Here is a 144,179-nt window from a genome sequence, read left to right on the forward strand (position 1 = left end):
GAAGGAACTTAATTCTATTTTCTTGAGACTGAGTTGCTTGTCTCAACTCTGATGGCTCCCAACATTTAATATTCTCTCTTTGTCTTTTGCTTTTGGGATTTTACTTATGATGTGTCTTGGTGTGGTCCTCTTTGGATTCCTTTTGTTTGGGGTTCTCTTCCTAGACTTGTAAGTCTTTCTTTCACCAGGTGGGTAAGTTTTCTGTCATTATTTCTTCAAATATGTTTTCAGTATCTTGCTCTCTCTCTCTTCTTTTGGCACCCCCATAATTTGGATGTTGGTGTTATCTCAGAGGCTCCTTACACTATCTTCATACTTTTGGATTCTTTTTTTTTTCTTTTTTTTTTTCTTTTTCAGTTGAGTGTTTTTTGCTTCTTTGTATTTCAAATCTTTGACTTGATTATTGCAATCCTCTAATCTGCTGTTGAATCTCTGTATATTATTTTTTATTTCAGTCAGTGTATGCTTAATTTCCAGTTGGTCCTTTTTCATATCCTCAAGGGTCTCGTTAAATTTATCAGCCTTTTCTAGGAAATTCTTGAAAAACCTTATAACCATAGTTTTGAACTCTACATCCAGTCATTTGCTTTCCTCCATTTCTTTCATTTGTGACCTGTTTTTTTGTCTGTATTTTGGCTGCTTCCCTAAGTTGATAGAATGGCTTTGAGTGCTAAGTGTCCTATAGGGCCCAGTGGCTCAGCCTCCCCAGTTACCTGAGTTGGACACTGTTGGTGCACCCCTTTGTGGGCTGTGTGTGCACAGTCTTGTTGTAGTTAAGCCTTGATTGTTGTTGGTATCACTGGGAAGAATTGACCTTCAGGCCAATTGGCTGTGAGGATCAGCTGTGTCTACGCTGGGAGAACTTCTGTGCTGGAGACACCCTTATGAGACAAGACTTGCAAAAGCCTTTGTGCTCAACTTGGATGGGGCAGAGTCTCAGGGCAGAGCAGACAGCAATGGTTTCCCATCAGCCCTGCCCTAAGAGGCCCCTGGGTCTCAGTGTCCCACAGTAATCACTGCAAGCATCTCTGAAAGAAAGCTGCCCTTGAGTTTCACCCGCTGCCAGAAAGTCCAGTTTCTCCCTGAATGAGTCTGGGTCCCCAGAGTCTCGCCCAGAACTGGAGTTCAGAGCTGTCAGGAGCTTTTGTCTCCCTCCAGATTGAGAAAGCCAGTCTCATACTTGGTTGCCAGCCCTCTCTGCATGTGCCTCTGTACCTCTGCCTTCCTCAGCTCTTTTGAGTCTCAGTGTGCTTTTCTCTTTCCTTCTAGTTGTATAATTTTCACTCAGCCAGTCTTCCTGTGGTTCTGGATGATGTCCATTATGTCTTTTAATTGTAGTTTTGAATTATTGTGTGAGGCAGCAGTTTAGTTGTTTATCTATGCTGCTATCTTGGTTTCTCTTCTGATTGCCTTTATTAGTCAGCTTTGCTTCAGTAACAAATGATCCTAGAAATGTTATTTAAAATAATAATGGCTTATTCCTTGCTCACATTACATGTTGGATTATAAATTTGCCTGTGGTTTTGATCCATGTATCTTTTTTTATTTTTTTATTAAATATATTTTATTGATTTTTTACAGAGAGTAAGAGAGAGGGATAGAGAGTTAGAAACATCGATGAGAGAGAATCATTGATCAGCTGCCTCCTGCACACCCCCCCACCGGGGACGCGCCCGCAACTAAGGCACATGCCCCTGACCGGAACCGAACCCAGGACCCTCCAGTCCGCAGAACGACGCTCTATTTACTGAGCCAAACCGGTTTTGGCCATGTATCTTCTTATTCAAGAAAAAGTCTCTATAAAGAACTTTCTATTGTTGTGGCAATAGGAAAGAGCAGCACTGTTGGCAGAAATATTCAATGGCATATGTCATTTTTGTTTACATGTCATTGGCCAAAGCAAATCACATGGCCAAACCTGACAATAGCCAAACCTGCCATTGGTAGGAAGGCACTGTAAATCACATGGCAAGGGGAGGGGACATATAATTATCTTACAGAAAAACATGGAACAAATCCTGAGGAATACAATCTAACAGTCCTATCCTTTGAGGTTTAATATATTGCAGTCATTAAAAACAAACAAGTAAGCACACAAATAAACTTCTGCCATCTTTGTTTCTCATGTCTAATTAGTTATAAACTCCCTTAACAAAAGATGGAAGGAAGTTGGATGACAAGTACCCCCAGTCACCTCATTCCTCAAGCAGGATAACTCTGAGATGTGATTAACTTGGTTTCCCATAGTTCTCTCATGGAATCGAGGCCCACTTTTTCCCATAGTGATTGCCTATATGACAACATATCCATCATTGGCTTCCTTCCCTTCCCTATCTCCCTACCCCTCTCTGCAATGGAGTTTCTTGGGATCACCACTAATTTACAATCTAATTCATGTCTCATGGTCTGCTTCTGGGTACACTCAACTTAAGCCAATAGGTGGTGTTATCCATATAGTTAAGAGATGTAACAGTTAAGACTCAGTGTGGTTAAATAACTGTAGCCCAGTTACAGATCTAGTAGGGGCAGAGGAAGGATTTAAAAACAATCTACCTGTCCCGGCATCCCAGGTTTGGGGCTGCTTTACTGTCTGCGATCATTACACTGCAACACTCTGTGAACACTCAATAAAAACTCTGTCAAGTGTCTATAAAATCTTGGCAAAATATATAAAATCAATTTAGTCTTTTCTTCCTTAATATAATCTATCTCAGTGTTAAATGCTGCATTTATTTATGTGGCTAGTTGATTAAATGTCTTTCTCACTCTAAAATGTATGTTCCATAAGAGCAAAACAAAGACCATGCATATTTGGCTCACTATTGTTTCCCTGGCACTTAAACATTTGTAATTGCAAGCAAACAAGTAGTAGAAGCCACAAGTAAGCAAGAATCATGAGGTAGGGAGGTATAGAAAGAGGGTGGTTGGTACAATCAAAACCTACGGAAGCAGTGGCTATATTGAGGAAAGAAACAGAACAAAGTAGCGATAGAGTATTTCAGTCATGGAAATGGTGCCACCACTAATGGAGATAATTACACAGATCCCAATCTCCAGACATAACCACAAGCATTATGCCTGTTAGTTCCCTAGAACTCCTACTGGATCCTGAAAAATAAGATATAACGGTTCCCTAAGAGAGTAGACACTTTGTTATGGATCAGTTTTCGTGTCCTATGTTACTTCCCCAGGAATCTTTATTATAAACATTTGGCACTTGAGGTAAATTGGTCACACCTCTGGAACTCAAAAGCTTACAGATCTGTCAATTGACAATAGTGTTATCATACTTTTTCAGAGTCGTGAAAGAGACAATGGACCAGAAAGCACTTTGACAACTTTAAAATTTTCTACAAATTCAAGACATGGCTTTTGGACCGCCTTAATACAACATTTAATCAGATTATTTCTCCAAAAACACTGTTGTAATATTCATGACATAGTTTTTCTTAAATATTTCTCATTTGATTGTCAATAAAGTATTTTATGTCCAATACATAATCACTTTTGCTTCTATTATATCATCTAGAAAAAATATATATATTAAAAAAAAAGAAATGACAGAAAATATATTTGGAACCAAGCAATAAGTAGATACTCTTAGAATATCACTCCCTGTGGTCAACACTGCTCCTGTGAAAATATACATTACTGAGAAATGAGTTCTTACCCCAGTCACACCTTAATAACCCTGAATGAATGTGTTTGCCATTTGAGCTAAATAGCCTTAGTAGGTCAAAGAGTAGGATACATTAAATATAAAGTAGTTCAAGTTATAGCAATATTCAAAAAAAGTACCTATATTTAACAGAAATAAATTACTGTCAAGCCCATACCCACTTGGCATATACCTGTTCTGGGCATGCAATGGCTTCTTACTGCAAATGCCAGTAACTTTCTACCTGAGGGCTTTCTCTAGCCATGGGAGATGCTTGCACACAGTCTGGAAGTGTTGGGGAGGAGATACTTCCAGGACCAGCCCACAAGCAATGACAAATAGGGGCTTATAAGTAAAAATCATGGTGTCTTTGTCCCTCAGGTGTGATAACTCTCCATGGGTCTGGAGCTATCTACAAGAACTCCCCAGTGGGACTGTACCCCAGATGCTGTGACCAATAACCTGCTCATTAACACATCCTGCACTGGTTTCCTCCCTTCCCTACTGTCCTACTGAAATTTCTTGGGATCATTTTCCAAAAAAACAATACTCAACTCCAATTGATCAGATAATGATTCCCACAGGAATGACTGCCTATCTCCAGACTCTTGATATTGCAATAAACAAGCCATTCAAAGACAATTTGTACATGGAAATTAATGACTACATTGAAAATAGAATGGAGAGAAATCAGTGTGGAAACTTTGTGAAACCTAAACTGCAAGAAGTTGTGACTTGGGTGAAGAATTCATGGGAGAAAATCACTGACAGTTGCATTGCAAATGTACTGCGAGCAGGCTACCGTAACAAGAAGTACTCATTTAAATACAGTGCTATTGCTAAACATGAGAGATTTGGTCCGCTGATTCTGAAAGAAATGGAGTCACAAGAAATTCACCAGGAAATTCAGGAATTGGACTGTTATGATGATGTTCCAGAAGATGACATAATTGTCATTGAATAAATGAGTAAATTCTTGATACTGTAGGATTCACAGTTTGTCTGGTTTGTGTTGACAACTACCGTACTACCGTACCGTATACAGGTAATAAATTTCCTTTATTTTCATTTAACAATAAATGTGTACCGTATTCTTCTTCATGGAAAAATAAGACATCCCCTGAAAATAAGACCTAGCGCATCTTTGGGAGCAAAAATTAATATAAGACAATGTCTTATTTTTGGGGAAACAGGGTAGGATATCAAACACAATTTGGAATTCTTTAAACATAAGCTCTTTATAATTTCTTGCTTAATCTTCCCCTCAGGTGTTACTCATATATTTGTTCTAAACTCCTTGAGGTTACTAAGAATTACCTTCCATATATTGAAATATCAAAATACTTCAGAATATTTGGGTTTCCAATAAAATCAGAATAAGCCAAAATCATTTTTTAAAAAATTAATGTTCAGATCCCTTTCAACCACAAGTCTTTTTTTTTTTTTTTTTTTTTTTTTTTTTTTTTAACATATTTTATTGACTTTTTACAGAGAGGAATAGAGAGTTAGAAACATTGATCAGCTGCCTCCTTCACACCTTCTACTGGGGATGTGCCTGCAAGCAAGGTACATGCCCTTGACCAGATAGAACCTGAGACCCTTCAATCCACAGGCAGACACTCTATCCACTGAGCCAAACCGGTTTAGGCAAGGATTAACATTTCTTAAACCACAGCCGTAACTGTCCTTAAAGATTGTTTACTAAAGATAAAAGCTATTTTTCCTCTCTTTTCTTTTGTATATTGTTCTGCTTTTCAGTACCTCCCTGTTTAATATTATCTGTGAATTTAATTAACAGACTGTTTACTTCCCTTTGTTAACTGATGTTACATAACACCGCATCTAATACCAATTCCTACAGAATCCCTGTAAGGCTTTTCTCCACATAGATATTTCATAGTTGTTTTTTTGTTTGTTTTGTTTTTTTGTTAATTGTTCTTTAGTTTTTGATTCATGAAACTTCAAGGAGTATATCTATGTTAGGAAATTCAGAGGCGAAAAAAGGAAAACACAGAAATTGAGGGGGAAATTAGCAGGAAAAAAGAGAACATGAGACTATAAATGAAACAAGGACAGAATATCAAGGTGAGTAGAAAAAGAAAAAAGGCAATAGACAAAAATAAAGAAGGTAGAAACATTTAACTCTTTTGGAAAAAATAAAAAGTTCCTGAAGATAGACAACTGATTTGAGATTAAGGAAGTATACATAAAATTTTAGATTAAGAAAGAGTAAAGATCTGTAAAAAGGAGTAATTTGAAAATACCTCATCAAAATTTCATCAATCTTTTTAGATGAAAAGGGCAACACAACTGTAAGACTGAACATAAGATTAATATTTGATTGATTTACAAATAAACTTTTAGTAGTTTTTTCCTACTAGTTGAGCTATTAATGTCCAAAGATGTGAGCTGATCTATTCCAGAACTGGTTAAAAGGATGGCGAGCTGTTCCAAGGAAGCCAAGCACTGGGTTAGGCAGTATTTGTATAGTATTTTAGTATTATATTAAGTATTAGAGGCCCGGTGCATGAAATTCGTGCATGAGGGTGTGTGTGGGGGTGTCCCTTAGCCCAGCCCACATCCTCTCCAATCTGGGACCCCTCTCACAATCCAGGACTGCTGGCTTCCAACTACTTGCCTGCCTGCCTTCCTGATTGCCCCTAACCACTTCTGCCTGCCAGCCATATCATCCCCTACCACTGCCCTGCCAGCCTGATTGATGCCTAACTGTTCCCCTGCCAGCCTGTTTGCCCCTAACTTCCCTCTCTTGCAGGTCTGGTCCCTCCCAACTGGCCATCTTATCTCCACATGGGGGCAGTTATCTTGATCTTGTGTGTTGGAGTGATGGTCAATCTGCATATTACTCTTTTATTAGATAGGATAGAGGCCTGGTGAATGGGTAGGGGCCAGCTGGTTTGCCCTGAAGGGTGTCCTGGATCAGAGTGGGGGTTCCCTTGCGGTATAGGGAAGCCTGAGTGAGGGGCCTGTGGTGGTTTGCAGGCCAGCTATATCCCCCTGTGATCCAAGTGGAGGCCCTGGTATCTGGGATATATTTATCTTCTATAATTGAAACTTTGTAGCCTGGAGTGGAGGTCTAGGCCATCCAAGGCAGGTGGGAAGCTTGGCTTCCTCTGTTGCTGGGGGAAACCCTAGCCTGCTCTCTCAAGCTCCGTGGCTATTGCCATTTTTCTTGCGATTTATCTTCTATGATTGTAACTTTGTAGCCTTGAGTGAAGGCCTGCCAGGGTGTGTGGAAAGCTTGGCTTCCTCCATTGCCGGGGAAACCCAAGCTTCCCTCCTACTCTCTGTGGTGGCAGCCATCTTGGTTGGGGTTAATTTGCATACTCACTCTGATTGGCTGGTGGGCGTGGCTTTGTGGGTATAGCAGAGTGATGGTTAATTTGCATATTACTCTTTTATTAGGTAGGATTGTGGACACATACGCAAGAAAACAATATAACTCAGCATCTAATTGGTGTTGGACTGCATTAAATATTGGCATTTAATTGCCAAAGTATTTTCATAAAAAGGGAAGGAGGTAATTGTGCAAAGTAGAGTAGTGAGTCTGATATCAAAACTGCTTGAGCAATTAGAGAAGAGAGGTCAGTGATACCCAAGAGCTGGTGATAACCTGCCAGTCCAACCTCCTACATTCAAAAGGCTGGTGGGAGTGTTGGAGCATTGGGATGCTAACACACAGTAGATTTGAAACACAAGCTACATGTAAATTCATTGGCAGTGGATGAATAGGTACTTTGATGGTCTAACTCTGAGGACCTAAGTTTAAAAGAAATACCCAAGAAAAAGTGTTTTCAGATAGGCAGCTATAAAACTTCATTATTCTCTTTAGTATGGAATTACTATATTATGGATATTCTCATTTTATAATGCCCTTTCCAAAATAGCACAATTTAGTAACCCAATACCAACATCACTATTCCACCTACCTAGTAAATGACACTGACTGAGTTGGCTTTGTAACTCATTTTTCTTTCTTTCAGAACCATCTTTAGGTATCACATACCTCCTTCCTGATTAGCATACTCTGGCATATTGGTTTTTAAATGTGTAACCTTGAAGGCTCATTAAACCATAGATCGCTACAATTGCTGATTCAGAAGATCTGGGATGGCTTACCCAAATTTGCATTTCTAACAAGGTCCTAAGATAATGCTGGTCTGAAACCACTCTTTTTTTTTTTTTTTAAATATATTTTATCGATTTTTTTTTTTTTTTATAGAGAGGAAGAGAGAGGGATAGAGAGTTAGAAACATCAATCAGCTGCTTCCTACACACCTCCCACTGGGGATGTACCCGCACCAAGGTACATGTCCTTGACCAGAATCGAACCTGTGACCCTTCAGTCCGAAGGCCGAAGCTCTATCCACTGAGCCAAACCGGTTTTCGGCTTGAGACCACCCTTGAGACTAGTCCATCTCCATCCTCCCAAGGAGTATATGGCAAAAGAGGTAAGCACAATGAGGGGTCCTCATGATTACTGTTAAATCAAGTTTGTCACTGGTTTGGTAAATAAGCTTATTCAGACTTCTAAAGTAAAAGAAAATGTCTTGCAGCACCTTTTTTTTTTAATATATATTTTATTGATTTTTTACAGAGAGGAAGAGAGAGGGATAGAGAGTTAGAAACATCAATGAGAGAGAATCATTGATCAGCTGCCTCCTGCACCTCCTCCACTGGGGATGTGCCCGCAACCAAGGTACATGCCCTTGAGCGGAATTGATCCCGGGACCTTTCAGTCCGCAGGCCAACGTTCTATCCACTGAGCCAAACCGGTTTCGGTTTGCAGCACCTTTTTAAAAAAAAATATATTTTTTTATTGATTTTTTTACAGAGAGAAAGGGAGAGGGATAGACTGCTAGAAACATCAACCAGCTGCCTCCTGCACACCCCCTACTGGGGATGTGCCTGCAACCAATGTACATGCCCTTGATCAGAATCGAACCTGGGACCTCTCAGTCCGCAGGCTGAGGCTCTATCCACTGAGCCAAACCAGTTTCGGCTCTTGCAGCACCTTGCTACCTCTTTCGGTGGTCTTTTGCTTTTTCCCTGGACCTTTATTACATCCTCTTTCCCACCGCCAATATGCTCTTATGTTGGTATGATCATCCTTAGCAGAGAAAATATTGATCTCAAATATCAATATTCAATGGTATTTAATATGGGATTCTTCCTGGGAGAATTTAAAAGATAAGAACAATATGGGTATAAAAAAAAAAAAAAAAAAGCAAATTACCTGAACTGTAATTTCAAATAAAAGGGATGATTCCTCCACCTACTAGTATATGAATGCTTACAATTGTTTACACACAGTATATTCCAGTATAAAAGAAAACAAAACCCTTCTCTTTGGATATATTAAGGGTGAGATTTCAATTTATTGGTAATTTTTGAACCTACACATAATTGCACTTTAAGGACCCTCTTTGACATTGGTGGTGCTGAAGGTGCTCTGTGCATCATCACGCATGCATCGTGGAGCATGCTCCGCTGTCTTTTTTCACATGAGGACAAAAGAGCATTGATTGGGATCCTGTGTGGCACCCCTCCTCTTCACCCTCCATTGGGATCTACCAGATTTTTAATGAATCGCACAGGAGTGCGCGCGCGGGCGCCAGAGCGAGGGGCGCGGGGGAGGGGGGCGCGGTGAAGAAAACGTGTGTAGTTGTAGAAATCGGACTTTCCCAACCATTATTCCTACCCAAATTCTTAGCCTTCCCAATTAAGGTGACCAGACATCCCGGTTTTTAACCATTTGTCCAGCGGCATTTTTTTTTTTTTTTTGGAAGAAAAAACGCCGCTGGACAAATGGTTAAAAATCGGGACTGTCCCTCCCAAAACAGGACGTCTGGTCACCCTATTCTCCATATGCCCCCCCCCCCCCCTTATCCCGTTGTGTTTTCTGAAGTCCCAGAACCCAGTATTTTATCTGTGTGTAACAGTCCTATAACGATTTAGATGAGGTAACAAAAAATGAAAATCTCATTCAAGAGTACTGCCTGCACCTTGGCAGCAATCTGCAAACCTCGCCTTAGCCGGGCCTCGGCCACTGGTCTCTGCGCCGCCCGCCGGGCCGGGTCAGGAAGCTGGACCTGCCCGGCTCCGCGCACCTTCCTTCCCTTTCCCCCCCGCTCTTCCTCCCGCCGCCACTGCGCCCACCGGTCTCCCCGGCGCTCACGACGCCGGGCGGCTGCGGCGTAGGCACCCAGGCTTCTCCCGTCCTTCTTCCCACCGGCCCCCCTCAGACAAAGCCCGGGGAGACGGACCGCCAGCGCGCGCCGCGGGACGCCGCACGGACCCAGGGAAAGCGGCCTCGCCGCCACGCGCTCTCCCCGGAGCGGGACCGGGAGCGCGTCCCCGCGCTTCCTCCGCTCCCGACGCTTCCCGCCCCTCCCTCGGGCCCCGCCCCCGCCCCCGCCCGCGCCTGCGCAGAGGCGCGCTCCCGCCGTCCCCGCCCTTCCTTCGCCCCGCCCCCTCCCCGGCGCCCCGCCCTCCTTTCTCTCTCGGCGTCGGTTTCACTGGGAGCTCCGGGCCGGGAGCCGCTCAGTCCCTTTCCCCGCTACCCCGCCCCCCTTCCTCTCCTCTCCTCTGCCCACCCCTCCCGCCCGTCTCCTGCCCGGCGGTGGGCGATGCGGCGGCGGCAGCGGCCGCAGCCCCGGCAGCGGCCCCGGCGGTGGCTGCGGTGGGGGTGGCCGGAACTCGGGTGGTGAGGCGGCGGCGGTAGCGGCGGTGGCGGCGGCGGCCGGAGGGGCGGCCGCGGCCCCGCCGCTCTCCCGGCGCTTCCCTTCCTCCTGAGGGCACAGCCAGGAAGTTTCTCGCTCCCGTGCATGTGTGCGCGCGTGAGTGTGGGTGTCCGCGGGGAAGGCTCGGGCGGCGCTGGGGCCGGCGCCGGGGCTTTTTTGCCCACTTGGCTTCCCGTAACCCGGGAGCCGGGGCTGCGGCCCGGGGAGGGGGCGCGGCGGGCGGCGGGGTCCCTCCTTTTGTTGTTGTTTCCTCCGCCCGGAGTACTGACTGGCTGGGGGTGGGGGGACGCGCCCGGGCGGGGCGGCTCGGAGCCCGGGCCTGGTGGCCCGCGGGGCTCCCGGGCGGGCCGGGCTTCAACATGATGGCGGCCGAGGCCGGCGGTGAGGAGGGCGGCCCGGTGGCCGCCGGGGCGGCGGGCGGCGGCGGCGCGGCCGCGGGCGCCGGTTCCTACCCCGCGGCGGCGGCGGCGGCGGCGGCGTGTCGGGTGAAGATCCCCGCGGCCCTGCCGGTGGCGGCCGCCGCCCCCTATGCCGGGCTGTCGGCGGAGGGCAGAGCGGCCGCCGGGACGCTGGATGGCGGAGCGGCTCTGGGACCGGGACTCCTGGGCGCCGGGTCCGGGGCAGGGGCGCTGGCGGGAGCCGGACTGTCAGGGGGAGGCGCCGCCGCCGCCGGCGTGGCCGGTGCTGCCGCCGCCGCGGGACCCGGCGGGGAGATGGCTCTGCCCAAGGGGACCACCGTGTCGTGGCCCGGCGAGACCTTCGGGGCCGGCGGCGGCGGCGGCGGCTTCCCTCCTCTGCCGCCGCCTCCCCACCTGCCCGCCCTGGGCGCGGGCCTGGGCACCGTGGACGAAGGGGACTCTCTGGATGGACCGGAATACGAGGAAGAAGAGGTGGCCATCCCGCTGACCGCTCCTCCGACCAACCAGTGAGTGAAGCCCGCTGCCCGGGGATGGGGGGCTGGGGATAACGGGGGGCCGGCTCCCGGGGAGAAGTTGGGGAAAGCATGCTCGTGCTCTGTCAGCTGTGATTGATTTGTTGGGAAAAGTTTTGAAGCTTCAGGTTCCATGCGTAGAGGGGTTTGATTGGATCGCTTGTCTTCCCCTCCCTACAGGCTTACTCTAACCTCCCTGGCGTCTTTGTGTGTGTGTGTGTGTGTGTGTGTGTGTGTGTATGTATGTGTGTGTATTGCTCCTCTCTGGGAAGATGCAAAGTTGTTTTAAAGATGGGAAGCTTGGGGAAATGTGTGTCAGGTGAGAACCGGATATGGTTCTACCCCTTCCAGAGTGAGCGGCGCTCGGGGGTTCCGCTGAGCTTGCAGCTACCGAGGCAGCTGTGGTTTGTTCTGTTAGTATCGCTGACATATAGTTGTGTGTTCCTTGTGGAAGCTAGGTGATTGATCAGCGAGAAGCTTGGAAGAGGAGTGTGTTTGAGTGGGTATTGCGCTAATATCGTTTGAAACATGTCTTGGTCGGAATGCGTTGTTTTTGTTGCAACTGCAAATCCAAACTTGAGTCCGCTGAAAGCATAGCGATGCAAAAAAAAAAAAAAAAAAAAAAGTCTGGATCCCTTAGGAAAACGTGGGTCAGCGAGAAAGGAAAGGAGATTGATGAATTACAGGTGTGCTTAAGGGCCCATACTCCAGCAGTATATGTAACTTGTGCCTTAGAGTTCTCATTTGTTAATATTAGTGCGATTTTTTTTTCTAGTTGAGACTTTGTAAGTACAGCGTTGAAATAAAATTAAGAGCGTGCTTCCCTTCAACACTTTTTGTTGGTGACCAATACAGTATTATATTTCTAAATTAATTTTGACAGAACTGCAGAATATATAGAACCACGACTTTTCTGTATAGTGTAACTCCCTCTTGTTCCCTTCATAAGTGAATTTAGGTATGAACTTATATAGAGAGGAAATGTTGATGGGAAGTGGTATAGTACCGTAGGCAAAACTTGTTTTATAAATCTCTCACATCTGTCCTAATTGACTTTTTTAGAATTTGACAACCTTGGTAAGTATCAGAGGAAAAAAGATTTGGTTCATATGTTGACACATGAAGTATTATTTTGGGGGGTGGGGTGGTATATTTCTTTAGAGGATTTAGAAGCAATTAAACAAATTAGGAAATGATTTTGTAATACTAATCCATTTTGACTGATGACTATATCTTTTGATACTTAGTGGAAAAATGAAGTTAATCTTATGTCAGCCATGGGTATAGTATTCCTTTTATATTGTTCAATAGAGTTCCTTTTTTGGTCTAATTTTATCTTAGGTCATGTCTAGTATTGCAGACTTTTTCTGAAGGTGTTCAGAGAGTGGTACAGTTCTAATTTTACACACTGTTACACATCTTCAAGCCTTTTGGCAAAAAAAAAAAAAAAAAAAATCAGTTAAGTATAAAGTGCCCACTATATGCTCAGCACTGTGGTTATAATAAACAAAATACAACTTTTTATACTGAAAAGAATATAGTCTTATGCCAGTTCATAACTGAATTAAATTAGGTATATTTAGTATATTGTAGCTTTAAATTTTTAAAAAGTACAATTTATTTAATAGAGCAGTTTTAGGTTGATAGCAAAATTGAGCAGAGAATACAGAGCCTTCCCATTAAATTTTTAATAATAAACATGAATGATTACATAGGAAAAATTGTTTTTGTGAGGAGTGCATTGTGTGAGATTTTCATTATTATATGTATTTGAGACACAAATATTTGTGACTATGAGATTTGTTTTATTTTAAAAAGTATCCTCCATTTCTAGTATGTTTTTAAATTTTCCACTGAGAAGTACAAACTTCCCTTTTTTCTTTATCTTAGATATCAACCCAGAGTCACTGGAGGCAATACAGTGTAGTGGTTAAGCGTGAAAATTCTGAAGTTAGACAAGATTTGGGTTGGAATCCTGACACTACCACTTACTAGCTGTGTGATCTTGGAAAGGTCAGTTTCCCCATCTGTAAAATGGGGATAATAATGGTACCCTCCTCATGTGGTTGTTTTCAAGGTTTAATGGGAACCCTGAACATATTCAGTAACAGTACCTGACGTAAAGTTAAGTGTTCAACAAATAAATGGTCTCCCAAAGTAACAATAACATAATTTTATTATCATTAAATTGCCTATTAATTCTGTTGTTATAGGGAATCCCTTACTAATAGCTATCTTAGAGAATGTTTTGAACTCCAAAGGCCTGTCTACAATAATTATATTAAAAATTTTATTTTAACTTCATAAAGTTAAGCAGGTTTAGAGATGAAGTTCATGTTTTCTATTCTTAGTTTTAAATGAAAGAACAATGCCTTACTCCCTTGGTTAAATAATGACAAATCTTTCATAAAAGTATTAAATGTTTTGGACTAAATTAACCCTTTGCACTCCGAACCATTCTGGACATTGGCTACCAGCTACTCGACGCTAACGGCGGAAACATGCGTTGAATTAACTCAATTCCCCGTAATCACTAATAAACTGCAATGTCCCCTGAGCGGGGACATCCGAGTGATATGCTAGAATTCCGATGTCCCCTGAGAGGGGACAGCGGAGTGCAAAGGGCTAATATTTGATTACTAATAATTACCAATATTTGATTACTAATAATTTGACTTACTTGTTGATACCATGATTCCGCTCATATGGTAGGAGGTTCAGGTACTGGATTGAGTCCACAGTGGTTTGCTAGGCTGAGGTTCCCTGGTCATAGAGTTCAGCTTTGTATCCGGCTAGTTTGGTTCTGTTGGTCTTAAGAGAGTCAAGTGACTGTATGTATGTAGATTGACCAGTGTAAATATAGTAATGACATTAGTATTTTGTATCTGTTTTTTCTGTGTGCATGGTGAATCATTAGTCTTATGTTTATTAGTTTTGTTAAGGCCAGAAAAGTTCGAATATTTTTCTTTCTGCAAGTTCTGAGGAAAAAATTTTAAAAATTAAAAACTTATTTCCATATATTTTTATGCTAAGAAGTTTCAATATTCAAAACTGCTAACAAATTTCTTTTTCAAGAGAGAAAAAGATTAAATTAAAGGAGTTTGTCACTGGTACTCCCGATAATTTTATGGAGCTGCTTCTCATTGTTCTTATTTTTTTCTATTTCCACCTAAAGGTGAGGGAGAGAAAGTAAAGGAATGTTGGTGCCTTAGTATACCTTAAAAAAAAAAAAAAAAAAAAAAATATATATATATATATATATATATATATATATATATATGTGTGTGTGTGTGTGTGTGTGTGTGTGTATGTGTGTGTGTATATATATATATATATATATATAGAGAGAGAGAGAGAGAGAGAGAGATAGTTACTAGTGTGTGTGTGTGTGTGTGTGTGTGTGTATGTATGCGTGCGCGCGTGTGAATTATGAGTCTGCAGCAGAACATCCTTGATCTGAATCCAGTCCACAGGTATACTAGTATATGGTTTGCTTTTAGTGTATTTGGGACTTGTTGTAATTAGTTGTTACCATTTAAACATTGGAAGACTTTAGCATAGTTAGTTCAGTGGTTGAGCATTGACCTATGAACCAGGAGGTCACAGTTCAGTTCCCAATCAGCACACATGTCCAGGTTGCAGGCTCAATCCCCAGTGTGGGGTGTACTGATGTTTCTATCTCTCTCTCCCTCCTAAATCAATAACAATCTATTAAAAAAAAAAAATTGGAAGACTTCACATTTAAGAAGCCTCAATTTCTAGCATCTCTTAAGAAATCAGAGGTTGCTGTTTCTGTTTGAGAGTAGATTGCTAGAGCCCAGTGGAGGTTGTCTCTTTGAGGTGGGGTCTGAGTTTTCCATTTTGCTGTAGTCTCCACCAGGCCTGCTTTGCCATTGATATTATTTGCCTGGCATCTGGCCAAGATCTTACCCTGGACCTAATAAGAAGGCTTCTGAGGCCTGAAACAAAGGAAAAAGAAATAATGAATTTAAATAATACCTTTTCTCCCCTTAAAAAATGAACTTACTGTCTACAAAAGTAAAATAATTCTTAAGTCAAATAATTGTTAAAGTTAATTTTAGTACATGTAGTGTTCATTAACTCTGTCTCTGATAGCATTATAACTATGGGTGAGTCATTATTTCCTAATAAAAATGGAGATGAGAATTGCAAAGATTAGTTGTGAATAGAGTGGACCCAGATTTTGTACCATACTTTTAGTAGATCCTTAATTTAAGGGATTACAACAATGAGTAAGATGCTCCGTTTCTCAGTGAGCCGCTCTTCTTAAGAGTTTTGAATCTAGTAGGAAGTTAAATAAACCTATTATTATGATTCAGGATAGATTAAGATAAATATAATGAGTGAAGTATGAGGAATGGGTCATGGGGGTTAAAAGTATAAGACATGATATAAAGAGGATCAGTGAAGTCTGAGGAAAAGTAGGAGGTATGTTTTCCTTGCTGCATAATTTATTATCTGAATATATGAAGTTATTGGTTCCTATTGCCTAATGATTTTATCAGGTTAAAAAAAAAGAATTATGAGTTAAATGAGTATAAACTTTTGACCTTAGTGAAGAGTCTGCTCTGAACTCTTATTTACCTGTGGTCTGGAGGGAGGTTGAAGGAGGTGCCTGTAGTTACTAAGAATACAGAGAACAGCCAAAGGCTAGAATTGGTCTGGGTCATTGAAAACCAGACAAAGGCTGACTGACAAAAAATAAAAAGGGCAGCTATAAATTAGGAAGAAGAAAGAGAAAACTTAGAAAGGAGCATAAGGGGGTGGAACAGAGAGGAGGGGAGGTGAGGGAGAGAGAGTAGGGAATGGAGTAGGAAGAGGGAGAGTGTATGATATGCCATGCTATCCACCAGCTGTCCCAGCTGAGACACCAGACTTAGGCATTAAGATACCTTGGATGTTCATGTGTCTTATTTTGGCTAGAATGACCCCTCTCCTCCTCTTTCCCTCTCCTCTCTCAATCCCTGTAGTTTTTCTACTTCATTAGCTTGAGCTTCTTCACCGCATGGCAGCTGGGTTCCACAACAGAGCATTTCAAGAGGACAGGACTTTCTGTGTCATCACTTCCCAAGTCTCTGCATTTTTTTTTTAATTTTTATTTTATTGATTTAAAAAAATATATATTTTATTGATTTTTTTTTTTTTTTTTTTTACAGAGAGGAAGGGAGAGAGATAGCTAGAAACGTCGATGAGAGAGAAACATCGACCAGCTGCTTCCTGCACACCCCCCACCGGGGATGTGCCCGCAACCAAGGCACATGCCCCTGACCGGAATTGAACCCGGGACCCTTCAGTCTGCAGACCAACGTTCTACCACTGAGCCAAACCAGTTTCGGCAGATCACCTTTTTTCTTAATTTACTCAGAGTTTTTATTATGAACTAGTGACTTGGTGCACGAAATTCATGCACATTAAAAGGGGGATTAATTAGAGAAAATAAATATTGCTATTTGCCCTTTCTCTATAATAAGTGTCAGAGATGAAAGAAAATTAGTAAAATGTATAAAAAAACACCTTCCTCCTGTCAGAGTCTGAGGCATGTTGTGGGTCCCAGAGTCAAGTCCCGCCCACCCGCATGTACCTCAAAAAAATAATGATCTGAATTGATACAAAAAATAGCAAATAAAGTTTCAAAACATAAGAGAACTGAAATGCATAAATATGTCACAATATCTACGTATAAATATATGTGTGTATGTGTGTATAAATATATATAAAGATAATATGCAAATTAGCCAGGATGCTGTAATAGTCAGGGCTGAGTAGGAGGCTGCCTGTGCAGATGGGTGGGAGGGGACTGTGTGTGCTGTGAGACAAGCCATGGATGGCGCAGGCCCGGAGTGGACACACACACAGGAAGGCCTGCCCAAGCCGCCACAGCGTGTCTGGAACAGGCCTGGAGAGGACACACCTTGCACGCCAGTAGTCCCGCCTCTAACCGTTCATTGGCTAAGCTCCCTGTACGCTGCCACTCAGTGTTCTAGGTAACTTGGGTAATAAAAATCCAAGAAGGTGATCTAGGGTTTTCCCACCACACTCCTAGAGGCAAAAATGAAGGTCCACTGCTCGAGGGGCTAAGAAATGTCATATCCTGCCCTAGCCGGTTTGGCTCAGTGGATGGAGCCTCAGCCTGCGGATCGCAGGGTCCGGGTTTGATTCTGATCAAGGGCATGTACCTAGGTTGCAGGCTCCTTCCTGGCCAGGGCCCAGGTCAGGGCTCATTGATGTTTCTGTCTTTCCTTCTCTCTTCCACGCTCTCTAAAAATCAATGGGAAAATATTCTCAGGTGAAGATAAAAAAGAAATGTCCTATCCTATGAACGAGACATCTTGAAAATGCCTAAAGTAAGTTGTCTTTTTCATGGTGAAGGGACTGGAGTCTGTTTGATGAAAACACCTTAGTACTGCATCAGCCAGCAGCAGCAGCAACAGCGGGGTGATGGGGCTGCCGCCTTCCTCTGATCAGCCGGTCACCTCCCACAGAGGGAGGCCAGACTGTGGCTTGGGCCCGTGGGTAGTGGGCCTAAGCCGTCAGTTGGACATCCCCTGAGGTCTCCCAGACTGTGAGAGAGGGCAGAATGGGCTGAGGGCCCGCCCCCCAGTGCACGAATTTTGTACACTGGGCTTCTAGTATATTTATATTTATACTAGGCCCCCAGAACCATTAGAAATGCAAAAAATTCCCTGTTAACTCATTTTTGAATTGCCTCCCTTAAAAAATGAAATTGCTCCCACATTGGGAATCACTGATCTAGGTTTTTCTTTTGTTGTTTTTTAGGACTTTTAAAGTTTTACATTTTACATTTAGGTTTGTGCTCCTTTTTGAATTAATTTTTGTGAAAGATGTAAGGTTTTTGTCTAGATTTGTTTCTTTGCATATGGAAGTCTGGTTATTGCAGCACTAGAACTTCGTGCACTGGTAGGGTCCCTGATGGCTGCTTTGTGCCTGCCAGGGCCTCCCTCCCTTCTCCCAACTGACCCTGCCCCCTGGTTGAACTCTCCTATGACTCCAGGTCTCACAGTTCAATTCCTATCAGGGCACATGCCCTGGTTGCAGGCTCAATCCCCACCCCGTAGGGAGGTGCCAATCAATGATTCTCATCATTAATGTTTCTATCTCTCTTTACCTTTCCCTTCCTCTCTGAAATTAATAAAAAAAAAAGTATTTTTAAAAAGTATACATAATTAATTAATAATGAAAAAATCCTGAGAGATATAAAAATACACATGCCAAAGAGGCAGGAACATATATTCCCATCATGACCTCAGTGATCATGAGTAGTTAGTCATATACAGTAGGAAGACAGAACAGATGACAGAGGGCTAGGGCCTGTCTCTGTGTCACCCATTGACTCAACTGCTAGTACTGACCACAGAGTCTTTATTTTGAGTTACTTTTTTTTTTCTTAAAGTATGCTTTTTTAATGAAGGTTAGAAGAACATAAAGTGTAGCATTAAATTAAAAAAAAAACATGTTTTTATTGATTTCAGAGAGAGGAAGAGAAGGGGAGAGAGGGATAGAAACATCAATGATAAGAATTGATTGCTGCCTCCTGCACTGCTCCTACTGGGGGTCAAGTCGAATCCCTCACCAGGAATTGAACCATGACATTCTGGTTTCTGGGTCAACAATGCTTAACCACTGAGACACACTGGCTGGGTGCATCATAACTTTTTATCTCAACAAATTATAGTATCTATGTATTAGTGCATAGGTATTGTATATGTATTAATACATACTACACATTATTAATACTATGCAACCCATAATACAAATAATACCTATGCAATCCATATTTAAATCAAGGAACATATTATTAATATTTTAGAAGTCATCCCTTTTTTGCTTGCTCTCAGTCTAATACCCATATGCCCTCTCCCAAAGGTAAACACAATCCTGGTTTTTTACATTATACATTGTTTTTGAATTTTATATAAATTGAATTCTATACAAATTGAATCATATGCATTCCTTTATGTTACTTTACAACATATGAGATTTATTCATGTTTCATGTAACACTATTTCAGTCATTGCATTACATTGTGACTATGCCACAGTTTATTATCCCATTATTGATAGACTAGAGGCCTGGTGCACGAAAATCATGCAGGAGGTGGGGGACTGTGTCCCCTCAGCCCAGCCTGCACCCTCTCCAATCTGGGACCCCTTGGGGGATGTCTGACTGCTGGTTTAGTCCTGATCCCAGGTATTGGGCCTAATCAGACAGTCAGGCATCCCTCTCACAATCCTGGACCACTGGCTCCTAATCGCTCACCTGCCTGCCTGCCTGGTTGCCCTGAACTGCCCCCCGCCCCCTCCGCCTGGTCGCCCCCAACTGCCCCCCTCCCCCGCCGGCCTTGTTGCCCCTCATGCCCCCCACCCCCCACCCCCTCACTGGCCTGGTTGCCCCACACAACCTGCTGTTCAGTCATTTGGTCATCTCTCACTAACCCCTCTGCTGGCCTGGTCATAGGCAGAGGGCTAATTTGCATATTACCTCTTTATTATATAGCAGGGGTCCTCAAACTTTTTAAAGTGGGGACCAGATCACGGTCCCTCAGAGAGCTGGAGGGCCGGACTATATGAACTACTAATTCCTACTGTAACACCTCGGCTGCGCTCACTGCCCAAAAAACCTGGCGGGCCGGATCAGACTCCTCTGCGGGCCGCATGTGGCCCGCGGGCCGTAGTTTGAAGACCCCTGTTATATAGGATATGACATTTAGGTTGTTTCCTATTTTGCCTCATACAAATAATATTACTACAAATTTTCTTGTGATTTTTTGTCAATATGTATATACTAAGGCCCAGTGCACAAAATTTCTGCATGGGTAGGGTCCTTAGGCCAATCTGTGGGGCAACTGTTGGGGCAATTAAGGGACCCCTGGCTGGCACCTGCGTTGGCTGGCCTGGGGCCTGCAGGCTGGAGGCAGCTCCTGCATTGAGCGTCTTCCCCCTGGTGGTCAGTGTGCGTCATAGTAACCGGTCGTTCCACTGATCATTTTGCTGTTCAATCAGTTTGCATATTAGGCGTTTATTATATAGGATAGTTATGTTGTAACTTAAGATTAGAATTTCTGGGTCATAAGATAGATGTTCATATATGCTTTGTAGATACTATTAAGTAGTTTTGAGAAGTACTTGTACCAAATTACGTTCTCAGTAATATTGTTTGAAATTTGCAGTTACTCCACATTTTACAACATTTGGTATTGCTTATTCTTTTGATTGTAGCTAGTTTGGTGGTGGGTGACGAGATAGCCCTTGTAGTTTTAATTTGGCTTTTCCTGATATGATGGATAATGATGGTGTGCATGTTTTTATATTTATTGATTTATTTGGACAACCTCTTCCATAAATTGCTGTTTTTTCTATTGGTCTTCCTTTTATCTTACTGATTTCTCCTGGCTGTGGGTTCTTTTTTGGACATATATGTTACAGATACCAATTTTGTATCTTGCCTTTTTACTTGCTTAATGCTATCTTTAATGAATAGAAGTTCTTCATTTTACTATGACAGTTTTTCTCTTTATGAGTGCACCTTTTATTTTGGTCATGTTTAAGAAATCTTGCCTGACCTAAGGGCATGAATATATCTGCTTATGCTTTTTCTAGAAGCTTTATTGTATTATTTTATACTTTTAGATATAACATGCATATGGAATTAATTTTTGTTCATGGAGCATGGAAAGGAGTCAATATTATTTTATTTTTAATATGGCTATCTAGTTGACCCAATAATTAAAAGGCCTCACTTTTTCAGGGTCATCATTGTCATAAATTGGTGTCAGTCTCTGTGTGACTCTGTTGTCAATTATATTTCTTTGGTTTATTTCTCTATTTTTGCAATAAGCCTTAATAAATGATAGCATAGCTAATTGTTTTTCTGTAGGACCTGTAGTATTCTTTTTTTAGCACTGAAATTGATAATTTATGACTTTTTATTCTTTTGATTAGTCTTGCTAGAAATATCAATTTTATTTTTTTAAAATATTTTATTGACTTTTCAGAGAGAGGAAGGGAGAGGGATAGAGAATTAGAAACATCCATGAGAGAGAAACATCGATCAGCCGCCTTCTGCACATTCCCCACTGGGGATGTGCCCGCAACCAAGGTACATGCCCTTGACCGGAATCGAACCCGGGACCCTTCAGTATGCAGGCCAATGCTTTATCCACTGAGCCAAACTGGCTTCGGTGAAATATCAATTTTATAATCTTTCCAAAAGCCAACTTTTAAGTTTTTTTCTGAAGTTTGCTTTCGATTTCATTAATTTTCTTTTTTCCTACTTTCTTTTTTGCCTTTTCCAGGATTAACTTTTTCTTTCTCTTTTCCTGAGATAGATACTTAATTTTGTCATTCTCCTTTTTTAAATAAAAGTATTTAAGATTGCAGGTTTCATTCTAAGTACCCTATAGCTTTAGTTGTATGTCACAACATTTTATATGTCAAATCTTTTATCATTTTGATTGTGATTTAAGTGTTAAGGAATATATATTCTTAATTTCCAAATAGTTGTATTCTGATTTTTGTTGTTGTTACTTTTTTTTTTTTAATCAACTATTAATAGAAGTATGTTAGCTTCAATCTAGTAAGGTTTATATTTTGATGTTACAATCTTGGGTATATGTCCTGTTAGCTTAGCTTTAAATTCCTAGTGAAATTGACCCCCCCCCCTTTTTTTTTTTAATATGAAATGCCCCTTGTTATACTTCTTTAATAATTTCTTGTCTTAAAATCTACTTTGACATTTTTCTTTTGATTAGTGTTAGCATGGTCTTTTCCCATCCCTTTACTTTCAACCTTTCTGGGTTCTTTTATTTAAGATGTATATTTTCTAAGTGTTTTTCATTTTCTTGTCCATTTGTTGTTGCCCTGGAGATGACAACAACATTGCATTGACTTACTGCAGTCTAGAAAATATTTACTTTTACCACTTCCTTAACAATGAACTTAGAACTTGGAACACTTGACTCTCCTTACTCTTCTGCTTTTTATATTATTGTCCTGAATTTCTCATTGTACATATATTTTAATACTTATTAGATACTAGAGGCCCAGTGCGTGAATTCGTGCATGGGTGGGGTCCTGCCGGTCCACCCCATTTAGGGCCCATCAAGGCCAGCTGGCTCAGCTGGCTGGGGGAAGGGTTGCGGGAGATTGGCTGGCTGGCTGGCTGGCTCTGCCCCCAATCAGGGTATGGGGGCTGATCTCGAGCATGGCCAACTTGGGGTAGGGGCTGAGAGAGGTTGGCCTACTGACCCTGCTTCCATTGGGCCGATTGGCTGGCCACAGTGCATGTCATAGCGACCAATCATTCTGGTTGCTTGATATATATATATATACATACACACACACACACACACACACACACACATACACATACATACACACACACATATATACATACATATATATATATATATATATACACACACGCACACACACATATATATACATATATACACCCCCCCCCACACACACAGATTATTCTTTTATACAGTGAGTGTTTATTTAGATTTTCCCATATATTTACTCTGCTTTATATTTAACTAGAGGCCCGATGCACGAAATTAGTGCAAGGGTCTTGGCCTTCGCAGCCCCAGCTGCCTCGGCAGGCCCTCATAGCCCTGGCCGGCCCTCGCAGCCCCAGCTTTTTGTCCAGAATGCCAGCTGGACAGTTGTTTGGCTGTTTGGTCTAATTAGCATATAAGCTCTTTATTATATAGGATTATATAGGATTTCTGTCCATTTCTGTGGGAACCTTTTTTTTTTTTTTTTTTGACCATAGAATTTCTTGTAGTATTTCTTTTGGTAAACAAGTGGAAAAAAGTTATAGTTTCTTTTTACCTGGAAAATAGGCTTCTTTTTGTTTTTGGAAGATCTTGGTTTTGGGCATAAAATTCTAGGTTTGCAGTTATTTTCTTTCAGAAATGTGAAGACAATCCATTCACTCAGGGTTTCTGTTAAGTCAGAAAAGATTTTTATTGTTATTTGAAGATAATGTCTTTTTATTCCAACTACTATTAAAATTTAGTCTTTGGTTTTTAGCATTTTTATCATGATATACCTAGATATGGCTTCTCTCTCTTTCTTTTCTTTATACTTGCTTGCTTGGGTTATATTGAGGTTCTTAATATGTGGGTTGATAGCCTTTATTGTAGTTGGAAAATTCTTGGCTTTTCTTCCATTTTCTTTCTCTCCTTCTGAGACTCCACATACACGTTTGTTAAACTCTATTTAAAAATTATGTCTCATTTATCTTTTGTGCTCTTTTTTTTTTTTTTTTAACATTTTTATCCAATTTCATTTACGTGTTTTCTTTTTCTTTTTTTCTTTTTTTAAATATATTTTATTGATTTTACACAGAGAGGAATTGAGAGGGACAGAGAGTTAGAAACATCGATGAGAGAGAAACATCGACTAGCTGCCTCTTGCACACCCCCCACTGGGGATGTGCCCGCAACCCAGGTACATGCCCTTGACCGGAATCGAACCAGGGACCTCTCAGTCCACAGGCCGACGCTCTATCCACTGAGCCAAACCTGTCCCGGCTATTTACGTGTTTCAGTCAGAATATTTTATGTGAAAGTTTTCCATTAGCTTTTAAAAAATATACCCAGCCCTAACTGGTTTGGCTCAGTGGATAGAGTTGGCTTGTGGACTGGGGGATCCGGGGTTCGATTCCAGACAAGGGCATGTACCCTAATTGCGGCATATCCCCAGTAGGGGATGTGCAGGAGGCAGCTGATCAATGTTTCTCTCTCATTGATGTTTCTAACTCTCTATCCCTCTCCCTTCCTCTCTGTAAAAAATGAATAAAATAAATAAAAAAAATGCCTAATATGCTGTTAATCTAATATATTTAGTTCTTATTTTTGAATTTACTTTTTAATCATTTCAATTTTATGGTTAAATTTTATGCTTACTTTTTAAAAATATTTTGTTAAACTCTATTAATTTCAGATTTATTCACCTGTGGTTGTGAAATGGATAATTTGTGAGATTTTTCTTCCTTTGATCAGTCTTGCTAGAATTTGTTGATTTTATTAGTCTCTCCAACAACTAACTTTTGTTTATTTTAAAAGTTTTATATTATACCTTTGTTTTTATATTTTTGCTTGTTTTCTTTTATTGCTTCCTACATATTGGCATGTCATTAATTTTCAATTAAATATCAGACATTATATTAGATAATTTATAGTGGATCTGAATGATACTTGGCTAAAGAGGATGATCATTCTTTCTTCCCCTTAGCAAATAAAATGCAGTCAAATCACCTTAATCACAAAATTTTCAAATACTTCATTGTGCTGAGCGTCATCCCTTTAGCTTTAGGATTCACTAACCATCTCCAGAGGGAAATAGTTCAGTCTGGGGTTCAGGTCTGTCTGTCTCTCTTTTACGACCAGAATCCTGGCCCTTCAAGTCTCTAATGTGTTTCACCAGTTTTGTTAGATGGCCAAAACCTCCAGTGGATCTTTTCACCTCCCCCTTCCCCCCGTAGGACCCAGATAGAAGAATTGGGTCTTTTTCTTCTTCTTTAGGAATTAGCCTCTTAGTTTGGTCAAATACTCTGAGTGAAAAAGTTACAAAGTGGCTGCTGAATGGCAATCTGCTTTCTCTGAAATTCTGGCTCCTCGGTTCTTAGATTGCCTCAGCAACTTTCGGATGACTTGAAATAGACAATGCCCCCTTGTATCTTGTTTGCCTTTTGTAGTTATTATTGGTGGGAGAATTAATCTACTACAAATACTGCTAAAAGTATTACATGAATACTTCTTGTGGGGGGAAAAAAAAAGGACACAAAAAATGAAAAAAAACAGGGAAAGTCTCCACTTCTTTATATCTCCCCAGTGTCACTGCTCTTAGCAGTAAATCATTGGCTACTATTATATATGTATATGCTTTATGCATAACTCTAGAAAAAAGCAGTGGCCACTTAGAGAGGGTATGTAATATACACAGATGCTTTTCATTTTTTGCTTTTGCCCAAAGCCAGGGTCAGGACACTTTTTTTTTTTTTTTTTGAGACAATGCTACCTTTTTATTTTTTTCTTCCAAGGTTCTACCTACTACTTCAAAAGAGTCTTGTCACCTATGTTAATGCTTGGCTTGCGGACTGGGGGATCTTGTCACCTATGTTAATGTTGACTTGTCACCTATGTTAATGTTGTAACAAGATTAACATAGGTGACAACACAGGTGAGCTATTAGGAGCCAGCGGTCCAGGATTGTGAGAGAGATATCCGACTGCTGGTTTAGGCCTGACTCCTCCCCCCTTTGACGAATTTTGTGCACTGGGCCTCTAGTAATGTTTAGAACTATGATCAGATTATACAGGGTGGGGCAAAAGTAGGATTCCATTTGTGAGTGCACAATACAAATAGTTTATTTTTTCATTATTATATTATTTTCTATACAAATAACTGTAAATCTCTTTTTGCCACCCCCCCCCCGTACATTTCATCTGACTTTAAGTAACTGTATTATCAGTCTTCATATACCATGAATCAATTAGTATATAGCAATTGATTGAATTTAGAAACAGATATGAGAATCCAGATGTCTTCTATTAAGTTAGCTCTCAAAGATTTATATAAAAATGTGAGTGCTTGGTCCCCTTTAAGGGGGTGTGCAGGAGGCAGCTGATACATGTTTCTCTCTCCCTCTCACTTCCTCTCTACCTGAAATCAATAAAAGCATATTTAAAAAATAAAAAAAATGTAAACTAATGTTACTTTTTTCATTAAACGGATTTTGAAAACAAAGAGTAGGTAGGTTTTATTAATTTAATTTTGCGTTAATTAAAAATTAATAGTAAGCATTTTAAGTGTTCTCAGTTTTAATTTCTAATATCATTAATATTGATAGATATAACCTACATAAAAAAATTTCTTTGGTTCCAGTAACTTTTTAAATATGTGAAAGGTCCTTGAGACCAAAATGCTGGTAATAGAAGAATGAGACCAAAGCTAAACTAAGGGAACAGTAGGCTTGTAATTGGGATTAACCAGATAACTGGACAGGGATTTAAATTATGTCATGAATCTCCACTTTTATCTCTTTATCTGTTAGGTCCTGTCAGCCTCATTCTTACTATAGACTGGCTCTTCTAAGTGGTGGAAAAAATAAGTAAACAGAAACCCTTTCTTTGACATTGCATCCTGTAACTTTTATCATCAGAGTATAACTTTTTAATCTAATGTGAAAAAAAAATACATGAAAAGAAGTTTGAATCTACTTGATTCAGTGCTTACCACGGAATGATCAGTTTTGATTAAATCAGTTTTTCAAACAAAAGGAAAGCTTTCTCAGAAACCATATTGTTGGAATTGGGGGAGAAAGAGGACCCAGAGAGGGTGTGAGTCTGTTTTCTCTGAATGCAATGGGTGAGGAACAGGCAGCTTTCAAGTCAGCATCTTTTTTTATTTTTTTGTTTGTTTAATATATTTTATTGATTTTTTTTACAGATAGGAAGGTAGAGGGATAGACAGTTAGGAACATTGACGAGAGATAAACATCATTCAGCTGCCTCCTGCAACCAAGGTATATGCCCTTGACAGGAATTGAACCTGGGACCCATCAGTCCCCAGGCTGATGCTCTATCCAGTGAGCCAAACCTGCTAGGGCAGCATCTTTGAATGTCAACAAGCTGTACAGATTGCAAAAAATAATGTGAATTTAGCGTAGGAGAAGTAGGGATATCCAGGTGAGAGAACTAATATTTCTACTTAAGAATTTTTTTATGAGAGAATTTATGTGATCCACTAGCATTATATACTAAGTGATTTTTAGATTTAAAATATCACTTTGGCAACAGTCGTCTTTAGATGATTGAGGAGATGAAATTTTGGCTCTGCGTGGTGGCATAGGTAAGAGTGATTAAATTTTTTGAATGGAGATGGAAGGACAGTGCAGGTTGAAGAAATAGCTTGAATGGGAGAATGCAAGGCATTCTGTAGTTAGGCTAGATATGTGGATTCCAGTAAGGGATTATGACTTAGAATTTCAGCATAGGCAGGAATTTTTGACTAATTTGTTTTTCTCAACTATCCACCTGCCAATGCTTACTGTGTTCAAAGAATTATATAACCGCTAGACTAGACAATTGTGAAGATGATTTAAATGACCTCATTATCCTCAAGTACTTTTCAATTTAATGGAGAAAACAGATGTGAAAATGACTATATAACATATAAGGCAAAATGTCAAAAAAGAAAAAAAGAAGAAATAAGCTGGGGAGCGTGGTAAAAGATTAATTATGACCAGAGAATGAAAAGATGGAACTTCAGTTTGTCATTGCTAGTCATTGAAGAATGACAAAGGGCTGGCAATGAGGGCATTTCAGTGGAAAGGAATTGGATGATTAAAGGGATAGAGGTTTGAGAGTGTGTGCTTGATATATTTTGGAAGTGCAAACAGTCCTGTGAAGAATGGAAATATAAAAATTACTAAATGCCATGCCAATAGTTTAGACTTAATTCTATAAGCAATGGGACTATTTCAGTTTTTGAGTTGTGACTTAGGTATAGTTGTTTCTGAAGGTATTATTACAGATGTAGAATGAAATGGAAAAGCAAAGGAAGCTAGACCTATTGCAGGAATTCCTACACATGATGAGGAAGGCCATTGACAGTGGGAAGGAAAAAGATTAGATAAAAGGGCACTGAGAATTCGGAATTTTAAGGCTTTTTGACTGATTGCAGAGAGGAATGAATAAGTCAGATAATGAGAGGTTTATACTATCATAGGTTGAATCATGTAATTGCTTTATTGTGACTATAAAAAACAACTATATGGTTTTGCCTAATAGCTTGGATGAGTAGATTGATGTATGACATAAGATGAGAAGTGGGAGAGAAAGAAGAGGTTAATAGAAGGGATGTGGGGAGAATGAGGATGAGATCATTTTTTTTAAAATTTATTTTTATTTTTTATGTATTGGGTTTGAGTTACCTGTTGAGATACCCAGATTGAAAAGTCCAGGAGCTATTGAAAATGCAGGTCCCTCCTTCAGGTTAATGGAGAGATACAAATAAAGTGCATTGGTTAATACTCTATAATGACATCAGATGAATATGCTGAATATTTTATATTACATTATTGGTGCGTACCTTTTTTTTTTTTATTTTGGAGCTTAGAAACAAAATTTTCTTGAATATTATACCAGTTTTTGAGGACATTATATTTGGGAACTAGGCAGAATGAGGTTTACGAATTATTTAAAATGTAAGGTATTTTATGTTAAAATGGGTATATTCTGATTTTCCTGTTCACTGTATTCATAAACAAGTAGAGAATTGTGTTGCAGCTCTTATTAATGGCTAACTGGCAAAAGCTTCCTTTTTAAAAACCTTGTGTTTTTAAAAAAATATGCTATATTCTGGGATTTTCAGAGAACATGTCAATTAGATAAGTATAGAGTATACTGTTGGATACTCATGTTAGAATATGGGAGAGGGTCATAAATTGATATTCTATGTATTGTTAAACAAGCAGCAGCATATTGAGAATAAGTCTTGTTTTCCAATTTTTATATATTAGTAATCAAGGAAACTAAATACTTCCTAGCGTTTATGGTTTTTTGTTTTGCTTGAGAACAATGTTGATATGAAATAGTGTATTACAGGTAAAAGAATAAATCTAATTAAAAAAATGAATATGTAGGGTTATCCTTCAAATTCTATTAGTGAAAGTTCACATTTTTAATCAAAATTTTCTATGGTTTCTTAGTTTAGTTGTAATTCAGTTTATTTATAATTTCATTACATTTTAGAAAAAAAGTAGATATTCAAATCTATCAAAGTTATATATTTTAAACTGACATTTTTTGTGTATAAATTTCAGATAGTTATTAATGTTTGATTTATTTTTGTTAGAATGTCTTGAGACCAGATCTATTATCTGAAATGATAAGCTAGAAGAGTATAAATTTAAAGCAAATATGAAGAACAAGTATTATCTTTGCACTCCAATCTTTAACACATGCTCTCGCCCTAACTGGTTTGGCTCAGTAGATAGAGCGTCAGCCTGCAGAATCAAGGGTCCAGGTCTGATTCTGATCAGGGGCATGTACCTTGGTTGCGGGCACATATGTGGTAGGGAATGTGCAGGAGGCAGCTGATGAATGTTTCTCATCGATGTTTTTAACTGTCTATCCCTCTCCCTTCATCTCTGTAAAAAAAAAAAAAAATCAATAAAAAATATTAAAAAGAAAAAAACAAAACAAATGCTCTCTCTCATATCATTGTTCTTGCTATAGTACCTCCCTAGAGAACAATTCTTTCTTTGGATGGTTAATATGGTTATTTTATTGAGGGCCTATTGGTTCATAATGCACTTGAAATGTAAAAGATTCATTATGAAAAAAAAAAAAAAACTCTTCAAAAGTTAGTGAAAGCTTATTCTGATTTTCAGATAAGCAGCAGACAGTTAAATTAAAAAAAGAAAATATTTTCAAGAGGGAGAGGAAGGGAGATTGGTTGATTCTTATATGTGCCCTGACCAGGAATTGAACTTGGCAATCTTGGCTTTTAGGGACTATGCTCTAACCCAGTGGTCGACAAACTCATTAGTCAACAGGAACTGAAAGAAGTTCAGCAAGTAACATCGTAAATCTAGTCTAATTGTAAAACTTATATTCTTTCCATTTCATCTGATAAGAATTTGTCTTATGAAGTATATTTTGAAAGTTGAAGGTATTATTATGTTTCTATATCTATATATAAACTTTATTTGGCTTGTATATTTCCCTCTTTTTCATCTTCTTAGTCTCTCCCTTTTTCTCAATTAGTTGCTACTTATCTTTTTTTTTTTTTTTTTAAAAAGTATACTTTATTGATTTTTTACAGAGAGAAAGGGACTGGGATAGAGAGCTAGAAACATTGATGAGAGAGAAACATCGACCAGCTGCCTCCTGCACACCTCGTACCGGGGATGTGCCTGCAACCAATGTACATGCCCTTGACCGGAATTGAATCTGGGACCTTTCAGTCCGCAGACCGGCGCTCTATCCATTGAGCCAAACCAGTTTCGGCAGTTGCTACTTATCTTTTATTTTATTTTTATTTATTTTTTAAAGCTACTTATCTTTCAGATTTCTGTTTGGCAATCAATTTTTTCAAGAAGTGTATGCTAAAATCTTGAGACTGATAATTTTTCTATATGCCCGCACATTCTAGAACTTCCTGAATCAGATTGAAATTCCTTGTTTTATTTCTATTCTCTACCAGATCAAAAACCTCTATGTAATAGTGTTCTATGGTGTGAATTTGATTTTTCTACAATTAGCTCAATGCTTGACATACACTTTGTTGGAGATGGACTGAATCAAAGGCAATATTAAAGTTTGCTTTAAACTTTCAGATTTGGTGTTTTAAAGATATATATGTCCTAAAATATATATCTTTAAAGATATATATATCCTAAATTACAGGATAAGAAATGTTTTAGCTGCAATAGGGAGGAATCACCATACCCTCCAAAGTTTTAGATTGAGCATTGTAAAATTAAAAAGCAGCACGTGCGCGCGCACACACGCGTATTTGTTTTTAAGTAAAGGATTGCTTCAAGGAAGTTGGATCAGACGGCCCACAAGTAATTTCATTGCCCTATTTTCATGCATTTAGTGGTATGACACTAATTGTTGAAGTTCTAAGGAAAACTCAACTATAAAAATGTAGTTCTGAAGAATGACATAGATATAAGACGTTGAGGATATGAGGTAGGAACTGATGTTAGCCTTCTGTTAGGTGGTGTTGTATTTTATTTTTTTAAACCTCTTTGATTATTGTGTACCATTTTTGGAGAGAAGGGCTTTTTCTACTCATTATATGTTTTCTAGGGTGATTGGAGATAAGGGTAGTGAGAAAAGAATTGGTTGAGTGCATTTTAATATAAACTTTTGCTCCCGCCTTTTGTGTATTAGTCTTTCACTGGACTTATATTTTTGGTGGCTAGAGCATGTGAAAATGCTGTTTCTTTCAAAATGCTTCCTCCAAATGAAAACCTTTTTTGGATTTTGCAAATATGTTATCAGTGGCAAAGCAAATAGAATTTCTGATCTTGCCTTGAACTGATTTGATCTGAGGTATAAAACTAAGTACCTATGTATATACACTTGATATTTGCCTGAATATAAACCTACCAAAGATGTCTAACATATGATTGTCTTTTCTTAAGTTTGTGATGTAGTTGGTTGAAGGGGTTCTACACATATTATGTTTAACCTAGTAGTTGTTCAAGTGAATTTACTAGGAACTAAATTTTAGCCTCTACATAATGATAAAATGACAGTATTAGGTATATTTTCTTTATTTTCCCCTTCACTTTAAAAAGTCAGTTTTTTTTTTGTTTGTGTTTTTTTAATCCAGAAAACTATTGCAGAGGTACCATCACAGCAGAGATGTACAGTAATAAGTTAGGTGGTGGCTGTGGGTGGGGTGGCATTGGGCATGCACCACAGGAACTAAGGCTATGACAGAGAGTCCCTTCTCAATAATTTATATCAGGGTAAAATAGCACAAAAATAAATATTGAAATGAAATTGCTCAGTGCTGAGGCGAGGGGCCAGGGTGAGCCTGCCCCTGGGAAAGGCAGGTGCCCTTAGGTAGGACTCCAGTCTGAAGCACAGGAGACAGAAAACATACCCACATGACAGGGCCCTCACCTCTTCTCTTAATAAAAACCCATATATTTAATGTGACAGGGAAGTTTCAATAATCTGAAAGGAAAAGCATAAGGGACATCACCAGTCTTACTTTTGTGACCCCTGTCCCCATGGAGTGGGCTGGGGGAGCCACCTGTGTCCACTCTGGGAACCCTGCACAGCTGCTGAGCGGGACATCTGGCCAGGCCACTGGCCCAGTTGTTGGAGCCCGCAGGGGGAGGAAGGGGTTGGTGGGTGGGTGGGCAAAGCTCCAACCTGGTCCCTCAGCCTGCAGCTCTACTGTAAATTGATAGTATCAAACAGGAAAATGATAAAATCTGACGATAAAATGTGTATGGAACCATTCTCTCTCTCAAATATCCCCCAGGATCCTTACTGATATCCAATGTGAATTACCTGCTACAGCTATGTCATCGACAGCTTCCTTACACCCAGTCTCTGCTCTAGGGTGCAGCTCGCTCAGCCTCCGCTAGCCCCCAGGACAGGGCACAGCCATGGGTCAGCCAGTCATATGCTGTCATTCTGTGTTGGACACTGTGAGGACGTGGCACCTTCTACCCCTTCTCCAGTGCAGCAGGCATCCTGCCTGGGGTGGGGGCTTCACAACTTGCTTAGTCTTTCTGGGGCCGGAGCCCAGGCTTTATTCAGGCCAGTTATGGGGATGGGGCCTGCAGCTCACCCAGCCTCTTCCCAGGATGGGCAGGACAGGACAGGTACACCTGCAGCAGCTCCGAGGGAGGGATGCTCCAGCAGAGGTCACCGAGGTCATCTGTGGCTCTGAGACAGGTTGCAGAGGCAAAGGTTGCAGGAGATGATTAAGCACCAAGGTTGCAGAGTCCCCCTATCCTCTCTGCTCTGACAGACCATGCAGGCCCCAGGAGGCTGGTCTGCATCCCAGTGCCCCCACCTCCTTGTTGTCACACCCTTCCTTCTTCACCTTCTGTACCTTCTTCACCATCTGTCATCCTGCTCTCCCCTCCTCCAGCAGCAGGAACCAGGCATAGCCCAGCTTCCCCCATTCCACCCAGAACTCCCCTTCCCCTTCTGGCCTCAGCCTCCCCTCTCCCCCTCACCCCCAGCCCCATCTAACCCTCTCCTCCCATCAGCATCTGGCTTTGTGGGTGGCAGCAGGGCCAGAGGGCTGCAGCTGGGACTGGGGACCTCACTGGTCACCCTGACACAGGGACACTTTATAGTACCCAAGCAACTCTCCACGTAAACACCCCCCCCCCCCCCCAAGTGACCGCCTGTAAGAAGCTGCTGCTCCAAGCCCTGGAACTGCTGGGCCCTGTTATAACGGAGGCTCCCCGCCATGCACAGCCTTCCTCCATCCGCTGCCTGGCACAGGGCTCAGCTGAGGCAGTTACGATGCGTGTGGACAAACGGTTCCTCCTCGGACAGCAGAGCTACCGGGGCAGTAGGGCTCCTGGTCACAGCAGGTTTCAGAGGCTAACTCATGCTGACAGCTGCTGAGGCTGGAAGACAGGCCTTGCCCTGGGCTTTGGGCCAGGAACGTCAGAGGACCTTCCCCGGCCCCGACTGCCTTACTCCCTGGGAAACAGACCCTGAAGCGACAGCCTGGAAAGCCAGTGGCCGAGGGCAGCCAGTGCAGGTGCGTGGGCACATGTGGGCAAGTGCAGGAAGGTGTGCAGCATGCAGGTTCACGAAATCCTATTCTCCACCCTGCCCACGGGAGCCTTGTGGAGTCTGCACGTGGACTGTATGTGTGCGTGGGGGTGTCTGTCCCCATAACCCTCTGATAGCACGAGTGCCACGGGCACTAGGAGGCAGCCGAGAAGGGCATGGAGTGGGATTTGACATTGGTGACGACGCTGGTGGTGGCCACCGCGGGCCATTCTGCGCGCAAAGGTCAAGGCCTTCTACTTGGCGCGGAGCCGAGCGTGTCATGGCTGGCGTTCTCCTAGGCCAACTTCTCTACTTCCCGCTGCAGCGCCATCGCTGCCACTCCAGCTCCTCCTGCATTACCCTCTTGATGTGCAGGTGGCCGTGTAGTCGCTGCTGCAGCAGCACCAGCTCCTCCTTGGACAGGCCCCACAGATGCCGGTTCAGCTCCTGCACCGACATTGACACCAGCTCTTCGTCCGTGCCAGGCGTTGGCCGGCTCAGCAGCTCCTCTCCACCAGGATCACTCGAAGTGCGCACGTGCGGCCATTGCCCGGTGCCACACAAACCTGCAAGGCCGTGGCCCACACGGGTGCTGCCGTGTGACCCTCAGTGTCTGAAGCAGGGCTGACACAGGCAGGTGGGTGCCTCAAGCTGAGACAGTCAGAGCTCTGTCTGTAAATCCCATCCCGCCCACACCTGGGGTCTACCACTGGCCCCCATAAAGGAGTCCTTCTGAACCTCAGGGCCAGTGCCTCCTGAGGCCACAGCCCCTGACTCCATCATCCCCTCTCATGCGCTTCCTCCAGCCAACAGCCCCATCCTGTTCCATTGTCAGGGCCTCTTCCCTGCAGGAGACTGGTCAGAGACCTGCCTGGGGTCCGCCCACTCTCACCCCGCTTACCTTGAATACCTTGTTTGGTTTGGGATTAGTCCTCATAGCCTGGGCACCATCACCTGGACCAAACTGCCTGGAAATAGAAACTGGTGTGCCGCGGGCCTGTGGCCCAGTTTCTTTTTCTTAACCACCAGCCCAGACAGTTCGACTGTAGGAACTATGTTCCTACAGTCAAAGTAGGAAATGTGGGACCTTTAGGAGAATAAAGTAGTCTTAGCAAATTTGTGTTGTATTTGTCTAGCCGACCGGAAATAACCAATTTAATTTCAGAAAGGACAAGCATGTGTAAGAAAATCTGGTTAGCATCTTTGGGAGTTACAGAAAAACTTAGAAGTTTGTAGTAGGATCAAGCACTCAGAGTCCCAAATGATTCTGGTGATAGAAGAACTTTCTTGGCAATTGTATTTCTGCAGATATATATCTCTATAAGAACTTCTGTGCTGTTGGTGACATAGCTAAGAGGAAGGGCATAGTGGAAAGTAAAAGTGATCTGCTGGGAACTAAAATTTGGTTTCCTTGTTAGTAGAAGGAAGTCTGTTGACGGTAGCACTATTTTAATTTTTTTTTTTTTTTTTTTTTTTTTTTTTTTTTTACTGTAGTGGGCAGTTTCCATTAAAGATTGACAAGTTAGTTTTAAATAATTGTGCAGTTTGAATGAAGTATCTGTCTGAATTTAGACTAGGTTGTTAACTCATTGCCTAGATTTCTATTTTCTTCCTGGTTAGGAGAAGCCAACTAAAAAGCACAAAGGCCCCTCTTTAACCCCTCAAATGTGCTCCAACAATATACAACACGTGTTAAGAAAAAACTTTTATATGATTCCAAATTTAGAAGTAAAGTGATTCCTGCATCTTGCACAACTTGTCTTTTTTTATTGTTTTATTTAATGTATAATTATTTTTCTGGGATGCTTTGGTATTTTAGATAAAGTAATTGTGCATTTTCTAAGTTAATGAAATCAAGGGACTCCACATCTACCTGTAACATTTTTCAACTGAAATTTGCAAAGCTAGCTGAAAAACATTTATTTAAAATTTCCTGATGTTTCCTTTTCCAATCTTTGGGGGATGGACGAGGGACCTGCCCGAGTACCCGGTGAGAATGAGAATGAATGAATTTGCCTTTAGATACAAAAACATTATCACAGCATATCAAATACATTCTTTTCTTGCCATCCTTCAAAGAATGCAGGTTGGGGCAAAAATAGGCAAAACAGTTTATTCTTGTATTACTTAATAATAATAGTACTATTTTCCTTATAAACAATTCTAAAACCTACTTTTGCTTTACCCTTTATATCCATATTTGGGAAAGAGTGGTGCTATTTGAAGGTTTTCTTCTAGAGTTGCCAGGATAAGTGGAAGAATTTCTAGTTTATAAATACTACAGTCCTCCATTCCCAATTAATGTTGATCTGTAATATTCAAAAAGGAGTTTTGGGGGAAATTTTCTTTTTAACATCTATGCTTTATCAGAAATAAGAATTGGTTTCTCCTATTCTCTTCCAAATTTTAATGAATAGAAAATAGGAAGATAATTGTGGTTTAGATGACTCATTATCAACAGTCATAAATTTGTTATTTTCATTGATGAAGTATTAATGAGTACTGTAGTTTTTTATATGTGTATAATTTATATGTTAATATGTATTAGTCATTTAACAATATCAAGCCAATCTTGTATGAGGTAGGTATTGTTATTATTGGGTAGGCAACTAAGTAATTGCGGATTTTAAAACAATTTTTTCATGGAACTAAATAACTTTATTCTGTGATGTATTGCCCATTTTGATCAATGACCTTTTGCCATCTTTCAGGCAGCATCATAATCCCACGTTCAAAAAACTTCTGGTTTTTATTAGCAAAAAACTGAATCAGGTACGATTTGACATCATCATCATCATTGAAATTTTTACCATTCAAGGAGTTTTGTAAAGATCGAAACAAAAAGTAATCAGATGGTGCAAGGTCAGGACTATATGGTGGATGTGGCAAAACATCCCAACCAAGCTCCATTAATTTTTGCCGAGTGACCAAAGATGTGTGTGGCCTTGCATTGTCATGATGGAATACAACACCTTTTCGATTTGTCAATTCGGGCCGCTTTTCTTCAACTGCGTTGTTTAATTTCGTTAGTTGTTCAATGTAGACATCAGAATTGATCGTTCGGTTGGGTGGTAAGAGTTCAAAGTAGACAATTCCTTTGTAATCCCATCAAACTGATAACAAAACCTTCTTTTGATGAATATCAGCTTTTGATGTTGTTTGAGTTGGTTCACCTGGCCTGCTCCACGATCTTTTCCGCTTGATATTGTTGTAAACAACCCATTTTTCATTGCCAGTTATCAGTCGTTTTAAAAATGGATCATTTTCATTACGTTTCTTTAGCAAATCGCAGCTGCTAATGCGTTGCGTTAACTGTGATTCTTTCAGTTCGTGAGGAACCCATGTATCGAGTTTTTGAACATAGCCAAGTTGTTTTAAGTGATTTTCAATGCATGTATGTGATACATGAAGCTTCTCTGCAATCTCACGTGTTGTACTGTGACAGTCCGAATTGATTATTGCTTTGATTAGGGCGTCATCAACTTCAACTGGACGACCAGAGCGTTTTTCATCTTTGAGTGAAAAATCACCAGAACGAAATTTGGCAAACCAATTTTGACACTGCCGTTCTTTTAAGGCTTCGTCACCATAAACAGCACATAACTTTTTATGAGCTTGCGATGCGTTTTTCCCTTTGCAGAAATAAAAAAGCAAAATATGACGAAAATGTTCCTTTTGATTTTCCATTTTTCAATGAACGCCAAACGAAAACTACAAAACAGATCAAAAAACTTTTTTTTACTGATTAACAGCTGAATAGCCAACTATCAAATAACAAAATGTGTTTTACATTTGTACTACGTCTGCAAACCTAAAAATTCAACTGAAGCCATATATGTGTGAAACCCGCAATTACTTAGTTGCCGACCCAATATTTTATAGATGAAACTGAGGTTTGGAAATTAATTTGCCCATGTTTGTACAGTGAGGTGGCAGAGTTAGGTAGGATTAAAACATAAGCAGTGGCTTTAGAGTCTTTACCCTTAACCATTATGCTATAGTCTATGTAGTTCTTTTTCATTTTTATATTTTTCTTTGAAGGAGTTTAAGACAAATATTTAACTTATTTTGAGGTTAAGATAGAGATTATTTCCCCAATTTTATAACTGAGGTACAAAATAGTGACTTGACCATAGTTATGGAAATGGTTTCTGCTAAATCTTGGTTTCATCAGAGAGCTTAGTTTCTTTTGAAGGATTTTAGGGGGGTGTCAGCATAGACATTTTTCTTTGAGCTCTATCAGCCTAAATTGTTTTCATATTGTTTTAGAAGCTGTCCTCAAAGATTAGAACTTGGTTATTGTAGACATTAAAGAAAAAAATTTACCTTTTTTTCTACATTGGCAGGGAGGTCGAAGTTTTTCTAACATTGTTTTATGATTCAACACATGTTCCTTTATTTAACAAATACTTTTGAAATTAATATTTTAAAAGTTCAGTTTATGAGTTATAATTGCCACTGATATAAACAGAATAGAAAGTTTTATTTAGGTGATTAGCCTGCAGATAAATGGTAATCTTCATATTATGCTAAGAGTTTCTTCATACCCCTAATATAACCCTTCACTTTGTGTTTTTGCAAGTATTCTAGATTCCAGTTGCATTTTTTACTCTTGTTTTTTAACTTATTTGAAAACAATCACCAGTAAGATTATCCACCACTACCTCCCCCAGGACAAGCCCCCACAGCCCCAGTCTCCATGTCCATTGATTATGCTAATATGCGTGCATACAAGTCCTTTGGTTGATCTCTTACCCAAAGTTATTATTTTAGATCAGTGTTTCTGTCTTGAACTTAATACCCATTTTAATACCAAAGTCTTCTAGAAGGTACACATATATAAAAACTAAAAATCACAAGTATATCTTTTATATATTAGTCAAGGCCTTTAGTTAGGTATTTATTATACACTAGTGTCCTGGTGCACAGATTCATGCACGTTGAAAGGAAATTAATTAGAAGAAATATTTTAATATCACTATTTGCATCTTACTAATGAAAAGAAAATAGGATTCTACTGACTCTCCTATCTACTTACTCCAGGACTTTGTAAGGATCAAATGAGATGAGGCAGGGAAAATGCTTCACAAACATTTGGTTAAACTGGCTATAAAGCAAGTCAGGTTCTTGGGCTGAAGAAACTCCAAGGATGCTAGTTGCTAGGGAGAGGAAGCTAGGCATTGCTAAGAGACGTCTTTACCTAGCTCCCACAGTGGCCGTTTCTGGGTTGGGCAGGGTTGTGGGCCACATTTTACGCCATGGGGTCTTGGCAGCATTGGCTGTGATTTGGTGGGGTGTTGCTCTGGGGTGGTGGCAGGGCCTGTGTCCCATTTGGGGGAAGCCAAGTATTGGTTTCTCGGCACTAGGTCTGTGGTGCTGTTTATTTTTAAGTGGCCAGTTTGCATCATGGCAGCTCCTGCATTGAGCACCTGTCTCCCGGTGGTCAGTGCACATTAGAGCTACCGGTTGGATGGACAGATACTTAGTCTTTTATATATATAGACTAGAGGCCCGGCGCGCAGATTCATGCACCATTGGGGTCCCTCAGCCTGGCCTGTGCTCTAGCAATCCGGGATCCCTTGGGGGATGTTGGAGAGCCAGTTTCAGCTGGATCCCTGTAGGCCAGGTTAGGGACCCCACTGATGCACGAATCCGGTAGTCATTGTGCGTCATAGCTACTGGCGGTCACTTAGGGGTGTGTGTGTGTGTGTGTGTGTGTGTGTGTGTGTGTGCGCGCGCGCATGCGCGCACAGAGGCCTGATGCACAAAATTTGTGTACTGTGGGGGTGGGGGGGGGGTTTGTCCTTCAGCCCAGCCTTCATCCTCTCCAATCTGGAACCCCTCAGGGATGTCTGACTACCAGTTTAGGCCTCATCCCTGTAGGATCGGGCCTAAACCAGCAGTCGGACATCCCTCTCACAGTATGGGACTGCTGGCTCCCAACTGCTCGCCTGCCTACCTGCCTGCCTGATTGCTCCTAACCGCTTCTGCTTGCCAGCCTGATCACCCCCTAGCCACTCCCCTGCCAGCCTGATTGACACCTTCCCTATAGGCCTGGTCTTCCCCAACTGCCCTCCCCTGCCAACCTGGTTGCCCCTAACTGCCCTCGCCTGCAGGCCTGATTGCCCACAACTATCCTCCCCTGCCAGCCATCTTGTGGCGGTCATCTTTGACCACATGGGGGTGGCCACCTTGTGTGAGTGCTTGAGGGTAAATTTGTATATTCTTTATTATATAGGATTAGTAATTGTGTAATGTCTCTCGCACTTCTGTTGTCTCATGGTGAGTTCACAGGATAAGGGAAATTGAATAAGCTATTTTAATCTTGATATTTTGCATAAAATACAATAGGAATTTAAGATCAAGTACACACAATTAGGAACTTAAAATTGTCCTTAATTTTGTCTTTGTTTAATTTATAAATCTGCTCTTTGGTATTATTCCATTGTAATAAAGAATTACCAGCTTTATATACTAAGGAAGTTCCAAGTATTTTCACAACTAAGGAAACTTCTGTCCTAGAGTTTGAAAATTTTGTCCTAATCATATATTATTAAATTTTAGATCTTTAAGGAACTTTCAATGATCATTAGTCTAAACTTTTCCTTTTAGATTAAAAAACAAACATGTAAAAAAAAAAACTATGCTCTTCAAAATTAAATTTTCTTGCCAAATAACCTTAAAGGTAATGATTTAACTGAGACTAGAATTTTAGAGGAATGCAATGTTAATTGTTCTTTCCCTTCTTCTAATACTGTTTAGATTGTTTTTATTTTTATTTTATTTTATTTTAAAATATATTTTATTGATTTTTTACAGAGAGGAAGGGAGAGAGATAGAGAGCCAGAAACACCGATGACAGAGAAACATCGACCAGCTGCCTCCTGCACACCCCCCACCGGGGATGTGCCCGCAACCAAAGTACATGCCCTTAACTGGAATCAAACCCGGGACCTTTTAGTCTGCAGACCGACGCTCTATCACTGAGCCAAACCGGTTTTGGCTGTTTAGGTTGTTTTTATTTTTATTTTATTTTATTTTTTTATTATTTTTTTTCATCAGATTTTTTTTTTTAATTTCCTTGTTTTTTAGATTCACTTGTTGATAGTTACGTATTTGTTGTTCATAATTTTTATCTTTCTTTACTTTCTCTTCCGAAAGAACCCCCTTCAGCAATTCATATAATTCTGGTTTGGTGGTGATGAACTCCTTTAGCTTTTTTTTTTATTAGTGAAACTCTTTATCTGGCCTTCGATTCTGAGTGATATCTTTGCTGGGTAGATTATCTTTGGCTGTAGGTTCTTACTATTCATCACCTTGAATATTTCTTGCCATTCCCATCTGGCCTGCATGGTTTCTGTTGAGAAATCAGCTGACAATCGTATAGGTGCTCCTTTATAGGTAACTACCTTCTTTGCTCTTGCTGCTTTTAATATTCTCTCTTTGTCTTTTGCTCTTGGAATTTTAATTATGATTTGTCTTGGTGTGGTCCTCTTTGGATTCCTTTTGTTTGGAGTTCTGTGCGCTTCCTGGACTTGTAAGTCTAATTCTTTCACCAGGTGGGGGAAGTTTTCTGTCACTATTTCTTTCAGTATGTTTTCGATATCTTGCTCTCTCTCATCTTCTGGGACCCCCATAATTCTGATGATGGTTCGCTTGAAGTTGTCCCAGAGGTTTCTTACATTATCTTCAATTTTCTGGATTCTCTTGTCTTCTTGCTTCTGCGGAGTAGTGTCTTCTGGCTCTTTATGTTCCAAATCTTTGACTTGATTCTTGCGATCTTCCATTCTGTTTTTAGGACTCTTTATAATATTTTATATTTCAGACAATGTATTCTTTATTTCTTGTTGATCCCTTATCATTTCTTGTTGATTTCTTATTAATTCTAGTTGATCCCTTTTCATATCCTCATAGGTCTTATCGTCCTTTTCTAGGAAATTCTTGAAAAACTTTATAAGCGTAGATTTGAACTCTACATCCAGTCGCTTTTTGTCCTCCATTTCTTTCGTTTGTGATCTATTTCGTTGTCGCATTTTTGCAGCTTCCCTGATGGGGCGGAGTTTCAGGGTGGAGCCTACAGCCTTGGTTTCCGTCAGCCCTGCCCTATGTGGCTCCTGAGTCTCAGGGTCCTTCAGTACTCGCTGCAAGCACCTCTGAGAGAAAGGTGCCCTTGATTTTCGCCTGCTACCAAACAGTAGGCTCTCCCCTAATTAGCCCGGAACTGGGGTTCAGTTCAGTTGGAAGTGGGATTGGAGGTGGCGTTCAGAGCAGTCTGGAACCCCATTCTCCTTCCCGCCAGGGCAATTCCGCGGCACAGCCAACCGTCCCTTCTCTGCGCACAATGTGCGCTCCTCCGGGACCTCCTTTCGCCGCTCCCCCAGCTCCCTCTGTGTGATCCTGGTTCCCCGGGGTCTGGCCTAGAACTGGGGTTCAGAGGAGTCGGAACTGGGCCCCAGCGCAGTTGGAGCTTTTATCTCCTTCCCACTAGGGAACGCCAGCCAGGCACTCAGCCGCCCCCTCCTCTCCGGCTCCGTCCTCTCCAAGCGTGCCGTGTGTCTCCGTACCTTAGGCTTTTACAGCTCTTCCGCACTTCCTTCTGGTTTTCTCCTTTCTTCTCGTTGTAGAATTTCCAGTCAGTCGACTTTCCTGTAGTTCTGGGTAATGTCCATTTTATATTTTAGTTGTACTTTATTAAAATTGTTGTGTGCGGCTGCGGCTAGGTGTTTACCTGAGCAGCCATCTTGGATTCTCCTCCCCCTTCTGTTTTGAAGGTTTTGTCTGTTTAGGTTGTTTTTAAATAAACCAATGAGTCAAGAATAATGCTAACCATATATTATAGCAAAAGTAGTCATAGTAGTTCAGTAGTTTTGCCTGACTTATCTCTAAATATTAAATATCTCAATGTAATATCAATTTTTGTTGTTTTCCTTGGAATGTGTCAAATTAGATTTCAAGTACAGAGGATATGTTTGGATGACTAACATTAAAAGTGTAAAGATATTTCATAAAAATTACTTTGTAGATTTGTTACCATGACCATATGAAAATTCCAATAAATTTCTAAGTATGCTTCTGTTTCTATCAATCCATGAGTCTTTTATAGGCTTAGCATGAATGATGTCAGAATTATAGCCAGTCATTTAAGCAGAGCCGCTGGTAGTATGTTAGGTAGAATATAGTTAAACTGAGAGCAGAAAAGTTAAAACAACATAAGGAATTATTTATTTCTCACGTTTGTTAAGCACATTTGAAGAATTGAGTTCAAATGAGTTATTATGGAGTAAATCATTGTAAGACCAAAGGAAATAATCAGCTTATTGATGAAATAGATTAGAAAATAGCCGTTAGTGTCATTCTATTTTCCTATTCTAGGGCAAAACACTAAAATGGAATAAAGTTTTATTTTCTCACAGGTGCCATATGCTTTATTTTGTCCAATCTTTGTTCCTTAGTATGTAGAGAAGTAACAATCATTTGTTTCCATTGTCCATCTTACTCTTATTTTTCTAAATAAGGGTTTGATTGCAATAAGTGTTTGTATCTTAAACATACAGACAATTCGGTGATAGAGAAATGGGCAGAAATGGAAGCAATTTATTAGGTGAGCTGATTAGTCTAAGCTTGTAGAGCATATTGAAAACTAAGTAAAAGAATTCTTTTGGAGAGACTGAGAAGTTAAAAACAATTGAGTTAGAACTGGAAAAGCTGCTTCAGAGTACAATGTAAATGTTCAAGTTATAAAGGTATTTATAACCTCTAGTAACTCAACTATCATTAGTAATTTTTATGGTTGCTATTTTTATTCTAATCTCGTTATTTTTCCCCTTAGGTGGTATCATGGAAAACTTGATAGAACTATGGCAGAAGAACGCCTCAGACAGGCAGGAAAGTCCGGCAGTTACCTTATAAGAGAGAGTGATCGGAGGCCAGGGTCTTTTGTGCTTTCATTTCTTAGCCTGACAAATGTTGTCAACCATTTTAGGTAAGTTTTTATTTCCATTGTGAGGCTGTATAATAGAGCTGTTTTGCTGTACTATTCGTAAAAACATCTATTTTAATAAAGGTGAATGACTCAATGACATTTAAATAATGGAAAAGGAAATATGTTTTCATTTAAATCATTTATCAGCAATTTAGAATAGAGGACGAATGTTTATATTATTGTTTAAGAGCAGTATTATTACTGGTATTACTATACTAACCACAAATGTAATTATTACTTTTGAAGTATAAATTATTTAAATTAGAAAGAAACTTTGAGTGGTAAAGTAGAAATACAGAATAACAAAAAATACAGGAAACTATTTTTAAGAGTCAAAGGTGTGTGCCCCTTAATTCATTTTAGCAACTACACTGAAAATGTAGATTTACAAATACAGATAGATAATCAAAATCTGTATGTATTAAAAAAAAAATATATATATATATATAATATATACACACACACACATACACACACACATATTTGCTTTTATTTTTATGGGCATGATTGAAAAAATCATCTACTGCATATAATGTTAATGGATAAAATGTTTGTATACCCTTGATTTTAGATTTTAATATAAACTTTAAGAGTTCCGTTATATTCTGTACTGTATTTTAATTTTTATTAGTACCACATGTATAATGGAAATTATTATACTGTGTAAATATTTCAAGAGATCTAGAAGCTGCTTTTAGCCAGAGGTTTTTATTAAAATTGCTATTCAGTCATTCAGAGGGAAAGCGAGAAGACGTATGTGAGGATGGATTCACAAATATTTTAGTGAATTGTGTAATTGAGATTTATTATGTGTTAAATATATTTCTTATGAAATGCATGCACATATATTTGTAGAAGAAATAACCTCAAGTAATTAGCATATTGTGATGATGCTAATAAGTAGTACGTATCTTAATACACAGATACAGTTAAAAGTATGAAAATTATGGATTTAAAAATTTCTTTATGGAACTTGGTCTTCACAATTATCTCTAAAGGTTCTTGTTATACTGTATTTTTTTCCTATACAAATAGGATTATTGCTATGTGTGGAGATTACTACATTGGTGGAAGACGTTTTTCTTCACTGTCAGACCTAATAGGTTATTACAGTCATGTTTCCTGTTTGCTTAAAGGAGAAAAATTGCTTTATCCAGTTGCACCACCAGAGGCAAGTAAAACTTGAATAAAATATCTTTCAAAACTTTATTATTTTACTTTAAAAATTGGAATAGCTCTCATTCAGTTTCTTGTGATGTTTATCCTATATAATAAAAGGCTAATACACAAATTGTCCCCTCTGGAGTTTGACTGACCAGGAGTTTGAATGCTTGCTATGAAGTGCTCTGACCACCAGGGGGCAACGCGGAATGAAGGAAGGCCCAGCAGCCAGCAGCAGGGGAAGGAAGGCCTTGATCAGCCATGATTGCTGGCCAAGCCTAGGGACCCTACCCATGCATGAATTTTTTTCACAGGCCTTTAGTTTAATATAATTTAAGAAGTATTTATTGTATTAAATTTCATCCGCCCCTAGTATCAGTGCAAAACTGACTACTTCTTTAAGATAAAAGATAACATAATTTTTCTGTAATTTTGTATTTGTTACTTGATTTTTTTTTTTAATAGTACTGTATAGTGATAGCCTAACAAATATTTTTGAATGAATGAGAAGTAATTAGGGATATATCATGGTGCTAATGCTGAAGTTGCTGTAAGACTCTGAAATGCCTTCTATATATACTGTATATATTATTGGAGAAAGGTTAATTTATATGGTCCATATAATTTATTTCAAACGAAATTCGTGCATGGGTGTGGTCCCTAGGCCTGGCCAGCAATCGAAGCACAAGTGTCTGGCATGGAAGGGCAGATCCCAGCTGATCTCCAGTCTTGGGCAGCCCCTGAGCCCCCATGTGCCCCCCTCCACCTGAGTCACAGTGCCTGGGTACCCATAGAAAGATGCAGTGAGCACAGCCAGATGCCGCGGGCAGGGGTGCATTGTGGACTGCTGGGCTGCTGAGCGTCGCTGCATGGAAGCTAAGTGGGCAGTGTGCTCTCTCCAGGCTGGCCTCATAGCCTGGCTCCTGCACGAATCTATGGGGAGCCTGCTGGCCCCTGCAGTCCTGGAGGCTGTGGCTCCGCTCACCCAGAAGAGGCTGCGTGGATGCCCGGTACCTTAGCGCTGAGGCTTCCCCGTTGTGCAAGCCCTGGCATCCCAGGGGAGGGTGGCAAGGGGAGTGAGAGTGAGCTCAGCAGACACCCCACATTGTCATCACACTTACCTGCCCCTGTCACCCCCTCCCTGCCCCCCCCCCCCCCCCCCCCCCAGGTAGCTGGTGAGAGATCGCAGTCCCCCACCTGGGCGCCATGGGATATTGGTCACCGCCACCTACCTCCAGTTCCCCATCCCAGCCTGAGGCCCGGCCCTGATCGGGTCTTCAGGGCCTGTTGGCCATTGGTCACTGTCTGTGGGGTGATCAGTAGGGGCCTGGCTCCCAGCCCAGCTCCCTCACTGCCTGGGAGCTGGGCAGTGGCCTGCCCCCTGCTGCTGCTGCTGGTCGCTGTCTGTGGGGCAATTGGGCCCCTGCTTGCACCCACCTTGGCCTGGCACTGCCTGCTCACTTGCTCCACCATCCTGCTGTGGCCCTGCTCTCATTGGGGCCCATCCAGGCTGCAGAGTCTCTACTGCCTCCCGCTGCCAGTGTCACGTTGCCAACACCCGCCATGTTGCACGCTGCCCCCGGTGGTCAGCGCATGTCATAGTGAGTGGTCGAACTTCTCGTTGAACTCCTGGTCAAACAATTTGCATATTAGGCTTTTATTATATAGGATTTACTGATTGCTCATAACGCTTGATACAACATATACTGTTGCAAGAATTTCTATAAAAATAACAATAAAAACAAGACGAACGTTTACAGGCTTTGGGTATTTAGAGCATCAGTAAGACATAGTTTGAGTGAGCCTGTTGGTTTTTATTGGTTTTCACTTTGTGTGGACATACTTGCTTTTACTTTGATATACAAAGGTTATTTACTTCTGTAAATCATTTTTTTTTAATGGTTTTTAGCCAGTAGAAGATAGGAGGCGTGTTCGAGCCATTCTGCCTTACACAAAAGTTCCAGACACTGATGAAATAAGGTACTTAATAACATGTTCTCATTTATCGCCATTTGAAAGATTTCAGTAACTTCTTGGTCTTGGATCTGGAAGGTTTTGGAATTTGAGGAAATAACATGCAGCAAGGTAAAGGTGCTTTTAATATTGAATCTGATGTTTTGTAATCATAGTTGGCTTATCTGTTTAGATTGTGGATTTAGATCAGAGTGGCCACAGTGAAGATGACAGGAGAAATAACTTAGCTTTTGTTAGACTATCTCTGAAAGTAAGGAGAGTTCTGTTATATTCTATACTCTATTTTAGCTTTTATTACTATGAGACATCTGTGTCTCAACTGATCATGATAATACTAAGACACTTGTGTTTTTCATTGTGACATTTGCACTGATGGTACATAAGTAAAGGCAGTAAAACTACTGGCATTACAATAATTCAAGGTAGTAGCTGTATACCAAGCATGTCAAACTCGTAGCCCACAACAAATATTTTTGCAGCCCAGCCAATATAACGGCATATAAGAAATGTTTTAATAAAATTTTGTAACTTAATTTTTACAATATCCTATTATACATAATCTATAATAATAAAAGCGTAATATGCTAATTAGACTGGATGTTCTTCTGGATGGACTACCTTCTGGACGAAGCCGGGGCTGCGAAGGAAGCCCAGGTACCGGGTGCCTGCTGGTGGCCAGAGGGAAGCCTGGGTCCTGGGTGCTAGCGGGAAGCCCGTTCTGGCAGCCGGGGGAAGGAAGGTCTCTTGCACGAATTTTGTGAATCGGGCCTCTAGTTATTAACAACGAACTACAATATTTGCTAATGACTGACTTCCATAATAGTGATGCAATCATTTTTCTTACATGCATTACACACAGGTGCACCATTTCTCTCCTCTAATACTGTCAGCGAATATTTTAGCATCCGATTGCCAAGTCATTAGTCTTATACTAACTTGTTTGGTGTGTGCAATAGGAAGTATTTTGTTTTTGGAGAATAAGAAAAATAGGTTTATTTATGTTACACTTATTAATTTTTGCAGTTATTCAGTGTCTGATAAGTTAATGTTTAAGAAAAATATTGATTTTTATTAAAATGTATTATGTTAATGATTACTCATTTATTTTAGCCCCTTGTATTCAGCATGTCTCTATAGAAATCTATGTTTCTATGAAAATTGAAGCTTTTGTTTTTTTACTGCCCACATAAATTTAAACCTTGTTTGTTTGGCCTGTGTTAGCCTTTGATTTTGACATGCTCTTTCAGTGCAGTTAGACAACAAACAAAACAGCCAGTTTCATTTAAGGTTGGTCTTTCTTTCTTTCTTTCTTTCTTTCTTTCTTTCTTTCTGTCTGTCTGTCTGTCTGTCTGTCTGTCTTTCTCTTTCTTCTCGTCCGAGAATATTGCTATTAATTTATTTTTTTATTGATTTTAGAGAGTAAAAGAGAGGGAAAGAGAGATAGAAACATCAATGATGAGAGAGAATCATTGATTGGCCTCCTCCTGCATGCCCCCCACTGGGAATCGAGCATGCAATCCAGGCATGTGCCCTTGACCAGAATCGAACCTGGGACCCTTCAGTTTGTAGGCCAGTGCTTTATCCACTGAGCCAAACCAGTTAGTGCTTTCTATTGATTTTTAAAGAGAGTGTAAAGCAGTGGGAGAGACAGAGAAATATTGATGTGAGAGAGACATTTGATCGTTTGCCTCCTGCATGAGCTCCAACCGGCACCAGGGATCGAGCCTGCAACCAAGGTATGTGCCCTTGACCAGAATTGAACCTGGAACGGACTCTTCAGTCCCAGGCTGATGCTCTATCCACTGAGCCCAAATGGCGAGGGCTTAAGATTGTTCTTGATGAAACAGTAAGAAATATTTATTTTATTAAATCTCAACCCTTGGCTATGCCTTTTTTTTTTATTATTATTTTTTTATTTTAAGTATGTTTACTTTTTCTTTTTAAAAAATATTTTTATTCATTTTTAGAGGGAGAGGGCAAGGAAAGGGACAGAAAGAGAAACATTGTGAGAGTGCAACATTAATGGCTGCCTCCTGCCTGCTCACTACTGGGGATTGAGCCCACAACTCAGATTTGTGCCCTGGTTGGGAATTAAACCGGCAACCTTTCAGTGCAGAGACGATGCCCAACCAACTGAGGCTCACCAGCCAGGGCACTATGCCTCTTGTAAATATTCTGTGTGATGAAATGGGAAATACTGTACAAATAAAGCACCACATATTCACTGTGAAGTTCAGTATTTTGAGAAAAAGCATTGGGTTTAGAGCTGAAACAGATGCTGCTTTTGTGCACAACATTTTTACTTAAGAGAAAGAGAGGCAAACTATGGTTATTCATTCTCAAGATTTGACTTTGTGTTTTAAAAAAGGTGAGTCTGTTACTTCAAGGAATATACCTGGCAGTATTTGTTGCCATTGACAAAATTTAATTTGAGCTTTCAAGCAAAAATTAGAATTTGGAAATCTTATATCTGCCTTCAAAAATTTGACAACATTCCAAATGTGTAATGAGAGTGGTAGAAAGTATGTGATGTTTTGATAGTGTATAATGTATTTACATCTGGAAGATCTGCATAGCTCAGTAAATTAGTATTTTCTAAATGATCAAGCATGATGTTACAAAATTATGTATAAGTAAAAGATCCTGTCAAAGTATGAGACCCACAAATGATTATCATTGGAATGGGTACAGAAAGATTATTGATATATAGTTTTGGATTCCACATTACAATTAACCTTAAAGAAAGTGCCACTTCTTGAGTTTTTGTTAAAATATCATCTGTAATTATTTGAGAGGCTATTAAAATATTCATCAGTTTTACAACTACATATTTGTATGAAGTCAGATATTCTTTATATACTTTAAGCAAAATATCATATTGCAACAGATTAAATGAGAAAAAAAAAAAAGATAGGAAAATCTATCAGTTTTCAGTTAAGCCAGACATTGAGATTTACAAAAATGTAAAACATGAATATTCTCACTACACTTAAAAAAAAACAAAAAACATATATATATATAATTATTTTTAATGTTTCATTACTATGTAATGGGGTATATTATTATTAAAGGAATTAGTACATATTTTAAAACATTTATATTTTAAATGTTTAACCCATATAACCCATATAAATAAAAACCTTTTAAAGTACCAATTTTTAAGAATGTAAAGGGGTCCTGAGAGACTGCCTCAGAATCAAGAAATAGTGATCTAGGAAGACGAAAATTTAAATAAGAATTTTAATTGTAAACAATTTAAAAAATATGTTTGAAGTTGAGAATCTTTTTTGAAATTTGGGTATACCTGTGAAGTTTTTTAGGTAAAAATATCTGAAGATTGATGAGATTTAGCAAAGTACTTTATGGTGAAAATGCAAAATAATATAGAATGAATCTTATATTGTTTGTACTGATAAGTTTTTTATTTTTAAATTTTTGTGTGTTTTTGCACCATAAAAAGTTAATAGTATAGCAACAATGACAGAAGACAAAAATAAAGTAAAAACTCAGATGACTGCTTTTGACCAATATATGACACTTGTCACTTCTCATTTCTCTTTTTTTCTTGCCCATATGAAATCCCTTTTTTACTCAATAACTATTTTATTGAATGTATTAGTTAATGTAGTTGGTTTTAAAAAGGAAAAATTTACTTTTAAGTGGTAAAGTCTGCTTGCTATTCAGCTAGTAAAATACTGGTTACCATTAACAATATTTGTGGAAATCAAGATAGATTGCAAACAACCCCCCCCACCTCCCTGAAGGGATATACAGAAAGAACAAGGGACAACTATATAGTGATAGCCAAAGGGAAAGAGGGTGGGAAGAGATAGAAACAGGCAAAGGTGGGGGATAAATGGGAACGGAAAGAGACTTGACTTTGGGTGGTGAGCACATGATGCAGTGTGCAGATGATGTTTAATGAGTTGTACACTTGAAACCTATATGGTTTTATTAACCAGTGTCAATAAAGTAAAAGTAAACTATTTAAAAGATAGAATGCAGTATTCTATGCTTATTCAAATTGACTATAAAGTATTGTATACAAGTATTTTGTTCTTAAACTTGTTCAAGAAACCGTGAAGCTTGAGATAGCCTGGAAAAAAGTTTTTTAGATTTACCTAATTGAACTTCAGTTTATGAATATTAAGACTGAAAGAAAAATTGATAAAGAAATATATGACACATTTGGATATTGCAATAGGATCAGTGGTAGTATCTTACCAATCTTGAAACCTTAAGCCTTCAGAGGCATTTATTCAAGCCTAAAAAGGAAGGTTTAAGGAATTATTGATGGTTTTACATTGAAAAGAACAAGGTAGTATAGGCATCCCTTTACTCAGAAATTGATAACAAAAAACATGCATGTGTTCTCAGGTGTTTACCAAGGAACCACTTTTAAAGAAAGAATGCTATACTTGTTGGCTCATGGATGTCTGAATGAATTAAACAAAACCTAATATTTTTATTAGAAAATTGTTAATTCTTGTAAGATTTTTAATAAGGCTAATTGTGCTTATGTCAAATAAACTTTTTCTAAAGTAAGTATCTTGTGTATGTGTAATGAGTTAATTACTTTGTGTTTATAATTTTATATCTAATTACCTCTGAAAGATAACATTGAAACTTAAATTTCCAAGTTCAGGTTTCTTGGAGTTATACTCCAAAGCCTACAATACCCATGTAATTATTGTTTACAAAAATTCCAATTTGAATCTAATATAATTCAATGATACATATAGTTCAGGGACATTTATTAATCTATTTTACCTGTAAGGAAATTAATTCAGATTTTTAAATTACAAAACATTTTACTTGTAGAAAATGTTAGAAATAGGACAAAAATCCCAGGTTATTTGACTTTAATCTGTTGCATTTTCCGGTATCATCATTACATATCTCCGTGGTGTGTTACATGATTACTCAAATTTTCAAGTTTAAAATTTTTAATGTCAATACCTTTATACTTGCTATTTTCAGTTTCTTAAAAGGAGATATGTTCATCGTTCATAATGAATTAGAAGATGGGTGGATGTGGGTTACAAATCTAAGAACAGATGAACAAGGCCTAATTGTTGAAGACCTGGTAGAAGAAGTGGTAAGTTTTGTTCTGTTCTTCTCACTCTCAGAATTCTAAATTTTTGTAAAATTGTGGAACTTGTCCATAATTAGGAAAGTTATTTATGAATACATTTTTATCTATGATAAACCTCACTTCACAAATTTTATTAAAATGTATTTACTATTAGTGATATTTATTTATTAAAAACATAGCCAAGCTAGAATGTTTTAATCTAGAGCTGCCAATTTTCAGGTTTCATGAGTTTCTAAGAATTAAAAAATGTATTAGCATTTGTATTATTTGTATTCCTTTTGTCTTCTTGATATTCCTCATAAATGATGTCATGTCACTGATCATTGAATCTCAAATTCTTTATCTCCCCAAATCTATGTATAATTTTCTAGTAACCTTGGAAAAACTCAGTTATGTTACACACATATTATCTTATGGTTCTACATTTTAAGTATTCCCCTTGTTTTTATTGTCATCACATAATACGTAATTAGTAAGTTGCACATTTTCAGGTCAGCATTCCAGCAGCATTTGCATTTCAGAGATAATACTCTAAGTATCACTGAAATGTAGCAAACATTATTTTACAAATTTGGAATTCACAAATTTTGGATTTGTCCAGAAAAATTGAATTTTTTTGTTATCTTTTACCACCCCCAGAGCTAATGTTTTTATTTTTTTATTTTGTTAACCCTCACCTGAGGATATTTTCCCTTGATTTTTAGAAAGAGGAGAAGGAAGGGGGAGAGACAGAAATAGCAATGTGAGAAATAGCAATGTGAGAGAGACATCGATTGGTTGCCTCCCACATGTACCCCAACCAGGGTTGGGGATTGAGCCTGCAATGGAGGTATGTGCCCTTGACCAAAATCGAACCCAGGACCCTTCATTCTGCAGGCCAATGCTCTATCCACTGAGCCTAACCAGCCAGTACTAATGTTTTTAAATTATCCCATAAACCTGGAAATAAGCTGTGAGATCTGTGATCTGATTATTGTTGCAGGAACACGGCAATGGAAAATATTTTTCTTTGCTATTAGTTCTCTTGTCTGCCTATTCTGGCAGCCAGATCTTGATATGTAGAAGTAAGTTATATGAGGAATTAAGGAAATGATATGATATATTCTATACTCATAGTCACAATAGTTACTTAGTGGAAGAGGTAAGATTAGACTTTTGAATCCTTAGATTAGTATTCTGTATTCTATAGTAGGAGAGATATTTACTCCATACTAGAGGCCCATTGCATGAAGATTCGTGCAATAGGCCTTCCTTTCCCTGGCTGCCGGCACTGGTTTTCCTCCGGCACCCAGGATCTGGGCCTCAGCAGAGCGGAGCCAAGCCTTCAGCCTTCAGGCTTGGGTCTGGCCACAGCGGAGCCTTCAGTCTTCTCTCCGGTGGAACCTCCAGTCTTTGTATATGCAAATTAACCTGCCATATTTATTGGGTTAATTTGCATACTCATGATTGGCTGGTGGGCATCACAGAGGTATAGTCAATTTGCATCTTTCTCTTTTATAGTGTAGATAGGCAAGAAGTGTTCAAACTGAAGAAACTTATTACTTATATTGGTTTTACTACAAAATTTCTTAATTGAAACTTTTATGTTAGAATTTGGAATTCTGGGTCAAATTTAACAAGATAAACTTTATTAAGTGAAAGTTATCTAATGAGGACAGAAAAAGAAATTGCTCAATTTAAGATAAGGAGATATGACCTCAAGTCAATACAAGGAAGAAAAAAAAAGAAAAAAAAGAAAGTTAACTCGGTATAAATAAACAGTGTGAAAACAGTGTGATGTGGCTTCTAAAAATGAATATAATAATACTTTGAATTACTAGTGGCCTAGTTTCAAGTTGGAGTTATAAAAAAATCTTTTACTCTAATATTCAGAATAAATTTTCATTATGGTCCTCATTGAAACAGAGTGATGATTCCTTGTAGATTGAAAAGCCATCAGAGGTTGTCTAGATTTCAGGCATTCAATTCAGTTGGTGATCGGATTTAAATAATTTCCCACCCTGAAATTCTAATTACTGTTCCCCAGGCACATTTAGACTTTTATGTTTTAAATCTAGAATGTAAACCAAATTTGTCTCTGACTCAGTTATGTATCCCCATTGCCTGGAATAGTGTTTGGCATTAGTAGGCATTCAGTAAATATTTGTTGAATGAATGATTATCTCTGTGTCTATTCTTTTCCCTCTTCCTTGACATTTCTGCCCTGCTAGGCTGCCATGTAAAATTGATTCATCTTTTTCCGTTCAGTTTAGGTGTTGCCCTTTCTTTCACAGAGGTTTTATGCATTTCTAGATTTTTTAGGTTAACCTGTTAACCGGAGAATTCCCTTTTTAATTACGCTACATATAACGGGCGCGTACTCTTTCACTAGGACGTGTCAGTACGTCACGCCCGGAGGATGTAATTTCATATTATTATTATTTTTTTAATTTATACTTAAAATAAATGAAAAGACTATATATTTGTTTATTTATATTTAAAGCAGAAAGGAAAATACAAAATTACAAACAAATAGAAAAGAATACCAACAAAAAAATGGAAACATCGAATTAAAAAATTATAAATTTTACAAACAATTATAAAGATTACAAAAATATATATATATTTTATTTCGATACACAATAAAAAATATAAAAAAGTTAACAATTACAGAACAATAAAAGCACACAAATAAAATAGAAATATTGAGTTTAAAAAATTAAAATATAGATGTAAAAATTCAAAACTCAACTTCCGTGTGATATATTTTAAAACAATTGTTGATACATAGTGCTACCTTATAATCCGGACACCAGAATGTAGATTCTTTCCTAACACCTATTTTGTAGCAAACTCGGCATTTCCTGGATTTAGTTTTTCCTATGTCACTTTTCATTTGTTCTGGAAAATGCCTTTCAACTAAGCGTGATGGTTTAGATATAGAGCTGCTTGTTGATGTCTTTGGGTGGGTTTTCACTATGTTGTTATCTACCAATTTCTCTACACTATCAAAAAGTGTAATCGATCCAAATGACCTTTATCTTTTTTGTATATAATATATGCATTGAAGCAGTACATATCAATTAATCGTAGAAAAAGTTTTTTATAAAATTTTTTTTACCCTATTACGTGCAGCCGTGTAGGCCACCATAACTCCATCTCCCAAATCTACGCCGCCCATATTCTTATTATAATCCAGGACAACATTCGGTTTTTCTTGCCTTCTTCCTCTCTTTTCAATCATTGTCTTTTCTTCATTATGAATAGAACTGAGCATCAATACATCTTTTTTATCCTTCCATTTTAAAGCCATAAGTTTGTCTTTACATATGTTCATTTTTCTGTAATTTCTTTGTTTTTATTTCACTGGGGATTCAGACTCTGTTTATCCCCCTTGTTCTAACAATGTTTGTATTGTTTTAACACAAGAGTTCAGCCAAATGAATTGACGTATAGAAATTATCTAAGTAAATCCTTATACCCTTTATTCAGTAAGTCATGTGTTAACTCCAAAACAATTCTTGTTGAACACGTCCACCACTCTCACTAGTGAAATTATACTGATTCCCTCCGTGTCTTAAATTCATGTGGAGACATGTATGGATGACTAATACATTTGTTGTTCAGAAATATACGTCCTTTTTCGTATACATTATTTATATTATGAAGAGCAGGGTAGAAATGTTTGAAGGTATGATTTTTTATTAATTTTAATAAAAATAGATTAATAGTTAATTATACAAAATACTGTTTTAATGTCTTTCTCTTTAGGGCCGGGAAGAAGATCCACATGAAGGCAAAATGTGAGTTTGTATGAATTATTAAAAAGGAAAAAAACTGTAAACCCACTAATTGGGTAACCTTGGCCAAAAAATATTTAAAAAAAAAATTGATACTTTGGGGGCTCACTTAAAATTTATCTTATTTGACTTAGGAACTGCTGTTTAAATATTTTCTGAGGATCTAGTGATAAAGTGTTATTTTTAAATAATGAAGATGGCTTATACCTATATATAACTTTTATATCACTAAAGACTCTTTAGTAAACATTACATTAATAACTATGAATGTCACATTTCCTCATATTTTTTATTTTCTTATTGATATATTAATAGCATTATTTTGTTTTCACCGTCATGCTTTTATGTATTTTACCAGAGACCCAGTGCATGAATTTGTGCACCAGAGCAGTCCTTTGGCCTGGCCTGTGGGATCTGGCCAAAACTGCCTCTCCAACATCCCACGAGGAGTCTCGGATTGCCAGAGGGCACAGGCCAGGCCGAGGGACCATATGGGTGCATGATTGGGGCTGGGGATATTGTTTCTCTCCTTTGCTCAAGGTATTTCCTAGGCCAGAAATCCCCTCCATTGTTTTTGGTTAATTCCTATTAAAGACTTAACTCATATATCACTCTTCCCAAGAAGAATTGGTGTGCCCCTTCTCTGTTATTCCAAAAGTGCCCTGAGCACATAGTTTTCTTGCACTATGCTTTATTAGTTTTTCTACATTGTTTTTATAGTTATACAGTATTTGTGTCACTTTTTCTTATTAGTATGGGGACTTCCTAAAAAACAGATTGGTCTTTCTGTCAGGGGTACAAACTATGTGCATGAAATATATACATGTTACATATAGGTAATGTATGAGTGAAGAAACTCAAATCTAATCCTTTCAGAAAACGATATTACCAATTTATTCTCTAAACTTCATTTGCTGTCTCTTCTCTTTAGAATTCCCTTTTCCCCCTTTATTCTAGCTATATAAATAGGACTGGAGGTTATTTAATCAACTCTTCCCTGGAATATAGAAATCCTGTTTTAACATTTGTAGTAAATAATCATTTAGAATATAATTGAATGCAATATAGAACCTCATTACCTTTTAAGGCCACCCAGACTGTTCCAGATGTTATATATTTGACTTTGAATTGATCATATTTGCATTGAGAGTCCCAGGAGATCTGTTAATGGTTGGCCTAGAGTTAAAGAGATAATTTAAAAGCTTAACTTTCTATCCATTCACATGTCATGTGCAAAGGTAAAAATTCAGTTACATTTTAATACTTTGATCAGTAATAGTATGGATAATTTAAAATAGTGTGGATAGCTTTTAAACCTTTAACATTGGATCTTAGGGCACTTATATTTTTATTCTGGTAGTATTTCTACTTTCCAGTTTGCTCTTTAAGCCAATATTAAAAGCAATTGAAGACCCTAAGAATATATGGCAAAGTGGTAGAGAGTTGATCTGGAATTGTCATCTATTAAGTCTTATTTTCTGATTTTCAGTAAACTCTGAATCAGCCTTATTTATTTATTTATTTTTGAGAACTTATCACATATGAAAATTCACTTTGAGAGAAATATGAGAATTTATACCTCTTTAAAAATTTTGGGTTTATAGTGGGCACTACCTATATCACCCCTTCCTTCCAATAAAAATAAAAGAGAACACTATTTTATTTTTATAAAATAGTGATGTAAGGATGTATGTAACACTTTGTTATTATTAGGATTGAAATCATTGCTGTTTTCTATTGGTAATTAATATAGAAATTGTAGTTCATATTAGATTCTAATTTTTCTTGTTTCATTGAATTTATGCATGTTTATAGTGTTGTAACTTACACGTAAAAGGAATGAGATAATTGATCAGTTGTATTGCATTTATTTTGTCAGTTTGAATTATACTTAACAGCCAAAAATATTGTTCTCTTTTTAAGATGGTTCCATGGGAAAATTTCCAAACAAGAAGCTTATAATTTACTAATGACAGGTACTCGTATATTCACTTGCCTTTTCTGATGTCTTCATTTAAAAATACTTTAAAAAAGCAAACCAACTGTTTCATCATGTTATTTTGCCTTTATTATTCATTTGATATATATGCATATTGTAATTTCTTACCCAGCACTGAGAAACTTGTGTATTTGTTTTTTGGTGTGTTTTGTTGAAAGCATACATGAAGTATAACAGTCAGTGAAGTATGTTTTCCTTCTGCCTCAGGCTCCTGTCCTCCAAAAGCAGCACCAGATGAGAGGGTTTTTTGTTGTTGTTTCTGAAGCTTTCTGTATCTTCCTTACCCCTAAACACACCTTCATACATAACCACCCCACACACACTCACAGAAACATACAACATACTTTTTTTATTAGGATATATTTGGGGAGATTGTATCATATCTGTATATATAAGCTTTCATTTCTCCTTTTTAATGATCATAAGCTTTCCATTTTGTATAAAAACCATAATTTATGATCATTGTTTTAATTATTATTTTTTGCTATTTAGCTGCAGCAAATGTTATTGCGTTTATCTTTCTGCATTTATAGAACTATATAACTGGACTTTATTTAGGATATGTTAATTTGAACATTTTCCAAACTGTGGTTATAGAGATATGCAAAGTAACAACTGACTTGTGTTGTGGGTTTATATTTAATACAAAAACTATTCTATCCTAAATATTTAAGACTTAAATTTAACTACCAAATATTTCTTCAGCAAACAATACGATCTGAAACAAGTTTACATGCAATCTATAATTTAGAATTCTTTGTTCTTTAAAAAACAACCAGAGTTCAAGAGTTTCTATGTTTTCTGTATGCGGTAAATATACTACTGATTGTTAAAGATGTTATCTGAGTTATTTTAAGCCATAAGGCATTGCATTTTAATATAGTTACTTTGTTGCTCTTCTGAAAAATTTGAGGCAGTATTAGAACTGTTCAATTTTATTGTAAGGATGTCGGTTAACTAGGTCCAAAATAAAGAACATGATAATGCTATTTGGTAGTAATGAAGGCCAACTGCTCAACCAAAATGACATGCTATCAGCTTTCAATGAGACCAAAATACTTATTTTATGAATTTACTGAATTTTTGGTATAAGTTTATAGGTACACCACCAAATACTTGCACTCACTGTTGTTTTTAGGCATATAAAGTTGAAAGGAGGTAAACTTAATTTCCTTACATTAGTCTTTTATTTTTATTGGATATGTGCTCTTTAAGAATCCTGTGATTTTTGTCCACTTAAAAATACACAAAAGCACTTGCATACACAATTTTGCACTAATTCCAATTCTTTATATTGAACATGAAATGACTTAGTAGTGAGTGCCTGGGTGGAAAGATTGGAACAATTTGTAATTTACATAAAAATTAAGTCTGATATTTTGAGTGTTTATTGTGCTTTCCTTAAAGCAAGCAAGTTCTGATCTATGTCATTAGGATTTAAACACAGAGAGGGCAAATGCATCTTAGTGTTGAGTCACTGCCAATTAATCAAAAAAACTTCTCTAAAATTAATATATAATGATTTGCTTCTATATGACTTTTCAGGACTGTTCCTATTGAATGAAATATAGTGCATATATATTGATTTTTATAAGTTGAGCAAATATTTCAACTGTTTTGAATTTACCTTGGTAAGCTTTTAGTTACCATTTTATTATAGTCACTATTTTTTAGTTTTTAATCAGAAGTATTGATAAAGTACAGAATACTCTTAAGCATTTTTCTTTACTTAGTGGCATTTTTAACTAATATCCCTTAACTGTGCTTAGATTATTTTTTCTAAGTTTGACAGGTATTGACATTATTAACCAAAAGTCACTGTTGCAGGCTTCTGTTCTGTATTCATATATAATAAAGACAAGCAACGTCAAGGGTTTTGTGACTTATAACTAGAAAAAATTTTTTTAAGTCTTAAGATTATCTTTATTATAAAATAAGTTTCTGGTGAAAATTAATATGCGTTTATTATTTTTTATTGTACTTTTGTAATTAATGCTTCTTTTTATTTGATAATTAGGGAATAAAACTAACAGCTTAAATTTTACAGTTGGCCAAGTCTGCAGTTTTCTTGTGAGGCCCTCAGACAATACTCCTGGTGACTATTCACTTTATTTTCGGACCAATGAAAATATTCAGCGATTTAAAATATGTCCAACACCAAACAATCAGTTTATGATGGGAGGCCGATATTACAACAGGTAAGTTGAGAGAAATTTTTTAGTTTTCTTTTACTTTTGCAAAAATAGTCGAAATCTCAGTAATATAACTATATTAATTAATATTTCTGACTTTTTAAAATCTAAAGTTAAAAAACCTTTAATAATTGAGTAGTAATGTCCAAGAATTCTTTACACATGAATATAAATTAATAACTTATTTTCCTCAAATTTATACAATTTTTTTGATTATTATGAACAAGCTAATTTGATTTGCTAAATCATTATCTGTAGGAGAGCAAAACACTTCAGAAAGGAAAATTCATTCTTTTATCAGGCATTTTAATAGAAAAAAAGTTCTTAAAGAGTAACCACTACAAATGTAGTTCTTACTACAAACGTAATTGGATTATTCTCAAATTTGATATTTCTTATTTGTAATTATGGTTCCTATTCTCATCTTTAAAATTCTAAGTAAACTCTTTGCATGTCCCAAAACTTAGAATGGATTTTAGTCCCCTGATTAGGTAACCTATAATAATAAAAGCATAATATGCTAATTAGACTGGACATCCTTCTGGATGACCTTTCGGGCTGCTTCTGGGCGAAGCTGGGGCTTCCAGGGAAGCCCGGGTCCTGAGTCCGTGCAGGCGGCCAGAGGGGAGCCCAAGTCCCGGGTGCCAGAGGGAAGCCAGTGCCAGCAGCCGGGAGAAGGAAGGCCGACTGTTACAAATTTCGTGCATTGGGTCTCTAGTAAGTTAATAAAGAAAGCACATGCCAGGATGTCACCTATTTTTGCACAACAGAAAGTCATCTTTCATTTTCTTTCTTTTTTTTTTTTTTTATTAAATTATTATCTGTGTACATATCTTATCATTGCTTCCCCCCCTCCCCAGAGTTTTGTGTCCATTGGTTGTACTTATATGCATGTAAACAAGTCCTTCGATTGATCTATTATCTCCTCCAGATCTCCCTACCCTCCCCGCTGTAATTTGACAGTCTGCTTGTTGCTTTTTCATTTTATTTCTGACTATAAAGGTTTTCCCTTACCGGGTAACTCTAAGTAGTATTGTTTTCTACAAGCTAAAATGAAACTTCATACAGTGTCATTCTTTGTTCATTTAGAATTTCTCCCAATTCTAGCTTGACCTTTGAGTATATAGGAATTCAGGAGCTGGTTTATTTGGAAAACATAAAAGAACAAAAAAACACACACCAAAACCAGTTCTTATTGCTTGTGAGATGTTCACTAGACACTTACAAAGCATCAGATGGAACTTGCAAGTCTTGACATATCTTTTGTGCACCTTACAAATAATCTGCTGAGTACCTTCTACATTACATTCTGATCTAGACATCCTCACTGAATAGCTAGCTAGTTGCAACTTGAGCCCTTTAGGAAGGTAAATTAATTTTCCCCATTGTCCAGTTTTCTGGGGATTTGGAATCTATAAAACTGAATTTTAAACACATATTCTTAACTGAATTGATAAATGCTTAACTTGAGACTTTTCTAAAAGATAAAATAATTGCCTTGGCCTGTGGCTCTATTGGTTGGAGTATTGCCCTGTACACCAACTGATTGATGTTTCTCAAAATCATTAATAAGCCTTAGAATAATCCTACATATAAGATTAGCTCCTATTCTTTTTCTTTTCTTTTTTTAAAATATTTTATTGATTTTGTACAGAGAGGAAGGGAGAGAGATAGAGAGTTAGAAATATCGATGAGAAAGAGTCATCGATTAGCTGCCTCTTGCACACCCCCTACTGGGGATGTGCCCGCAACCAAGGTACATGCCCTTGACCGGAATCGAACCTGGGGCCCTTCAGTCCCCAAGCCGACGCTTTATCCATTGAGCCAAACCGGTCTTGACAAGCTCCTATTCTTTTTCTTCTCTGCTTTCATCTGTTATTTATGTTTTATGACCTAACTTTACATTTTTATTTTAAAAGCAGAATATGTAAATGTTTTGATGATAAAAATTTAGTTTACTACTTGCTAATTCACTACTTGCTAATAAATAAATGGCATTTCTCTGTTCCTTTCAGTTTCAGAAATACTCTTATTAAAATTTTAAAAAATAGACCTTTAATTCTTTTCTCACTTAATAGTGACTTTTAAGTATGTGTATAAAAAATGGAATCTTTGACTAAGGTATCCTGATTGTAAACCAGTATTGGGAACATTCTTATTTTTATAAAATAATATGACCATTATGATTATATAATCTTTTAATGCATTCTGATTATATGCTTTGGAAAAACTTGCAAATAGATCACCTTTACTATGAGACAAGTGATTTCAATGTAAGTAATTTTTATTTTAACAGTATTGGGGACATCATAGATCACTATCGAAAAGAACAAATTGTTGAAGGTTATTATCTTAAGGAACCTGTACCAATGCAGGTCAGTGTTGTTTGTCTTTTTGCAATAATTAGCATTTTATTTCAAAATGCATTTTTGGTAATATGTGTATGTACACGCTCATGCATTTAAAATTGGGTTGAATTTAAAACTTTAAATTTTTCCTGATGTCATACTTCTTTTTGTAATTGGGGCAGGGGGAGTGGTTAGCAGTTAAGACATATTATTCCTAAAAGCCACAGTGTTATGTGTTGTTATGTAGTAAAAACCACAGAGTAATGGGTAGGAAAAATGTGGTTAGGCACACAATACTAAAACTTCATCAGTGACACTTAAAGAACTGTATCCTAGTTTTTATACATATTAAGTGTTAATAAATGAACACTACAATAAATATGGCATTTTACCCTGAAAAAGGTCAGGTTTACTTGTGGCAGTCACAATTGGAAGGGTTTTGAATATTGTGAGGTGGCAAGAAGAGGATTATCTGAGATAGATGGCATTATAATACCAGATGTGGATAGATGGGTATGGCATATACCACTTGGATCACTGAGGGGATCTGAGTGGTGTTTTGTATATTCCCCCATGTTTCAATCAGCTGGTTGCAGTTTTCTGCATTTACGGAGTATATCTCACATATGTATTTGTACATATAAGCAAACAGGACCTGCTTTATGTTTAAATTGGTTCCTGATTTTTCATTATGTTGGGACAAATTCAAGTTTTCAAAATGTCATTTGCTGTAAAATATAACAAAACCAACTGTACAGTAGTCCCCTCTTATCCAAGGGGAATATGTTCCAAGTCCCCCCAATGGATACCTGAAACTGTAGATAGTATCAAACCCTGCTATTTTTTCCTAAACATACATACCTATCATAAAGTTTAGTTTATAAATTAGGTACAGTAAGAGATTAACAACAATAACTAATAAAATAGAACAATTGAAACAATATATAAATCTATATATTTATATCTATCTATCTATCTATCTATCTATCTATCTATCTATAAAAAGCTAAGCAACCAGAATGTGCACTGCAGCAGCCAACCAGCCTGATTGGGGCCCTTGTTGGACCTCCCAACAGCCCTCAGCCCCTCTCCCTACCTCCACCCCCAATCGGCCCCCCCACTGATTGGGCAGAGGATTGGCCAACCTCCCATGTCCCCTCCCTCCCACCAAGCCCGGCCCGATTCTCTCCCCCCCCCCCCGCCCCCAATGGGGCAAGTAGCCCGACCCCACCTGTGCATGAATTTGTGCACTGGGCCTCTAGTATTGTAATAAAAGTTATGTGAATTTGGTCTCTCAAAATATTTTATTGTACAGTATTCACCTTGTGATAATGTTGAGATGATACAGTGTCTACATGATGAGATGAAGTGAGGTAAATGACATAGGCATTGTAACTTAGTGTTAGGCTACTAGAAGGGTTACTTGAAAACAAGAACTGTGATACCTCAACAGTTGATCTGAGATGGCTAATGGGCAAGAAGCAGATATAGCGTGGATCACTGGACAAAAGTCCTAGGTGGGATTTCATCACAGTACTCAGAATAGCATGCAATTTAGAATTGTTTCATTTATGGAATTTTCCATTCAATATTTCTGAATAGTGATTGACTGCAGGTAATTGAAAACACAGAAAACAAAACCAGAGATAAAGAGGGACTACTGTATTTTTGGAAATAGGTAATTAGTTGTCTGTGTTTTTGAGAATGGTAAAGAAATGTTTTTGAGAATTTCTTTGGAAAGCAAATGACCTCTTAATTTATGTGTTACAATCATTTAGATTTTAGTACTTAAAACATTTTCTTAATGTCTAGATAGACACATAATCTGGTTTTTAATTTGTAGTTGAGTATATTTTATTTAATTTCAATCAAGAATTCTTGAAACAATTTTAATACTTTTAAAAACTCAGGATCAAGAACAAGTACTCAATGATACAGTGGATGGCAAAGAAATATATAATACAATTCGTCGAAAAACAAAAGATGCCTTTTATAAAAATATTGTTAAAAAAGGTTATCTTCTAAAAAAGGGTAAGTGTAAACTTTTAAAACTAATGAATCAATTTCAGTAATTTACTATTTACAATAGAAGCATTGTACTTACATTGAGATATGTTATTTAATAAGTTTTTTTGACCAGAAATATTAGTAATTGACCCTTAACTAGAGAGCTTATAAAGATTTAGAAAACAAGCTTATGTATTTCCAATTATGTCTTTAAATCCTGAGTTCATTTCTAGTGTTAGGCATTTGATTCTTTACTTCCTTCTTACCTTGTAACACCACCCCCACCCCATTTTTTAAAAGAGAAACTTAGCACATTCATGGAATTGATTATTGTATAGATTGGTCTCCATCTGACATTGAGAAATGTTAGGGGGTTGGAAGGGCACATGGTTAGTTGAAGAGTTTTATTTTTAATTGTAGTTGTGTGTTTTTTTATGACTGAAAGAAATTACTCCTAAATAAGAATTTTAAATAGTTTATCATAATAAAATTCCCAAAGATATAATTTAAATATCCTTATCATTTACTCTGATTCATTAAAAAGTAATTTAGTTTTCTACAGATAAATTATAAATATTTTCTCATTTTATAAGTATTAGTATGTTATTTAAGCTTTGGAATAAAAATTGAAATATTTTCTTTTCAGCAATGTTAATTATGATTTTAATATATATATGACTTAATCATTCATCATTTTGCTAAGGGAACTTTTCTTTTTCTGACAGGCAAAGGAAAACGGTGGAAAAATTTATATTTTATTTTAGAGGGCAGTGATGCCCAACTTATTTATTTTGAGAGTGAAAAACGAGCTACAAAACCAAAAGGATTAATAGATCTCAGTGTATGTTCTGTCTATGTTGTTCATGACAGTCTCTTTGACAGGTAAGAAATTGGTTTCTTGTTTCTTTTGTAACTGTCTTTATTAATAAAAATAGTGGGTGTGTTCAGATCATTTGAAATCATAGCAAATGAATTTTGAGAGTCCTAAAATCATCTGAAAATGTCAGATATACTTTCTAGGGTAATTTTTCTCTTCTTTACTTTAGACTAATCTATACATACAATTCTACTCCACTGTATTAGGTAGAACTTTGGAACGACATTTCCCATAGTAAGACTTGATCTGTGTATGGAATGTTTCTTCCCAGTCCCTATTAAGTAACTTATTCTTTTTTTTAAAATATATTTTATTGATTTTTTACAGAGAGGAAGGGAGAGAGATAGAGAGCTAGAAACGTCAATGAGAGAGAAACATCGAACAGCTGCCTCTTGCACACCCCCTACCGGGGATGTGCCCACAACCAAGGAACATGCCCTTGACCGAATCGAACCCGGGACCTTTCAGTCCGCAGACCGATGCTCTACCACTGAGCCAAACCGGTTTCGGCTTAAGTAACTTATTCTGAGTCTTGTTATTTTCCCCTTATTTTATCACATTCTCTGTTAACTTAGTGCCTCTGATCGTAGTACAGTAGGTGTATAGTCATTTGTACTATTAACTTGATAGGCGTCTTTCTAAGTAATCTGACATTGAGAAACAATCAATATATTAAAACCCTGGGTCCGTCACATCCACAATGACCAGGAGGCTTGACCAACCAGAAGTCAGTCCTGTAGTCTGCACTGGGTTTCCTTGACAACCCAACATTGACTGCTATGTCTGCAGGCATAGTGACCTCCACCGGTGGAGGCCTGGAGAGAAACAGAGGCATGGCTGTTGACCAGGCCTGGAAAGAAAGAGTCAAGTGCTGATCAACAGCAGCCACAGAGGCTACAGGTCAGACCCTGCTTCTCTCTTTGGGCCTCTCTCCAGGCCTGATTGGCAGCCCCTAGGTAGTTGGTTCTGGGTCACTATGCCTGCAGACATAGCAGTCAATGTTGGGTTGCCAAGGAAACCCAGTGCAGACTACAGGACTGACTGGTTTACTGGGCCTAATCCGGCAGTTGGACATCGCTCAAGGGGTCCCAGGTTGGAGAGAGTGCAGGCTGGGCTGAGGGAAACCCCTCACCCCCCCATGCACAAATTACCTGCACCGGGCCTCTAGTATAAAAATAATTGTTTCAGTAGAATATCTCAGATTTGATAATAAAACATTTTTATTATCCTAATTTCTTATATTTTTTTGTTTAAATATATTTTATTGATTTTGTACAGAGAGGAAGGGAGAGAGATAGAGAGCTAGAAACATCGATGAGAGAGTGTCATGGATCAGCTGCCTCTTGCACACCCCTACTGGGGATGTGCCCACAACCAAGGTACATGCCCTTGACCGGAATCGAACTCAGGTCCCTTCAGTCCCCAAGCCGATGCTCTATCCATTGAGCCAAACCGGTTTCGGCTATTATCCTAATTTCAATGTTTAGAAAAATATATAAAATGTAAAACTAAATCCTGAACATCACAAGGCAAATTCAGCTCAATTACATCTAGTTTTTTTTTTGCTCAAGTATAAGAGCCTTTCTTTACCTTCCATCATTTGTATTATCAGTATCCCATTTTAGAATCTCTTTAGATATATTTACCATTTTTATTACTTTCTATTATGATTAATAAAACACAAAGTAATTAAAACAAAGTGTTTTTTAGCCACTTGTTTTTCTGCTGCAGGATGTCATTTCTCGTAGGCAAATCTAGTTTTATCCTAATTAAATTTGTAAATAAGACCTAGTGCATCTTTGGGAGCAAAAATTAATATAAGACACTGTCTTATTTTCGGGGAAACGGGGTATATAGATGTTGACTTATTGATCTTAATTCTTTAAGATTCATATTATTCAAATTATAACTATTATTAGTGAACATTTTAAATCTCACTTTTCCAATATTTACCACTGAAATATTTTTACATAGAGCCTAATAAAATCCATGCTGTTTTAGTTGCATGTTTTTAGTTTTATGGGAAGAAATGGGATCAGTATACCACTGTCCTGTTTGATAACAAAGTATATAAGCTATCTAAAGCAGCGATCACCAATCTTTTGAACCTCACAGACAACTGGTTGGTGCACAAATTCATGCATGGGTAGGGTTCCTCAGCCTGGTCAGCATTCGGGGCCTAGTGGGGCCATCTCATCCAGTCCCTATTGGGGTCGATGGGGGCCAGCCAACTGGGTGGAGGGACTGTAGGAGGTTGGCTGAATGTGGAAAAGACATAAACTATTTGATAATGTATTTACATGTTAAGTTAATTATAGTACAGTGCATACTACAGCTGGGCACAAACCAGTATTTACTGTAATCCATTGTTAGGTCATTTAATTTTCAGAATAAGCATATCTATGAGTAGATGATGATTCCATTTTACAAGGTGAGGAAAACTGTCAGTTGTAAAAGATTTGAAAGTACATAAATTATAAATAAGAAAATGAAAATTAACTCATCCACTGAGAGAGAACCAGTAAGAACACTTTTGGTCTACAAATATGTTTATAGCCTTTTTCCAGTACAGGTAAAGGTATATTTTATATCATCCTGAAGTAGTGAGTTTAGTAACATTTTATTTACTTTTTTTTGGAATAGCTATGTGCAATTCTGACATTTCTGCTTCAATTCCTAAGTTTTCTATTTCTAATGTCCTTTAAAATTTATACAGTAGCTTAAATTTTTTTTAATGAAAGATTAATTAAAAAATTTCTGTCTTAAAAAGTGCAACTGACATTTTCTTTTTAGTAATGATATGGTACAATGGAGAATTTCTCTAAATTAAGAATTATGTTTATTTTATATAAATTATTTAATATATTGTGATTTTTTTAAAAAAGCTTAAGCTAGTAATACTTGCTTCCTAATAACTTTTTTGTTTGTATTTAAAGGCCAAACTGTTTTCAGATAGTAGTTCAGCACTTTAGTGAAGAACATTACATCTTTTACTTTGCAGGCGAAACTCCAGAACAAGCAGAGGTAAGTTAATTGTTTCTTCAGTGTAAACACTTGTTTTTTTTTTAAATTTATTTTTCAGTTACATTTAACATACAGTATTAAATTAATACAGGTGTGTGTGTGTGTGTGTGTGTGCGCGCGCATGCGCGCGCGCATGTGAGTGTGTGTGTATATATATATATAGAGAGAGAGAGAGAGAGAGAGATTAGGAATGTATATACTTCACAAGCCTTTGTTTTGTGATAAAAAGGATGTTTGAAATGTAATCATCTTTTTATTTTAAAGAATGAGAACTTTCAAATACAAAACTTTTTTTAAAAAAAAAGAAACGCAGAAAAACACAGTGAAGGGTTATTAGGAATGAAAACTCCATTTTAAATAGATCTTTAAATATTCTGTGATGTTGAATCCAACTGAGAATGCTCATTTAAAATCCTCTCTGCAGAAATGTTATAGATATTCTCAGTACAATCAAAAGGCAAGCCAGTTAGTTTTGCTCCTAAGTGTTATTTTTCACTGAATTCCATATCCAAAAATAGAAGTTCGGTCTTAAGAAAGAAAACTATTTTAGGAGTTTTCTGTAAGTCTTAACTATAATCTTTCTTTCTGGACTAGCCAATGATCTATGTTTAATGCCCTTCTAAAAAACTTTATTAAATTTTAAGTAATACTTGAATAATGTTTTTTAAAACTCTCCTTTTACGATATTTTGAGTTCTTTGAATCATATTTCCTGGTTTTTAGTGTTATTTTGTGGAAATATGGCTGTATTTCTGCTTATATTCTATGGGAGGAACTTGAAAGTGGTTAAGAAGTCAAAGAAAGCAACTACTTTGTAAGCAACTTTATTGCAAATAGAAGGTAATTTGCCAACATTGGATTTGAGGCAGATGCTGTGTATCCTTTAATAGTTTATGAAAATATCCATTAATAAATTCTGAAAATACCTTTGACTCTAGAATAAACTTGATGAATGAACCATTGTTTTATGATTCATAATCAAGTCATAGTTCAAATTTTTGCAAGATATCTGAAATACTCAGCATATAACACAAAAACATTGTGTGTGTGTATATATATATATGTGTGTGTATATGTGTGTGTATATATACACATATACATGTGTGTGTGTATATATATATATATATATATATATATATATACAATACACACATATACATATACATACGTGTGTGTGTGTGTGTGTATAATCTCCCTAAATTTTTATTAAATGTAGATGAAAAAGTCGGGCTCAAAACATTTGGTAACTTTTTTTAAATGTTAGAAATTGAATTGGGAAAGAAATATGAACTCCACTATCCCATCTCCTAGTTATTTTACCATGTCCTCTTTCTAAATAGAGATGTGTTACATACCTTGATATTTCAGTATGTTTTACATGTCTCACCAAGCTGTATGAATAGAACATTTTCTTACTGCATTTCTATATATTCTTTCTATATTCTGTATTTCCAAATACTAGAGTCCAAAATATCAGTGCTATTTCCAATTTTCATTACTTTGGTGGCTCTCTTTTGGTTACTCTCTTCTATTTTTAAAAAATTGATTTCAGAGAGGAAGGGAGAGATAGAGATAGAAACATCAGTGATGAGAGAAAAACATTGGTCGGCTGCCTCCTGCATGCCCCACACTAAGGATCAATCCTGTAACCCGGGCATATGCCCTGACTAGAAATCAAACTGTGACTTCCTGGTTCATAGGTAAACTCTCAACTACTGCTGGGCCTCTCTTCTATTCCTAAAAGCTGTAATTATTTATTTGATCTTAATTTGCTCAATTATCAAGATGTTCTCTAAACATTGACAAAGTTCAGGTTCATTGAAATAGTCTACAAATTGAAGAAATAATTGAGTAAAAACAATGGTATATAAAGCTTTCTAAAAACATGTACTCCAAAGTAAAATATTTAGATTTATTTTTGATAAATGTAAAATTTCTCCTTTTTCCAGAGCACTAGATGGGTTAAACATTTTTAAAGGTAGCTATAATTAATTTGGATATTAGGCTGACCATTTTTAAATCTAAGGTTATATTTCAAACACATATATAATTCAGATATCCTTATATATTTCTACTTATTTCATAGTCCATAAAATTAATCATTACATTATCCACTGGTTTTGCAGTCAGCCCTCCTTTCATAAAATACACAAGTTAATTTTGCTTTAGGTATCTCAAGTGTAACAGTTTACCTATTCAAAAAAAAAAATTTTTTTTTTTGCTAATTAATGACCCCTTATTTGTACTCTTAACATTAATTTAGAAAATCTATAGAAACACAAGTTTTTCAGAATTAAACTTTTTAAATCATTGTTTTACTTTATTGGGGTACAAATATATTACAGTACTGTGAGTTTAAAATGGCAATCTCAAGAAGGAAAGAATATTAAGAAAACAAATTGATGATTGGAAATTAAATAAGATATACTACCGTATATTTCTTTGAACTGCTGTTATTTCTTATAGGATTGGATGAAAGGTCTGCAGGCATTTTGCAATTTACGGAAAAGTAGTCCAGGGACATCTAATAAACGCTTGCGTCAGGTGAAACTTAATTTTCTTTGATTTGTGATTCACATTTTGTTTTATCACTTTGTTCTTTATTTTTATTACAGTATGAACTGTTTTGGTCAGTATTTGATATACTTTATAAAGTTCTTAAGATAAATTAATCTTGTCAGGCATTTTAAAGCTCCCACTTGCTTCAGTAGCTGGAGAAATAATTATTTCTTTACAAAAGAGAATGTTGCATATATAATGGGATCTTTTAAATACGTTATCAAGGCTGTTTGTTTTTTTCCCTCCACTCAAAACAATACCAAACCAACAGTAACAGAAACTATTCTGTTGGGCACTTTTCTTTTTTTCCCCTTAAAAATGCCTATTTCAAAAATGAGGAACTAAAAGTACTTACTGAAAAGATCTTCTTACTTGAATTACTAATCCCAATAATATTTTAGGTTTTTCATTTTATAGGAATTATTTTTGAAATGTTATTTCATAACTCTTTGGTAGTATCCTATACTATCTTACTTGAAACATTAACATGTCCTGTGTATTCATTCATATAGAGTTAGGATAGGCTCTTCTTTTAAAGTGTATAAAGTCAACTTTATATCCTCCATTTCCTTTGCTTTTTTCTTCATAGTTATCCCTAGATAATTGGCAAAATATCAAGAAATTTTAACAGTATTTATTGATCGAAGTGACTCTTGTTTTATTTGTAGAAATTTTCCAATAAGCTTGATGATTTGAACATATTGTTCTATTGGAAATGGATGTTAATATTTAATTACTATTTTATATTCCTTGGAACAACAGACTGACTCCCCAAGGAAATTTATACACATAATCACTATGTGCTCTCAAAATATATTTTAACATTTTGTAAGCAATAGAAAAGCATGTTGAATTTTTATATGCTGCCTTGTATGAAATTTTAGCCATGAAATGATCACTTATTGGTATAATATGCTATAGCTAATAGCTCTTGAACCCTCCTTATGCTTTACACATATTGAATGTTTACAGCAACTTGCAGTGCAAACTTTGTTTTAATTTTATGTCTGAGGAAGGTGAGGCTCAGAGAAGCGACTTGCCCAAGGCAGGTAATAGGTGGCAGGAGGGAAAATAAGACCTGATACTAGAAGGTATTTGGTCTAAGTATTGGCATCAAAACTAACAAATAACTATTCTTTTTTTGGATCTATATCCTTTTCTATAGAATGAAAAGGTAGAATCTTGTTTTAAAAATATTTTAAAGCTGTGGAATTCTTTTAGAAATTAAATCTTTCAGATGAGCATTATATAACAAATAGGATTTTGATTTGAGTTGTGACAGTTTACTTAATAAAGAATCCTCTTCTTTTCTTTGAACCATGGTTTTATATTAAAAGGTCTACTCCATTATTTCTGCAAGAATATAATTGGAATAATTTATAAAACAAAATTACAGTTATAGTAACTGATTTTGAAACTGCATAATTTTTGAAATCTGGTGTAACAATTTTTGTGCTTTCTTTAGGTCAGCAGTCTTGTTTTACATATTGAAGAAGCCCATAAACTCCCAATAAAACATTTTACTAATCCATATTGCAACATCTACCTGAACAGTGTCCAGGTAGCAAAAACTCATGCAAGGGAAGGCCAAAACCCTGTATGGTCAGAAGAGTTTGTCTTTGAGTAAGTCTTGTTTTATCATTACATTAAATCATTTTCTTTTATCATACTGTATTTTCATTCCTTTTTTTTTTTTTTGGTCTCTATAAACTATCAGAACAGGGCACCAAGTCCAGTCATTTTACTACTACTTTCAGCCACCACCCTCTCTCCCCCGCCCCCAACACATACTTTTTTTTTTTTTTTTTTTTTTAAGTAATGTGCTATGTCCTTTGTTTTCCACCTTGTAGTTAACATGAATTAGCATTACTGACAAGTCCTAAAGCATTACTAAAATGTTTATGAAGGTTTCCAGGTTTTACCTGAGGAGGTTAAAGATGGTAGGGAAAGTGTAATTTGCTGGTCTATATGCCAAGCAATCAGACATTTTGAATCTAGTTGTAAATCTAACACATTCAAGTTGTTTAGTAGTAAACTAGGAGCCTTATTGGATTCTAGAAATAAAGGAATTAGATAACTTAATGCCAGGGCACTTTGTTAATTCTTTTTCTTCTTGCTCTTTTAGTGATCTTCCTCCTGACATCAACAGATTTGAAATAACTCTTAGTAATAAAACAAAGAAAAGTAAAGATCCTGATATCTGTAAGTTGATACAGAAACTTCTTTCTAAACTAAAAGACAAACATATTTTGTGTACTTTAAAAATCCATAATATAATGTAATCAAAAATGGAAATTAAAAATAAAATAGAAGTACAAATAATATAATTTGAGGTAGTTTTTTTTTGTACTTCTAAAAGTTATTGATATGACTAAATTATATATACTCTAAACTGAAGCCTTTAAGATTAAATTACATATCTATTCACCCTCCCCTTCCTAGTGAGTATGAGGTACAAGAAAACAGTAAAAGTGGTCATCTTTGTTGTTCTTCCCCTATCCCTTCTTATCCTTTTGAGGTTTTCCTTATTTCCTATACTTTGCAAGTAAGTGGAAAAACACTCTTAATTTTTTTTTTTTTTTCTTTAAACACGAGTGTACTATTCGTTCACCTTTTCCCGGCCTAATGCTGAAACAGGTGTCAGTGGGATTTAGCAATTCACAGATCTGTGAATTAGGTTAATATCTTCTTAAAAGTCATGTTTAGAGAAAGAAGTGCTTTGTGTTAACAGATAGGTCCAAGCCTGAATCTTTCTCTATAAAATGTCTACTCTGTATTTCCCTAATCATGTCTATATCCTAAACCTCTACCTATTACAGAGTTTCGCACATAATAGACATTCACTAAATTAATGAAATAAATATTTACTACTGAATTTTGTGATCTCACTGAAAACTTCTTTAATAAAAAACATTTAACTCTGTAGAGAAGGCAAAATATCAGAATAATATACGTGTGTGACTAATTTATAGTGTCATCTTTTTAGACAGTAATCATTTGATGTTTTTTCTATCAAAGTATTTATGCGCTGCCAGTTGAGCCGGTTACAGAAAGGGCATGCCACAGATGAATGGTTTTTGCTCAGCTCCCATATACCATTAAAAGGTATTGAACCAGGATCCTTGCGTGTCCGGGCACGATATTCTATGGAAAAAATCATGCCTGAAGAAGAATACAATGAATTTAAAGAGGTATTAAGTTATTTACCAGTCTACTTATTTTTTATGGCATTAACAGAAATATTTAACATTTAGTTTAGTGGCACACTGACAGACAAAAGAGGGTTGAACACCCTTTTGGTAGTATGGGGTTGGTCTTAGGAGACAAAAATATGTAGGCTACAAACTTATTATTTTTAAAATAAATTTATTCAATATTATGTATTTATAAATATAAAAACATAAAAGAACATATTTTGTTAATCTTACTGCGAATGCTTAATGCTCTACTTTCAACAATCTTCCTTGATATCATTTTTAGCTTATACTGCAAAAGGACCTTCATGTAGTCTATGCTTTATCACATGTGTGTGGACAGGACCGAACACTACTGGCTAGCATCCTACTGAGGATTTTCCTTCATGAAAAGCTTGAATCATTGTTGCTATGTACACTAAATGACAGAGAAATAAGCATGGAAGGTATAGTATGGATGTGTTAATGTAATACTTTTAAAAGTTTGGTCAATAATTGGATTTTAAACAGCAAGTATATGTGGGTTCTGTGATAGAATATTAAAGTTAAATCATCTTGCAAAATAAATTATTGTTTTTTTCTTTATTAAAAATTAGAATGCCAGTTCTGATTCTTGTGCTGGCTAATATGGGTGGTTGGTATTTTAATACAAGTTTCTGTCATGACAAATTAGTATTAGAAGTCAAAAGAAAGCAACTTGTGTCCAGATCAATGACTTCTAGTGTTTTATTAAGAACAGTGTGATATACATACCATGTTCTTTTAATTATTAATTTATTGCACAGAAATTGGTTATGAGCTGAATTTTATTTCTAGATCCTACAGGTTAGTAGTTCCCGGGCACTATAGCTAGGCACACAGTGCTTGGTAACAGCTTACAAATATGTCAGAGTAATCATTTCTAGCCAGCACTTTGACTCAGTGACAGTGTTTGCTGCTATGTTCCCCCAAATAAACTGTAATAATATACAGATGTGTCAGGAAAGATCAAGTGGTAATATGTATTTTATACTGGCAATATTTGTGTTTTTTAGAATTTTATTTAAATCTTTAGTAGCCACGTTTTAGGCTAATACATTCATTTATTTGGGGATTTTATGTTAACTAGTCTAAACCTTTTTTTTGGTATAAACATGATAGTACTAATCCTTTCTCCTGTTTATGAACTAATGCAATAATAGATATAAGCTTTTTGAAGACTTAAGTGTATAGAAACATATACTCAGTATTTTAATGCTGAATGGAAATAAGCATACTTAAATGGTTAAAATTGTTAAGATAAAAATGAATTTATTTAAATGCCAGTTGGTTCACATTATTAGTACAGTTATTTACAGATAACCTTTTAATATATTTATGTAGATGAAGCCACTACCTTATTTCGAGCCACAACACTTGCAAGCACCTTGATGGAGCAGTATATGAAGGCCACTGCTACACAATTTGTCCATCATGCTTTGAAAGATTCCATTTTAAAGATAATGGAAAGCAAGCAATCTTGCGAGGTATGACAAAGAGAATATTCTAATAGGTAATGAATTATAGTTAAGCTAGAGGCTTGATGCACGAATTCATGCACCAGTGGGGTCCCTCGGCCTGCCCTGTAGGATCCGGTAAAAATCAGCTCTCCAACATCCCCCAAGGGGTCTTGGATTGTGAGAGGTCACAGGCCGGGCTGAGGACCCCACGGGTGCATGATTGGGGCCAGGGAGGTTGGCCAGCCATGGATGGGCTCCAGAGTGTGTCCAGCCTGTCTCACTCAGTCCCGATCAGCCTGACCTCAGCAGCAAGCTAAACTACCTGTCGGAGTGTCTGCCCCCTGGTGGTCAATGCACATCACAGTGAGCAGTTGAGCAGCTTTAGCATATCATTAGCATATTATACTTTGACGGTTGAATGGATGACCGGACACAGCATATTAGGCCTTTTATTTATTTATTTATTTTTTTAATATAAAATTACATTTTAAGGAATTATATTACCTTCCTAAAATTATCAGAGCAGTTATACCTGTTGAAATATTATATTTGGAAAATGTTTTGTATAATAGATTAATTTTTCTTAAAGATGGCTTTATTTGAGGATTAAAACCTCATATTGCACCAGAAATTCATTAGAGTACTTTATTATTTCTCCTAGTATACTGATAAATATATGCTACTTTCAGAAGGTGGGAGTATTAATTTGGTGCTAAGATGGAAACTTAAGTTCTATTGTATAACATAGTTAAATTCTATGTAGCTCATCATAACAACATTTAGATTTGTCCTTAAAGCATTTTTTGGGGGTGTGAGGTAGTATGAGATAATCCTCACAAAAGAAAAAAAAAAGGGCTTCAGTGCAAATTCTTAGTAAATCGTGGGAGAGAAAGAGTGGTATCTTACTTATGGCTATTCTCTCATTTTATTCTGAAGGTAGAGCAACTATAGAAGATACTAAATATATTTTAACTCTAATAAAATAAGAAATTTCTTTGACAATGTACACTGAGAGCATGTTAATTCTGCATTAAGTGGTCAATTTTTACTAACTAGAGAATTAGTGTTGAAAACCTGGGATAACACCACAGATGGTCTAACTAGTAAGGATATAGGAATTCAGCAAATCTGCAGTGTCTGGTAGCTGGATCCAGACTGGGGAATTTAGACATCTCTAGAGAAATGTACTCCATTCAGTTTAGATCAGGACACTTACATTTCAGGGAAAAGTTTTGAGAAAGGTTCATGATTTTGCTCCAGGCATTTGGTATTTTCTAGTCATAAATAAGTCTTATCCTATTCAGAAAATACATTTTTTCCCCTTAAATAAATAGAATTAAGATAGACATTACAATAACAGTTTGGTGATCTTTCATCCTATTTAAATATTCCCGTATATTTGTGACTATGTGACCACTAAAACGGTTTTTGTTGTTGGTGGTGCTTTTTTATTTTTTGTCTTTTAGAAAGTCTGACCCAATTTTATGTGAGTGTAAAAATCTATGGTAAAAACTGGTTAATGAACAGAAGAGAACTTTAATACTGGCATTGATTCCAAAGCAACTGAAAGCTGTTGAATAGCTTGCTCTTCAATTCAGTACAGTCGAACCTGCAACAACCTGGATGGGGAGGGTTAGGGGCCCTCTCCAACTCCCACTCCTGGTGGTCAGAAATCCACATAGAACTCATGATTCCCTCAAAACTTAGTTTTCCTTCTGTGTCACTGGGGGATTGGTCCCAGAATCTGTGGATGTGCAAGTTTATCATATAAAATGGCAGAGATCAGTGCATACAGTTGGTCCTTTGCATTCAGACTTCCAACCACAGACCAAAAAGTAAAGGTATTTATTGAAAAAAGTCCTCGTATAAGTGGACCTGTACAGTTGAAACCAATGTTTAAGGGTCAACTGTAATTGGGAATTAATGGTAACAAACCCAAGGAGTTCCATAGCATACACTACTTAAAAATTCCCATTTATACCTCCCCCCAAAAGGCTAATACAGATGGAAAAAATAGAGAACCTTGAAAAGAACTGTTTGATTACCTTGATTCTTTGTGTTTATCATTGCCAAGATGCATTTATATTGATTTATTCCTTCTCTTAGTTAAGTCCATCAAAATTAGAAAAAAATGAAGATGTGAACACTAATTTAGCACACCTATTGAACATACTTTCAGAGCTTGTGGAGAAAATATTCATGGCTTCAGAAATACTTCCACCGTAAGTGGTGAATTTTAATTTGACAAGAAATTGTGTATCTGCATATTGAAAAATTTGTATTTCTAAAATGTACACTTTTCCACTGTCATGATAGTTAAGATACTTTGAAAAAGTCAGGGGGTTTAATCTTTACAAAATGAATTGTGTTTAAGGAAGAAGACTGACTTGAAGAAACGTGTGAAGTATTTACATTAAATCAAATCATGCTTTATGCAAGCCCATGTCTGATTTATATAGTGACTTGGGGGATGAATAGAGGTATAGTCTTAGATTTGAGGAAATGATAAAAGACAGATCTCTATCCAGTCTGCTTAATAGCTTCCGTGTTAACTCAGTCAGGTAGAAGTTGTTAAAAAGCCAACATCTTCCCAGAACCCGAACTCATTAGTTTCCTCTGTATCCTTATCCCAATACTTTTTTCATGCTTTTCATAAATATAGAATAATCTAAATATGGTAAGATTTCTTCCAAAGCAAATGTAAAATAATTGGTTAAATGAATCAAGTGTGAAAACTTGATTCTCTATTACTTTGAACCAAGTACATTTTTTGGGGAAAATGTCAGTTGCATTAAAATGTTATATATTTGGTAAATTAGGTATAATGAGATCAGTATTTTCACTTGCTTTCTGTATTGAGATGATTGTGTTATTTTGGCAGGACACTGAGATATATTTATGGGTGTTTACAGAAATCTGTTCAGCACAAGTGGCCTACAAATACCACCATGAGAACAAGAGTTGTTAGGTAAGGCTAAGCAGTTCATTTAATACATCACTGTATATGGTACACACTGAGAGTCAAGAGGATAATTGTGAAAATTTGAAGACTGACAGTACACAGTGTACAATTCAAAACCTTTTTCTTTTATTTTTATTCTGAGCCCTGTTGAATATTTTCTGAGTTCAGATGGCTCCTAAACAAACTTTAAGTGTTGGGGTGTTTTGGAAGTTACTATGATTACTGAGATAACTTTTGCATTTTCTAAAAACCTAAACATTCATTTATAGTCAATTAACTATTTGAGATTTTTATTTTATAGGATGAGGTCAAATAATCAACAAAATCTGTATCTAACTTTATAGTACTCTTAAAACACACACACATACATACATATCTATAGATAAAGGGAGGAGGAAGGAAAGAGAAACAGATTAATTTGGTGCTAAGAAAAGCAATAATTGAGCCATTTTAAAGTAATAGTTTTATAATAGTTTGTGACCATGGGCTAATCTACAATGCAGTAATTAGGAGAAATTGCAAAGTTGGTAGCTAAGAAAGAACTAAAGACTAAACTTCTATGACCCAATCTAAGATTGTATTTAAAAAAAATATATATGTATTTTTTATTGATTTCAGAGGGGAAGGGTAGAGAGATGGAAACATGATGGAAGAGAGTAATTGACCAAATACTTCCTATATGTCCCTTACTGGAGATTGAGCCCACAACGTAGGCATGTGCCCTGACCAGGAATGGAACTGTGAGACCTGGTTCATAGGTTAATGCTCAACCACTGAGCACACAGGCCGGGCCCCAATTTAATTTAACCCTTTGCACTCCGAACCATTCTGGACATTGGCTACCAGCTACTCCACGCTACTTTGCGGCGGACACGTGCGTTGAATTAACTCAATTCCCCGTAATCACTAATAAACTGCAATGGCCCCAGAGCGGGGACATCTGAGTGATATGCTAGAATTCCGATGTCCCCTGAGAGGGGACAGCGGAGTGCAAAGGGTTAATATTCTGAATACTATTGCAGGCTTTTTGTAAAGTACATCCCAATCCATTCAAGCCAATAGGGAACTTAGTGATAAAGCATCAGAGAATGTAGTAGTCTAACAATGATAGAATTAATTTAGAATATACTAGGTATATTGCCAGTCATGTTATGCCCCTTAAAAATATTATCCAACCACTAAAAAACAAAACCCATAACATAGTTTTGAAAATGTGTGTTAATCTGGCTTCCAGCCTAAATTTTGTAGAGGCTTCTACTCTTTTTAGGTAAAAATCTTAGAATCATATGACAAAAATATTTAAAAATTATAGATTCTGTAATTCTTGGCTTTAGTAGTGATTGAGAATAAAAATAATTATAAGCACATTCTGCACAGCTATATGTGTGATGTAAATTAACACTTCTATAATCTGTAAGTTTCAAACAAGTGTATTTGTTAAGCAGGCACAGCAGGAAATTCTGCTGTGCACTGTTTGCCACTATTGGATGTTTTAAGGGGCATTTATGCCCAAGGTGACGATTTCTGCCCCTAATAAGCTTTAAAATGTATATGTAGGTACCTAGTATCCCCTTAAAACAGAAAGTAGATTTGCACATTGAAAGTCTTTTATGGTGTGATGTTGCCTCTAACACTTAAGTATCAAAGTATATTCAAATAGAATCTGTACAAGATTCTTCATAAATTTAAAATAAACCCAAATTTAGCCAAAACCGGTTTGGCTCAGTGGTGGAGCGTCAGTCTGCAGACTGAAGAAGGGTCCTAGGTTCGATTCTGGTCGGGGGCATGTACGTTGGTTGCGGGCACATCCCCGGTGGGAGGTGTGCAAGGAGCAGCTGGTTGATGTTTCTCTCTCATCGACGTTTCTAGCTTTCTATCTCTCTCCCTTCCTCTCTCTTCCTCTCTGTAAAAAATCAATAAAAAAATAAAATAAATAAATAAATAAATAAATAAATAAATAAACAAACAAACCCAAATTTAAAGACTTAATCATTGTTGTCATATATTCTAATTGCAACTATATATTCACTTTCTAAGAGTCCAAAATTAGCAAAGTGTCATATTTTGGAAGGTACATGCTGAGATTTGAGTTATCTACTCTAGCAGAGAATAGATATGGTATTGATGAGTTTAGTCTCTAGAAGGAATTTTATCAACTATCCTCCTATATAATAAAAGGCTAATATAGACTGAACGCCAGAACGACCTGTTTCTATGATGCGCACTGACCACCCAATGCAGGAGCTGCCCCCTTGGAGGTCACTGTGCCCCCCGGGGGAAGCGCCGCTTAGGCAGAAGCTGGGCTCACAGCTGGCGAGCGAGGCAGCAGTGGTGGGAGCCTCTCCTTCGGCAGCAGTAGGACATTCCCCAAGGGCTCCTGAACTGTGATAGGGCGCAAGCCAGGCTAAGGGGATTCTCCCCTCCACCCCCACAGATTTTGTGCATCAGGCCTCTAGTTTTGGTAATAAGGCTTGTCTTTATAAGAGGCAAGTAAGAGGTCACTTGTTAATGTGTATTACTCTTAACATATACTCTATCAGTAACTGAAGATGGCAGGTTAGGAAAAAGCTAAATAAGTTTGCAGTTTTACATAATGTTCTCTAAGAATAAGATTAACAGGTAAAACCATATATGACAATGTTGTTAAGCATGTTTTTTAACATAACTTTTTAGTTTTACTGTTACTTTGTAATTTGAGAATGTATTTTTTAACTTGAGAAACCTTGTTTTTTTCTTTATGGCCATAAAAGCTTTTTAGCATTGTATTATATATATATTTTAATTTATCATGGAGTCACCTTTTCCCTAGTATAATGGATTCTTATTTTTATACTAGAGGCTGGGTGCACAAAATTTGTGCACGGGAGGTGGGGGGGAGGGGGGAGTGCCCTCAGCCCAGCCTGCACACTTTTTAATCTGGGACCCCTCAAGGGATGTCTGACTGCCCCTGGGCCTAAATGGGCAGTTGGACATCCCTCTCACAATCCAGGACTGCTGGCTCCCAACCGCTTGCCTGTCTGCCTGATTGCTCCTAACTGCTTCTGCCTGCCAGCCTGATCACCCCCTAACCACTCCTCTGCTGGCCCGATTGCCCCTAACTGCCCTCCCCTGCAGGCCTGGTCCCTCCCAAATGTCCTCCCCTGCTGGTCAAGTTGTGTTGGAGTGATGGTCAGTTTGCATATTACCTCTTTATTAGATAGGAAGACATCAACAAAATCAGGAGAATGAATTTGACTTATATCAGACTTTACTGGGTTGTTCTGTTTAAATACAGAAAGAAAATTGAGAGAATGTAAGTTTAGGAACTTTCAGAACTACCCTGTTTCCCTGAAAATAAGACATTAAATTTTTACATTAAATTTTTCTCCCAAAGTTGCGCGAGGTCTTATTTTCTGGGAAACACGGTATGTATCCATAAAAAGACTTGTGCTCCTATAATTTTTCCAGAAACTCTTAGTTTTTAAGGACACTGCTTTCTCAAATTAAGATAGTAAGTACTATACATATAATTTAAATCTGCCCAAAATAAAATTCCAAATTTGGGAAAAGTATGTTTAAGAAGATATAGAAGTTCTTAAAATAAGGGTCTTTGAGCTATTTTCTTAAAGCTCTGTTTGTGGTTTCCTGTATTACTTCAAAGTTCATGGTTCTATGAGTATTAAAAAATAGTAGTTTTCTAAAAAAATAAAAATATTTTTATTTTTTTCAGTGGTTTTGTTTTCCTTCGACTTATCTGTCCTGCCATCCTGAATCCACGGATGTTTAACATCATTTCAGGTAATCAATTTTTGATACCTTTTGAAATTAAAAAATTAGAAAAAAACTTTTGTTTTATTTAATGAGGTTACATGGTTTCTATTTACCTTTCCTTGCCATTTTGCTTCTTTTACCCTTCCTTCTCACCTAATGAAGCCAGAGATGGCATAATTAGATATTACTCCTTTTTTCCCATTTCTACTGTATCTCAAACTCTTATTACAGTGCCTTTTTCCTATCTGCATCTTGTCCTTTTCATGTTGGGGAGAAAAGCTTTCTGTGTGCTACAGTTGCAGTAGTACTCTGTGAATACTTAAAGTGGCTCTTTAGAGATTTTCATTAAGAATTTCTTATCACCACTTATATAAAAAATGGTTAAATCTATAGCCTATTAAAATTTAAGGGTTTAGAATTCTTTTGGAGAGATTTATTTATTTGAATGCTGGCCTATGAACCACTAGCAATACTATCTATAGTTTATTAGCTTGAGATACAGAGTAAAATAAAAAATCAGGCACTCTAAAGTTTTTACACTTAAATAATTATCTTCTTTCAGGGCTTATATTCCATAAAGAATTGTTCCCTGACTAATATTTAACGTATTTTAATAGTTTATGAAATTGCATGTTTTTCTCTTAAAAAATAAGAACAGAGGTTATCCCAGACTGAGCTTTAAAGTGAATTATATGGTCAGTGGGGGGTTGGAGTGGAGAATTGCTCAGAGTGCATATCGCTAATCTAAGTGGGTTGAAATTAGCTTTGTGAATTGTCACAGAGGTTGTATAGAATGATAGGTTTTTTGTTTGTTTATTTTAAGAAAATAAAGCTTTGACGTATTCTGATACATTCTCAGTTGGGAATTGCTGAGTTGCAAAACTAGAAGCACTGATAAGTGCATTCAATATTTTTCCCTTTTACTCAAGTTCTTTTGAATTGTAAAGGTTATATATTTTCAAAAAAATTTGAGTTCTGAATGGGAGAACATTAGTATTTTAACATGAAAGAAATATTAATGTTCTAAATTTATAATGGTAATACCTGGGAGTACTTTCGGAGTTGGTCTCATTAGCTGTGCCCAATTCTCTTACAGATTCCCCATCTCCTATTGCTGCAAGAACACTGATATTAGTGGCTAAGTCTGTACAGAATTTAGCTAATCTTGTGGAATTTGGAGCTAAGGTATAAACATTTTTATTCTTTAAAATATCATTCATGAATGAAACTTTGACATGATAAAATCATAAAATATAGCTTAAGTAAATTTACAATAATGGGAAGTTCATAAAGAGAATTTATATTTTTGTTGGTATGTTATTTTAAAAAATGTTTTGTTTAGGTTTTACATTGTAAATAATGGAATTTTTAAGACCACTATTCTAGCCATTATAGAAAACTATATCTTCAATTTTCAGTATTGAAAATTATATCTTCAGCCAGCATGTTAAATGCATGCCAATCAATCTTTAAAAATTTATTTCACAATAAACATTTCACTATAAATTTTAAAACCCCCATGTGTGATCCCACAACTGAAGACTGTTAACCCTTTGCACTCCGCTGTCCCCTCTCACGGGACATCGGAATTCTAGCATATCACTCGGATGTCCCCTCTCAGGGGACATTGCAGTTTATTAGTGATTACGGGGAATTGAGTTAATTCAACGCACGTGTCTGCCGCAAAGTAGCGTGGAGTAGCTGGTAGCCAATGTCCAGAATGGTTCGGAGTGCAAAGGGTTAATATCATGATAAGAATATCACCTGCTGTCATCATAATGTAACAAACTTGCTGTACCTGGAAATATTTAAGTTTTATTGTGCTTAATGATTATTTAGTATGCCATCATATAGACAGATGTTAAATAGTTCTCTATTGGCTATTTCGATGGCTTCCAATTTATCACTACCATAAATATTGCTGTAACAAGTGTCTTTATATGTTTTCTTTCCAAACTCATCTGGTTATTATGTTAAACTAACTTTGGAATAAGATTACAAGACATTATGTTCCCCACAGCCTTGATGAAAAATAGGCATAACGCTACTTTGGTGTTTCATTACTCATAGAGAAATTCAATGATTTTTCATGTTTATTTCTTGGAATTGATGAGGTCTTTATCTCATCTCCTTATTGAACTTACTGATTTTAAAAGCAGTTGTATTAATACTAACCTTCTCCTATTTTATAACATAGCATATAAGATTTTAGTATAAAGAGCAGTTTATATGTCTGGCTTAGTTTTTGGATTTATCTAACTCATATATATTTTCCTATTATAGTCCTTTGCACACTTTAATTCCCTATATTTTCTGCTAGATTCTACCCTTAGGGTTGGACCCATGTTTGTCTTGGTGCTTGGCAAATAGTTTCTTAGTTATTTTTGAATGAATTACATATGAGCAATTTGTATCTGCTAGGCTATATGCTCTGATGTATTCTCATTCCAGAATTTATTTTTTTTTATTAAAAAATTCCAGTTCTTTAGTATAGCTGTTTGCTTATATTAGAATGAAAATATTGTCAATGTGAACATGTATTGCTATTGATAATACATATTTTAAAGAATTCTTATTACATGTATGTTTTTATTATATAGATCAGATGTTTGTTTTTGATGCATATAGTAAGCTTTTTATGTTTATATTTTTAGGAGCCCTATATGGAAGGAGTCAATCCTTTCATCAAAAGTAATAAACATCGTATGATCACGTTTTTAGATAAACTTGGGGTATGTATACAACTTTTTCAATACTTTGAGACCTATAGTTAATATAGCTGAGTTAACTCATTTTAGCAAAGAACTTTTAAAAAGGTTTTCTATCCAGAACTTAAAAAAACCAAACTGCATATTTTTGTTTACCTTCTTAAACTAAATGTTTTAGACTAAGCATACATTATTGGGGCTTTTGGATTTGTGTCATTTTCTAGTTTTTCTTTCATTATTCTATTAGCTGTTTCACCTTACTATTGTGACATTCTTTTGCTACTTTTTGCTATTGTGTGGAATTTGAAATAAGTAAATAGACTGGAGATTGAATATTTTTGTGGCTTTCTAGGAATAGGAATAATATCCATGAACTTGGAGTTATACTTCAGTTAGTAGGACTACCTATACTTTACTTGGGCCTTCATAAATAGTAATTATGAAATTAAGAAGGGGGGTTTTAAAGAAAATTTCTAAGACCCTGGATTTCTTATTCTTAGTACAATTTAAATAGTTATAAATTTTCAGATAGACTCAATTAAAAATCAAATAAATGTATTTGCTATTCAGTTCATATATATAGAAATCAGAAAGGAAACATATATATGTGAATTTAGACATGTTATTAGGGAATGCTACAGTAGGAGAGTGAGGTACCCATGTTCTGCCTTAATGCATTTAAATTCAGTTAAAAACACAAAACAACCACTATACTACTATGTAGTCAAACCTATCAGGACTGCTTATGGGCCTCTAGTTTGCAATTTCAGGTATAAGAAAAATACTGTACAAATAATGTTAAGGAGCAAATGCTGTGTCCATCATGTTTCCATATGTGAACTCCTGTGAAGTTTTGAAAAAACTAGTTTCTAAAAAATCTAGTTGGTGATTGAAAAATAGTGAACAACAAATAGTGAACAACTAAAGTTTTTCCAATATTTAAGGCTAGCTCATTTTATCGTAAGCCACATTTCTACGTTTTCAGATTCATGGTTGGAACTCCGCATTTTCCATAACAGTAAATATCTACAGTTCAGCTTTCTCTATCACTCTCCTAGTAATGCCACGTGTAGTTTAGCCTTTCAAACTGCTTAGAATCCCAGTGTTCTAACACACTTCCATTCCTTTTCTTCCTGAATAAATCAAATTTAACTTTCAAGACTCACCTCAAACCTCAAATCTCTCCTTCAGGAAGGCTCTGCTGAGCCCTAAAAACGTGAAATTTCTTTTGCTTCTTAAGTAGTTTTTGCATGTCTGTGATATATAATTCTGTTTAATTCTTAGTCATATCAACTAGACTGTAAGCTCTCTGAGGGCAAATACTAGTGTTTTTCATTACTGAGTCTTTTAATAAATAAAGATGAATTATTCTAATTCTCTACAATATAGTAAACATTGTTTTGCACTATTTAGGGAATGTATAGCAAATATTGTCACAATTTTGAGGCTCAAAATAACATCAGTATTTAGTGTTAATAAAGTACTGTCAATGTCCGTCCTATAGTGACTGTTAATTATGGTACTTCAGATAAGGTTTGTAAAGTTAACACTGATCATGTTCACACATTAGCAAATGTTTTAGGAGTAATCCATAGATAACTATAGGCTTGATAAATTTAGACAAAATATGGTGTCTTAATGAGATTCAGTCTGAAAGAGTAGAGGAATTTTAAGTTTAGGTTACATTTAATCCAGATTAGCAACCAAAACTTACATTTTTGGTTATGTGTTCCACATTTAAAAAAACAAACAAACTCTATAAAGTTCACGAAACCCGTTTATTTAGAATAGTAATCACAGTGTTCGGCCATGCTGTGGAAGAAAGTGGTTTTGATGTGAATACCAAGATCACAAAATCTATGTTTAGCGGAATTAGCACTGAATACATTCCTATAAGTCCTTAGAGTTTTAAAAGAATATTATATTATGTGTTAATTCAATTATAACCAATTAGGATCTTTTCAAAAGAAAATTTAAGATTTAGCCGAAACCGGTTTGGCTCAGTGGTAGAGCATCGGTCTGCAGGGTACCAGGTTCGATTCCGGTCAAGGGCATGTACCGTGCATTAGTTGTGGGCACATCCCAGGTAGGGGGTGTGCAAGAGGCAGCTGGTCGATGTTTCTCTCTAGTGGACGTTTCTAGCTCTCAGTCTCTCTCTCCCTTCCTCTCTGTAAAAAATCAATAAAATATTATTTATATACATACACACACATATATATACATAAGAAAATTTAAGATTTATATTTCTAAGTGCAATTTTGTAATTTCCTTAAAGGATGTACCTGAACTTCCGGACACTACAGAGCATTCTAGAACTGACCTGTCCCGTGATTTAGCAGCATTGCATGAGATTTGTGTGGCCCATTCAGATGAACTGAGAACGCTCAGTAATGAGCGTGGTGCACAGCAGGTAGGTTATGCCAGTCTTCATTAACAATGCTTCAATAGCAGTTATGATTCTCTGAGGTAATAAGTAGCTGAGTTATGGTCGACATTTTTATCAGTTATACTTACATTTTAAAGAATGAACCATAATCCTCGTAAGATTCTCAGATAATAATAGGCTCAGAGTATGTATTTTTGATACTGCAAAATGTCAAATCTTGCTGTTTTTATATAAATTGTTAGCTCTACAGAAAAAAAATGATACATACACTTAAATGGCATGTGAGGAAATGAGTTAATAAGTCAGCAGTGATGTGCCTTTTTCTCACACACACAGAATTATTCAGGAAGTTTGATAAAAATATTTCAAGCTCCAGAAATTCTAGAGTTGGATTTCTAATAAGCTCTTCCAGATTAGGTCACTACATTGGCCAGCCATTTGCCAGTGACCATACAGATAGGACTGAGTTTTCTTTAATCTGAGATTCTAAAACCAAGTTTAGGCCCTTAATGAGCCAGATTATTATCTTTTTATTATCTTAATCACTTTAGAAACTTGGGTAGAGTATGTACCATGGGCCTAAAATGAAAAAGTATCACCTTTATGTGATCTTATTGGGCTTATATCATTTATAAACCTGTGTTCTGGACTAAGATATGAGAATGCCACATGAATTTATAGTCACTTTAGTGTACAAAAATTCTAACTTAACTGATCATAAATATTATGATCAAATCTGTCCTTCAGAAATTTTCACAAAGTTTATGATTTTAATAGAATAATACTATGGCTTTTTTTCAAATCTAGGTTTTCCTGAATGAGCTTTCACTCACTAATTTCATATTGTTTTTCCTTGTCTAGCATGTACTGAAAAAGCTTCTGGCTATAACAGAACTGCTTCAACAAAAACAAAACCAGTATACAAAAACCAATGATGTCAGGTAGCAGCCTTCACCCAAGTGTCTGCATGGATTCAGCATGGTAATTCACATCAGTATGTCTCTTTTGCTCTTGCCAAAAAATAGCACACCTTTCCACATTCCAGTGATGTGTGAGCTATGCAAACAAAACCCTAGATTCTGCTGGTGAATAACTGTACCGGCAGCTTTGTAAGCTATCTGTGCAGGATATTTGCACTTTTTCCACATATGGAATCAATCTTTACCAACCTCTGAGCCTTGGTGTACAGATCACCTTTCATACAACAAATGACTGTATCTTGAACTTTGAGAATATATTTTCAATACATCCAATTGCCAAAGTTTTGCTGTCTCTTGGGAAAAAAACTATGAAATCAACTGACAAGAAAAAGCATTCTGTCAATGAGTATAACTGGATTGCATACGGTTCTTTTTGTAACTTCTTCCTGATTAGGAATACGACCGTTTGACTGTTATTTGTTACAGTTTCCAGAATTTGCCATTATAATAGGAACAACCTTTGCTGTATACTTTTTTAAAATACTGTGCTACTTCTCTTGCTAAAACTGTTGAAAGAAAATATATAGATGGAATATTGACTCATCAGCTTTATTTTTTAAACATACCACTTATTTGTTCAAACTGTATTTAGATCTCATGCTTTTGTTAAATGTTTACAACAGTAAATAGTTTAAATTCAATAAATATTGGTCATTGTACTGATCGATGCATGTTACCCAAACATTTTAGACTACCAATTTTTTTTGTTTAAAAAAAAACCTAGAATGCTTTTTGTTGAAAGTATTCATTAATTCCAAATTGATTATGCAAACAACCTCATCAGTCACTTAACAGCTATCCATCTTTGAACTTCTGACTACTTGTTGTATCTGCTGGGTATTTAGTTTGACTGTATAGTTTTATTTGCTTCTGTATGTATTTTTGTGAAGTATTCACAAGGGTTAAGTTAAAATAAAACCAAGGGATATAACTGATTACTTCTGTCTAAATACAGGTAAGCATTTAATTTCATTTTCTTGTTTAGAAACAGTTCACATTTAGTATTAGAGCAAGGTCCAAAGGGAAGATGAACCTTCAGGTCATCTTTTTGGCTAATGATCTCTTTAGAAGGATCAGATTAGTTCATTCACTCCTATAATTATTTAGGGAAGAGGTATGCAGCAGTGTATCAAAAGTGGATGAGACAGGAACCAAGGGGGATTAAGAATATAATTTTGCACACTAAAGAAATTTTCTATAAAGGCCTATATTCCATGAGCAAAACTTTAAAATATAGGAAAAAACGAAGTGTTAAATAATTGAGGGTTTCAAAGAAAGATTGCTGTGGAGGTAGCTATAATCACGTTTGAACAATGATGGCAAAAAACTCAGCATACCCTGTACTATACCTTTTATTAATGTCAATTCAATTCCACTTTTTCTCTGTATTATATTACTTTCAAGCTCTCCCTCCCTCTTGCTTTTCAGCTGGGTCACCACAGTAGTATCCAATTTGGTTCCCTCCTAGTCTCTTAAGCTAGAATAGGAAACTTGTTATTTACCTTTGCAGGCCTTGCAGTAACTAGCTGGTCAATGATGAAATAAAACCTCAAAAACTGGGTAGGAAAATTTGAAATAATTGTGGACCTTGCTTTGGTGCCAAAGTTTAGTGACCTAAACAAGAGAAACAAGGTAAGAACAGCTTGCAATTCTGGCTAGAGCCTAGCAGCACTGGTACTTAACCTGGCTGACTGTCAATTTAGGTTCCTCCACTCCACTTTTGTCAAGTCACACTTCATGAATTTTATTCCTCTCATTCAATGAGGTCACTAAAAATAAACCAAAAAAGCTCATACCTAAAATGAAAGGAATTATTAAAAAGGACACATATGCAGTAAATATTGTGTTCAAATACTAAGATGTAATTAAAATGGTACCTACACTCCTATGGAAAGCAGCCATGGATGCATTGACAGTGAGTAAAGGTATGTATCCATAAAACAGATTCAGGGCAGTTGAGTTTCTCAATTCCTTCAACCCAGTTTTCCAGAAGAAATTTGACAAATATCCATAATTTGATTCCAACTTAGAAACTGAATAGTAAGATTACAGTTAATAATTAAACAAATGCTATTAATAACATTTATTGAACACTTAGTATATAGAGGCATTATTTTTCCCTGGGGAAAAAACAGGCACAGAGCTTTAGTAATTTGCCCAAAGTGGAGGTAGCCATGATTCACACCAAAGTAATTTGGTGCTACAGTCTACATTTATATCTACTTCTTTCTATTTAAAATACATTTCTTGAATAATACACTTAATCTGAAAAATTTATAGTAACTAACACATTTATTTGGCACTCTAACAGGTTAATTATAAAACTGAACATACAATTTGCTACTACCCAACCTTTAGGTTTTTAATCTAGACAACTACTAAATATTGCCTATTTGATTTCTTTTTAAGAAACTCATTTGGAGATGTTTTCAGCTAAATAATTGAGGAAAACAAATACCTGGGTTCACTAGCTTTCATACATTTTATAGTTAAGTGGTAACATACAAATAGCTAAGTATATCAGGATGGCATTTAACAAACCACATATAATGGTGCCTTTTTTCAAAAGGGATGTTTATTGCATTTTGTTTAAAACAACATAGGCAAGTAATTTACAGCTTTGGTTACCATAGGAAGACTAATTTGATTTTTAGTAATGGGGGTTGGGGGGATTATCCAAACCAGGTGCTACTCTGGGTCCTTTGAACATCTTATTTCACATAAAGCTAACCCTGAAAGGAGAAACTTTCAAATAAAAAGTTTACTGTATTTTGATGCTTTCACATTATTTCATTTTTAAAGAAATTTAAATGCCAGATAAGCTTCATCCTTCTGTTGATTTGTTAGCATTGACAAATCAATTTCAAATGGTTAGAGAGAATCTACCAGGTCATCATCAGTCCATTCTTCCTAAGAAGGAAAGAAGATGTAATAAGGATAACGTTACATTGAAACATTAACCAGTATTGTTTACCTCCTTGCCTCCCTCTAGGAAAACGTTCTTTTAATATGCTGATTACAGAAGGTAGATAAACCAGGAATATTTATAGTTGTTTATAGGCAAGGTCCCACAAACTACTCCGATGATAGGACAAATATTATAGTTGTGACCTTCTGCCTCTGATTACTAGTATTCAAATATTATAGTTGTGACCTTCTGCCTCTGATTACTAGTATTCATTTATATCTGACTTGCCAGGTTACAATTTCTTTTTAAGGGCAGAAGAATCCATGCAGGATAAAAATTTATAGCATATAAATTATATGTCTATCCCTGCTGCTTTTTATGACGATACGAAGGATTCTTCAGCAAGTAACTATTATAATGCTTCAGAAAACACTGACAGAAGTGAGGAATATCCCTATAATAATGGACCATGTACATGGAGGAAGAGGATACAAAAAAGTATGAATGCTTTCAAAACCACACACACACATATATATGTGTGTGCTTGCACAATAGGAATAATAGTTACCTTTGGAGAACGTACCTCCTCATGTTTGGGTTTCTTTGAGACATAATCATCATCTTCATACCCTTTCCTCTTCTTCCTGTAATTGAGCAACCATCAAAAAGCAATGTAATAAATGGCAACGTAACTATAAAATAAATTAGCAAGACTACATGAAATACATATTCTGAAAACAAAGCCTGGATACATGGAAAGAGATGAAGAATTATAAAGACAATATCTTTTAAATTAATCCTTAGGTTCAATGTAATTCTAATTAAAATCCTAATAAAATTTTTCATGGAACTCATCAAGTCTCACTCTGGCCTGGAAAAACGTGTTTAGAAACTTTTATAGAAATTTGATGAATCTGTAAAGGAAGTGACTGACTGACTGACTTTCATGATGATGATATAGCTATTATTTGTGTGATAAAAAAGAAATTTTAAAGACCAACGAAAACAAGTATTTTATCCTAAAGTAGTGCTTTCAAGTGTGGTCCAATAACCATTTCCAGTGTGCAATGAATAAATAAACTTGAGCGTGTGTTTAGAAACTTTTATAGAAATTTGATAAATTATGACAATCGAATCTAATAAAATTTAAGCTTTGTATTATGTCTTTTTTACTCATTTTGTAGTAATTTGTTTTATTTTATAAACGTATAGGTCTGTAATGAATTTAAAAAAACAGTCCTTTACAGTTTCAGAAGCACCCTTCAAGTACACATGGAAATGTAGAATCTGCTTGGCACAGTACTAAGTGGGTGGTAAATCTGAGTAAGATAGAAACTCAGGCAATTAAGTAGTTAGAAGGGTAAGATTAATGCACGTTCTATCACTTAATCCAGAGGTTGAAAAATTATATGTTGAAGGGCCAGATAGTAAATATATTACGCCTTGTAGGCCATAACCATCAGTTTCTGCCTCAATTACCCAACAGCTATAGACAGTATGAAAACTAAGGGTATAGCTATCCTATCTAACAGTAATAGGCAAATTGATCATCACTCCAAGACATAAGGTGGCTGCCCCCATGTGGTCAAAGATGGTCATCACAAGATGGCCTGCAGGGGAGGGCAGTTGGAGGTGACCAGGCCTGTAGGGGAGGGCAGTTCTAGGCAGTTAGGGGTGATCTGGCTGGCAGATGAGGGTAGGAGGAGCAATCGGGCTGGCTAGGGAGCAGTTAGGTGTCGATGAAGCTGGGAGACAGAAACAATCCGGCAGGTAGGTGAGTGGTTGGGAGCCAGCAGTCCTGGATTGTGAGAGGGATGTCTGACTACCTGTTTAGGCCTGATCCCGGGATCGGGTCTAAACGGGCAGTCCGACATCCCTCGAGGGGGTCCCAGATTGGAGAAGATGCAGACTGAGCTAAGAAATTTTCCCCCCTCCCCATGCACAAATTTCGTGCTCAGGGCCTCTAGTGTTCCAATAAAAGTATTCCTAAAAGCAGATAGTGGCCTGGATTTGGCACATGGGCTATATAATTTGCCAAGCCATAGTGTAAGTTCAAATCTCCTGTAAAAAGAAAATTACCAGTGTTGCAATTCAGTATTCCCCCCTATGTGTGTGTGGGGAGGTATGTTCTAAGACCCCCAGTGGATGCCTGAAATTGCAGAAAGTACCAAACTATATATACAGTTCTTTCCTATAGACACAAACCCATGATAAAGTTTAATTCCAAATTAAGCACAGTAAGAGATTACCAACAATCCTATATAATAGAGATAAATGGTCATGACACCCTCATGCCATGATGATCAATCAGCAGGAGGCGGCAGACACGGGTGGGTGGGCTGCATGTGGTGAAACTGGGGGATGTGAGATTGTGTCCCCAGCCCAGTGCCAGCAGGGAGATGTGATGCTGTTATTGTTTATTAATAAATTTATATATTATTTTCATATACATTCTACTAATTTTCGTTCATCTCTCACACGTCTATTATAAAGAAAGGGTAATGAGCAATATTAAAATATTTCCTCTAATTCCCTTTTAATGTGCATGAATTTCATGCACCAGGCCACTAGTCTATAATAATAAAAGCATAACATGCTAATTTGACTAGACGGCTGAATGTCCTTCTGGACAAAGCTGCCATGGCTGTGAGGGCCAAGGGCAGGCAGCCACGGCGGCTGGCAGTGGGGTGATGGGGCAGCGCCTTCCCCTGATCAGCCTGGTCGCCTCCCGCAGAGGGAGGCCAGACTGTAGCTTAGGCCCGCTCTTGTAGGGAGTGGGACTAAGCCATCAGTAGGACATCCCCTGAGGGCTCCCATACTGTGAGAGGGGGCAGGCTGGGCTGAGGGGGTAGCCCCCAGTGCATAAATTTTTGTGCACCAGGCCTCTAGTCTATAATAAAAGTGTAATATGCTAATTAGACCAGACAGCCAAACGACATTCCAAGCAAAGCTGGGGCTGGAAGGGCGGAAGCTGAGAGGGCTGAGCCCCTTGTATAAATTCCATGTATCGGGTTTCTAGTAACTAATAAAATGTAATAACATTCTGTACTAAGTTATGCAGTCTCTCAAATTACCTTATTGTACTGTATGTACAGTGTGGATATGCTAGACAAAAGGATGCTTCACGTCCCAGGTGGGACAGAGTGAGACATTGCATGATTTCATCATACTAAAAATAATATGCAATTTTAAAATCTACGAATTGTTTATTTCTGGATTTTTCCATTTAATATTTTTAGACCACAGTGGACTATTTTCACTCATTAAAGTCAACATTCTTTTCTTCTTTGTAATCATTCCTATTAGTTACCAATGAAACCCAGTAGTGAAATCAACCAATTTTAAGTTCTTTGCTAAGCCACAGTTTGCAGTTTTACTATTCCTGTTACCTGACCAGATTCTCAACTGTTTAAACTCCTAAAAGATTAGATTTAAGTAGATCCTTCAATTTGCAAAGCATAAAAATCCTGAATATGGTGATTTCCACATACAGACTACAAGTCACTGAGTGACATATGGGCATTCTTTATGGCTGCAAAAAAAAAAAAAAAAAAGTCTAACAGCACATTTTACTATTGGTTCTGTCCTTAATATAGTTTACCTATGAAAGAAAATATGTCATTTACCTAGAGTAGTTAAAATAAGTTTGGTACAGTATACTTGGTCCTCAAAAGGGCAAGAAGTTCAAGGAGTCACATTATCTATTTTTTAATAACACCATCACAACTACTTACGTAATTACGTTAAGTGCAAGCTCAGCAGAATGACATCTCTCCAACTTCTGCTTCAGAACAGCAACTTCTTCAGGTCTGGGTGGTTCATATTTCTTTACCAAGTTTCTCATGCCTATGCAGAAAAGAAAATTATCCTATAATAAAAGCCCAATATGCAAATTATTCAACTGGGAATTCGACTGCTCGCTATGACCTACGCTCACCACCAGGTGGCGGTGTGGTCTATGGCAGGTGCCAGCAGTGGAGGCACTGCCAGCCCTGATGGACCCCAAAGAGAGTGTGACTGAGTCAGGATGGTGGAGCAGGTGAAGGGGTGGTGCCAGGCCATAGCAGGCCACCCTGAGGGATCCCATCCTTGCACGAATTTATGCACCAGGCCTCTAATACTAGATAATAAGCCTTGCTTTCATAAGGCAGTTGAATATTTTTTCATATTGTTACAGAACAACAAAACACTCTTGAAATTGTTATTCTTCTTTTCAGGATTTGTACTCTGCATTAGAATATAATGAACACCATACTTCTAGATCAAATAATTATAACTGCCAGTGTTTAGTCCATATTATGCATAGCATAAAGACAAGCATGCCCTACAATATAGTATTTTTTTCATGTTTTGTTCCCTGTCACTAACTATATTCATAATGTTCTATCCTGGGTCAAGAGTATACTTCTTACTAACAAAAGAAACCATCTATAATCTATACTAACAAAGGAAACCATCTATAATCTATAATAATAAAAGCATAATATACTAATTAGACCAGATGTCCTCCTGGACGAAGCCCGGTTCCTGGGTGACTGCTGGCGGCTGGAGGGAAGCCCAGTCCCCAGGTGCCAGAGGGAAGCTGGTGCCGGCAGTCGGGAAGGAAGGCTACTCTTGCATGAATTTCGTGCACTGGGCCTCTAGTTATTACATAATATGTAATAAAGGGAGGAAGCGTCTTAAAAATATATTAATTGATGATTCTCTGCCTTAACACAAAACCTATGTAATGAAACATTACCAAGAAAACAAAAATATCCTTTTTAGGCTTAAAATAAACTATGTCAGTGACTTTGTAACTGCAGAAACCTCCTCTACCTAGACTTTTACTCAACAACAATAAGCCAAATAATATAAATATCAAAATTTATAAAGGAGATGATGAAAGATCCAGGACTTATTAGCCAGCCACATGCTAAAAATGGGTGACTATCCCACTGATTTCAGAATGCAAATAAAGCAGTGTTTTCAACTAAATTAATACTTGTGACTCAATGCCTCAGGACAGTATCTTGGTTCTGAAAAAAAGATGGAGAAGATACCTTAATATCATTACAGTTCTGAGTATTTCATCAAGAGCTATTTCTATTTCATGTTAAAATAAGGGGGATAAAATTAAGGTACTGAGAAGAAGTCAGCAATAAAATTGTCAGCTATAAAATGATCACAGTGTATTATCTTTAAGGCCTCTTCTAATTACTAAATTCCATTATCCTATTTATTTAAGACCAAATCACAGCACTGGAAGTGAATAGTGTAGTAGCATAACTGAAAACCTATAGTTTGTCATTCATAAATCAATTAAAAGGGGGAAGTCCTCCAGATCACTTCAAACAGATAGCAAGAAGTGATGCTTCTATGTCCTGAAGCATTTTAACATGAAAAATATAAAAATTATAACCATTTTCTATTATCATCCAAGATCCAAATCTTCAATCTCAAATTCTACTGGTTTAGTCAGCATTTAATTAAACTACTAATTTGATTAACAAGGACATTAGCACAAAAAGTTTTGGGGAAAAATACAATTTTCTTCTAATCCTAAAGAGTAGCCAAGTAGCTATGAGCATTCAGGGCCACAGACAAGAATGAAGAGCACTCAGGGCTGGCTAACCTAGCCAATCCGATAAGTAGAGGTTCTACTCAACCCCTCAAACAGTTTCTCAACATCAGCACCATTGATAGTTTGGGCCGGATAATTTTTTGTTAAGGGGCTATATTATCTTCCTGAGTCTACTATTAAAAATTACCATAAACTTAGTACAGCTTAAAATAACATAAATGTATCCTCTCTTAGTTCTGAAGCCCAAGAACCTGAAGTCAATTTCTCTAGGCCACAATCAAAATGTTGGCAAAGCCACCCTCTCTCTGGAGGCCCTAGGGCAGGGGCAGTGAACATTTTTTCTGCCAAGAGCCATTTGGATAATTATAACATCATTTGCCAGCCATGCAAAATTATCAATATAAAAATTAGCCTGCTCGCACAATTTACAATAAGATTTGGAAACAGCTTAAGTGCCCAACAGCAGATGAGTGGATAAAAAAAAATGTAGTACATCTACACAATGGAGAACTATGCTGTTGTAAAAAAGAACCCTCCTTTTGCAAAAGCATGGATGGACCTGGAGAGCATTATGCTAAGTGAAATAAGCCAGTTGGAGAAAGATAAATATCACGTGATCTCACTCATTTGTGGAATATAATGAATGAACAACATAAACTGATGAACCCAAAAATAGATCCAGAGACAAAGAAGCATTGAACAACCGTCAATCCTCAGAGGGAAGGCACAAGTGGGTAAAGGGGGGTGGTGGTAGTGTGTGTATTAACAGATCAACCAAAGGACTTGTATGCATGCATAGAAGCATAACCAATGGACAGACAGTCGAGGGGTGAAGGCATGTGCTGGGGAGTGCGAGCGGCCGGGGAGAGGTCAATAGGGGAAAAAGGAAATATATGTAATATTTAAATAATAAAAAATTAAAAAAAAATTAGCCTGCTATATTTGGTCAAACATTTAATTAATTCATCCCTAATGTCCAGACAGGGCTAGGCCCTCCAGCTGGACTTTCCCCACTCCTGCCCCAGGGGAGATAGATTCCTTCCCTTTTCCAGCTTCTGGTGGGCTGCTAGCATCCCTTGGCTTGTGGCCTTAACACTCCAATTTTCAAGGCCAGCATCATCAAATCTCCCTCTGCTTTCTTCATATTGCCTCCCCTGTGTCTCCCTCTCTGCCTTTTCTAATGAGGACTCCTGTGATTGCATCTTGGATGATAAGCCAAGATCATCTCCCCATCTCAAGATTCTTAACTTAATAACATTTGCATATATGTTAAGATTTATAGTCTCCAGGGATTAGAACATGACTATCTTTGAGAGATATTTTTCAGCTTTTCAAGGGGTATACTGTGAATTATAAGATGTTTAGCAGCATTTTTACTTCTACCCACTAGCTGCTGATAGCAGCCCCCATCACGCCCCAAGGTGTGACAACCAAAAAGGTCTGCAGATATTCGTGTACCTTCTATTTGCTCCCCACTGATATATCCTTCATGCCTCCATGGTACAATAATTCAACAAAAGTAAAGTATTATCTCAATCAACTTAAATATTAAGATATTTTACAAAGTAGCTTTGTTATAGAATATTTTATAAAGTTCTCTTTTACTTACTTTTCATTATATCTAATAACTGTGATAAGCAAGTTCTGTTCTCTTTCAGCATCAGACTTTCTGATAAATAACTGGTAAAAAAAAAAAAAAAAAAAGGAAAAAAGTTGTAATCTATTCGACACATACAGCATTTTGAGAAAACTTGACAAATTATGTTCTTCCATGTTCATTTCATCATCAAGGTCAATTAAAAATCTTTTTCTTATTGATTTTAGAGAGAGGGAAGGAGTGTGGGAGGAACAAAGGGAAAGGGCACAAAACACTGATTTGTTGTTCCACTTGTTTATGCATTCATTGGTTGATTCTTCTATGTGCCCTGACTGGGGATCAAAACCATACATAACTTGGGTATATGTATCAGGATAATGCGCTAACCAACGGAGCCAACCCAGCCAGGGCATCATCAAGGCAGTTTTAAAATTAATTTATTCACAATGTACTAAAAAACAGTAATTTGACCCCACAAAACTATAACTTACAGCTCTTATAGTCTTACTGATTTATTTATAATTTATATTACATTAAAAGATGTTTAATACCTATAATATATAAGCTTTTAGAGGTATGAAAATAACAGTAGCAACAGTTATTACTTTTAATGTTAAGTGTTTAATATATAAACTTTATGAGTCTGAACCTCATTTTAAAGATGAGGACCACATTCTTTAACTGTGAAACTTTTTAAGTTAGCAACTTCTAATTTCAATCTTGAATTAAAATTTTAATATTTTGATTTAAAAAATCCAAAGGCAAACAAGAATATCTAAGAAGTCAAGCTAGGAAATAAGAAATAAAGCTCTAAATCCAATGAAAAAGAAGAAAACCCAGAACTAACAACAGATCATCCTATGAGTAATAATCTAAAGCATTATCCAGAATATAACAATAGCACAAGGGCTTTTTATCCCTTTTGAAATCAGCAATAATGTAAAAGCAATTAACCTACTCTCATTCGGGGTGGCAGAGTAGGTTAGCATTGTGCTTGCCTCCTCCCACGACCATATTAAAAACTACAACAAATTATAGAACCATCACAGAAAACCATCTTTAGAACAGGATAGAAAAAAGAAGCCATACCAAGACTGGTAACAGGGATAGAGATGCAAAATGAGCTGTTCCATCACCCAGGGTGTGGCAATTAGAAGGAAGACTTCCATTCAAGATGGAGTAGGTAAACATGGTATGTACATCCTCCCAAAACCACATTAAAATTACAACTACAGAACCACCATCATTGAAAACCATGTGAAATCTAGCTGAATGTAAGTCCTATAACTAAGGATATAAAGAAGCCACCTTGAGATTGGTAGGAGGGGTGGAGAGGCAGAACAGAGTGGTCTGTTAAAAATCACAAGGCATATATCTTGGCCATGGAGGTCCCCCGCAGGAGTTGAGCCCCAGCCTCACACTAGGTTCCCCAGCCCAGTGTCCTAGTCTTGGGAAGAGAAGACTCAGTAACTTCTGGCTGTGAAAAGCAGAGGAGATTGTGGCAGAATAAGAGGGAGGGCTGCTGGAGTCCCAGGTTATCCTCTTAAAGGGCTCATCTATGGACTTATTCCCTAAGATCCAACACTGGGGCAGTTGTTAGAAAGGCACCAAAGACACTTAAGAAGGAAATGAATTGTCTGGCTTTGGGGCAAGGGCTGGAGGGTTAGCTTTCTCCCTCACAAAGTGCTGGCAGAGGCTATTGCTCCTTTGCTGAGCCCTTCCCCTGCAGATGCAGACAGGCACCACATCTGAGTCTCCATCAACCTGTTTGTGCCCTGGAAATTTCCTGAGACCTACCCCACCCTACTTGTTGACCCACCCAATCTACTTCCAATGGTCTTTCCATATACACATCCTGTCCTGCCTTATGATCTGGATTTTCCTATATTCTCTCAAAGGTTCACAAACCCCAAACAAGCAACATCTGGCCTTAGCATGCTGCTTACCTCTTGCTAAGTGGGCACTAGCAGGTGGACTCAGTTCACAGCCTGGCCTCTCCTGGGCAACTCCAAGCCCAGCACAAGCAACCACCATCTACTTAACATTTTGTTGCTCATGCTGGGTGGCCTTGGGCAGAACACAGATGGTAGCTGACCATGGCCTACACCTTCTGGGAGACCCCAGAGACAGTGCAACATGGTAGCTAGCTTCAGACCGTGTTGAAGTATCACCTGACTCTCCACAGTGACACACTCACGGTGCGGACACTGCTGGCAGAGCTCTCTGCTGAAGCAAATTCTGCTGTGTAGGGTCAGCCCCTGCATAGCAACTCCAACCCTGTGGTTGCTAATCGACCTGAGGGTAGATCCCTCCCATTCACAAATCAACAGCAATCAAGGCTCAACCACAACAGGAGGGTGTACCCAACTCGCATGGGGTCGAACTTGGAGCACTCAGCTAAGGGGGCCAGAGAGGCTGTGCCCTACAGGACACCTACTACATAAAGCCACCATACCAGCAGATATACCTAAATACACAGAAACAAACACAAAGATGCAGCCAAAATGGTAGATAAAGACACATGTCCCAAATAAAAGAATGGGAGAAATCTCAAGAAAAAGAAATAAAACAGAAGCAAGCAAACTACCAATTACAGAGTTCAAAACAATGGTTATATTGTAAAAATGCTATGGGATTCAGTGAGAATTTCAGCATAAAAAAGACACAGAAACCATAAAAAAGAACAGTAAGAAATGAAGAGCCTAACAACTGAAATGATTATACCAGAAAGAATCAATAGCAGATTAGATGAAGCAGAGGATCAAATCAGTGACTGGGAAGATAAGGTAGCAGAAAACACCCTTTCAGAGCAGCAGAAAGAAAAGAGAATTAAAAAAGAGAAAGAATAGTTTAGCAGGGGTCTTCAAACTACGGCCCGCGGGCCACATGTGGCCTGCAGAGGAGTCTGATCCGGCCCGCCAGGTTTTTTGGGCAGTGAGCGCAGCCGAGGTGTTACAGTAGGAATTAGTAGTTCATATAGTCCGGCCCTCCAGCTCTCTGAGGGACCGTGATCTGGCCCCCACTTTAAAAAGTTTGAGGACCCCTGGTTTAAGGGATCCCTGGGACAATACCAAGTGTAATAACACCCTCATCTTAGAGGTACTAGGAGGAGAAGAGAAAAAGCAAGAGACTGAGACCCTATTTGATAATGACAAAACTTCCCTAATCTGGTGAAGAAAAAAGCTCCGAAGTCCAAAACAAGATGAACACAAAGAGTTTCACACCAAGACACAACTAATTAATATTCCAAAGGTTAAAGACAAAGGGAAATTTTTAAAACAGCAAGAGAAAAGCAGATAAGTTACATACAAGGGAGCTCCTGTAAGACTGTGAGCTAATTTCTCAATAGAAACTTTTGCAAGCCAAAAGAGATTGGCATGAAATAGTCAAAGTGATGAAAAGCAGGGATCTACACCCAAGATTACTCTACCCAGCAAAGCTATCATTTAGAATCAAAGGATAAAGAGCTTCCCACACAAGAAAAAACTAAAGGAATTCATCACGACTAAACTAGAATTGCAAGATATGTTAAAGTATCATCTTTATGAAGATCAAAAATATAAACTGGTAATAAATACATACCTATAAACAATTACTTTAAATGCAAATGGATTAAATGCTCCAATCAAAAGACTGAATGGCTAGCTGAATGGATATGAAAACAGTACCATTACATGCAATGTCTACAAAAGATTCAGTTCTGATAGAAAGAAATATACAGACTGAAAGTAAAAGTAAAAAAAAAAAAAAAAAAAAAAAAAAAAGACGTTTCATGAAAAAGGAAAGAAAAAAACACCACCACAAAAACTGTGTCAGCAATATTCATACCAGACAAAATAGCCCTAAAACAAAGGCAATATATATAACAAGACACAAAGAAGGACCCAGTAGCCGAAGCCGGTTTGGCTCAGTAGTAGAGCGTCGGTCTGCGGACTGAAAGGTCCCAGGTTCGATTCCGGTCAAGGTTATGTACTGTGGTTGAGGGTACATCCCCAGTAGGGGGTGTGCAAGAGGCAGCTGGTCGATGTTTCTCTCTCATCGACGTTTCTAGCTCTCTATCTCTCTCCCTTCCTCTCTGTAAAATATCAATAAAATGTATTTTTTAAAAAAGGACCCAGTAATTCCACACCTGGATATTTATCTGGAGAAACTCAAAACACTAAATCAGAAAGACATATGCACCCATATTGTTCACTGCAGCATCTATCTATCTATCTATCTATCTATCTATCTATCTATCTATCTATCTAAAAGCCTAAGCAACCCTCCAACTGGTAGCTATGATGTGCACCGACCACCAGGGGGCAGACGCTCAACACAGGCACTGTCGAGCTGCAGTGATTTGGCAGCTGTGGTTCTCAGGAGACGCAACTAGAAGCAGAGAGGAGGGAACCTGATTCTGGGATGCGTCACCCGGGAACTGCCCTCTCGCAATCCGGGACCCCTCAAGGGATGCCAGAGAGCCGGTTTTGGCCCAATCCCCACAGGCCAGGCCGAAGGACCTCACCAGTGCACGAATCCTTGCACAAGACCTCTATTTATAAAAGCCAAGATATGAGAGCAATTTAAGTGTCCATCAATAGATGAGTGAATAAAGAAGTGATGCACTTATTCAGGGTGGGGTAAAAGCAGGTTACAGCTGTTCATATGTAAAAAAAAAAAAAAAAAAAATACAATACTGTGTTTTGCATACCCAACCACTATAAACCTACTTTTGCCTCACCTTGTACAAGGAAAGATGACTCAGCCATAAAAAAGAATGAAATCTCACCATTTGCCACAACAAAGATGAATCTAGAGCAGAGGTCAACAGAGCCAAATACCAACAGTGCAACGATTAAAATTACTTTTGAGACAAAATTTTTAAACTTCTTCTAATGCCACTTCTTCAAAATAGACTTGCCCAGACCGTGGTATTTTGTGGAAGAACTATACTCACGGGGCCAAAGAGCGACATGTGGCTCATGAGCCGCAGTTTGCCGACCACAGACCTAGAGAGTATTGTGCCAAGTGAAATAAGTCTAAGAGAGAAATACAAATGCCATATTATTTCACTTATATGTGGAATCTAAAAATCAAAGTAAACAAATAAGCAGAATAAAAACAGATTCATAGATGCAGAGAATATTTTGACAGCTGCCAAATGAGAGAGGAGCTGGGGGCTAGATGGAAAAGATAAAGGAATTAAAACTTGCAAATTGGTAGTTACAGAATAGTTATGGGGATGTTACTTATATCACAGGGACTATAGTCAATAATCCTATATAATAAAAGCCTAATATGCTAAGTGTCCAGTCATCCAGAGGGCCATTCAACAAATCAAAGCATAATATGCTAATGATATGCTAAGGCCATTCAACTGCTCACTATGACATGCACTGACCACCAGGAGGCAGACACTCCAACTGGTAGGTTAACTTACTGGTGGGGTTCGGCTGACTGGAACTGAGCAAGACGGGCCAGACACTCCCTGGAGCCCTCCCCCAGTCCCTCCCTGGCTGGCCAACAGGGGGATCCCTCAGCGTGGCCTGCATTCTCTGGCAGTCGGGGACCCCTTGGAGGATGTGGGAGAGCTGGTTTTGGCTTGATCCTGCAGGCCAGGCCGAGGGGCCCCACTGGTGCATGAATTCATGCACTGGGCCTCTAGTATTGTAATAGCTATGTATAGTGTCATATGGGTACTAGTTCATTAAGTGATCACTTTGTAAGTTATATAAATGTCTATTTACTGGGTTATACAACTGAAACTAATAGGACACATACTACATGAGGCCACTCTGACCACACTAGGAGATGTAACAGATGTACTTAATACATTGAAAAACACATGGAGGTAGGCAAAATGAGACAGAAACAAGTCTCAAATAAAATAATGAGACAAAATTTTAAAAAGAAGAAGAGATGAACTCAGTGAACACACACAAAGAGAAACCATTAAATAAACAGTCAGAAATTTATAATATAAAAACTGAAACGAAGAATACATTATATAGAATCAACAGTATTTTAGATAAAGCAAATAATAAAATCAGTGATTTGGAATTCTAAGCAGCAAGAAATACCCAATTGAAATAGCGAAAAGAAAAAAAAGAATAAAAAATGTGAGGACAGTTTAAGGTACTTTGGGATAAGATTAAACATTCACTACTTGCATCAGAGGGTACCAGAAGAAGAGTATGAGCAGGGGACTGACAACATATACATGTACGTGAAAACACATACACACACACACATATGTAGGATCCTAAATATGTAAAGCAAATATTGGTGGACACAAAAGGAGAGATCAACATTAACACAGTAATAGTAGGGGATTTTAACACCATATTGATATAAATAGATTGATTATCCAGGCAGAAAACTGACAAGTAAACAGGGGCCTTAAATGAAATATTAGACCAGATGCATGTAATTGATATTTTTAGAACATTTCACTCAAAAAAAGCAGAATATACATTCTTTTCAAGTACAATTGGAACATTTTCTAGGATCGACAATATGTTAGGACACATTTAAGAAGATTGACATTGTATCAAGTACCTTCTCCAATACAATGTTAAGAAACTAGAAATCAATTTCTACAGAAGAAAGCGGAAAAATACAAACACCTGGAGGCTAAATTAACAAGCTACTAAACAATGAATGGGTTAACAATGAGGTCCAGAAGAAATCATAAGATACCTTGAGACACATGAAACTGAAAACCCCAAATCTATGGAATATAGTTCTAAGAGGGAAATTCATAGTAATCCAGGCCTACACCTCAAGAAACAAGAAAATCTCAAATAAACAATATAACCTTAAGTCTAAAAAGGAACTAAAAAAAGAACAAAACCCAAAGCGAGTAGAAGGAAATAATAAAGATCAGAGCTGAAATAAAATAAGTCTACAAACATATAAAAAGATCAATAAAACCAAGAGCTGTTTGGTTTTTTTTTTTGAGACGATAAAGAAAAGTGATAAACCTTTAACCAGACTCATCAAGAAAAAGAGAGAATCAAAATAAATAAAATCAGAAGTGAAAGCTTAATGACTGACAACACAGGAATGCATAGGATTATAAGGAAATACAAATAACAATTATATGCCAACTAATTAGATAACCTGGAAGAAATGGCTAACCTCCTAGAAACATACAATCTTTGAAGACCAAATCTAGAAGATACAGAGAAAATGTGAACAAACCAATAAACTACTAATAAAATTAAATTGGTTTAAAAAAAAAAAAAAAAAAAAAAATCCCAACAAAATTTTTGACCAGATAGCTTCACAGGTGAGTTTTAATGCACATTCTAATTAGCACCAATTCCTCTCAAATCATTAAAAAAAAAAAAAAAAAATTGAAGAGGAGGGAAGGGTCCCAAGCTCATTGTGTGAACCCAATATTACCTTGAATCCAGAACCAGACAAAAACATTATAAAAAATAAAAATTTTAAAAGAAAATTATAGGCCAAAAATCCTTAATGAACCTCGTTCCCATTGTGCATTTATGCATTAACTATTACTATTTACAACTGAATTGCAATTCATTTGGACATTCTTTAAAGTATTACTCATTCACTAAATCTTTACTAAATTCCATATGCCACACATGCTTCATAGCAGAATAATGATAAATCAAGGCAGACATATTTTTGGCACTCATGTTGATCACTAGTTCACAAAACTTCTAAATTTGCCATATACTGATAGCTGTATCAGTCTTTTGAAGATCATCTGATTTACTTCTTTAGTCATAAACGAATCCTCTTAGCTCAAAAATATCATACTCGATTTTTAAAGATTTCCTTAAAAAGTGATTTCATTTCTTCCCTCAGTTGCCCTAATCCTTCCAGCCATAGGAGATATATAGGACTCTATTCACAAAATGAACCTTACTTAAAAACTCAGATTCCAGTAGGCAGTGGTCGGCAACTGCGGCTTGAGAGCCACATGCGCCTCTTTGGCCCTTGACTGTGGCTCTTCCACAAAATAGCACGTGCGGGTGCATACATACAGTGTGATTAAAACTTTGTGGCCCATGCGCAGAAGTCGGTTTTCGGCTCTCAAAAGAAATTTCAATCGTTGTACTTTTGATATTTGGCTCTGTTGACTAATGAGTTTGTCGACCACTGCAGTAGGAAATAAACTGAGTGACTGAATGATCTAAGTTAAAACACAAATTAGTACCTTTCCATAGTAATTCCTGCTCTCGAAGCACTAGATAAAATGGCAGTCAGGGCGATTTGAGAAGGTGTGTATAAAAGATAAGCATCTGTCAGCGCAACTCTGTTAAGAAAGTCATCTGCTGTTTTCCTCAAAACCTCAGGGTTCTCCAACATGGGATAGCGAGTCTAGAAAGAAAGTTTGCAAATGTTATTACTTATGAGGGTTTAATGGAGTGACATTTCAAAATATTCACATTAACCAGAAATTAACACAGGATGCTTTTATAAAACTCTTTTTTTTCTTTATTCTAGTAAGAACAATCTTTCCATGTACTATTTTGTACTCCCTATTAGAATGTACTGGAAGTGCAGTTGTTAAATAAGAAATATATGGTTTAAAATAATATAGCTCAAGTTCCCAGCACACTACTTGGCTATTCTGATTTATGTTAATCCCTCTCTTTGTCCTTTTATACAAGAGGAAGTATGGGAAAGGAGGCTCTTAGAAATTCCATTGGGTCTGGAGTTGACCCAAGAAATATATACTTCCAGGTAAACAATTCCTGGTGATTCAGATGTAAGACAATATTTAGGAACCAAAACTCCACCTCATTTTGATTTGAAATTCCTCTACTTAACATTTACTTTTGGAAGGAAGCAAATATAAATAAATCTTGGTTTAATTACAGAATTATTATTATTATTTTTTAATATATTTTATTGATTTTGTACAGAGAGGAAGTGAGAGAGATAGAGTGTTAGAAACATTGATGAGAGAGAGTCATCGATCAGCTGCCTCTTGCACACCCCCTTCTGGGGATATGCCCGCAACTAAGGTACATGCCCTTGACCAGAATCAAACCCGGGTTCCTTCAGTCCCCAAGCCGACGCTCTGTCCATTGAGCCAAACCGGTCTCGGCTACAGAATTATTTTCAGAATATGCCTAAGAAATATGAAAGTTCCCATATTTCCTAACAATTATTTCCTTTAACATGAACCCTAAGTCCTTGGATTACTATAGATACCCACAATCAGCTCCAAAAGTAGTAATATATTTTCTATAATCTGAAACAAAAAAATCAGATATAGCCTTGGGTCTGTTTAGTTTAGTAGTTAGAGGTCGGTCCTCGGACTGAAGGATAGTGGGTTCAATTATGGTCAAGGTCACGTACCTCAGTTGCAAGCTCCATCCCTGGTCCCAGATCAGGGTGCATGTGGGAGGCAACCAATCGATGTCTCTCTCTCACATCAATGTTTCTCTCTCTCTGTCTCTCCTCCTTCCTTCAACTCTCTCTAAAAATCAATGGGAAAAAATCCTCAGGTGAGGATTCACAGACTCAAAGACACACACACACAATCAGATATAATTGTGTAGTCACACCCAGGTGTAGTCATTATCCCAAAATGCCTAACCTTTGACGTTCCACTTTTCCCAATACATTTGCTCAATTATTTCATAGCTATTCTTTGACTTCCTCCTTAGAACTTTTGATTTCTGGTGATTCCAGAGAAAACAATATAACTAAGAGATCTGGTATTATTATTATAAATTTAGGTTCCCTTATCTTAGCAAGGCTCTCAACACTGCCTACCTATAATGTTTCATAGAAAATACGTTCTATGTTTCAGTGTCTATGTTAAACATTCTCCATCTCTCTCAATGTCTTTAATAATTCTCAGAAACTATCACTCATAGAAAATGATATCTGCTCTTAACAAAGAAACTCTTGTGTCCTGCCACTAGCAAATTTCCAGGCATAACACTATGTTTTCCTCTTCCCTGCATTAAAAGAGCGACTGTTCTAAGGCCAATCCTTGTTATCTTGCTTTGAAACCCATGACAACCCTTTATCTTACTCCAAAGAGAAACTTGAGCTACAGATTTTCTACCTTTCCATTTAAACTCTCTCTCATTACCAGCTCCCTACATCAGCAGTTTCTTCCACAAACAAAACAGAAAGCTGTCCCTTTGTCCCTTTCCTCTCTTTCTAGCAGTTCCTTCATCTTCTCAGTAATCCCATCTTCTTTTCCACTTCAAAGACAAGCTGTCTAATCCAATTACAAATAACTGTTTGCTCAGTTATTTATTCCCCAAATGGCTCCAATCTGCTTTCTCCCTCCATACTCCACAGAGACCACTTTCACCAAGATCACTTTTCTGGCACTAAATCCAGTAAGTGTTAACTATCTACTAGTACTTTTACTCTACCTAAATTCTGAGTGGGACTGGGGAGTTGCTCCTATTCAACTTCTAAAAGTTTTCTACTTCCTTTTACTTTTCCAGAAAGTCCTACCTCATTGGGTATTTTTCAGTCTTTCTAGATTCGTGTATTTCTCTACCTACTCTTTAAATGATCCTCATCTAAATTTTCCACTTTCAGTGTTCTTGGGGCAATAATGTCCAAGTTTAGCCATTTTTCTTACCTCCAGATACAAATGACTACCCACCCTGGATGTGTTGCAGTCAATGGAAATTCAGCAGGTTCCATACCAATTTCATCAACCCCCTCCCCGGGGTTGGGGTCTCACCTGTCCTCACTCTGTTTATGTAATTAAACCTCAAGGTCTACTGATTGTGCTTACTATCTCTGAAGTCCATTAAGCACTCTCTACCCCCTGCTGCTACATGAGTCGAACTAACAGCATAATAACTGGTATCCTTTCATCCATTCTAATACATTCTCCACATTACCATGATACATACAGATGTGCAATAAGTATAAGATGTACACTGATGCATGACTTTGCAAACATGATTTATTTAAAGGTATAAACTTAATTTGACCCTCTCCAGACTTAACCTTTCACTGACTTACTCCTGCTCTATTCAAAACCCTTAACATCACTTCCAGTCTTGGCTCTCTCTTGCCTTCCACTGAGGCAGCACTCTGTGGCAGTATTCCCCTCTATCTCTAAGCTGCTTACGTTTTTTAATGCACCACGGTTCTTGAATCCGGGCCTTTGACTCGAGAAGTCCTATTGGGATGTTCTTTCACTGCCAAATTCCTACTCATACTATGAACTTCACTTTCCCCCCCACCATTGCTTTTCAGAGAGTGGAGGGAGAGGAGAGAGTAAAACATCAATGTGAGAGACATACAAGGACTGGTTGCCTCCCACAAACTCCCCTACCAGGGGTGGGGAGCAAACCCACAACCCAGGTACGTGCCCTTGAAAGGGAATTGAACCTGAGACCCTCCAGTGCATGGACTGATGCTCTCTCTAACCACTGAGAAACACTAGCCAGAATTGAACTTTATTTTTTTTTTTTTTTGAACTTCACCTTAAAATGACACTTTCTCAGAACTAGCTTCCCTTTCTCTCAATCTGCTATCTCCTTCAAACATATCCTGTATTTTCCTCTCTGTAACACTGAACACAATGAATATGTGATTATTTTCCCCATTAGATAGTAAGGGGTATAAATGTTGAGGCTGCTTCTGGCTTCATCATCAAGGACAATGTTTGGCAAATAGAAGGTACTCAAATTTCACCTTTAAATGAGATGAATGAACCAGTTTCTGATTCTTGTTTGACTTTATGTTGACTATCCAAGTCCCCTTTTGGGGTCAAAACAAAATAACTTAGGACATTTTGGTCGATATTATTTACTTACTTTTTTACGCATATATATTGATTCCAGTTCATAATGCATTAAAACTAGAAGTCACTTAATTTTCTAGTTTAAAATTAAAAATTTATTTTTAAGGTTCTTTAAATCAGATCTATGACAGTATACTTCAGAGTTATAAGAGTTACCTTAAGTTTTAAAAGCATTACTCTAAATTCATAATGGTCCTCCTTATGACCCCTGAATCAGTATTAGCAGATCTACTAAATCAGAAGCTCGGACTTTAGCCCAACAAGGAGTTAACAAGCCCTCCAGGTGATTCCTGATGTACACTTAAGTTTGAGAACTACTGCCATAGAGGTCCAGGCCACACTCACTTTTAACTGAACCCATGTTTTAATAAGATAATTAAAAGTTATATAAACTTTTGGACATAGAACAAAACTTTGTTCTTTTGCTTATAGAACAAAGCAAAGGGGTACACTCTACTAGTTTACTTTATATCAAGATTGAGATTACCTTTAAATCAATGAGAAAGCCTTCAAATGGTCTATAAGGATTGTGGACAATAAGGTGGAAATTAAGTTGCTGTATAAGAAGCAGTTCATATTCCAAAATCTGTTCAAGTGTCTTCTCCTGCCCAAGAGGGCTATCCCGCAGATTTCCAACAAATTGCACACTAGACACATTGAATTCATCCACTTTGCAAGCCAAAAATGCACAAGTGAGCCTACAGGAAAATATAAGGAATATGAGGAATCTTAAATTCAGAATGCAAGTCCTTTATTAGGAAATAATTTTTTCTCTCACACACATAACCAGGGATATGATATTTTGAAAAATATGTAAATACTTTATTTCTAAAACTAAATTCTAAAATTGACTAATATTCACAAGTGAATACAGTAGGCATTACAGAATATAATATATATATACATATATGTATATATAAAATATATCCTATCTAATAAAGAGTAATATACAAATTGACCATCACTCCAACACACAAGATGGCTGCCCCCATGTGGTCAAAGATCCTGCCCCCACGTGGACACAAGATTGCCACCACAAGATGGCCAGCAGGGGAGAGCAGTTGGAAGGGACCAGACCTGCAAGGGAGGGCAGTTAGGGGTGACCAGGCCGGCAGAAGAGAGAAGTTGTGGGCAACCAAGCCTGCAGGGAAGGGCAGTTGGGGAGGACCCAGGCCTGCAGGGGAGAACAGTTGGGGGGGGGGGGACTAGGCCTGCAGGGGAGGGCAGTTAGGGGCAATCAGGCTGGCAGGGGAGCAGTTAGGCATGAATCAGGCTGTCAGGGGAATGGTTAGGGGATGATCAGGCTGGCAGGCAGAAGTGGTTAGGCAATCAGGAAGGCAGGCAGGCGAGCAGCTGGGAGCCAATAGTCCTGGATTGTGAGAGGGACATCTGAATGGGCAGTTTAACATCCCTAGAAGGGTTCCAAATTGGAGAGGGTGCAGACTGGGCTGAAGGACACCGCCTCCCGCATGCATGAATTTTGTGCACAAGGCTATATATATATATATATATATATATATATATATGCCCGGTGCACAAAATATGAGAGAGAGAAAGAGAGTGCGCGCGCGCAAGAGAGAGAGAGATTTGTTTAAAGTTTTAAATCCATAGGAAACTATAAAATTAGGTTGAATTGTGTAATACTGCCACTGCATTCAACCATTACTGTCTTACTGGCAATTTCATATAGTTCAACCTAAATATCTGGAAGAACAAAATAATTGATAAAAAGGAGTACTTTTTATCATGAAATAACAGATGGAAGAGAAAAAATGTACAATAGTACACACATATGTACCATATGAGCATGGGATAAATGGCAGGGTAAAGAGCTACCTTTGTGGAAGGATTATCAGTGGAAGTCTCCAAAGGCATTGAAATAGGGCATTATTTACTTCCAAACAAATCTATGCAACTCTCATAACTAGTAAGAAAATTACCACAAAAATCAAGATTGGAAGTAACAAGGGCTTGATCTAGACTGGTAGAAACAGGAAAAAGGAGAAAACAAACAAACAGGGATAATGATATTGACAGCATACTCTTTGATGAGTCACATACTATTTTCAATTTTATCTTTAATGATAAGCATAGTGCTCAGCAGAGCACAGAAACCCAAAGACCTTTGTTCAATTTGAATGAATCCTATATGGACTTATAAGATTTGTAAACTAACTGGATGTAGAAAGACAGGAGCTACCATTAATGGTTCTCACTCAGCAACAAGAAGAAGAAAGGTGCCGTTAACAGAAAGGGGTATTAGGAAAGCTAGCTTAGAAAAAAAAATAACACAATTTGAACCTGGACAAGTTAAAGTTCAGATGCCATCAGTATTACAGGGAAGTGTTACAGATACATAGGAAGTGTGCTCAGGGATCTTAAGTTCAGTATAGAATGCAAGTCTAAATTACCTTTTACTAGGAAATAATTTTCACACACACACACACACACACACACACACACACACACACACAGTCAAGTAGTATAAAGGTCTTGTTAAATAAAAATCAATAAATTAGACAGACTTATACTCACATTATTATCCGGGGGTGATATTCCATTACTGAGTTATTGAGATAAAAACGCTTGAAATACATACAAGCTGTACCCTAAGGTTAAAAAAATATATATTATCAGAATTTATTCACACATACATTACATGTTAAATTTAGTTTAAAAAAAATAAAACTTATTTGTCAAAAGTTTCTTTGAAAACATTTATTTGCAAAGCTATGCACCCCTATCATTATTGCAGCATATTCATGGTGGCAAGACATGGAAACAACCAGTGTCCTTCAATAGGATTGGATAAAAAAGATACAATACAGATATACTACTTAGCCTTAAGAAAAGATGAAATACTGCCATTTGCAACAACATGTATGGACCTTGAGAATATTATGCCAAGCAAAATCAGTCAGAAAAAGCTAAGAACCATATGATTTCACTCATATGTGGGACATACAACTGAAACTCATAGACACACACAACAGTAGGGTAGTTACCAGAAGGAAGGGAGGTGAGTGGTAGTAAAGGATAAAGGGGGTCAAACGGTAACAGATGATTTGACTATGGGTGGAAGGCACACAATGCAATATACAAACCATGTATCATAGAAATGTATCCCTTGAAACCTACATGATTTTATCAACCAATGTCACCTCAATAAATTGACCTTAAAATTTTTAAAAAAGTTATTCATACAAAATATCAAACCAATTCTTTAAGCAAAATAATTGCAATGAAATGTTACAGAAACACCAGAGCCAAGACTTTGTTGTCCTTTACCACACACCCTGGGTTATCCTTCATATGGTTATTGGCTTATTAAAAAACTAGAGGCCCGGTGCACAAAATTCGTGCATGGGGTGGGGGTGTGTCCCTCAGCCCAGCCTGCACCCTCTCTAATCTGGGACCCCTCGAGGGATGTTAAACTGCCTGTTTAGACCTGATCCCAATGGGATCAGACATCCCTCTCACAATCCAGGACTGCTGGCTCCCAACTGCTTGCCTGCCTGTCTTCCTGATTGCCCATAACTGCTTCTGCCTGCCACCCTGATCACCCCCTAACACTCCCATGCCAGCCTGATTGATGTCTAACTGCTCCCCTGCCAGCCTATTTGCCCCTAACTTCCCTCCTCTGCTGGCATGGCCACCCCTAACTGCCCTCCCCTACAAGGTTGATCACCTCCAACTGCCTTCTCTTGCAGACTTGGTCCCTCTCAACTGCCCTCCCTTGCAGGCCTGGTGCCTCCCAACTGCCTTCCCTGCTGTCCATCTTGTGGTGGCCATCTTGTGTCCACATGGGGGCAGGATCTTTGACCACATGGGGGCAGCCATATTGTGTGTAGGAGTGATGGTCAATCTGCATATTACTCTTTTATTAGATAGGATGTTGTGTTTATTTTAGAATTCAGATTAATTTAGAAAAATTAAAAAAATATATATTAATGTTCACAGGTTAACCAGTCAATTTAAAAATATTAAGTATAACACAGTTGGGGCAGTAAGCCTTCTCTCTAAATCTACTCCAAATCTGTGATATTAACCATGGTTGCTGCTACCAAACCTAACAGTAGAAGCAGCAGCTACTGTTTATTGACTGAAATGTGCCAGGCTCTGTGCCACACACAACTACCATCTTATTTAAACCTTACAACAGCTGATGAAACATTGCTATCTTCACTCTACAAAGAAGAAAACTGAGTATCAATGAGTTAAGCTGACTTGTTCAAGGTCACACATCTTAATAAGGGACAGGGCTGGGTTCAACAAAGACTTGCCTGTACTTTTAGCCACTATGTTATATGGCTAGAACCAATGAAATAAATATTTATCTATAATATTTCATGATAGAAAAAAAAAATATTTCCTTTTATATATTTTATGTGAAACAAAAAACAAAATTCTTAATCCATTATAAATAAGCATCTATATATATAAAAGCCAAGCAACCGTTAGACCGGTCCCTATGATGTGCACTGCGCTGGGCAACCAGCCCGATTGGGGACAAGCCCCTCTCTCCCTCCCTCTCCCTCCTGCCAGCCCAGCCAGGCCTGATCAGAGGAGGCCCTAGCTGGCCAACTGCCCCTCCAGCCAGCTCCACCCCCAACCGGCCCCACTTGTGCATGAATTCGTTCACCGGGACTCTAGTGTTTCATAAGACAAATTCCACAAAGTTGTTCATTCAAGGACTCAGTTTCTTCAGTTGAAAAGATCATTTAAACCTACTACTTCAACAATAATTTTCTTAATCAGAAAAGAGCTAAATCTGGAGATAGAAGCTAATCAAGTATATCTAAAATTCTTCCTGAATCTTTGATCTCTCTGGTTAAGATCTAGTAAACTGCCAAGACCGGTCTGGCTCAGTGGATAGAGCGTCTGCCTGCGGACTGAAGGGTCCTGGGTTCGATTCCGGTCAAGGGCATGTGCCTTGGTTGTGGGCACATCCCCAGTGGGGGTTGTGCAAGAGGCAGCTGATCGATGTTTCTCTCTCACCGATGTTTCTGACTCTCTATCCCTCTCTCTTCCTCTCTGTAAAAAAAAAAAAAAAAAAAAATCTAGTAAACTAAGTCGCTACGAGTATTTTTAGACTTAATATGTTCAATAAAATTCAATTTTTTCAACTATAAAGTGGAGATTATTTCCTAGGGGATTATTCCCTACTGTGTCCTAAGATATTCACTCTATGACTTCAAAACTTAACACATACATTCAATTAAGAGACTTGCATATTTGATTTTCACGACAAATCTGTGAGATAAGGAAAAAATATTTTATACTTCTCCCCCTTTTTTTTCTGTATCTTTCAGCTTTTTAATCTCAGCTTAACTTCTATAAAATATAATACACAAAATAGGAACAATTACAGGTACAGTGTATGTAAACCTATATAGCCAAAAAATTCAAACTACCTGTTTCTCCTCACCATTGCCCCATCACAGTAAGCACACACCTACACACAAATGGAGTCCTCAGAATCATGTATTTGAAACAGCACAAGAAAATTTTTCACCCAAAGAAAATATCCAGCTTCTATAAATCAGGCTTAAAAATTCCTTATGGCATAAGCTTCAACTACGGATCTTTTGATTAAAAATATGAATAACTATTATTTCAAAGATATTTCTGTGATACAGATGAAAAAGCACTCCTCTATGTTCTGGTCCTAGTTCTACTGATTATCTGGAGGAAAATAGTTTAATTTTTTCTTTCTTTATAAAATGAGGATGTCATTATCTAGAAGAACTCAAAATTCTTCTGAGTATGAAATTAGACTTGTAACATTTTGTAAGATATAATATAGGAATTCATAATTTAAGACTATTGAAAAATACATAAAGTGACAAAAACTTAAATACATATATTATGTATTTATATAACTAAGTTGCATTCCTGAATAAAGTGGATACAGGATTGAGCTACAAATTTAGAAGAGTTCATATTTCAGAAGTCAGCCAAAGGACATTATACTTCATCACTAACATAACTTACCACCACAGACCTCGGCATTGCTGGCTTAAACACTGAACAAAATTCCAATAATCTTTTCTCATAGTATTTGCACAGTGTCAATTCTTCATGAGGCTCAAGAAAGACTGGATCATTTGGAAGAACCTTTAGATCAAAAGTTACAACAAAAGTTCAGTAAATTAAATGCTCTTAAAATATTTTTCCCAGTCCAGATTAGTTTACATCTCCAGCCAAAGGGAAATATACACTACATCTCATTTTCTTTATAAAATTATTAAATATTACATAAAATAGCATTAGGAAGATATTTAATTAATTAGAACTATACCATCATTTCACAATTTCTCAGAGTGTCAGCTGGACATTTGCTTCATTACAGTATAAGCAATCCTGATGTTGTGTGTGCATGTGCTCACAGGTATGTGAAATCAAAAAGAAGATATACACTGTTAATAGTTGGAAAGTTTTCAAGACCCCTTTCTCAGTCACACAGGTTGAGATAAAAATCAACAAGGGTCTCAAGGGTAATTCTGACTTTGAAAACATTACCTCTCATCCATCTTTGTAAACTCTCTACGGGATACACTTGATGGTTAACAAATACAACTTCACAACAACTGGTTTAATTACAACTACCAAAGTAAAAGATATATTGACATCCTAACCCCCCAATACTGGCATACCTCGTAGACATTGCAGGTTCAATTCCAGACTACCGCAATAAAGCAAACAGTAACCTTTTTGCAGGTGGAAGGTCTTGCCTTCAGTTTGTAAAAAACAAACAAACACCTGTGAAGCGCAATAAGTGATGCTCAATAAAACGAGGTAGGCCTGTACCTCTGAATCTGACCTTATTTAGGAAGTCTCTTCAGGTGTAATTAGTTTAGGTAAAATCATACTGGAGTAGAATGGCTCCTAATTCAATATGACTATTACCCTTAACATGTGAAGATACACAGAGAGAACACTATGTAAAGACGAAGGTAGAGGTTGGTGTTATGCTTCCACAAGCAAAAAAACTCACAAAACACCTGAGGTTACCAGAAGCTGGAAGAGGAAAAGAAGAATCTCCTCCTGGAAGCTGCTGAGAACCCCCATGAACCAACAGCTTGGTCTCAGACTTCTAGCCTCCAGACTGTGAAACAATAAATTTCTCTTGTTTTAAGGCACCCAGTTTGTGGTTAAAAAATTGTTTTTGTCTTTAATGGCAGCCCTAGGAAACTTACACAGGCCCTCATTTTATAGACAGCATGTAATTGTGGTGTAGGGCAGGAATGTTGGAACTAAATTCTTTGGGTTCAAAACCTGCCACTTACTAGCAATAATCAAGCCTGGAGAAGTTCTTCAGCCTCTCTGCACCTGATTTCCCCAGCTGCAAGGGGAGGAAAATAACAGCATCTACCCCAGGCGATTAAAAGAGCTCATCCTTGCTAAATGCTTAGAACACTGCCTAGCACATAGCACGGAGCATATTAAGTACGACTCAGAGCAAAGGTTAAAAAAAAAAAAAAAAAAAAGCACAGTATCTCAGTTCCAGGTCTGAGACGTCGAACACTTGCTGGAGGGAGGCTGTGTGCTGGTGAGGGAAGATTGAACAGAAGGGTGACCGGGAGCCAATCACAGGAAGAAGTTGGCTGGCAGGCCGTAATTCTCAATCAACTGGTTTGTGAGAACGGTCTCCCAGCCTCAACCTGCCCCATCCAATCCATTCCCCACCAGGATGCCAGGGGACTTTTTCCCAGCACAGAACCATGATGAAGTTCATCTGCCACTTCACGTCTTTCCAAAGTCCTCAATCCCTCCATCGCCACGTTCCACCTGCTCCTCATTCCCGCTCACACAGGCCCTGCCTTCCCAGCCCCTCCTGTCCCGCACACACGCTCAGCTCCCGCTCCGCACCACCTTCCCAGGGCATCTCAGGCTTCCCGCCCGACAGCCCCCCTCCCCACCTGTGGCTCCGTCCGCCTGGAGCGGCCTCTCCCCGTCTCCCCTGCGGCGGCCACCGGGAAAAGCCTCCCTGGACACCCCAGCTGGACAAGTGCGAGGCCCGAGTCCCGCACTAGCTGACGCCCTACGAAGCCTCTTCCCCGCCAGGTTACTGGGGACGGACGGCGGGGACGGCGGGTCCGCCTCGGAGCCTGCAGCCCGGGCCGGCATGCTCCCTGTTTACCAAACAGGTACCCGCGCGCCGCGAAGGCAGGGGAGGGGGTGTGCAGGGAGGCGGGACGGGGCGAGGGGGGATCCCCGCAGCTTCCCCGGAGCTCAGAGGCCGGGAGAGCCTCACCTTCCCGTTCGCCACCGCCTTGCATTTGAACTTGCGGTTGGCGTCGGCCCGCAGCCGCGCCAGCTGGTCCTCGCTGGCGAACGTCCAGTGCCGCTTCTGGCTGCTGTTGTGGTACATCCTGGAGCCTGAGACCAGGTCCGCCAGCCCGGAGAGGGGGGAGGGAAAGACCCCGACCGCCGCCACGACGTGCCGGGAAGCACCCAACCCGCGGCGGCTGAAGGCGCCAGGCTCGCCGGCGCGGGGCCGCGGACGTCACGGTCACGTGGTAACTCCGTCCGCACTCGCGCTTCCGGTGCGGAGTGGAACGCCTCTCCTGTGGTCTGGCCAACCGCCGCCTGTACGTCAGTGGGCGGGGCCTGCGGAGGCGCCCCGGCACTGGCTCCGCCCCTCTCCTGCAAAATTTAAAGGAGAAGCGACAGGCAGGGTGTCCAAAGGGATGTAAATGGAGCGTGTGGAGAGGCTAACATAAATAATTCACAGCGGGTCATCAGAAGTGGGGAGAGGGCCCGGGAAGGTGTCAGAGTTTGAATAGGCCACACTGGAAGGTGACTTTGAGCAAAGACTTGGAGGAGTTGGGAATTCGCCCTATGGGTCAGGTGGGATGGTCTTGTGGCAGATGGAACAGTGGAGGTTCCAGAGAAAGTGCCTGGGGATTTGCCCAGAGACTCTGCCTGGGGGGTTCTGGAATAAGGTTGGAAGACTAGAAGCAGAACTGTTTCTTTCCGTCCTGCCACTAATGGGACCCATTCTTTTCTGTGCCTTTTCCCTTTCCCTTCTGTTGGATTAGATTGGAGTCTGCCAATCCTCTCCCTCTAGTTCCACCTCTTAAAAAGCCAGTTTTAGGGTTTTCTTGAGACTCTCATTTTTATTATTGCCCCAAGGAAATCTTTCAATAAGCTATCTATTAATACTTAGGAGATTTACAATTTTTTTGTTACTACTACTTCTTTCAGAATTGCATTTGAGATACAACATTTACATTGATTTCAAAAGCCTTTGTTTTATTGTCTGTCCATTTAGACACACTCTATTCTCCTGTGCATCAGACATCAGGTGAGAAAGATTTACCTACAGCAAGTCATTTTTTAAAACAACAATAAATAAAAAACACATAAAGATGATGAAACACAAAGAGTTTAGATGTTGAAAAGGCGGACACAATTAAAATGAGGTGGCAGGGTATTTCTAACTCTGCTTTTTATGGAAAAGTTTTTAGAGGCTTAATAAAGGGTTAATTTTTTTGTTTGTTTCATGTAGGTGGGTGCAGTTAAGGGTAGAATTTGCCAGAGTTGTTTGAATTCAAATAATTTATACCATTTGTAGTTTATAACTTTGGAGATCCAGACACTCCTTGGACATGTGTCCATACTTAAATTAGTAAATTAGCTGAGGAAAGAGAGAAAACGAGAACAGGGAGGGATAAAGAAAATATGATATTAACCTAAAAAATAAAAAAGCGAAGTGACAGGCATCAAGCATTTGCTTGAGATCAATTTAGGGCAGCAATGATTCAGGCAGAAACCCAAATAATGTTCTGATTATGGGATGAAGGGGTTTTTATGAGAAAGGGAAAGGAAATACAGTAATTACTTGAATTAAAAAAAAATGAATTTCTATTGGTGCTAATGAGCTAAGTTCATTTTTAGCTATAGATGGTGGTGCTAATTCTAAAGCCTGTCCTTAACTTTCAGTCCTCATAGTCAGGATGCATGCTTTCCTGTTAGCTGCACAAGCAGTGTTTGGAATACAAAGTTGCTTGGGCCCAGTCCAAGAGTTCAAACATTTGAAAGGTTTTAGGAAAAAGTCGTGCAAGGCAGTTCCTCTGGAATGGCTGCCCTAGTTCTATTTTAAATGGTTCCACTTATGTCAACTGTTTACTGTGTTAAGGAGGAACATGCAAGTTATGAATCCAATGGCTTGTGAGTGCCCGAAAAGATTGTACAATGGGAAAGAATGAAAATGAAAACCAGAAAGTTACAAAAGATAGATTTAGATAAAGAAATGATTTAGATAAACAAATGTATGCACAAAATCTTAGACCCATGACTGTTATATATACCATATCTATTTTTAAAATTTTGTTTTTCTGAAAGGCATTTGACAACTCCTTTAGTTTTATGTAAAGGGAAATAAAAATGGGCATTTGGGACAGATGGCAGAATTTGATTTTCACAGGGGTATGAGTAACATTGCTGAATGTCATAGTTAATTTAGGAAGACAAATATAAAAAATTTGGTGTTTCTGTTTTTGTATGGCCTGCAAGCTAAGAATGGTTTTAAATTTTTAAAAAAAAATGATTGAGAAAAGAATAGTATTTTAATGACACACGAAAATTATATGAAATTCACATTTTGGCACCCAAAACTATATATCATATTTTATATATTAGGAGATTCTGTGTGTGTGTGTGTGTGTGTGTGTGTGTGTGTGTGTGTGTAATTTACTTCAAGGAATTGGCTCATGCAGTTATGGAGACTGAGAAGTCTCTTGATCGGCTTTATGAAAACTGGAGATGTAAGGGAATTGATGGTATTAGATCTAGTCCGAGCACAGAAGAGCAATGTCCCAACTGGGAAACAGGCACAGTGTGAATTCACCTTTACTCCCTCCTTTTGTTCCATTCAGGTCTCCAGCAGACTGAGGCTGGAGGCTCACCCACCTTGAGGAGGGCATGCTGCTTCACATAGTCTACCAGTCAAATGTTATCCAGGAACATGCTCACCCAAAACCATGTCCACCCGAATACCTGGGCACCCTTGTTTTAGTCAAGTTGACACATAAAATTAACCATCACTATAATAAATGTTATTGCCACCTAGCCATGCTCATTCATTTACATAGTGTCATTTATGGCTGCTTTCACGCTAAACAGTAGAACTGAATAGTTGAGACAGAGACCAAAAATATTTATAACCTGACTCTCTAAGAAAAAAGTTTGCTGACTGCTGTTCTAAGACAGTACTTTTAAAATTTTAATATAAGTACACATCACCTAGAGTTCTTGTTAAAATGCGGGCTTTGACTCAGTAGGTAGAGACAGAGTCTCCATTTCTGGCTCGGTCCCAGGTCAGGCCAATACTGCATTCTATTTCTCAGTCTTTGTGCTTGTTACTGTTTCTGACTGCAGTGCTAGAAACTCCTATTTATACAAATTTCTTTTAGTTCCATCCAGCTAAAATCCTGTTATTTCTGTTACTTTTTCTAACTATTCCTGCTTACTGTGATCTCTTTATTGTACTTTACTTCTCTCTTTTGGCCTTTGAAAGTAATCTACACTGAGTGATCTCTGAATGCATAATAATCTGACCACTCAGTATATATATATAATACTAATATATCTTAGAGGTCCAGTGAATGAATTTATACATGGGTGGGGGCCTTTGAAAGTAATCTACACTGCCGAAGCCAGTTTGGCTCAGCGGTAGAGCATCGGTCTGCGGACTGAAAGGTCCCGGGTTCGATTCCGGTCAAGGGCATGTACATTGGTTGCGGGCACATCCCCGGTGGGGGGTGTACAAGAGGCAGTTTGTCGATGTTTCTCTCTCATCGACATTTCTAGCTCTCTATCTCTCTCCCTTCCTCTCTGTAAAAAATCAATAAAATATATTTTTAAAAAAAGAGAAAGTAATCTACACTGAGTGATCTCTGACTGCATAACAATCTGGCCACTCAGTAAGTGTGTGTGTGTGTGTGTGTGTGTGTGTGTGTGTGTGTGTGTATATTAGAGGCCCGGTGCATGATCTCTGAATGCATAATAATCTGACCACTCAGTATATATATTATACTAATATATATTAGAGGTCCAGTGTATGAATTTATGCATGGGTGGGGTCCAGCCAACCTGGCCAGTGGGTAGGGGTCATGGGTGGTTGGCCGGCCTGCCTGCTGGTTGAACTCCTGGTCAAGGGGACAATTTGCATATTAGCCTTTTATTTTATAGGAAGGATATACACTGAGTGGCCAGATTATTATACGTTCAGAGATCATAATAACCTGGCCACTCAGTGTATATTGCCTTGTTGTTTGATTTTTTTACTGTGTGACTATCTTAACACCCCTTCAAAGATTTAAATTCCCTCAAAATAGGGATCCTGTTATTTAGACACCTGTCACCTATGATGCTCACATAGTACCTTATATCTGGCAAATATTCTAAAATATATTTATTAAATTAATTACTATTCCACATTCAGAAAAGATGATTGTTGTCAAGAGGGCTGATACAGTGAGTGGGGCAATATTTTTATCCATTATCATATTTAGAACGAATTTATTTTTCTTTAATTGATTATGATATATTTTAGTCATGAAGATTATATTTCTTCCAGAACAAAGACAGTTTTGAAGTAAAAATATAAATCTTTGTAATAATATATTACATTAGATTATACAGTTGAAATTTAAACTTGGTTTCAACCTTGAGATGAAAAGTACCACTTAATTATGAACTGGCAAAGTGCTTATTGAGCAAGTTGTCCGGAGGCTGGAGAATTAGAAATGCAATGTTAATTTCACTAGTTTAATAATCTCATTTTCAGAATTTGCTTGAAGAGATATTGAGAAATTACAATAGCCAATCATGTATAAGTTTACAGTCTATGAAGATGTCTTATTTTGCCACTAAGAATCACACCTTCTAAGCTTTTAAAGAGAATTAGGTGAGTAGTTAAATAAGATGAGAAACTTCTGCAGTCATAAAACTAATCAGTTTATTTTGCTCTTCTAATCAATTTTAAATTTCTACCTGAATTATTTAAGTATATGCCAAGAATAATAATGGTATGAATATGAAGTGACTTTGAAAAATTCTATTGAGATAAAAAATAATTATAAATGTTTGGCATCTCAAGTCCTTAAAGCCATACTCTTTTTATGTTTTACTTAAAAACAACTGTGATCATTTCTCTATTTAATAGATTTTTAAACTTAATAAATGCAAATAAGTACCTTTTTTATAAATGTTGTACAACTATAAAGAAATTTCATATGCAAAACATTATATATCAGATTTGCATAAAATATCTGAGTTCTAAAACTTTTCAGATGTCAATACATATTTTTCTTCTAGAAACACATTAATGTTGGCTTTAAAAATATATTTCTACGAATATTCTCATGTTAACAGGCAAACAGGATCAGAAGGAAAAAAGCAGTCAAATGACTTGATGCATCACAATTTATCCACATGGTGGAGCCATTCGGCTAGATCCTGAAGACACTGGCTTTATTATACTCACCATTTTAAAATAATTTATGATAAATACAACCAAGCAAATTTCCTGTTCTGCATGCAGTTTTCTCTGTCACCATTAGCTTTACTTCCTTGTTATCTCTCACTTAGCATAGTGCAGCTTATTCCATTCCAAAGCTCCGGTTCTTCAACCTTGGCTGCACTTTAGAATCACCTGGGCAATTAAAAAACAAAAAAAACCCTTATGCTGGGCCCTACCTGAGGCTAACTGAACAAGAATCTTTGCAGGGTGAGCTTTGAGTATCGGCAAGTTTCAAGGCTCCCCTTTAAAATCTGATCCCTGTATTTCTAGTGTCATCACCACCATCTCCCACCACCTTCAACACACAGAGACTCAGCATACACACACAGAGACTCAGCATACACAATTACTTCCAGGCTCCTAAACTCACCAGGTTTCTCCACACCTCCAGGCTTGGGCTCATATCCCTATGAGCACTAATTAATATTGATTGCATGACTAAAAGAATAATGTAAAACGGCTGTTGACTTAACCACAAATGTTAGAGTTTGTGGTAGAAAAGAAGTATAATATAGAAAAAGCTTTCAAATGTTCCCTTTGAATGGAATAAGCTGGCAGAACACAGTGTCTGCTTTAGAATATACTTAACACTGATTGGTTAATCCTATGCCACGTTCTGCACTCCAGGCCACCAAAAGGTAAGCAAATACTGGGGGATGTTCCTTTTGCTGTGCACAAGCTTTTTAGTTTGATATAATCTCATTCATTCACTTTTGCATTTATTTTCCTTGCTTGGAAAATAAATGCAAAAATGAATGAATGGGACTGTATCAAACTAAGGGCCAAATTCATAAAATTTTCTCACTTTTCACTCATGTTAAATTTACCATTTAGAAATTTATAGCATAAACATAAAACAACATGTCTTCTAACCAGGTCTTCTCTTGAACTCTTTATGCCACAATCATTGCATTCCTAGCATGTGATCTCATCCAGTGTTGACTGCCTGTCTTCCTTCCACACACTGCCATCAGCAGAGAGAATAGGTGAGGGGCATGGGGAAAGAGAAGGGCAAAACTATTCAATTTGTGTAAGGAAATCATCTCAGGAGAGCGTGACGTTACCACATTGATCAAAGGCAAGAGTAGTTTTAGTCTGAAGCCCCTGGATAAAAAGTACATCCACCCTCAGAGGGCTGCAGACATGTGGCTTGGAACCCGTAGAAGGGATGGGCCATGGCAGGAGGGGCCAGTAGCCAGGGGTACGTAACGTAAAAAACACCCTTAGATACTAGACCGGAGGTGGCACTGTGGTCAGAACAGATTTGAGGGAGAGCTCACTCACAAACCTAGACACGTAGTTCAAGCCCAAGATTCGGCAATGGATTCTTGGTAACTCAGTCCTGAACTTGTCTTATATCTGATGATAATGTCAATCAACATCTGCTGCCTGCAGTGCCCTTGTGGCACCCCAATCACACGCGCTCCTGCAAAAGGAAATGCTGTGCTGACATTGGGAGCTATCCACTCATCAGGCTGCCCTCCTGGGGTAGGGACCAACTGTGGCATCCAGGACAACTCATCAGCATGAGTCCCAGAGCTCCTGGGAGCGTTTGGTTGACTTCAAACCCTGGGAGGAGACTCGGAGTGTTCCCCTAAGTGAAGAAATGGGTACTGACGCTCTTGTGGTTCATGATTTGAGCTCAGAGAACACTGTCGAGATGGCACCACCAGCCATGGCCAGTACCATGCTTTAGAACATTTAGACTGGAGAAAGGCACTCCAAAGTGTGGAGCTCTTCTGGAAGTAGAAATATGCAGACTTCCACGTATTCCATAGTCTATTATTTCACTGTTTCAAGTCTAACTTGTTACATTTTTAAGCTTTTAGACTTGAAAATTAATTTATATTTGTTTTTTCTTTAAATCGGTTCCCCCTTAAAATCACTGTACCACTTAGAAGGTAATGTTAATTTTAAAAATTTCTTTTAAAATATCAGTAATTTTCCAAGAGTATGGCGTAGTTTACCTGGGAAAAGATATTCCATGTCATTGGGATGAGAATTGAGTCAGCTCCTGAAGCTACTTTCAATAAATAATGGTTCAATGTTCCTCTTACGCCTGCGTAAACACTCATATTTAATATTTGTTTTTTCTAATTTTACATGAATGGCTCAGCTTATCTATAGTTTCTAATTAAAATAACTTGTGGTTAATGAGTGTATTATCTCATTAAACTATTAGATTAACTTGCATTTTGTAATAGTTTGCTATAATCATGCCCAATATTTATTTGCTCCTTACTATAAATAAAGGCCCTGTAATTAGCTGCCTTTGACAGATGACAAAATTAAGGTGAGTGACTTAAGGTTGTTCAAGGTTATATAATTGGTGTTGCAGCCATGAATAGAACTGGGCTTGCTGGACTCCTCGTCTGTTGCTCTCATGCTTGTAATAACTACCACGTGCTCTCCCCAGACACACCTGTCATGACTAAGTTCGTATTTATTCTAAGTCTTTTTCAATGTTCACTATGTCAAAAAAGATAACATGTCATTTTTCTTGATGCCTCTATTGCTTCAAGGGAATATAGTTTTAATATTCAATAGTGAATATTAAATACATCTATTAAACATGATATATGACAAGAAATCCTTATCCTGCATTCAGAATTTTACTGTTACCCAACATTCTGAATATGTGTCAAGGCAGTGGTCACAGTGGATTCTTCTGCCAGTCACCTTTTAACTACGTCAATATCATAGCTTCTCAGGTCTGTAGACAAGAGAATCTTGCTCTATGTCAGATTTGATGCCCCATGTGCCTTTCTTAAATAAAGAACAAAAATATTGGTATCCTTACATGCTTAGTAACTGATAAGTGAATTGGGCTTTATATTTTCAAGTGTAGTAGTCACAACCTGCCCTCGGGGTTCTATCAAGGCTTCTCGTCACTCACTCCGTAAGACCCCAGGGAACTGATAGGCTCAGTATGATCTCTTAGCTGCGCAGGCTGATTTCACACGGTTATGGGGGGTGCAGCATAGTGGGGAACACCAGACTCATGCTTTGGTATTTACTAATTGCTGGTTTTGGTCAATCCACCTGTTTTATGCCCATTTGTACTCACATCAACATGTAGGTTTTTAAAAACAGAATTTCTCAAATGAAACCAGTTCATGTTCTTTTTTAGTGCCTCGAAATCTTTGCTTCTTTGGCGTTTTATTACCAAAATATCCACAGTTCTAACAATGGCTTTATGATAGTCCATGTTCATCTGTAGAAGGTTGAGGAAGAAGTAAATTCAGTGAGTACTGGGAACAGAAATTTAATATTCTATACTATTGCTTTCTAGTTCTTTCTTCCCTCTAATTTTTCTTGTTATAAAAGTCCAGTTTTATAATTATTTCCTCCCACAATATCTAACGTCATGTATAGGAAGAAGAGACATGATAGCTAATGGCATACATTAGAAAAATAGATGCAAGCTTTGACTAGGACTTTTTTTTTTAATCTGCACTTCAGATTCCCTCAGGAACATAGTGCTACCAGCTAAACCCTCTGCAGAACATGTGTGCGGTTAAAGTGGTGCAGGCCCACTCTGTCTTTATGGCCCTATTCCTCACATCCACCTCACAACCACTACAATAATTAATTCATATCTGGATTTATTAAAGGGTTGAAGAAAACTAAGAGTAATGGAGAAAGAATCATCAGCGAGTATGTTAGACAAGGCTTTCCCAGAACCCAAAGGGAAGCACCCAAGGGTTTGCACCTTTTCTGAGGGGCCTCCTGGGAAGGTGTCTCCGTCCTCAACCTCATTCTATCTCCAGATTTCTCAAAATTTTTCCTTAGCAACGTCTCAAACTACTGTTAGAAACTTCCTATCTCATCCACAAGGATAAATTTTATTCCAGAATCTATTTTCTTTTCTTCTAAAATGTTGTTCTTTCAAGGGGGCTCAAGAAGGATAAATCAGAATAAGCATTCACACTCCAAATCTTATAGAGAGGTCTAGAGTGGGAGTGGTCTTTCCAAACCTAGTCTCTATGTAATTGGGGCAAAGTGAAACCTAAATTTTATACTTGGCCAGAGAATATGAAGCTACTTTGATATTATATCATCTGTTAAACTTTTTTTCAAAAAGAAATGTAACATAAAATTACTGAACTTGAAATTTTCACCTTAAGTTTGTATTCTGCGTCAAGTTTAGCTATAAAGTTTGATTATTTACCTAGCTATTGATTTCATAAATGTATCAATAGCTAGGTAAATTTGTCACTCTCTCCATGTTTGCAATAACTGTATACATAAGCTATCTTCTCTTTCCTTGCATTAATATATTTTTGTGTGGAAAACTCTTGTCCTTTTATGGATATATATTATAACTGAATATAATATTAAGTGTTTTGCACAAAAAATTTTTAAATTTTAACTCTTTAGCCTGTAGTTTACACAGTCTAAGCAGATGCTCTTTTAAATGGTTTGGTCTTACTTATAAGATAGAATAGTTTGACTTTGGGTACAAAGCAAAGCACCCACAGATATATACATCTTGTAAAAATAAATAACAGACTAAAATCAAATACCCTTTCAAGCCTATATCCTGTGGTATTTATTAACGTAGTTAATTAATACATCTTAAGCTCTTATAAAAGTTTCTGGCATATAATCCGAACACAAGAACTTCTAGGTGCAAGGATTTGTGATTCCCCTTGCCCCATAGTCATAAAACGAATGATTGCAGTGGTTTTCTACCTAAGTATTATTTGGAGAGCTTAAAAAAGTCTCCATGTTTAGGCTTCACCCTCAGTGGTATACATAATATTCTTTTGGAAGATTTTTCCGTTGGCAATTCTTTTAAAAAAATATGTTTTTATTGATTTCAAAGAGGAAGGGAGAGAGAAAGAGAGAGAGAGAGAGAGAGAGAGAGAGAGAGAGAGAGAGAGAGAGAGAGAGAAACATCAATGATGATAGGGAATCACTGATTATCTGCCTCCTGCAAACACCCTACTGGGGATTGAGCCTGCAACCTGGGCATGTGCCCTTGGCAAGAATTGAACCCAGTATCCTTGAGTCCCGAGGTCGATGCTCTATCTATTGAGCCAACCTGGCTAGGGCAAGCTTAGTCAATTCTTAAAAGCACACAGCACTGCACATTTTGTAGCTATGAAGTAGATTTTATGACATTTGAGTTTAGGAAACCAACAAAAATTTATAGGACAAATAAGTCTCCTATTCTTGATACTTAAAGTGAGATTCAAGAGATATATTACCTAACCAATATATTTACTGGGCCATCACATTTTTACTAGCCTCATCCACTCTTTCTAATATCACCACAGTTTCTCTAGTGCAGTGATTTTCAACTTTTTTCATCTCATGGCACACACAAACTAATTATTAAAATTCTGCAGCACACCAAAAAATATATTTTTTTGCCAATCTGTCAAAAAATGTTGGTATAATTTTGATTCATTCACACCAGACAGCTGATTCACTGACCAACCAGAGAAAAATTCTCTGATATTTTACATCTCTAACTGGAAAAATATTCAAAATATACTGTTACATTATTTTCAAAGTTATTTATAAAGTTACAGAAATAGATGGGGAAGGTATGAGTTGCAAGAGCAAGAATTTGTTGTAGGGAAAAAATACAAACCATGAATCTGCTAAATGACAATTGATCCAGAGTCACAAGAAAAAATATCTTTGGCTATGCAGAACTGTACCATATTTTCTAATTGCATTTAGCGGAAATTTTTTTTTATCACATCATTCTTTAACATTCAGGGCAATGAGAATACAAATCTCTGCCTTGTTTGGATGTTACCCAGTGAAGAAGGGACATTAATTGTTAATAGATTAACCATTCAAGTATCCTGTTCTGGTTCCAAAAATATTCTTAAAGGTGGGAAAGCCATATTAGCTGCAGTACGCTGTAATATCTAGCTGGTTCTGCTGATCCCAAATCAGAGGATTTTTGCTTTGCAAGGAGCTTTGTAAATCATCTAGCCTGGACCTTCCATTGAGGCTACTTAAGGGAAGTTTTCAGAGACTTCAAAGGCTTCACACGACGGTATATTTGCTGGGACTACTTATTACAGATAAACCCTCCAAGGCTTTTGAATGTACCCATGTACTGAAGAAATTATTCAGCTTGTGGAAGGTCACTTATTAAAACGTGGCTCTCGGCTAGTTGGAGAAAAAGGAAAGTGTAAAAGGCGAGGGGAGGCTGGAGGAAGCTCTGGTGTTAGGGAAACTCAGCTCTGCCCAGGCTGTGGCTTGGATGTGCAGGAACCATTTTATGCATAACTGGTAGCCCTGCACAAGAATCCGAGACCCAGGCTGCCGCCCTCCTATAGTTCTCGGCCCGCTGCCCCACCCTTCTCTCCTCCCCCCTCACAGCTTGCTGCCCTGCCCCCTCCTGCTTGTAGCTCTCTGGCACCTGCTTGTAGCTTGTAGTTTGCTGCCCCATCCTCCTGCAGATCCCTGATAGGGCTGTTATGCCTCAGGGCATAATGGATAATTAGCATATTCTTCTCTTATTATATAGGATTATTATATAGGATAAGCAGGAGGCCAATCTACCAGGAGATAAGGCACACGTGTTTGTCACACATTAATGTGATGTTACTATATTCTTCCAAGTTATGGAATTGTTTGGTAATTTTCTTTAGCCTTTTTTTCTAGGAAAACTTTGGGTTTAAAGAATTTCACCTAAAAAAAAAAAAAAAGTGTAGTCTGGCTGGTGTGGCTCAGTGGTTGAGCATTGACCTATGAATTAGGAGGTCATGGTTCGATTCCTTGTCAGGGCACATGCCCGGTTTTGGGCTCTCTCCTCAGTAGTGGGCATGCAGGAGGCAGCCAATCAATGATTTTCTCCATCATTGATGTTTCTTTCTCTCTCTCCCTTCCTCTCTGAAATCAATAAAAATATTTTTAAAAATTTATGAACTGAATATCATAGATATTTACTATTATGCGTGATGCTTACAAAACTGAGACCCAAAGGTTCTAGTTTTGCATTGATGTAGCATTTCAAGAACACCCAAAAGGGATTCCAATCTTCTCATATATCCTGTCTCTCCTGGAGCCTCTTATGCTTCCTTGAATCCATCCATCCTCCTGCGCTTCCCCCTGTGGAACATGCCAGACACTTCACCAGCTCCCACCACATTCAGCCTCCTACGAAAGATAGTCTTTCATTGTATGAAGTGGACTCTGAACTCTCTGTCAGAGAGCAGGGAGCAGCAGAAGCTAAATGGTACATACCCAAATGCGCTTCTATTGGGGGATTGGTGTGGCCCACGAGAAAGTGAGGAAAAGGGTGCCAATTTCACACATAAGTTCCTGCCCCGCTGGAGGTTATGTAAATCGGCAAACGTTACTTCCCTAGACATGCAGTCTCCTCAAATAGCTCTGTGGTTTTCACGCACCGATGACTGACATTTGAACCAAACAGACCATAAGTTAATTCAACAACTTTCAACTCATAAGTGCGCTGATTGGTCAAGCACAGAGTTGATGCCTCATGATGTCTATGAGCATTGTTACTAACTTGTATTTGTGATTTGTGTCCAACAATGAAGTGACGCTATATTCACATGAGGAACATTATGGGTAGAGAGGAGACATCACAAAGAGCTGCACCCTTACATCAGATTACGGAGTAAATAAGAGCAGACAACTTTGGAGAAAGTGAGTTGTCTTGTGTATGACTCTTTCTCTGGTACTCCGATGCTAAAGCTACATTTTGGGGAGCAGAAACAGGGCCCATTTAGACAGACAGTTTGGATGTTACCTGCCCCTTTCTCTCTACATTCTCTCCTCCTACATTGCATGGGGGATGGGGAATCATCACATTTACAGCTAAATTCTCTAATTTTTAAAAAGTGATTCCTGTATTTATTTTAGGGTCACAGGAAAGATAGTCTAGGGGAAAGGGGAATTAAAATTAGTAAGATTGATAGCAATTTACTATTTTCCTCTTTATAATCTTTTAAAAACAAATTTGGATTTCTCTTGGAGACCTCAGATATATCTGAGATTGTCAAAGCTTATGATATAAACATATGAAAAGAGGGTTCCATAGACAATTTGAATATGTCTACAGAAGGAAAATTTGAAGGCATCTGTCTACAAAAGCTGTTAAGAAACTGGTGGATGAGTTTTGGTTCTGATTAGACTAATTTGAAATTTTGTTTCTATTTTTGTATATTTGAGAGATAGATTATTATTAAATTGGGGTGGTGGTGTTTTGGTATTGCACAAAATGTCACATTATTATTATTATTATTATTATTATTTTAATATCCTAACCCAATGATTTTTAGAGAGTGGAACAGAGGGGGAACATCGATGTGAGAGATTCCCCCCAATTGGTTGCCTCCTGCATGCACCCGATGGAAACTGCAAACCAGGTATGTGACCCTGACTGGGAATCAAACCCAACACCCTTGGGTATGCAGGCCAACGTTCTAACTAGTTAGCTATACTGGCCAGGGCCAGAATGCCACTCTTGAGCCCAGGGAAACAACCTTTTAAATTAATATGGTTATCTGAGGAGGTCTTCCTAAGTGTTCTGTATAGTAGCTGTGCCCAGGGACCATCCTTTATGATCCTTCAAGAGGACACAACCTTTGTGTGTTATGAGGCAGTGAGGGTGGTATAAAAGGAAGTTACAGTTTTATAAAAGAATAAACGAAGCAGACTGACTGAATAGAATCTTAGAACAAGTTGTGCCCATTGATATATCTGGTTCATAATTAGCCACTTCTGATTTATGGTTCTCTCAGATTAGTTTGTTTCTGGTAGTATTTTAGCTGAGTCAGTTGCATAATTATCTACCATGGCTATAGCTTTTTTATACCACCAACTGCCTTCAGAATTTGGTAGATATCGTTTACCCTTTGTCCTGTGTATTCAATTCAATTTAGCACATGTTTGTAGAACACACATGCAATAAACATTAGAAAACCAAAATGAAATAAAAAATAATAGAGGAACTGATTATTTGTTGTCCTTTAAATGCATAAATGAAAGTAAGTAGAACTGTACCTTTCCCTGTATTCACTCAAAGTAGTTAATGTGTATTGTCAATTTTCAGAGTTTTTGTAGAGTCAGTTTGGGTTTTTGAGTGGGTTGCTAAGATGTGCAGGAGGAAGCCCATATTGAATTCATAAGAAGAGTTGCGTTGGTGGCTTATGGCTGTTTTACCGGCAGGTCAGCTTTCTTTTTACTCAGGATGCTCGTACTAGGCTAGCAGGTCTGTTTGTATACCTCAGCCTGACCCCGGGACTTCAGGGGTCTCAGTCCTCTTGTGCTGGTTCTTAGAATTTGCTCCCTCAGAGTCACTGGGATCATACTGCCTGCCAGTGACTCTGCTTCTCAGAAAGATCTTGAGGCTCCACACTGACCCAGGAAGCCCTGGGACTCCGCGCTGCCAAGCCCTGTCCTGTCCAGGCCTGACAAGTTATATTCTCTTCTGCAGTCACAAGTGTGACTTGGAAATTGGTGTTTTTGCATACTTGTATGTGTGAATGCGGTGCCTTGTAGCCACTAGCACATGTGCGAGTAGCAGTTTTAGGGGATTGGTTCTGTGCTTCATTTCCCAGAATTTACTACCGTATAGATTTTCTGAGAAACGTGTGTGTAGCAGGATAATATACCAATTTTGTCCTTTTTGTTTTCTGTTCTTATGCTCTGCTGTGATGTCGCCCTCCTTGAGAAGCAATGATGCCAGATAGTGGGATGGACGGCTGAATACAAGGAATGAGCAGCAATATCCCTGCAAGGGAAGCCACCCTATTCATCCACAGCAAGGTCTCTCTGGCTGTGCTTTAAATAACACAGGGGATCTGAATGCTAAGTACCTGATTCTAAATTTTTTCTGTAGCAAACCAGCACTGTCCAAAAAGAGTGGAAATCGGATAAATGTGAAACATGCTTTTATAAGTTAAGAGAAACCTCCCAAAGTATCCCTTTCCAGTCAGGGTGCCATTGCTTTTGCACTTTTTGTGACTTGAACCTAAACATAGTTTTCTCTCTCAAAGACAAAACAAGTGAAGAATTTGCAAAGCCAAACTTTAAAAAAATATTAGAAAACTCTCATTATAGCCTTAACATTTTAAAATGTTCCTTTCTAAACTAGTGGCTAAAAAAATAATCTCTGGATTACTTGATATAAGAAAGGCAAGAAAGTCACTCTACTAACTTCATTCTAATTCTCTCCAGGGCTTTTATTTTAAAGTCTTTAAATTATTCTTTTATGAATTCTGCACTTATTTTATTGATGTTTTGACAGAGTATTAACATTTTGATGTGATTATTAGTTGTTTATAAAGTATTTATTAAGTGAGAAGTGATATGCTGAATATAGTTTTCCATATTTGCTTATAAGCACTTTACACATATCTATATTTATACATCTCACATTACATAAGCAGGCATAATTTTGGTATCTGAGATTGCATACAACCTAAGTTTAAAAAAGCTGTTATAATACCTGGAAACAACTACTGATTGAAAAGACTTCACTTGCTAACCTATTATCTCTCAAACAATGACCTATTTAGAAAAATTAGTTATCTATAATTTTCTTAAATTTTATGATAATCCATAATGAATAGGTAGGTATATAATCCTGAAAAAATATTTCTAATTTGGGTAAAACTGGTTAAATGCACAGAGCAATGCTGTCTAATCTCTATAAAAGCCTAAAGGACCAAACTACTGGTTGATCGGTTGCTATGATGCGCACTAACCACCAGGGGGCAGACACTCAATAAGAAGCTGCCCCCTGGTGGTCAGTGTGCTCCCACAGCCAGCCTCATGTAGCTGGCCAACCTCCTACAGTCCCTCCGCACTGGCCAGGCCTTTAATCTATTATAAAATAAATGAAACTAATGTAAGAATCAGATTTCAGCACATGTAGGAATGAGATTGACTTGTAAGATGTCGAAGCAAGCAGCAACAAATACTTTATGGCATATTACATCATTGCTTAAATGATTGAACCAATAAATATTTTTAAGCACTATATACAAATTGCTTGTCTTAAGTGCTGTAGGAACTGAAAACGAATCAGATGTAAATTCTGCACTTAAGGATTTATAATTTAGTGGGGTAAGAAAAGACCATAAATAGCTATAATGGAGGCCCAAGAATCCCGAGACCTGAAAAGAGACTGATTTTCAGGGTAGCTGATGCTGGAGTCAAGAAAGGAGACAGAGCAACTCTCCAGAGGAAGTCAATGTTAGCTGTTCCTTGATGAATGAGAAAGGTTTCAGTCTCACAAAAAAGGATAGGGTTTTTAGGTAGAAAAAATAATAGCAAAAACAAAGTTCTTGAGGGAATCCTGGAGAAATCTGATTTAGAAGTGGTACTAGATATATAAACATTTCTCAAAGATTTTGTTCTGCATGGAGTGAAGTTTTACCACATTAATAATGGTGATTCTATGTTGCTTTTCAGCATCAGTTCAGATTTGACTCAGAGTCATTAATTCACTTTTTTCCCCCTGTCAATATTGATATTAGTGGCATTTAGCCAGCAAAAATAAAAATAACTTATTTATATCAAATGGGAGAGATTAGTTAAAATAATATGTTAATATTTGATGTTATCAGTAAAATATAAGGGCAATTATTTATCCAGTATATTTTGTCTTCATTTTTTTTTTTTGGTTTTTTTTTTGGGGGGGGATTCTACTTATATGCTGTCTATATCAGATCTATAGGCATTTTCTTAGGGATTTCTTGCATTACTTATATATTTAGCTTGAATTCCCTCTACCTGTCTCCCCAAATTTGATAAGTATTCAATTAGTTTTAGTCTAATTATTCCATGGCTTGATTATATCTAATTCATGTAACATTCTTGTACCTTTACTGTGTCAAGGCTAGATAGCAGGCAGTTCAGTATTAATTTCATGTTTACTCATCTTCCTTGCTGATATCATGGTGCTAATATGTGGGATTCCTTTTTGCTCCTCCAATACTTTAATTTTCCCCACTATAGGGTAAGACACTCCCTTGCCACTGTGAGCAGTGTAGACACTGGTTTTAGATCGGAGAACTACATATTGGTAGCAGGTGCCTTCTGTGCCCCATGTCACATCCCCTCAGCCTGCCTCGGACTTGAGCAAGAATCTCTGCGAACCGTTTCTGTGCATGGCTCTACTTCTAGTGCCTCCCTGTGTTTATACTTCAAGCTTTTTGCAAACATAGAACTATTGCACCAGGAACAGGGCTGTACGGAACTGCCAGGGAGTGAATGTCTGGGAGAAACCCTCAACTAGCGGAGGACAGGAGTTGATGGATAAGCCCCGTCCAGAGACAGTTCTAAAGTTAGGTTTATCAGTGGGTCCTCAACTTTATGGAGCCCCAATTGTCCATGATGTTCACCAGCTGCCTAGCACAACCTTTATTGACTATCTTTTTTTCCCCTGTCTCACTTTCCACTCCCTCATTCCAGCTTCTTAGGAATCACCTCTCAAATAAACCACCTGCATCCAAGTCAAGTTCTCAGGCACTGCTTTGTGAAGGAGGCAAATACCGCCATGCCTAAAAAGAATTAGGTACTTTAAAGTATCAAGGTTAGGTAATGAGGGGACTAAAGAACTTACATCAGGGCCCCTCGATAGAAAGCTGAAATGGGAAAACCTGAGTCTGTGTATGTGAACGGACTGCCATCAAAATGCTAATTTGTATAAATCAGTTGTTTTAAGTGCAGAATGCATTTCCTCATGGAAATACATTACAATGATGGCTATATTTCCAAATAACAGAAATGAACTAAGCACACAAATAACAAAAAAAAAGTAATAAATGCAATTTATCTTGTTTTATGGAATTACATTGTATTAGTTTGCATGGGCTGCCATAATGAAATACCACAGACTGGGTGGCTTGAACAACAGAAATGTATTTTCTCACACTTTTGGGCGCTAGAAGTCTGAGACCAAGGTCTTAGCCTGGTTGGTGTCTTCTGAGGTCTCTCTCCTTGGCTTGTACCTAATGGCTGTCTTCTCTCTGTGGTTACATGTTCTTCCCTCTACACATGTCTGTGTCCAAATCCCCTCTTCTTGTAAGAACAGTCATATCGGAAATGTCCATCCCTAACAACCTTATTTTGGCTTACTTGCCTCATTAAAGACCCTATCTCCAAATAAACTTACATTGTGAGTTACTTGGAGTTAGGAATTCAAATATAAATTTGGGGGGAGAGACACAGCTCACTCTGTAGTTACAAAGTATTTGATACATGTAAATCTAATAAAATAAATCCCAATGAAATTCCAATTCAACTTAAGAATTAGAATAGCCCTAACTGGTTTGGCTTTGTGGATAGAGTGTCGGCCTGCGGACTCAAGGGTCCCAGGTTTGATTCTGGTCAAGGGCATGTACCTTGGTTGTGGGCACATCCCCAGTAGGGGGTGTACTGGAGGCATCTGATCGATTTTTCTCTCTCACCTATGTTTCTAACTCTCTCTCCCTCTCCCTTCCTATCTGTAAAAAATAAATAAAAAATATTAAAAAAAATTAGAACATTGTAAAGATCTTTACAGCCACCTGTGTGCTCCTTCCTCTCTCATCCCCCTTCTTCCCTCTAAGAAGTAAAGACCACCCTGAATTTTGTTTACCAATTACTTGCCTTTTAATAGACTAACCACATATGCATATATACTTAATACATTGAGGTTCTGGGGGTTTTATAAAGATAACATCATTTTGTATATAGTTTTATGTGATTTTCTTTTCCCTCTCAATCTTGTGTCTAAGATTCATCCATACTGAACATGAAGATATGGTTCATTCATTTCACTCTTGTATAATATTCTATGAGGTGATTATACACATATGTAGCTACTCATTCTTTGTTTGATAGAATTTAGCTTGTTTCCCAGGATTTCAGTTATTAACCATGCTGCTCTTGTATATATTTCTTTTCCACATGTAAGACAAATGTTCTATACCCAGGAGTGGAATTGCTAGGGTGTAGGGGATGATTATTCACCTTTATAGGACAGCACCAAATTGTTTGCCAAAGTGGTAGTGCTAGTGTATCTTCTTATCAACAGTGTCTAAAATTTTTCAATGATTTGTGTTGTGGCTAATACATAATATAATATAGTTGTTTTTAAATCATATTTTCCTGACAATAATTGTTTGAGTCTCTTTTTTCTTTTCTTTTTAAAAATATACTTTTATTGATTTTAGAGAGGAAAGGAGAGGGAAAGAGAGAGAAACATCAATGATGAGAGAGAGTCATTGATTGGCTGCCTCCTGCATGCCCCACCCTGGGGATCTAGCCTACAAGCCAGGCATGTGCCCTGACAGGGAATAGAACCATGACTTCCAGGTTCTAGGTTGATGCTCAACCACCGAGCCACCCCTATTGGGGGCTGAGTCTGTTTTCTTATGTTTATGAGCTATTCATGGTTTCTAAAAAGTGCGTTCCTTTCTTTTTATATTTTGGCTAATTTTTCTCTAGTGCATCTTCTTTTTATTGATGAGTTTTTCTCTGTACCTGGGTACTAACTTTTTCTGCCCATATTGTTACAAATATCTTCTTGTTGCTTGTAGACTAATTTTATTTTCTTTATGTGTGTTTTGATGAATAGAAAAACAAATTTAATCCTCACCTGAGAAAATGTTTTCATTGATTTTAAATGTTACTTTTAATTGATTTCAGAGAGGAATGAAAAGAGATAGAAACATCAGTGAGAGAGAAACATCAATTGTCTTCCTCCTGCACGCCCCCTACTGGGAATCGAGCTTGCATGCTGGGTATGTGGCCTGACCAGGAATAGAACCCACAACCCATCAACTACGGGCATATGGGATAATGCTCCAACCTGACCAGGGCAAAAATTATTTACTTTAATGTAGTTAAATTTAGCAGTCTCTTCTTTTATAATTACTTTTGTGTATTGCTCAAAAATTCTTCCCTATCATGAAGTTGTAATTTTCTCCTAAACCTTTCTGTTATGGATACTGCTTTTAATATCTTGTTTAAGAAATACTTTCCTGTCCTGATGTCATAAATATATTTTATCTAAAACGTTTGTGGTTTATCCTTCACATTTATATTTTTATTCCTTTGGTAATGGATTTTGGGGTATGGTATGAAGTAGAAACCCAATCCATTTTTCTCCCACATGGATAATTGTTCTATCAATGTTTGAGTAAAGCTACTCACTGTGTCTACTGATAAGTATTCCAATTGGAACTAAAACTTTAGAAAAAGGAGGCAGTATATAAGCAGTTATAAGAATATTAGTATATAAAAGCTCTGCAGCCTGCTAGTTATGACGGAGAAGGAAGTGGAAGTTACTCTACAGAGATAAACCTTTGTCAATGTTATAGTGAAAGGGAGATGACAGAAGAAATAAAACAAACAAAAAACCAAATGCATGTCCAGTTAGGGCGAAGACACATTTTACATTAGAGTGATTTGTAATGTACAGGACATTCACAAGCATGAATGTGGGGCCAGGAACCAGCGGACTGTGACTTAAAATCTGTATGTTTTTATTAAGTCCTTCATCTATTGTCCAGTCTTATACTTTCATTTTGTCAGACGTACATGTAAGACAAAGATACATGGTGAGTATGGGGCAAAGCTATAATTATAGCCAGGTTAGACTTGCGAGGATGATAGATGTTTTACTAAGTAAAAATGACAGGGATGTACATATTTTTTGTTTTTATCCATCAACACAGTTGAAGACTTTTATGGACTATTCTTCTTCTTCTTTTTTTTCTTAAATGTATATAAATGTAAATTGCTAGCCTATTGCAAAAAAATGCATTTTGAAAATTGTATTGTTTATGCCTATGCCAAGGGGGAAGTTTAAGCCTAAAAATAATTTCTTTTATCATATTCCTAGCATGAGCAGATTTCCTCTTTTAAAGCATATCAGTTTGCTTCACTGTGGAAGACATAAGCAATAAAACCTTTCTCTCTTGATAAACAAGTTGAACTTTCTCACCTCCGGTTAGCATGAAGAGTTTTGTTTGACTACTGACAGATAATAGTTTAAGGATAGCATACAAGAGTAACCAAAATGCACATGTTTAGCTTCACTAGATTTCTTTTATAGTTGATAAAATGTTACAAAACTCACAAGCAATGATCCATATATTTATGACTTGAGCTTCTGTAACTTTATTTTCCCTTGTGGGAAAAGAGACAATAGCGTTAGTAATATGTTTTATAGATAGAATTTTCATTCTTTTACAAAGATGTTCTGTCTAGCTTGTGGGTTACAGCACTTTGGCTGCCAGGAAATTATTTTTCAGACTATCTGCAAGAGTGACTTTTCCTTTATTGATATACATCAGAAGTTTAGAACTATGGAGATAAGTTCTTCCTTTCTTCTTTAAAACAAAATTATTTTTCAAATGGCTAGTGAGCCATCCACTTCTTAGGTTTATAAAGTTGTATACAAATTGTTTCTTCATTTTTTTCATCCCTAAAACTGGACTATATCTTGTTTTTTAATCCTCACCCAAACATCCATTTTTAGAGTCCAAGAGAGGGAAAGACAGAGAGAAACATCGATGTGAGAGAAACAAGCCCTGGAGCCTGCAATCAAGATACATACCCTTGACCAGAATCGAACCTGGGACCCTTTGATACACAAGACAACACTCTATCCACTGAACCATACCAGGGAGTGATTATATCTTAATATTCATAGACAGTATTCATAGACCTAAGACAGTCAGGTGTCTTTCTTTCACTGGCTCCTGTGTCTGATTCTTCTGAATGTCAGACTTCCCCTCTCCCACTTCATTTCAGGTAAATTTTCTTCATGGTTGGGAAAATGGCTCTAGACCACCTCAGACTATGAATCTTCCTAAGAATCTTCCATCTATATAATTCAAAAGGCAGTAGAACAGCATGGAAAGAACTGGAGAGCATTATGCTAAATCAGATAAGCCAGTCAGAGAAAGATGAGTATCACATGACCTCACTCACTTGTGGAATATAACGAACAACACAAACTGATGAACAAAAACAGATCCAGAGGCAGAGAAGCATCGATCAGACCATCAAACCCCAGAGGGGAGAGTGGGAGTAAGGGGGAGAGATCAACCAAAGGACTTGTATGAATGCACATAAGCCTAACCAATGGACACAATGGGAGGTGAGGGAATGAATGGGCGGGGTGGGGGACAGTGTGGGGATAGGTATACATATGTAATACCTTAATCAATGATAATAATAATAAAGGCAATAGTAAAATCCTGACAATCTCTAATTAGATTGTACTAAGAAGTCCCCCGATCCAGCTTCAGTCACCCATTTGGTTTTAGATTAATTACTAGAGCCTCAGGGATGGAGCAATAAGTTGGGCTCAGTATGAGTCCCACCTGACTTCTCTACCTAGGGAAGTAATAGATTACTGGTAGTCTACACTAGAAACACATGGATGGATGGGTGAAGGAGAAATTTCACAAAAGAAGGGGATATTGTTATTACAGCAATGTAATGGGGCAGCATGCTGGTTTAACAAAACAGCTGCAAACATTTCTAGACACTAGGATTTTGTTTAGCTTCTCTTTTAAGAAAGAAAATTTTAGAGACCAGGGGTTAGTGAATTGAATAATTATCCACTTTTGTTTTAGACTTAGAGATTTAGCTTCATCAGCTATGCAGAATGTGGAATTAGAAGCACTTTGAAGTCTATAGTTAAATCCCACTATTCCCATAGAAGTTGAAGATCTGATTTAGTCTCAATAAACAAATACTTGAGAGAGTCTACTTAACTAACAATTATATTTCAGATAAACCGCATAAACCATTATGTACTACTTCTCAGCTACGGTACTCTTTTTAGAAATAATTCTTAATTTGATGTCAAAAATTTTCACTTAGAAAATGTCATCAGACCTCAAAATGCTATAATAGGGTTTAGTTCTTCATAGAATCTCGTATCAATCAAAGAATGCCAGGCTGCAGGTCAAAGAATACATGACTTTGAAGACTGAACCCTCAATGTAAAATTCCTCTTTAATTCATGTTAGATTACACCATAACGCAAGAAAAGTAGGAGGTTGCATATGTTGTCAACTTTAATGGCAAATGTTACATAGAATTGGCTAATTAAATAATAAGTGACATATTGAGGTGAATGTCAGAATTCATCAGTGCCAGTGCTATTTGACAGGAGTGATAAATCTTGTTCTCTAGGGTTGATATTTCTCAATACTCTAGTGCATCCTAGGGCATTTCAAGTATACTGGGAGGGCTGGATTAGCAGCAGCCCAACTTAGAAATACCTTTTATGGGGTGGCATTCTAATTAGCACATATCTGGGAATTCATGCAAAGTGAAAAAACGAGAAGATAATAGTATGTGGTTATATGCATAAAGTCACTTCTTATAGAAGGAGATGGTCATGGAAGAGTAGGGTAGAAAACAAAACAGCTTTATTGTGAGAGTTTCCAAGATTGAGTAAAATGAAGACCAACTATTTTCACAGCTTATGGCAGGGGTCCTCAAACTTTTTAAAGTGGGGGCCAGATCACAGTCCCTCAGAGAGCTGGAGGGCCGGACTATATGAACTACTAATTCCTACTGTAACACCTCGGCTGCGCTCACTGCCCAAAAAACCTGGCGGGCAGGATCAGACTCCTCTGCGGGCCGCATGTGGCCCGCGGGCCGTAGTTTGAAGACCCCTGATATAAAGCATGAGTATGTTTAAAGTTTTTGTAAAACATACATAGTATGGAAAGTGGCCTTCAAAATAAGATATATAATATGACCTCAATTTTTGTGGGTTGTATGTACATTTTATAAAGTATGTGTATGTATGATATATATTTATGTAGATGTATATATATTTATATGTGTATATATATATTAATATGATAGTAGTAGGCATAAGTTCTTTACAGTTTCCCCTCAAATTCTCATAACACATATTATTTTTATATTAAAAGTTATTAAAAATAACATTGCTCATGTGTTATCAGTACATGTGTGCTAATTAGCTGATACATGATTTAGGGAAATTGTGGGTGGATTCTGAATCTTGCTTCAGGCTATCCTGTGTTCATTGTGAAATGCAGCACTAGTTAAGACACTGGAATTTTCAGCCACAGTTGCACTTCCAATCATAATATATTATGTATAGTGTCATAAGCAAAGAACAGCAGCAAGTAGATTTATAGAGAAATATCATTAGTATTATAAGCATACGCAAGCAATTCAATAGGAATTAAAACTAATATATACTTTAAAAGCTATGTCAGAGTTGGTTATAAATAATAATGTCTTTTCATTTTAAAATGTAGAATCAGTTAATTTGAGCATCAAATTAATTATATGCTTATAATAAGTATATAAGCAAAATTTCCCACTTATTTCTTATCATGGCTACCAGTGTAATTACAGAATAGTTTCATTTCTCATCATTGTCAAAAAGTGAACATTCTAAGAAAATAAAAACAAGTACCATTTGAAAACTTTAAGACCTATCAACAAAATACAAATAAAAATGTAATGCTCTCTGTAGCAACTTTCTAAATTGTTACTTACACATCTATCTTTAGCTGGTGAAAAGTTTTGCTAGATGAATGGTAACAGAGTGGCTTCTGAGACTACTATAAGCAAAAGGATGAAATTGGTATGGGTTTTACACATATTTGTAAGCATCACTTGAGATCATTCCAAAATTATTGCTCTTATAAAATACATGAGTTATGAGAAATATGTCTTTATTATTTCTATGTGGTTGGATGACCAATAAAAGGTTGTAGACTGCAAGACAGAGAGTTGGAACATTAATTCATTGTTCGTAATTTCAAAAACTAGAGAAAATATTTTTAGAGAACAATATTTTTTGCAATAGATATTTTTTGAAGTGTGTGTAGAAACTTTTCTAACAGCTTTAATATAGCTCTGGGGCCTTACAACAAACCATTTATTGTTACTCACTGAAAAATAAATGTCATTTACTAACCACTGACTTATAAAGGTTATTCAGATTGCAATACAGTATAGTTCAAATTATAGTAACTGGTTGTGATGACTGTGGGTAGATTCTTCTGACTAACAACTTTATTCTGAAGTTTCACTTGAATTATTTTCTGTGACTTTTTTAGTTTTAGAAAATAAGTAAGTGAAGCTTTCCACTTGTGCGGAGAAAATACACTGATGATACTTTGTATTTATGAATTCTGTGTTTGGAATTGGTCTTCCAAGGTGCAATATGCTTGTTTACTCACTGGTTGAAAGACATAATCCTATATAATAAAAGGGTAATATGCAAATTAATCCTAACGGTGGAACAAGGGGGGAGGGAAAAGGGGGACAACTGGTCACTATGATGCACACTGACCAGCAGGGGGCAGCTTCCACAGGGGAATCGCCATTCAGCCAGAAGCCAGCTCATGGCTGGCCAGCACAGCAGACGTGGCAGGAGCCTCTCCTGCCTCCGCAGTAGCGCTAAGGATGTCTCACTAATGGCTTAGGCCTGTTCCCCAGGGGCCTAAGCCATTAGTTGGACATCCCCTGAGGACTCCCAGGCTATCCGAGGGATGTTTGACTGCCAGCTTAGGCCTGATCCCCCAGGGAGTGGGCCTAAGCTGCCAGTCAGATCCCCCCTCTTCCCCAGGACTCCTGGACTGTGAGAGGGCACAGGCTGGGCTGAGGGACCCCCCTGAGTGCACAAATTTTCATGTACTGGGCCTCTTGTTTAAATATAAAATTCAATTCATTGTTTTTCTGGAATAATAATAGAAATATT

At 37.6% G+C, this 144,179-nt stretch overlaps 2 protein-coding genes across 4 annotated transcripts; one reads left to right on the forward strand and one right to left on the reverse strand.

Moving 5' to 3' along the window:
- Nucleotides 1-10,177: 10,177 nt before the first annotated feature.
- Nucleotides 10,178-92,204, forward strand: RASA1 (RAS p21 protein activator 1). Its single transcript, XM_084882021.1, has 26 exons — nt 10,178-11,344; nt 43,500-43,652; nt 44,688-44,823; nt 46,723-46,793; nt 51,768-51,885; nt 55,633-55,664; nt 57,585-57,637; nt 59,708-59,858; nt 62,149-62,227; nt 64,111-64,231; nt 64,933-65,089; nt 68,021-68,108; nt 70,574-70,651; nt 72,132-72,289; nt 72,792-72,868; nt 73,685-73,857; nt 74,147-74,306; nt 75,223-75,365; nt 77,445-77,560; nt 78,220-78,306; nt 82,010-82,077; nt 83,147-83,235; nt 84,705-84,782; nt 87,034-87,168; nt 88,006-91,230; nt 91,272-92,204. Exons 1-25 carry the CDS (start codon nt 10,779-10,781, stop codon nt 88,087-88,089), a joined length of 3,171 nt encoding a protein of 1,056 aa, XP_084738147.1. The 5' UTR covers nt 10,178-10,778; the 3' UTR covers nt 88,090-91,230; nt 91,272-92,204.
- Nucleotides 88,658-118,513, reverse strand: CCNH (cyclin H). Of its 3 annotated transcripts, none has more exons than XM_084882025.1 (9): nt 118,202-118,481; nt 115,939-116,061; nt 112,480-112,553; nt 110,432-110,642; nt 106,363-106,526; nt 98,205-98,275; nt 94,767-94,878; nt 91,616-91,676; nt 88,658-90,157 (listed from the first exon to the last, which is right to left on the reverse strand). In XM_084882025.1, exons 1-9 carry the CDS (start codon nt 118,316-118,318, stop codon nt 90,098-90,100), a joined length of 993 nt encoding a protein of 330 aa, XP_084738151.1. In that variant the 5' UTR covers nt 118,319-118,481; the 3' UTR covers nt 88,658-90,097. The 3 variants fall into 3 exon arrangements, with proteins under 3 accessions (XP_084738151.1, XP_084738152.1, XP_084738153.1); XM_084882026.1 differs by lacking the exon at nt 88,658-90,157 and adding an exon at nt 90,871-91,034 and having other exon boundaries at nt 91,601-91,676; nt 118,202-118,513; XM_084882027.1 differs by lacking the exon at nt 88,658-90,157 and adding an exon at nt 90,871-91,034 and having other exon boundaries at nt 118,202-118,502.
- Between the last annotated feature and the right edge of the window lie 25,666 nt (nt 118,514-144,179).

The sequence above is a fragment of the Pipistrellus hanaki genome, assembly GCF_964339955.1.
Source record: "Pipistrellus hanaki genome assembly, chromosome: 4".
NCBI classification, from domain to species: Eukaryota; Metazoa; Chordata; class Mammalia; order Chiroptera; family Vespertilionidae; genus Pipistrellus; species Pipistrellus hanaki.

What these genes read in the sequence shown, in the direction of transcription:
- CCNH (XM_084882025.1), bottom strand. Translation starts at nt 118,318, where the DNA reads ATGTACCACAACAGCAGCCAGAAGCGGCACTGGACGTTCGCCAGCGAG. An exon ending in AGGCGGTGGCGAACGGGAAG is followed by an intron (nt 116,062 to 118,201) that starts GTGAGGCTCTCC and finishes TTTGATCTAAAG; the next exon opens with GTTCTTCCAAATGATCCAGT. An exon ending in CAATGCCGAGGTCTGTGGTG is followed by an intron (nt 112,554 to 115,938) that starts GTAAGTTATGTT and finishes TTTTAACCTTAG; the next exon opens with GGTACAGCTTGTATGTATTT.
- RASA1 (XM_084882021.1), top strand. Translation starts at nt 10,779, where the DNA reads ATGATGGCGGCCGAGGCCGGCGGTGAGGAGGGCGGCCCGGTGGCCGCC. An exon ending in AATGTTGTCAACCATTTTAG is followed by an intron (nt 43,653 to 44,687) that starts GTAAGTTTTTAT and finishes CTATACAAATAG; the next exon opens with GATTATTGCTATGTGTGGAG. An exon ending in AAAGCAAGCAATCTTGCGAG is followed by an intron (nt 75,366 to 77,444) that starts GTATGACAAAGA and finishes TCCTTCTCTTAG; the next exon opens with TTAAGTCCATCAAAATTAGA.